The sequence below is a fragment of the Dermacentor silvarum genome, chromosome 2, assembly GCF_013339745.2.
Source record: "Dermacentor silvarum isolate Dsil-2018 chromosome 2, BIME_Dsil_1.4, whole genome shotgun sequence".
Classification (NCBI taxonomy): Eukaryota; Metazoa; Arthropoda; class Arachnida; order Ixodida; family Ixodidae; genus Dermacentor; species Dermacentor silvarum.
Window position 1 is genome coordinate 27,389,479 of NC_051155.1, and position 140,140 is coordinate 27,529,618.

Genomic DNA, 140,140 nt, shown 5'->3' on the forward strand with positions numbered 1-140,140 from the left:
AAGCAAGTAACTGATTTATTTAAAAAACTCAAGGAAAACAACAAAATTCTCTCGGGAGAAAGATGGGAATTATTAAAGAATCAGGTTAAAATAAAAGCACTGGAACGTTCAAGTGCAGTAGCTAGAGAAGCAAGGTTTCAAGAAAAAACACTACGCACGAACCTTCAACTGCTACTTAATCAAGAATCGCTCAGACCGGGTGAATTTAGGGACGATATACGAGTGGTGAAGCGCAAGCTGGAGCTTATCGATACGGAACGGTACCGTGGTGCCTTAATACGCGCAAGAGCTGAAAGGCTGATAAGCGGAGAATCGCCGACGAAAAGAGCGTTGGGGGCGGAAAAGTGGCATGCGCGAAGGCAGCAAATAGTAGAAATTGAACGTGCAGGTGTGATCACTAAGGATACTGACGAAATTGTTAGAACGTTTTCGGAGTACTATCGTGCGTTGTTTGCTCGCAGCGTAGTTGATATCGACCTTTTCAAACGTGAGTTTGTTTCCTTGATGACACGGTTGGACGATGTGACAAGAGAAGCTTTGGAGCAGCCCATCACAAATGAAGAGGTGGATTTTGCGATAGAAAACATGAACTTAGGGAAATCGCCGTGTCCAGACGGCCTTGGTGCAGCGTTTTATAAAACATTTAAGGGAACAGTCTCTCCAATTCTAGCGCGTATTTATAACGAAGCTTACGAGCTTAAGTCACTACCTCCATCTTTTGTTACTGCGCATACGATTCTTATACCTAAATCTGATGATACAGTAAAATTACGAAATGTAACTGCCTATCGACCCATCAGCTTGACAAACAGTGATTATAAAATCTTCATGAAAGTGTTAGCTAAGAGATTACAAACTGTTATCTCGGAAATTGTAGGGAAGCATCAGACATGCGGCATTAAAGGGCGCTCCATCACTACGAACACTCACGTGGCACGTTCTATTCTGGAATGTTGTGATGTTACGGGTGCTGGAGTAGCCATGCTACAGATAGACTTCGAGAAGGCGTTTGATAGGGTTCCCCATGACGCTCTCTTGTGTGTACTAGACCATGTAAATGTAGGCCATGTTATTAGAGAAGGCGTCGCGATGGCGTACAGCTCGTGCACGACGCAGTTAATAGTGAATAAAGTGGTTGGTGAGCGCATACCAGTGCTACAATCTCTGCGCCAGGGGTGCCCAATATCAGCATTGCCGTTTTGTTTGTACATCGAATCCTTTTGTCTACATGTTATTGCAAGCGAGCATATACGTGGGTTCAAACTGCAACAGGTAGAAGTGAGGTTGCTGGCCTATGCCGACGACATTGCCGCTTTTTGTACGGATTATGACAGTGTTCTGCATGTTATTAAAACAGTGGAAAGTTTTTGTCTTTCAAGTGGAAGCTGCGTGAACTGGGGAAAGTCTCTGGGGTTTTGGCACGGCTATTGGCCGTCTAAGCCAGACACTTTCGCGAATTTAAGATTCGTGACCACTCCTGTTAAATATTTGGGAGTGCCCTTAGAAAATTATCAGGACAGCGAACCTTACTGGGGCAACGAGATTGGCAACTTACGCGAGAAAACCAATAACTGGAATGGCTGGAATCTGTCAGTCTTTGCAAGAGCGACAGTATGCAACTTATTTTTTATAAGTAAGTTGTGGTATGTAATGCAAGTGATACATTGTTCAAGAATGAATGTCCAGAAACTTCACAGAATATTTGCAGTGTTCGTTTGGGGCTCCTCATGGGAGCGAACAAGCAGAACCAATTTGTTTAGGCGAGTCCCTGATGGCGGGTTGGCGTTAGGCCATTTCTATCTACGTCAAATAGTTAATCGGTTTATGTTCTCCAGAGACGTAAAAGATCCCTTCCTTCGAACATTGTGCCAGGTTCGGCTGGGTAATGCCCTACCAGATCTTGTTGTCTCAACGGATCGCATCCACGGATGCATTCGAGGTTATTTGAAAGAGGTTGTTATGTCCACCCGTTTTTTGTGTGTGCGGTTTTCTACAAACTACTTAAGTGATGTGGGTCGGAAAAAGTTATACAGGGACCTGTGTGATGTGGTGTTACCTGTGCCGCTATATAGATCTTTGTACAGTACCTCAAGAGGAAAGGATGTGCTTAAGCGTGTGAAGAAAATGATGGTACCACCAGGCGTCAAAACATTTTTCTTTCGTTTACACACCGGGACACTGACCGTCAAGACATGGATGGCAGAAAGGTGACTTTTTGTGCCCTGGGGAGTACACTGCCAAATATGTAAGCGAGACGAAACTATTGACCATGTGTTTTTAGAGTGTTGGGACGCGGTATTCCTGTGGGACATTCTACAGAGGACCCTTAAGAAAGATTTTCCGCTGCACCCTCAAGGAATCCGATTCTTGGCTATCGATAACGAAGATGGAGTACCTTATGATTTAATTATGCTCATTGTATTGCACAGTGTCTGGAGATGTCGCATGGCCGTCCGAAATGCAGATGTTGACGCCAGAGCAGCTCGCCAATACTTCAAAGAAAGCATTCACAGATATGTAGAAGAACAGAAAGCACGAATACCTGTGCCACACTGGCTGCCTTGTGTAGAATTGCTTTTGAATATGAAATTTATTTAGAATTACTTTCTCCAAGACAGGAGAATCCTTTTAGCATTTGACTATTTTTATGTATTTCTGTCCTGTATTTCTTATAACTGGCAATAAAGAAAAAAAAATATTTCTTCCACCTCCCGTACATCAGTGTGCCGTGATCGTATAGTGGTTAGTACCTTGCGTTGTGGCCGCAATAACCCAGGTTCGAATCCTGGTCACGGCAGTATTTTTTTTCTTTTATTTATATCCAGGTAAACGAAAGCGCCTCTCGGCACTAGTCACGCAGCTTGCAGTAGTAACGCAACTGTTTCGCAGTGAGAACAAGATGCGGTATTTCTTCCACCTCCCGTCCATCGGTGTGCCGTGATCGTATAGTTGTTAGTACCTTGCGTTGTGGCCGCAATAACCCAGGTTCGAATCCTGGTCACGGCAGTATTTTTTTCTTTTATTTATATCCAGGTAAACGAAAGCGCCTCTCGGCACTCGTCACGCAGCTCGCATAGTAACGCAACTGTTTCGCAGTGAGAACAAGATGTGGTATTTCTTCCACCTCCCGTCCATCGGTGTGCCGTGATCGGATTCTGCTTCCAGCCACCGAGCGTGACGGACGCATGATGACGGGCTCCGTAGGAGCGGCTTCAGCGGCCCAGAGCGGCCGCGGTAACAGGAGTGTCTTTGCGGACAAGTACCAAGTTGTTTTGCCGAGTTTGCCAACAGGGCGTTTTGTTGTGAACACCGTTTTTTTACATTGTGACATCAGGTCCCGCCCATACCGGGTGGAAGATTTCCGCGATGCGCTCGCCCCGTTATCGCTCCTGCCGGAAGTGGTGGCTCTCGGGGCCTACCGTATGAGCCATGTTTGGGCCGTGACCTTCAAAGACAACGAAGCTGTGAAGAAGATCGTCAGTGTTGGTGAGCTACAGGTCAAGAAGGGCCGATGCCTCGTCATTGACCCCGCCAACCAGGATGTACGCTTAAAAGTGCATTGGCTGCTGCACACCGTTCCTGACGAGGACGTGCGTCTTGCCTTCGCGCCGTTTGGAAAAGTCACGGACGTCGCCCGCGACCGGTTGCGGGTGCATGGCGTGGCTGACAAGAACTCTACCACAAGACTGGTTACGCTGAAGTTGAAGCCGGGCGTAATGCTTGACGACCTGCCACACCAGGTGAGCGTCTCCGGCGAGCTGGCTCTTGTGGTTGTGCCGGGCAGGGCCCCTCTCTGCCTACGCTGCCGCGGGACGGGCCATATTCGTCGCGACTGCCGCATTCCGCGGTGTGGTGCCTGCCGACGCTTCGGTCACGAAGAGAGTCAGTGCGAGCGGACGTACGCTAGCGTGACCGGACCCGTGAGCAACGACGACAACTCCGCCCTACTCATGGACGAGGCGGATATGGAAGACACATCGACCACGGCTAAGGAAGCAGCTGGCGAGGTGGCAGAGTCGGAGGCACGACCTCAGAAACAGGGGCAACATGTCGATGAAGCCGTCGACACTGAACAGCAAGAGCAAGTGGAGGGCACTGTAGCCATGCCGAACCGTGAGGAAGAGAGCCCACCTGACCCGGGAGCGGCCTCCACCCTCCCCCCCCCCTGAACATGAAGACATGGACACCCATACCGGGCTTGCCAACTTGCAGGCGGGGAAACGTCCGCGCGACCAGACCAATAGCCTGGCTACGACGCAGGACAGCAGCGGCGGAGACGAGCCACCGCCCAAAGCGCCAGGTATGAGGAGACCAACCTTGAAGCTGCGGCCGAACATTACGGCCGATCCACGGCAGGCGGGTAAACCGCCTCCGTAGTTCTGTACTGTGTTTTGCTTGAGGCGGGTTGGGGGGTTCGTGAGTGCAATGGCCGTCACCCTGAGCGCTATTCTCTTGGATATGTGTCAGGAACGAGGGCCCGAGTTGCATGTCAGTGTTGTTTTCGAGAGGTCGGGTTGTGTTCCCATTTGTGGCACTCAACGCGGTTATCGGCGCGTCATTATCAACACTCGTCCCTGCGTAACTGTGACGGGCACCATTCTACCGTTTAGCCATGGCAGCTAATATCGAAGGAGCGCTACGTGTAGCCACGTTAAATGTACGAGGGCTCGGTGCAAGAAGGCGGCAATGTCAGCTAAGTCGCCTACTCTTAGATAATGACTTGCATCTTGTGGGAATCCAAGAAACCAAAATAGAGAGCCAAGAGCTAACCGACAGAATGGTGTCCAATTTTCGTGCGCACTTCGACGTGTGTGTTTCTCACGCTGTTGGTGGATCAGGTGGTTGCGCTATATTCATTCGAAGAAACTTTGGCATTTGTGTGAAGTCAGTGTTTTCGTGTGAAACAGGTCGCCTTTTAGTGGCTGATTTTTGTTATTGCGATATGGATTTCCGAGTCATTTGTATCTACGCGCCGAATATTGAAACAGACCGGCGAATCTTCTTTGAGCGACTTGAAGCGTACGTAAACTGCCACAAGGTGGTCATACTGCTGGGGGATTTTAACTGTGTGTGCACTGCTGACGATCGCGCAAAAGTTTCACGCGTTCGCGATAAGAGTGCTGTATTGCTAAATGCGCTGGTGCACGATTACGACTTGGAAGATATCGGTAGTGTCTTCGCCAGCGGTACCCACCCGCAGTTTACGCACTTCCAGCGTGATAGCCACGCTCGGCTAGATAGATTATATGTGTCAGCCGAATTGGTGCCCTTGTGTAGTGAATATGATGTGCAACCCATTGCATATAGCGATCACTGCTTGGTAACTGCCACTTTCGGGAAAAGACAGATCAAACACACCTTTAACTGGGACCTCTGGAAATTGAACGCGCAGTTGCTGGATGACGATGCTTTCGTTGATGCCGTTGCGAAGGAACTAGAAAACCTGATTTCAGTCGAATTAGCAAGCTTCGCCATTAAATGGGAAGAATTTAAACAGAAAGTAAAAACAATGGCTATTGAAAGAAGCAGTGTCCTTCGGCATAACCTGAAACAGGTAGAAACGAACCTTCGCCAGCAACTGCAATTTTTCATCTGCATGGAAAGTGTCCAGCCTGGTGTGTATGTTAACGAAATAAAGGAAGTGAAAGCCGAACTCGAAAGGATAGACTCTGAGAAATACAAAGCCGCCGTTGTGCGATCAAGGTCTGAGAAGCTGTGGGCGGGAGAAGCGCCAACAAAACGAGCTCTCTCAGACGAGAAAAGGTACGCATGTCGGAAGGAAATCCGCCAGCTAGCTAAAGGCAATGACATCACGTCCGACAAAAACGACATCAAACAAGGGATCGTTGATCACTTCAAAGCCTTCTTAGGTCAACCACGTGAACCTAAAGATGGCTACCAGACGGAATTCCTTTCATTGATGTCAAAGCTCGATGAAGAAGTTAAGGCACGGCTAGAACATCCCATTACCCTGAGTGAGATAGAGTGCGCAATAGACGAGTTGGCGCCCAGTAAAGCACCTGGGCCTGATGGCTTAGCGGCTATTTTCTATAAAACGTTTAAGTCAGCGCTGGCTCATGTCCTCCATCTAGTTATCAGCGAAGCTTATGACCGAAAAAGATTGCCCTTGTCCTTCACAACCTCGCATATTGTGCTAATCCCGAAGAGTGATGATGAAAAGAAACGCTTGTTGCCTGGCTCATATCGCCCGATAACTCTAGCCAACGTTGACTATAAAATATTCACGAAAGTTTTAGCAAAACGACTGCAAAGTGTCATCAAAACAGTGGTAGGGCCGCACCAGACTTGTGGCATTAAGGGGCGCAGTATTACAACAAATGTACACGTGGCTCGAAGTGTGCTAGAGTGTTGCGATGCGATTGGCGATTACGTCGCGATGATGCAGATCGATTTGGCAAAAGCCTTCGACCTCGTCTCGCACAAGGCTCTACTATACATACTTGAACACATGAATGTTGGCAGTGTGATAACGGAAGGTGTCACGATGGCGTACAAGAACTGCTCAACGCGAATTATTGTTAATGGGGAGCTCACCGATAGCTTTCGTGTGCTCTCGTCGGTGCGTCAAGGATGCCCGCTTTCGCCCCTTCTGGTTGCTTCTTATCTCGAGCCACTCTGCTTGGCCATTAAAAACAACGAACGCATAACAGGCTATCGACTACAGGCAGCACACGTTAAAATATTGGCGTATGCAGACGACATCGCGATTTTCTGCACTGATAAAGCGAGCATTATAGAGGCAACTGCTGTTGTCGAAAAGTTTTGCAATTCAACTGGAGCCCAGATAAACTGGGATAAAAGTTATGGCTTCTGGCATGGGAGTTGGGAAGACAAGCCGGAGACCTTTTCTCGAATGAATTGGTCAAGGTTACCTACACAGTACCTGGGGGTGCCTCTCGGAAGTTACCGTGAGCCCGAACAGTACTGGCTCGACCAAGTTTCGACAGCAAAGGAAAAGGCTGACGGTTGGAGAGGCAAGCAATTGTCAATGTTTTCTAGAGCCACTGTTTGCAACCTTTTTTTAGTTTCCAAGATATGGTATGTTATGAATGTGTTGTGTGCTGCGCGGGTAAGCGTACAAAAAATTCACCGCATTTTCGCCACTTTCATTTGGGCCTCTACCTGGGAGAGGAACAGTCGAACAAATTTGTTTTTCCCGGTCAAGAAAGGTGGGCTTGGTCTGGTTCACTTGTTTTTGCGACAAATTGTGTCACGCTTTGTGTTTCTGCGGGATCAAAATGATTCCTTTCTCCGAACACTAATTCAAGTACGGCTGAGTAGACTTCTTCCAGGATTTGTTGTTTCGTCGGCTCAGAACATGCCGGGAACCGTGACTGGGTACCTGCGTGAAGTGGTGCTGGCGCATAGGATGTTGAATGTGCGTTTTTCGCTGCAGTATCTGTCCATCGTTACAAAAAAAACAATTGTACAGAGATCTTGTGGACACGATGCTACCTGTACCTTTGTACCGTTCGCCACACCGTGGAGGCCCCGGACAGGACGTTCTAAAAAGAGTCAAGAAAATGCCAGTAAGGCCATCAACTAAGTCTTTCTTTTTCAAATTACATACAAACACACTTCCCGTTAAGACCTGGCTTCATAGCTAGGGTATTTTCATGCCCTGGACAACGGACTGCTTTTTATGTAAAAAACCAGAAACAATAGAACATGTTTTCCTAGATTGCTGGGACCCGATCTTTCACTGGGACGTTCTGCAGGCAACGCTGAAGAAGCAGTTACCCCTGGACCCATGTGGAATACGCTTCTTGCCAATAGATACCTCAGAGGAAGTACCGTATGACCTCATTATGGTCCTGGGCCTCCACGCGATGTGGAAAACTCGTATGCAATTTGAACATGCAGACATCGTTGTGAAACCGGTGCGAGAACACTTCATTGAGAGTGTTGTTTACGTGAGAGACGCAAAGTACTGCCTGATCCACCACAATGGATGTCTGTATTGGATGAACTGGTGTCACTGAAAAGATTTTAGTGCTGTGTTGGCCAAAGTGTGGCTGGCACGTTTTATCATTTGTAACATTTGATTTTGTACGTCGACGACGGCAATAAAGAAAAAAAAAAGGTGTGCCGTGATCGTATAGTGGTTAGTACCTTGCGTTGTGGCCGCAATAACCCAGGTTCGAATCCTGGTCATGGCAGTATTTTTTTTTTCTTTATTTATATCCAGGTAAGCGAAAGCGCCTCTCGGCACTCGTCACGCAGCTTGCAGTAGTAACGCAACTGTTTCGCAGTGAGAACAAGATGTGGTATTTCTTCCACCTCCCGTACATCGGTGTGCCGTGATCGTATAGTGGTTAGTACCTTGCGTTGTGGCCGCAATAACCCAGGTTCGAATCCTGGTCACGGCAGTATTTTTTTCTTTTATTTATATCCAGGTAAACGAAAGCGCCTCTCGGCACTCGTCACGCAGCTTGCAGTAGTAACGCAACTGTTTCGCAGTGAGAACAAGATGTGGTATTTCTTCCACCTCCCGTCCATCGGTGTGCCGTGATCATTCTGCTTCCGGCCACCGAGCGTGACGGATCGTCGAATCATGGCCTCTTCAGGGGCAGCGACAGCGGTCACTTTTGGCCGCGGAAACAGGCGCAACGATGAAGATATCGAATATCCGTTTATTCTGCCTCAACCGCCCCAAAGACGATTGGCGATTAATACCGTGTTTTTGCACGGTGATGTGCGTGCGAGATCTTACAAGGTCGAAGATTTCAGGGATGCCCTGCTGCCGACAGGTTTGCTGCCTGAGGTACTATGCATAGGGGCGTACCAGATTAACCACGTCTGGGCGGTGACCCTCAAGGATGCGACCGCCACAAAACGACTGTTGGCCCTCAAGGAACTACAAGTAAAGGGACGACGGTGCGTCATCGTTGACCCGCAGGACCAGCAGGTGAAGCTTCGGCTTCACTGGCTGCTGTACGGCGTCGCCGACGAGGACGTCCGCACGGCGTTCGCAGCTTTCGGCAAGGTCGAGGAAGTGAGCCGGGAGAGGTGGCGTGTCCAAGGCATGGGAGAAAAGACGTCAACCACAAGGACCGTGCTGCTGAAGCTGAAAAGTGGCGTCAAGGTGGAGGACCTCCCTCACCAGGTCCGCGTCGGCGGTGAGTTGGCCCTGGTGGTTGTTCCCGGTCGCCCCATGCAGTGCTTGCGCTGCCAAGGCACGGGACACGTCCGCCGGGAGTGCAAAGTCCCCCGCTGTTCACGATGCAGACGATTCGGCCACGTCGACGCGGACTGTGTGAAATCCTACGCCGCCGTGACAGGCCCAGCTGCGAATGAGGTTGCGGCAGAGCACGTCATGGACGTTGTGGAGGCGGAGGACGCTGCCAAAGGAGCTGGAGACCTGGTGCCGTCACCGACAAGCTATGGTACGCCGAACGAGGGTGCAGACGGCAAGTTGGCCGAGGCTGCTGAGAAGCCGAGCTTGCCGGAACAGCTCCCGACTGCAGAGGTCCAGGCGACCGGAGGCGTTGGTGAAGACGCGGCCGATGACGACGAAACAGCAATGCAGCAGGACAAGGCCGTCATCGACGGCGACCGGACAACGACCCTTGGTGCCCCAGTCAAGCGCTCCCACGAGGAGACGAAGGACAGGGACGCGAGTGCAACCAACAGCAGTGAGGGACCGCCGACCAAGACGCCGCTGGGAAGGCCGATGGGCTTCAAGCCAAAACCGAACGTTCCTCCCGAGAGAACACCTGGTGACAAAGCACCGGCCACTAACGCCGCCGGGAAGCCGGAGGGTTCCGGAGGCGACTAGCCGAGGGCTAGTCGTAACGGTAAGCACCATGCTCCGGGCCTACTTTTTCTCTAGTTCAATATGGCTCTGTTTCCGTCCCTTAGTATTGCCACATTAAACGTGAGAGGGTTGGCGGCTAGTCGTAGGCAAAGTCAGCTCCTACGGTTAGTCACTGACCATGACATAGACGTACTAGCCGTCCAGGAAACTAAGGTAGACGGGGAGGAGGAGACCGGGAGCATGGTGCGACGTTTCACGACTAGGTATTTTGCGGTGGTCAGTCATGCAATTGGCACGTCCGGGAGCTGCCTTCTTTTTGTAAAGAAGCTGCCAGGAATGCAGATTCAAAGAGTATTTTCTTGTGAGTCTGGAAGGATTGCTTTTTGTGATGTTTTCACGAGTGATGTCGAGTTTCGCATCATATGCGTATACGCACCGAACTCTGTGGATGAGCGTGCCTTATTCTTTTCGAACCTTGAACAGTATGTCCGGTGTGATAAGCGCGTAATCCTGTTAGGAGACTTCAATTGTGTGCTGAGCGCTAAAGACAGAGTTAACAATTCCGGTAAGCGTGACAAAAGTAGTGATGTGTTGCCAATATAATAAGCGAAAATGAACTTGACGATGTCTTTGAGTGTCTCCAAGCTGGTCATGAAGTGACGTTTACGCGTTTTCAGGGTAGTAGCCATGCGCGATTGGATCGTATGTACATTTCATTGGATGCAATCCCAAAATGCCATGGCTATTGCGTTGTACCTGTGTCGTTCTCGGACCACTGTCTGGTTAAATGTGAAGTCGGCATAGAGAAAAGGAGACATGCTTTCAATTGGGACTTCTGGAAAATGAATGCAATGCTACTAATCGATGAGCCATTTCTTGCCGCAGTACGCGATATGGTTAATAAAATACACGAAGCATCATCGGAAACAATAGCGGAAAAGTGGGAATGCTTTAAACAAAACGTTAAAATGAAAGCCTTGGACCGATCGAGCTGCCTAAAATATGAGAGGGAAGTGAAAGAAAAGGGTTTTAGAACACTACTCAGACAGCTTAATTACGCTTGAGTGCAGACAGCCTGGGGCGTACAAAGACGACGTGCGAAACATCAAGCAAAAGCTTGAACAGTTTGATAAAGAGCGTTATCAAGGTGCCATTGTGCGAGCACGTGCCGATGCACTAGCGGCAGGGGAGACGCCCACAAAAAGGGTGCTTGGACTAGAAAAGGCGCACGGACGACGCAACAATGTTGATAAGATTTTAATGAACGGCAGTGTTGTTGAAGACAACGAAAGCATAGGCCGCGCTTTCACTGAGTACTACCAGTCGCTCTTTGCATTCCAGGCTGCCAATTTAGATGGGTTTAAAGCTGCTTTTCTCCATCGTATGCCGCGACTGGATGATGACACCAAAGAAGGACTAGAAGGCAGAATAACCCAGAGGGAAGTCGAGAAAGCAATCGACGATTTGAACTTGGGCAAGTCACCCGGACCTGATGGTCTCAGCGCTGGGTGGTATAAGGCGTTTAAAAGCGAACTGGCTCCTTTGCTAGCTGCGGTATTTAATGACGCATATGAGCAGAAATCCTTGCCACCTTCCTTTGGAAAAGCGCACACTATACTAATACCTAAGACCGATCAAATAGATAAACTAAAGCTCGTCACATCCTACAGGCCCATATCATTAACAAACATCGATTAAAAAATATTTATGAAGGTTATAGCCACCAGACTCCAAGGTGTCATCAAGGAAATAGTCGCTGACCACCAAACTTGCGGCATCAAGGGGCGATCTATTTTTGCGAACATCCATAGGATGCGGTGTGTTCTCGAGTGCTGTGACGTCACCTATAGCGGCGTTGCAGTTCTTCAGCTCGACCTCGAGAAAGCGTTTGACTGTGTCGCGCATGCTATTTTGTTTGCAATCTTAGATCATGTTAATGTTGTGTCCATCATCACTGAGGGAGTGCCCTTGGCGTATCAGAACTGCACAACGCGGTTAATTGTTAATAAGTCACTGGGGGCCCCCATTAACATCATGCGTTCATTGCGCCAAGGCTGCCCCCTCAGTCCGCTTCTGTTCGCTATATATATTGAAGCAATGTGTCTGGCAATCACTGAAAATGTCAGAATACGTGGTTTTAGGCTGGCAGCGGCCGAAGTTAAAGTACTCGCGTATGCAGACGACATCGCAGTGTGTTGCACAGACAAACCAAGTATAACCGAAGCAATAACTGTAGTGAAGCACTTCTGTGACGTCACGGGTAGCAGAGTAAATTGGGGCAAATCCCTTGGACTATGGCACGGGGAGTGGCCGTCTGCACCGGACCACTTCGCGAACGTGAACTGGATGAAAACTCCTGCACGGTATCTAGGTGTTCCCCTCGACAGCTACAACAGCAGCGAGGAATACTGGAGGAGTCAAACCAAAGAAATGAAAGATAAAGTAGACAGATGGCAAGGAACTAACCTGTCTATTTTTGCAAGAGCGACAGTTTGCAATATTTTCTTTATCTCTAAGTTGTATTATGTCATGCAAGTGCTCCATTGTTCCCGAGCAAACGTGCTAAAGCTGCACAGAGTGTTTGCGGTTTTCATCTGGGGTTCGACATGGGAAAGGTGCAGCCGAACAAACTTGTTCAGAAGAGTGAAGGACGGGGGTGTGGGCTTAATTCATCTCTTTGTTAGACAGCTGGTAAACAGATTTTTGTTTTTTCGCGATACGCGAGACCCTTTTCTGCGCACTGTTTGCGAGCTCAGGTTGAGCGACGCATTGTCTGAACATGTTGTCAGTACAGAAAGCATGACCGGAACACTTCGTGGGTATCTCAAGGAAGTGGTCGAAAGTGTACGCTTCCTCACTGTGCGCTTTTCAAATGATTATTTTTGTGAAGTGAAAAGGAAAACACTGTATAGAGACCTTGCTGATGTACTTTTCCCAGTACCATTATATAGAGCCATATACAGTGGAGGGCCAGGACAGGATGTGCTTAAACGGGTGAAACGCATGGAGGTGTCACCCGGGCTAAAAACATTTTTCTTTAACCTTCATACCGGAACGCTCCCCGTCAAGACTTTTATGAAAGAACGGGGTTGTACTGTACCATGGGGATCGCACTGCTTGATCTGCAAGCAGCCCGAAACCATAGACCATGTTTTTTTGCACTGTTGGGAGGGGGTTTACTTCTGGGACGTGTTACAGCGAACACTAAAGAAAGAATTGCCAGTGGACCCCCATGGGATCAGGTATCTGTCAATTAAGGACGAGGGGGTTCCTTATGACTTTATTATGCTGATTGCCCTCCACTGTTTATGGCGGGCTCGTATGGCAGGGTACCACTGTGACCCCGACGCGAGGCCCGCGAGGATTTATTTCAAAGAATGTGTATCTCGCTTTATTGAAGAACAGAAAATGAAAGTGTATGTACCGGATTGGCTGTCAAGGCTGGTTCCTCTGGCAGCCATGAAGGAATTTTAACGTGACAACGTCGGTCCTATACGGACGGACGACTTACTTTTTTTTTCTTTTTTTTTCCTTTTTTTCCTTTTTTTGTACAATAGCGTGCATTTGTGTTATTGGAGTGTGTGGTAATTTGTATGTACTGTCTTATGTCGAAGACCGGCAATAAATAAAAAAAATCGGTGTGCCGTGATCGTATAGTGGTTAGTACCTTGCGTTGTGGCCGCAATAACCCAGGTTCGAATTCTGGTCACGGCAGTATTTTTTTCTTTTATTTATATCCAGGTAAACGAAAGCGCCTCTCGGCACTCGTCACGCAGCTTGCAGTAGTAACGCAACTGTTTCGCAGTGAGAACAAGATGTGGTATTTCTTCCACCTCCCGTCCATCGGTGTGCCGTGATCGTATAGTGGTTAGTACCTTGCGTTGTGGCCGCAATAACCCAGGTTCGAATCCTGGTCACGGCAGTATTTTTTTCTTTTATTTATATCCAGGTAAACGAAAGCGCCTCTCGGCACTCGTCACGCAGCTTGCAGTAGTAACGCAACTGTTTCGCAGTGAGAACAAGATGTGGTATTTCTTCCACCTCCCGTCCATCGGTGTGCCGTGATCGTATAGTGGTTAGTACCTTGCGTTGTGGCCGCAATAACCCAGGTTCGAATCCTGGTCACGGCAGTATTTTTTTCTTTTATTTATATTATATATAAATAAATATATATATTTATTATTATTTTATATATAATATATTTATATATATTTATATAAATATATATATTTATATATAATATATTTTATATATTATTTAGTCCGAGTGGGCACGGAGGAGCAGCAGCTATGCAGCCGGTTTTCAATCCTTTCTGCTTCGTTGTGCAGGCCTTGTTATCAGCATGGCCGCCCTTGCCGCCTGATGGATCAGTCGCTGTCGTACCATTACCTTCCGGGATACCGGTGCTGCCTTTTCCAAACGTTTCTTTGCCACTGAGGGAGCACACGGCAACATTGACGGGCTTCACCAGCACAGTGTCATCGGCAACGGCATCAGTCACCACCACAGATTTAAACGCACCGCCGGCATCGTTTCCCTTTAGTGGGCACGGAGGAGCAGCAGCTATGCAGCCGGTTTTCAATCCTTTCTGCTTCGTTGTGCAGGCCTTGTTATCAGCATGGCCGCCCTTGCCGCCTGATGGATCAGTCGATGTCGTACCATTACCTTCCGGGATACCGGTGCTGCCTTTTCCAAACGTTTCTTTGCCACTGAGGGAGCACACGGCAACATTGACGGGCTTCACCAGGACAGTGTCATCGGCAACGGCATCAGTCACCACCACAGATTTAAACGCACCGCCGGCATCGTTTCCCTTTAGTGGGCACGGAGGAGCAGCAGCTATGCAGCCGGTTTTCAATCCTTTCTGCTTCGTTGTGCAGGTCAGTAAATATCCCTCTTTACATGCTAAACGCTCACATGATGTTTGCCTGCTGCTCCTCCCAAGCCCAATAGTTCTTTTGGATATTGTTAGTGAATGTGCGCATGTTGTCATGTTGTTGTTGTTGGCTGGCGACGTTGAAACGAATCCAGGGCCTGCCAATGATAGTGACGTTCTGGCTGCGATTGCCACATTGTCAGCAAAAGTCGATGCAGGTCATGCTGAGATGATGCAAATGCTAACCGAAGTAAGACGGAATCAAGAACAACTGGAACAAAAGGTGTCTGACATAACAACCAGACTTTCCGTGGTCGAATCCGTTGTTGAATCGTTTGATTCATCTCGGCATGACGAGAACCTACCTGGTATTGTGAGCAGTGTTATGAATGAAACTGTAATACTAAATTCACGACTCGATGAACTTGAAGATAGATCGCGACGTGACAATTTGATCTTTTACGGGCTTGTCGATAGTCCTGCGGAAACCTGGGCGCAGTCCGAGTGCCATGTTCGTGAGTCGCTCACCCGTATTTTAAATCTTACGTTTCCTGATGACAGCATTTCACGCGCACACCGTCTGGGTACGCACGTCTTGGGCAAAACACGGCCAATAATAGTAAAATTTGGTTCCTCAAAACTGAAGGACAACATCCTTTCTCAGCGTTCAAAATTTCGCGGTACAGGCATATCTGTGGCTGAGGACTTTTGCCGAGCTACACGTCAATGTCGAAAGAAACTTATTGAATTCGGCAAGAATAGCGGCCAACAGTACACACTTCGTCTTAACAAACTGCATATAAATAGGAAAACCTACGTGTATTGTCCCACTACTGACCAGGTTTGCGAACTTCATTCAGGCGTGGCTCCTGTCACTAACAATAACAACCGTTCTTCCACAGGTACTAGCAGTGCACATGCAGCAACGTCATAGCTTATTACTAACCCGAATCGTAAACAGGTCTCTGTCTTCTATTCTAACGTGCGCAGCGTAGGTAACAAACGCGAATCTTTGTCCTCTCTAATAGACACGTGTTCAGCCGACATAGTCATTCTTACGGAAACGTGGCTCTCAAATCAGATAGCTAATCACGAAATTTTTGAATGTGAAAGTAACTATAAGTTCTTTCGTCGAGACCGCGAGCAGCGGACAGGCGGCGGAGTGCTTATAGCCGTCCGTGATACCATATCTTGCCGCGAGATAACTATTTCTACTGATTTGGAATTTGTATGCGCTCGAATAACCATCGATCACAAAGACTTCATCTTTAGTGCCTGCTACCGGTCACCTAGTTCAACTAACACATTTTGCAATGAACTTTCCGACATTTTAAGCAACTTGACACAACAGTTTTCTTCATGCCCTTTATTCTTAGTGGGCGATTTTAACTTTCCAGGGATTGACTGGAAAACCCAACCTACAGTTATAAAGGGTGGATCTGAGTGCCTTGCGTTCCTTAACCTATGTCTTGATTTTAACCTCACGCAACTTGTCACTAATCCGACACGAAGTTCCAGTCATTCCGCTACCGTTTTGGACCTCATTTTAACCACAACCCCTAACCTCGTTCCAAGTGTTCAACATTTTTCTGGCGTTAGTGATCACTGCATTCTACTTTTCGACTTACGTGCTTGCACCCCATCGGTCAAATCATCCAAAGTTATTCGTGATTATAAGAATGCTGATGTCACCGCTATTAATTCTGAATTGTCATCCTTCATTAGCGAATATTTGCCGAATTTGTACACTCGCACGGTGGAAGCAAACTGGGCTTTGTTTAAAAATAAAATAAAATACCTAATGGACCGTTATATCCCACTGAAGCGTATTACGACTAAATCTCGGGCACCTTGGTTTAACGCACAACTTAAACGGCTTCTAAATAAAAAGAAAAGGTTATTTCGACGCACAAAAACATCCACAAACGCCTCGAGCTGGTTTGCTTACACTAACGCAGATAACGAATACAAACAGGCTATAGCACGGGCCAAGGATGACTTTTATTGTAGCACACTGCCGACACTTCTACGTGACAATCCTCGAAAATTTTGGTGCGCAGTCAATAACAAAAATGAAACCTTGATTGAGCTTTGTGATACTGCTGGCGTTCCTGTAGATAACAAGGACTGTTGTGATGTATTAAATAATGCATTTATTTCCTTTTTTTCGCATAATAATCCTGTTGTATATCCTGATTATCCCGACTCCGGTTTTTCCCCCATGTATCCTATTGTGTTTGATTCAATTGGTATTTCTCGTTTAATCGAAACCCTAAAGGTCTCTAGCAGTGCTGGCCCTGACGGTATTAATTCGAAGTTTTTGAAAAGTACATCAGTGTATTCATCATTGATTCTTTGCGAGATTTTCTCACAGTCATTGCAATGTTGCACCATACCAAGTGATTGGAAGGTGGGGAGGGTGGTTCCTTTGCACAAATCAGGTGTTTCTCACTCTCCACTGAACTACAGACCGATATCATTGACCAGTATACCTTGCAAGCTCATGGAACACGTCATCTATTCACATGTGGTATGTTTTCTTGAATCTAACTCATTTTTTTCTACTTGTCAACATGGTTTTAGAAAATATCTTTCGTGTGAAACACAACTTCTGTTATTTACAAACGACTTATTTCGCGCTGTTGATAATGGTTTCGTTGTCGACTGTATTTTTCTAGATTTCGCTAAGGCATTTGATTCAGTCTCACATCAGCTACTCTTTTTTAAACTTGACAGTTTGAACCTCGATGCCAATGTCCTAAGTTGGATTAAATGTTTTCTTTCTAACCGCTTTCAATATGTTTCGGCTAACGGTCATGATTCTTCTTTCGCTTCAGTAACATCGGGGGTACCTCAGGGGTCGGTTCTAGGACCACTACTCTTTCTCATATACATCAATGATCTTCCTACCCAAGTTTCTTCTACTATAAAACTGTTTGCTGATGATTGTGTAATATATCGCATAATTTCTAACTCCTGCGACCATGCTGCATTACAGACTGACCTTGATAGTATTTCCCGCTGGTGTTCTGATTGGCTAATGAAACTTAATATTAACAAGTGTAAAAGCATGCGCGTGTCTCGAGTGCCTTACTCAACTAATCCCGCTGATTACACTCTTAATAACACACCCCTAATCGCCGTGACTTCTTACAAATATCTCGGCGTCATTATAGCCCAGAATCTATCATGGACTTTGCATGTGAACTATATTATCAACAACGCTAACCGCATGCTAGGTTTTTTGCGTCGCAACTTCTCACGCGCCAACACTACAGTTAAACTCACACTTTACAAGACCTTGGTCAGACCCAAACTTGAGTATGCCTGCTCAATTTGGGATCCTGGCCAGGTAACACTAACAAACTCTTTAGAGCTTATCCAGAATCGCAGCGCCCGGTTTATAATTTCTAACTATAGTCGTTATTCTAGCGTCTCCGCAATGAAACTAACTCTTGACCTACCAGACCTCGCTCTGCGCCGACAGTGTTCTCGACTGTGCCTCTTCCATAAAATATTTTACTTCAATCTCACACTTAAGGAAGAATTACTACATCGGCCATCGTACGTGTCATCTCGCATTGATCATTCCCAGAAAGTTGGTGTACCCCTTTGTCGCACAAAAATGTACTCTGACGCACTTATACCAAGAACCTCGGAAGACTGGAACCACCTCCCTGCCTCCATCACCGCCATCTCTGACTCCAAGAATTTCAAGACCGCCATTAATACTTACATTTGTTCTTGCCCCTCCTCTCTGTAAAGCCTTCGGGCGATTGAGAGTACGAAAATAAATAAATAAAATAAATATCCAGGTAAACGAAGGCGCCCCTCGGCACTCGTCACGCAGCTTGCAATGGTAACGCAACTGTTTCGCAGTGAGAACAAGATGTGGTATTTCTTCCACCTCCCGTCCATCGGTGTGCCGTGATCGTATAGTGGTTAGTACCTTGCGTTGTGGCCGCAATAACCCAGGTTCGAATCGTGGTCACGGCAGTATTTTTTTCTTTTATTTATATCCAGGTAAACGAAAGCGCCTCTCGGCACTCGTCACGCAGCTTGCAGTAGTAACGCAACTGTTTCGCAGTGAGAACAAGATGTGGTATTTCTTCCACCTCCCGTCCATCGGTGTGCCGTGATCGTATAGTGGTTAGTACCTTGCGTTGTGGCCGCAATAACCCAGGTTCGAATCCGGGTCACGGCAGTATTTTTTTCTTTTATTTATATCCAGGTAAACGAAGGCGCCTCTCGGCACTCGTCACGCAGCTTGCAATAGTAACGCAACTGTTTCGCAGTGAGAACAAGATGTGGTATTTCTTCCACCTCCCGTCCATCGGTGTGCCGTGATCGTATAGTGGTTAGTACCTTGCGTTGTGGCCGCAATAACCCAGGTTCGAATCCTGGTCACGGCAGTATTTTTTTTTTCTTTTATTTATATCCAGGTAAACGAAAGCACCTCTCGGCACTCGTCACGAAGCTTGCAATAGTAACGCAACTGTTTCGCAGTGAGAACAAGATGTGGTATTTCTTCCACCTCCCGTCCATCGGTGTGCCATTCTGCTTCCGGCCACCGAGCGTGACGGTTCGCGGGATCATGGCCTCTTCAAGGGCAGCGACAGCGGTCACTTTTGGCCGCGGTAACAGCACTAACGACGATAAGGAATACCCGTTTATTTTGCCTCAATTGCCAAAAGGACGAGTGGCGATTAACACCGTGTTTTTGCACGGGGATGTGCGTGCGAGACCCTACAAGGTCGAGGATTTTAGGGATGCCCTGCTGCCGACAGGCTTGCTACCGGAGGTGGTGTGCATAGGGGCGTACCAGATAAACCACGTCTGGGCGGTGACCCTCACGGATGCAACCGCCACGAAACGGCTGATAGCCCACGAGGAACTGCAGGTGAAGCGACGACGGTGCGTCATCGTTGACCCACAGGACCAGCAGGTGAAGCTTAGGCTTCATTGGCTACTGTACGGCGTGGCAGACGAGGACATCCGGACTGCATTCGCGGCTTTCGGCAAGGTGGAGGAGGTAAGCCGGGAGAGGTGGCGCGTCCAAGGCATGGGGGACAAGACGTCAACCACCAGGACCGTGCTGCTCAAGCTGAAGAGCGGCGTCAAAGTGGAGGACCTTCCTCATCAGGTCCGCGTCGGCGGAGAGTTGGCCTTGATTGTTGTTCCCGGTCGGCCCATGCAGTGCTTGCGGTGCCAGGGCACGGGACACGTCCGCCGGGAATGTAAAGTCCCCCGCTGTTCACGGTGCAGACGTTTCGGCCACGAGGACGCGGACTGCGTGAAATCGTACGCCGCCGTGACGGGCCCGGCTGCGACTGACGTTGCGGCAGAGCACGTCATGGACGTGGTGGAGGCGGAGGACGCTGCCAAAGGAGCCGGAGACCCGGTGTCACTGGCGACGAGCGGTGCTTCGTTGACCGGGAACGCAGACGGCAAGGTGGCTGAGGCTACTGCGATGCCGAGTGCGTCGGCACAAGTCGCGACTACAGAAGATCAGGCGACTGGGGGCGTTAGTGGAGATGCACCCATCGATGACACGAAGGCAATGCAACAAGACGAGGCCGTCAACGACGACGACCGGACTACGACTCCCGCTCCAGTGAAACGCACCCACGACGAGACAAAGGACCGAGATGAGGGTGCAACGAGCTCTAACGAGGGACCGCCGACAAAGACGCCTCTTGGGAGGCGATTGGGCTTCAAGCCAAAGCCCAACATCCCGCCGGAGAGAACACCTGGCGACAAAGCACCTCCCCCGAACAACGCCGGCAAGCCGGAAGGTTCCGGAGACGGCTAGCCGAGGGCTAGTCGTGAAAGGTAAGCACCATGCTCCGGGCCTACTTCATTCTTTAGTACAGCATGGCACCTGACCCGTCTCTCAATATTGCCACACTAAACGTGCGAGGCTTGGCGGCTAGCCGTAGGCAAAGTCAAGTCCTACGGTTGGTCACTGACCACGACATAGATGTTTTAGCTGTCCAGGAGACCAAGGTAGACGGGGAGGAGGAGACCGGGAGCATGGTGCGGCGTTTCACGACTAGATATTATGCGGTCGTGAGCCACGCGGTAGGGACGTCCGCCGGATGTGTCCTGTTTGTTAAGAAGTTGCCAAACCTTGTAGTACAGAGTGTGTTTTCATGTCAATCCGGAAGGATTGTATTTTGCGATATTGTTTTTTGTGAAGTTCAATTTCGAGTTATATGCATATATGCGCCAAATGGTGTAGAAGAGCGTGCTTTACTTTTTTCGAATCTTTTTGAGTACAATAGCCGTGATAAGTGCATGCTTTTGTTGGGAGATTTCAACTGTGTTTTGAGTGCTCGGGACCGATCCAATAATGGCGGTATCCGCGATAAAAGCAGTCATATATTGTCTAAGCTGATTAGCGAAAATGAACTAGACGATGTATGTGAGTGTCTGGAGGGGGAGCGGGAAGTGATGTATACGCGATTTCAAGGCAGTAGCCATGCGCGGTTAGACCGCTTGTACATGTCACAGGACATGATTCCAAAGTGCCACAGTTATTCTGTTGCACCTGTGTCGTTCTCAGATCACTGCTTGGTGAAGTGTAACATAGGTATGAAGAAGAAGAGTGAATCTTTTAACTGGGACCTATGGAAAATGAATGCCTTACTACTAAAAGACGAGCCATTTGTAGAGGCAATACACGAGGCCGTTATGGAAGTATGCGATGAACGTACTGAAACCATAGCAGAGAAATGGGAATGGTTCAAACAGAAGGCAAAAATGAAGGCAATAGAAAGATCGAGCTGCTTAAAGTTTGAGGGGGAGATGAAAGAAAGAGACTTACGAAAGATACTTAAGCAGCTGATAGCGCTGGAATGCAAAGAGCCAGGGCAGTACAAGCAAGATATGCGAACCATCAAAGAAAAAATTGAGCAGTTGGACAAAGAACGCTATCAAGGCGCGATTGTTCGCGCAAGAGCAAATGCATTAGTAGCGGGGGAGACGCCCACGAAAAGGGCGCTTGTACTTGAAAAAGCTCATGGTCGACGTAATCATGTCTATAATATTTTGTGGAACGGCACACTTGTCGACGATAATAAGAGCATAGGCCGACCGTTTTTAGACTATTACCAGTCGCTGTTTGCATTTCAAGAAGCCAATGTAGATGAGTTCAAAAGGGTCTTTCTCGGTCGCATGCCGCGACTGAGTGACGACACGAAGGACCGATTAGAAGGGAATATAAGAGAACACGAAGTCGAAAAAGCAATAAATGATTTGAACAGTGGCAAATCACCCGGACCTGACGGTCTGAGCGCGTGTTTTTATAAAGCCTTCAAGAAAGAACTGTCGCCCCTGCTAACAGACCTGTTTAACGCCGCGTATGTGAACAAAGCTTTGCCGCCTTCTTTTGGTAAAGCGCATACCATCTTGATACCTAAGAGTGACAAAGCGGAGAAGCTTAGGCTCGTGACATCTTATAGGCCGATATCTTTAACCAATGTCGGCTATAAGATTTTCATGAAGGTGTTGGCAGCCAGACTGCAAAGAGTCATCAAAGAAATAGTCGCAGACCACCAAACGTGTGGGATCAAAGGGAGGTCAATTTTTTCGAATATTCACACGATGCGGTGCGTGCTCGAGTGCTGTGACGTAACCTACGACGGCGTCGCAGTGCTTCAGCTGGACCTAGAGAAAGCGTTTGACTGTGTGTCTCATGATATTTTGTTTGCCATTCTGGATCACGTTAATGTAGGTGCCATCATCACTGAGGGAGTGGCGTTGGCGTATCAGAACTGCACAACACGCTTAATTGTGAATAAATCATTGGGGGCCCCCATTAACGTCATGCGTTCTGTGCGTCAAGGCTGCCCCCTCAGTCCTCTTTTGTTTGCAATTTACATAGAAACGATGTGTTTGGCAATAATTGAGAACGAGCAAATACGAGGTTATAGTTTGGCAGCCACAGAAGTCAAGCTCCTGGCATATGCAGATGATATAGCCGTGTGTTGTACAAACAGAGAAAGTGTAACAGAAACGATACGCGTTGTGAAGCAGTTTTGTGATGTGACGGGCAGTAAAGTGAACTGGGGTAAGTCCCTCGGTTTGTGGCACGGAGAGGGGTCATTGGCGCCGGAAAACTTTGCGAATGTGAGCTGGGTGAAAACCCCTACCAAGTATCTCGGTGTTCCCATGGACAGTTACAAACATAGCGAGGGATACTGGACGAACCAAATAAAAGAAACAAGAGAAAAAGCAGACAGGTGGAAAGGCATCAACCTGTCCATTTTCGCAAGGGCAACTGTATGTAATATGTTTTTCATTACGAAGTTGTGGTACGTCATGCAGACGTTGTTTTGTTCAAGGGTAAATGTGCAAAGGTTGCACAGAGTGTTCGCCGTTTTTATCTGGGACTCCAACTGGGAAAGATGTAGCCGAACAAACCTGTTCAGGCGGGTGAAGGAAGGGGGGCTGGACTTGGCGCACCTTTTTGTACGACAGCTTGTCAATAGATTTTTGTTTTTTCGGGATGTGCGCGATCCATTTCTGCGTACGGTATTACAGCTCAGGTTAAAAGCCGCTTTGCCGGCACTCATTGTTAGTACCAACAGTATGCCAGGAACGATTCGCGGCTATCTAAAAGAAGTTGTTGATAGTGTGCGCTTTCTTTCTGTGCGTTTTTCTTTCGATTATTTATCTGGCGTGAAAAGAAAGACGTTATATAGAGATGTATGCGATATTGTATTCCCAGTGCCATTGTACAGAGCGGTATACAGTGGAGGACCAGGACAGGATGTCCTTAAACGGGTGGAAAGAATGGAGGTGCCTACTGGGGTAAAAAACATTCTTTTTTAGGCTACACTCAGGAACACTGTCAGTGAAAGCATTCATGGAAGAACGTGGCTTTCTTGTACCATGGGGCTCATATTGCTTGATCTGCAATCAATCTAAAACCATAGATCATGTGTTCTTGCATTGCTGGGAAGGTGTCTACTTCTGGGACGTCCTAAAACGGACAATGAAGAAGGATTTTCCATTGAGTCCGCATGGGATAAGGTACCTAGCGATAAACAATGAGGACGGAGTTCCATACGATTTAATAATGCTCCAGGGCCTCCACTGTTTATGGCGGGCAAGGATGGCTGGGTACCATTGCGACCCAGACGCTAGGCCTGCACGTATTTATTTTCGAGAGAGTATGTCTCGCTTTATTGCAATAAAGAAAACACAAGATTGTGTACCCGATTGGCTGTCGTGGCTAGAGCCTTTGACAGCTTTAAAAGAATTTTAGTTTGACAACGCCAGTCCATGTAGGACAGGTGGCTTTTTTGTTTTTCAATATGTTTTGTAGTTATTTGTGATATTGTTCTCTAGTGTGCGCTCTGTACATTGTCAAAGACCGGCAATAAATAAATAAAAAAAAAAAATCGGTGTGCCGTGATCGTATAGTGGTTAGTACCTTGCGTTGTGGCCGCAGTAACCCAGGCTCAAATCCTGGTCACGGCAGTATATTTTTTTTCTTTTAATTATATCCAGGTAAACGAAAGCACCTCTCGGCACTCGTCACGCAGCTTGCAGTAGTAACACAACCGTTTTCGCAGTGAGAACAAGATGTGGTATTTCTTCCGCCTCATTCTGCTTCCGGCCACCGAGCTGAACGGTCAGCAGAGTCATGGGCTCCAATGGAGCGGCGACAGCGCCCTAGTTGGCCGCGGAAACAGGGTGAACTGCGAAGACGACACAGGCTATCAGATTATTTTGCCTCCCCTGCCAAAAGGACGCGTGGTGCTAAACACCGTGTTTTTGCACGGTGACGTGCGAGCTAGACCCTACAGAGCTGAGGATTTTCGGGACGCTCTCGGCCCAACAGGACTGCTGCCGGAGGTGCTTGCCCTTGGGGCTTACGAGATCAACCACGTCTGGGCGGTGACCATGAACAACGCCGACGCCACGAAACGGCTGCTGGACGTCAAGGAGATCAAGGTAAAGGGGCGGCGCTGCATCGTGGTTGACCCCCAAGACCAGCAGGTACGGCTGCGTCTTCATTGGCTAATACATGGTGTGGCTGATGAAGATGTGAGAACGGCGCTGGCGGACTTTGGAAAGGTCGTTAAGGTCACCCAAGAGCGATGGCGGGTACAAGGAATCAGCGACAAGGGGACGACTACCCGGTCCGTGTTGCTCAAGCTCAAGAGCGGCGTGAAGCTGGAAGACCTCCCACACCAAATCAGGGTCGCAGGTGAACTGGCACTTGTTGTCGTGCCTGGCCGCCCAATGCAGTGCTTGCGCTGCCAAGGCTCTGGTCATGTACGTCGGGAGTGCAAGGTCCCTCGGTGCTCGCAATGCCGCAGGTTTGGTCACTCGGAAGACCAGTGCATACGTACGTACGCTTCTGCGACCGGGCCGGCCGAAGGGCGACGACGCCGCGCAGCTGGTGATGGATGCGGTTGAGGCCGAGGAAGCTGCAAAAGGGGCAGGAGACCAGGCAACCTTAAGCGCGGCAGAGGGTGCGCTTGCACCTGCTGTAGAGGAGGGGGCCCTAGTGGTTAACAAGGATACCGAAGGATCTGTAAAAGATACAGCCGACAAGACCGAGGAAGAAATCACAAGCAGCTCAGCAGAAGCAAGCGTGTCAATGGAGATAGGGGAAGACCTGTCGGCAAGGAATGACGCAACGTGCAGTAACGTTGGAGCCTCGGCAAAACGGCCTCTTGAACAGCCTGCAGACAACGCAGCGTACCAAGGAAGTAGCGAGGACGGGCCGCCGTCGAAGACTTCTGGGACATCTGGGGGCAGGCGCAGCAGCTACAATACCACGTCGCAACATCACCACTGCAGAAAAAAAGACTGAGAACAAGCCACCACCGCTTTCCAGTGGTACCGGTCCACCGGGTGGCTCTGGAGGTGTCTAGCGGAGTGCTAGACGCTAAAGGTAAGCACCATGCTCCGGGCCAATTTTTTCACTAGACAGCCATGGCTCCCAACCCGACGCTTAGACTGGCTACGCTAAACGTTCGAGGTCTGGCCGCCAAGCGAAAGCAAAGCCAAGTGTGTAGGCTACTGGTGGACCATGACCTTGACGTTTTAGCAGTGCAAGAGACAAAAGTGGATGGTGACGAGGAGACCCGGAGCATGGTGCAGCGGTTTACGTCGCGGTATTACGCAATAGTGAGCCACGCCATAGGGGCGTCAGCTGGTTGTGTACTGTTCATTAAGAAGTTACCGGGTCTCGCAGTGCAAGGCTTCTTTTCTTGTCCATCTGGCAGATTAGTTTTGTGCAATCTTGTTTTCAGTGGACTGGAATGGTGTGTTGTGTGCATTTATGCTCCTAATGCGTTAGATGAACGGGCGCAATTTTTTGTGAAGTTAAAGGAGTATATGGCTGTTGATAAACATATGGTGTTATTGGGTGATTTTAATTGTGTTCTGAGTGCCCGAGATAGGTCAAACAAAGGTAAAAGAAAGCGATAGAAGTATGGATATCTTGGCCGAGATAATTAATGAATGCGAATTAGAGGACGTGGCTGACTGCATGATAGGGACGCGAGATGTGCGTTTCACGCACTTTCAGGCAAACAGCCATGCGCGTTTAGATCGCATTTACGTGTCGCTTGCGGCAATACCTATGTGCAACAGTTACAATGTCTATCCTATTTCCTTCACTGATCATTGTCTAGTTAAATGTGACATAGGAAGAAAGACAAAAGGTTGCAGTTTCTCTTGGGAACTGTGGAAAATGAATTCGAAACTAACCACTGATGAAAGTTTCGTAGCAGAGGTGTTGGAGTGCGTCGCAGAAACTCTTCTGAATGGAGAAGGTAAATTTGCAGAACGATGGGAAGAGTTTAAACAACGGATTAAAATAAAAGCCATCGATCGTACTGTCACACTAAATTATGAAGCAAAAACGAAAGAAAGAGAACTAAGAAAAACCTTGGAAAAGTTGACAGAACTGGAGTGCCAAGAGCCGGGAGCATTCAAAAGTGATATACGGAATATCAAACAGCAACTTGAACTGCATGACTAAGAACGTTATCGCGGCGCGATTGTTCGCGCAAGAGCCGAGTCCTTTGCTGTGGGGGAGACACCCACAAAAAGGGCGCTTGGACTGGAAAAGGCGCACGCACGGCGCAATCAGATTGACGTGATCGAAGCGGGTGGTCTCGAAGTTACAGGTACCGATAGCATAGCACGTGTGTTCTTTCAGCACTATGAGAATCTATTTGCACATAGGCAGGTAGACCTGGAACGCATTAAAACGATTTATTTAACATGCATGGCTCAACTGAGTGATGAAACGAAAGCTGCATTAGAAGCGACTGTTTTTGAAGTGGAACACGTGATTGATAATTTGAATCCCGGCAAGTCGCCTGGCCCTGATGGGCTTTGCGCTACGTGGTACAAGCGGTTTAAAAAAGATTTGTCAGAAGTACTCGTAGCCCTTTTTAACGAAGCGTACGATGGTAAAGTTTTACCACCGTCGTTCAATGAATCCCACACGGTGCTGATTCCGAAGACAGAGGACGAGGACAAGCTGAAGCAAGTAACATCAAATAGACCAATAGCACTCACAAATGTGGACTACAAGATTTTAATGAAAGTTCTAGCAGCTAGGCTTCAGTCAGTAATTAAAGACATAGTTGGTCCGCACCAAACGTGTGGAATTAAGGGTCGCACTATAGCTACAAATGTTCATAAGATGCGGTCCGTTCTTGAGTGTTGTGATTCCCTTGAAGCTAGTGTGGCCGTACTCCAGTTGGATCTGGAGAAGGCATTTGATTGTGTAGCGCATGTTATTTTGTTTACCATATTAGAACACATTAATGTCGGCTCCATCATCATGGACGGTGTAGCTCTGGCGTATCGGAATTGCTCTACCAGACTAATTATTAACAAGGCATTGGGGACCCCCATCAAAATCCAGCGTTCCGTTCGCCAGGGCTGCCCCATCAGTCCACTTTTGTTCTGCATTTACATTGAAACGTCATGTCTGTCAGTACTTGAAAATTATGCTATTAAAGGTTTTCGTTTACAATCGTCAGAGGTGAAATTGCTCGCATATGCAGATGATGTTGCAGTGTCTTGTATCGATTATGAAAGCATCGAAGAGTCCATTAGAGCTGTCAAAGTTTTCAGCGACGTTACAGGAAGTCGGGTAAACTGGGGAAAGTGCCTGGGATTTTGGCACGGAGTGTGGCGATCGACCCCGGACATTTTTCCCAACATCGTGTGGCAGAAAATGCCTGTGAAGTACCTGGGTGTGCCAGTTGAGTCCTACAAGAATAATAATGACTACTGGCAGCAACAAGCAGATCTCTTACCTGAAAAGGCGAATGCTTGGAGGACTAATTATCTCTCCATGTTTGCGAGGGCTACCGTGTGTAACACGTTTTTTGTGGCCAAACTGTGGTATGTGATCCAAGTTATGTATTGTTCTAGAGTAAATATTCAGAAATTGCATAGGGTTTTTGCGATCTTTGTGTGGGGATCTACCTGGGAAAGGTGCAGTCGCACAAATTTGTTTCGGAGAGTAAAGTGTGGGGGGCTTGGACTGGCACATCTCTTTCTCAAGCAGTTAGTGAACCGGTTTTTCTTTTTTCGCGAGGTAAGGGACCCATTCCTGCAAACTAGAGATGGGCAAAACGGCTCACTTCAGTGAGCGGCTCGGAACGGCTCCGCTCACTGAAATGAACCGGTTCATTTGAACGGCTCACCAGTTCACTTAAACGTGTAACCTGTGTTATGCATATTCTATAGTTATGTGGCTTTGAAAAAAAAAACGATATATGCATAATTTAATAACCGTGTTATTGGTATTTTCGCTATGTTTAGAGAATATTTTTACATATATTAAAAGCGTGAATGCTTAGTTGTAATGAAGCTTTCTTTTCTGATATTGGGGATAAGATGCTTATGATACTGTGACAGGCAGAATGCGACGTACTTTTTTCAAAAAGAAAAAAAAAAACAATGTAACTTCATCGTCATTAAAGAAGCTTGTCCGTTCTCGTGGTACTTTAAAATCACCTTTTGTCAAACTAAGAACACAAAATGATTGTACATTATGTGTCAACTTTATTCATTCATTCACATACGCACGTTCACTATAATATCAGTAAGCTGTAAGGGCATGCAAAATGAATGTAGAAATCATTTCTTGAAGTACAATACAAAAATCATACGAAAGATCCACAAAACTGCCGCACGTACCTTTCGTTTTTTGTTTTTCTCTTGAGTGCACGCGCGATACTGGCGATCATGCCATCATGCACCAGGACAAAAAAGAAAAAAAAAAGAGAAATGAAGTTCTATTACAAAACAACAGATCACTGGCCTCGTTTTATTGACGTGCTAATGATACGCGCTCAGAAAATGCACGGCAGGTGGATGTCATGGGCGACATTTTCATGACTACACTAATTAGCCCAAATGACGACCAGGACGTAAACTGTACGTTCATCTCTTGTCGTTAAAGGGCCCCTAAACCACCCAGAGGTCGAAATTTAGTTGTGGTGTTGCAGTTGTGCACGAGTCTACAACGAACACGTAGCCGCGAGAATTCTTCGAAATGGTGCCGTAATAGCGGAGTTACACGCGTTTGATGATCGAAAAACGGTCCTCGCTCGTTTCGCTCTTTCCTTCGCTACTCTCCTCATCGGCTAGTCTCCCCTCCTCGCCGAGTGCTCCTCGAAAGGTCACGTGACATACGTCATCGCCAACGCGCTTCTCAAAACACTGCATACTTCCGGTCACGTCCACGCTAGCGGCACATATACCGACGGCGAACCAACCGTCCACCAGTGCCGTAGAACGTCTGCCGCGCGAGAGGTGTCCAAAGTAGACGGCAGTTCGGCCGGCGCCCCGCCCGCTGCACCATCAATGGCCCAATCGACGACCGCGAACCTGCGCGCCTCCGCCACCGGCAACTAAAACATCAGCTGCAGCCGGGAGACGACGGGCTCGGCTGTGCTCGCATCGCATCCGACGGCGCCGCTAATATCAGCGTATTTTTCTTCTTTGTGTATTGTATTTTTCTTCTTTCTTCAGCGCACGATGTGCGATCGGTGAGAGTCGTGCAACATCCTTCGAACAGCAGCAGGCAACGAACAGTACCATCCTTTGCCAATTAAGACTTCTTTTCTTCTCCCCTCGGTGGCATCGGGTGCCACACCATAAGAAGCACAAAAAACCAAGGGGACTGCTGCGCACACCACACACTGCGAGCGAGTACCAGTAGCGCGAGTCGGCCCACACCAGCCACCATTCGTCGGTCAGAAATCTAAAGACATCGAAACCCAGCAGAAGACCCAGCTCTGACGGAACGGTTCGGCACGGCTCATTCAAGAAGAGAGAACCGGCTTCCTCACTCCGAAAGAACCGCCAATCACTTACTCAACCACGGCTCCCTCGGTCTTCAAAAGAGCGGCCCGCTCCTGAGCGCTCAGGAGCGAGCCGGGTCTTTTGAAGAGCGAGTGAGCCGTGGCGAAAAGAGCGGCTGGCTCCTGAGCGCTCAGGAGCGAGCCGGGTCTTTTGAAGAGCGAGTGAGCCGTGGCGAAAAGAGCGGCTGGCTCCTGAGCGCTCAGGAGCGAGCCGGGTCTTTTGAAGAGCGAGTGAGCCGTGGCGAAAAGAGCGGCTGGCTCCTGAGCGCTCAGGAGCGAGCCGGGTCTTTTGAAGAGCGAGTGAGCCGTGGCGAAAAGAGCGGCTGGCTCCTGAGCGCTCAGGAGCGAGCCGGGTCTTTTGAAGAGCGAGTGAGCCGTGGCGAAAAGAGCGGCTGGCTCCTGAGCGCTCAGGAGCGAGCCGGATCTTTTGAAGAGCGAGTGAGCCGTGGCGAAAAGAGCGGCTGGCTCCTGAGCGCTCAGGAGCGAGCCGGGTCTTTTGAAGAGCGAGTGAGCCGTGGCGAAAAGAACGGCTGGCTCCTGAGCGCTCAGGAGCGAGCCGGGTCTTTTGAAGAGCGAGTGAGCCGTGGCGAAAAGAGCGGCTGGCTCCTGAGCGCTCAGGAGCGAGCCGGGTCTTTTGAAGAGCGAGTGAGCCGTGGCGAAAAGAGCGGCTGGCTCCTGAGCGCTCAGGAGCGAGCCGGATCTTTTGAAGAGCGAGTGAGCCGTGGCGAAAAGAGCGGCTGGCTCCTGAGCGCTCAGGAGCGAGCCGGGTCTTTTGAAGAGCGAGTGAGCCGTGGCGAAAAGAGCGGCTGGCTCCTGAGCGCTCAGGAGCGAGCCGGATCTTTTGAAGAGCGAGTGAGCCGTGGCGAAAAGAGCGGCTGGCTCCTGAGCGCTCAGGAGCGAGCCGGATCTTTTGAGCCGCTCTTTTGATGAGCGGCGGTTCTTTCGTTCTTCAGCCGAAGGCGAGGGGGTGAAGGCGACTCTCGCGAGGAAGGGCGGGAGGGCAGTTGCTTTCTCATACCGCCAATAGATGGCGCGGAAGTCGCACCCAGCAGAAGAGCCGGCTCTGACGGAACGCATCGGCACGGCTCTCTGAACGCGTGAGAACCGAATCCCTTTCTCCAAAAGAACCGCCGCTCATTTTTACTGAACGGCCGCTCACTCGCTCTTTAAAAAGAGCCGCTCACAAGATCCGGCTCGCTCCTGAGCGACCCATCTCTACTGCAAACGGTGTGCCAGGCAAGATTAGGGCGACTGTTACCCGACTATGTTATAAGCACCCATGTCATGTCGGGTACGGTGCAGGGTTACTTTCGGGAAGTAGTATCAAGTGTGCGATTTCTATGCGTTCAGTTTTCTAATGGTTTTTTTTATTCTGTTACAAAGAGAAATTGTATAAAGACATATGTGACACAGTGTTGCCAATTCCCTTGTACAGAGCCATATCAGGCCAGGGTCAGAATGTCCTGAAAAGAGTTAAAAGAATGTAAGTAGCACCAAGTGTTAAATCTTTCTTTTTCAAACTGCATACCGGGACGCTTCCAGTAAAAAGTTTCTTGAGGAGCGTGGGTTTTATATGCCATGGGGTTCACACTGTTTTATTTGCAAACAACCGGAAACAATCGATCACGTTTTTCTTCACTGTTGGGAGGGGTTTTTTTTCGTATGTGCTGCAGCGGACAATGTAAAAAGAATTCCCGCTAGATACGCACGGCATCAGGTACCTTGCAATAGACAACGAAGAAGGAGTACCTTTTGATCTGATTATGTTGACTGGCCTGCACAGTATATGGCGCTCACGAATGGCTGGCTTCTACTGTGAACCAGATAGAAGACCGGCAAGGCTGTACTTTCGAGAGAGCATTGCTCGTTGAATAGAAGTGGAAAAAAAAGAATGCGTTTCTCCCTGGATTGCCAGCGTGGAACCCTTGGCTACACTAAAAGAATTTTAAATGACATCGCCGGTCACCACGTGACCGACGGCATCATGTGCATTACGATAACAACCTTTCTTCTAACCTTGTTTGGACGTCTCATTTGTTATGTGTGCTACGTTTTGTGTTGTTGAAAAACCGGCAATAAACAAAAAAAAAAGTATTTCTTCCGCCTCCCGTCCTTCGGTGTGCCGTGATCGTATAGTGGTTAGTACCTTGCGTTGTGGCCGCAATAACCCAGGTTCGAATCCTGGTCACGGCAGTATTGTAGCGTTAGCTACACCGGCCTAGCCAAGCCCGTTTCGCGCGGCACATCAAGAGCCGTGCTGCGCATGCGCAAGGATCAGTGAGGTCACACGGTTTGCGCACCGGAGCCACCGGAGCCGGCACCTCTCGCGCACTCCGCCGCCGCCGCGCGCGACTCACCGCCGCCGGTCTGCGCATTCCAGAGGAGTGACGTCGTAGCCGTGGTAGACGCACTGGCGCCGCCGCGCGCTCGCTGTGCAGTCGCCGTCTGACACTGCGCTGGAGCCACTGCGCTTCTGACTGGCGTTTGCCAGTGTGGTATAGCCATGGAGACGGAGAGCGCAAATGCTGCTCAACAGCGCAGAAGAACGGAGAAGCTTGACTCATCGGATCCCGAAGTAGTTGCCTGGCATTTAGCGGTTGAGCGTAGGAGGAATGAACAGAAGAAGGCTGAACGGGCTGCGGAGACACTGGAGCAAAGGGACGAACGTCTAGCAAAGCGGCGTCGCCAGGAGGCTGAGCGACGTGCCCGACCACCCCTGCAGCAACAACAAAACGCTGTCGATGACGTCAAGGCTCGCCGATCGACTGAATATACTGTGAAACTCAGCGAAAGCGCCAGTGCGACTCGGACCTTCAGCTGAACCTTTGCTAACGCTACGTATATCCTGGCATAGCCGAGCTAAGCCACAGTACCTTGCGTTGTGGCCGCAATAACCCAGGTTCGAATCCTGGTCACGGCAGTATTTTTTTCTTTTATTTATATCCAGGTAAACGAAAGCGCCTCTCGGCACTCGTCACGCAGCTTGCAGTAGTAACACAACCGGTTTCGCAGTGAGAACAAGATGTGCCATTTCTTCCGCCTCCCGTCCTTCGGAGTGCCGTCATTCTGCTTCCGGCCACCGAGCCTGACGGATGCATGATGACGGGCTCCGTAGGAGCGGCTTCAGCGGCCCAGAGCGGCCGCGGTAACAGGAATTTTGCTGCTGACGAGTACCAAGTTGTTTTGCCGAGTTTGCCAACAGGGCGTTTTGTTGTGAACACCGTTTTTTTACATTGTGACATCAGGGCCCGCCCATACCGGGTGGAAGATTTCCGCGATGCGCTTGCCCCGTTATCGCTCCTGCCGGGAGTGGTGGCCCTCGGGGCCTACCGTATGAGCCATGTTTGGGCCGTGACCTTCAAGGACGACGAAGCCGTGAAGAAGATAGTCTGCGTTGGTGAGCTGCAGGTTAAAAAGGGCCGATGCCTCGTCATTGACCCCGCCAACCAGGATGTGCGCTTGAAAGTGCATTGGCTGCTGCACACCGTTCCCGACGAGGACGTGCGTCTTGCCTTCGCGCCGTTCGGAAAGGTCACGGACGTCGCCCGCGAGCGGTGGCGGGTGAATGGCGTGGCTGATAAGAACTCTACCACAAGACTGGTTACGCTGAAGTTGAAGCCGGGCGTAACGTTGGTCGACCTCCCACACCAGGTGAGCGTCTCCGGCGAGCTGGCTCTCGTGGTTGTGCCGGGCCGGGCCCCACTCTGCCTGCGCTGCCGCGGAACAGGCCATATTCGTCGCGACTGCCGCATACCGCGGTGTGGTGCGTGCCGACGCTTCGGTCACGAGGAGAGTCAGTGCGAGCGGACGTACGCTAGCGTGACCGGACCCGTGAGCAACGAGGACAACTCCGCCCTACTCATGGACGAGGCGGACATGGAAGACACATCAACCACGGCTAAGGAAGCAGCTGGCGAGGTGGCAGAGTCGGAGGCACGACCTCAGAAACAGGGGCAACATGTCGATGAAGCCGTCACCACTGAACAACAAGAGCAAGTGGAGGGCACTGTAGCCATGCCGAGCCGTGAGGAAGAGAGCCCACCTGATCCGGGAGCGTACTCCACCCCCCCCCCCCCTGAACATGAAGACATGGACACCCATATCGGGCTTGCTAACTTGCAGGCGCGGAAACGTCCGCGCGACCAGACTAATTGCCTGGCTACGATGCATGACAGCAGCGGCGGAGACGAGCCACTGCCCAAAGCGCCTGGTATGAGGAGACCAACCTTGAAGCTGCGGCCGAACATTACGGCCGATCCACGGCAGGCGGGTAAACCGCCTCCGTAGTTCTGTACTGTGTTTTGCTTGAGGCGGGTTGAGGGGTTCCTGAGTGCAATGGACGTCACCCTGAGCGCTATTGTCTTGGATATGTGTCAGGAACGAGGGCCCGAGTTGCATGTGAGTGTTGTTTTCGAGAGGTCGGGTTGTGTTCCCTTTTGTGGCATTCGACGCGGTTATCGGCGCGTCATTGTCAACACTCGTCCCTGCGTAACTGTGATGGGCACCATTCTACCGTGTAGTCATGGCAGCTAATATCGAAGGAGCACTACGTGTAGCCAGGTTAAATGTACGAGGGCTTGGTGCAAGAAGGCGGCAATGTCAGCTAAGTCGCCTACTCTTAGATAATGACTTGCATCTTGTGGGAATCCAAGAAACCAAAATAGAGAGCCAAGAGCTAACCGACAGAATGGTGTCCAATTTTCTTGCGCACTTCGACGTGTGTGTTTCTCACGCTGTTGGTGGATCAGGTGGTTGCGCTATATTCATTCGAAGAAACTTTGGCATTTGTGTGAAGTCAGTGTTTTCGTGTGAAACAGGTCGCCTTTTAGTGGCTGATTTTTGTTATTGCGATATGGATTTCCGAGTCATTTGTGTCTACGCGCCGAATATTGAAACAGACCGGCGAATCTTCTTTGAGCGACTTGAAGCGTACGTAAACTGCCAAAAGGTGGTCATACTGCTGGGGAATTTTAACTGTGTATGCACTGCTGACGATCGCGCAACAGTTTCACGCGTTCGCGATAAGAGTGCTGTATTGCTAAATGCGCTGGTGCACGATTACGACTTGGAAGATATCGGTAGTGTCTTCGCCAGCGGTACCCACCCGCAGTTTACGCACTTCCAGCGTGATAGCCACGCTCGGCTAGATAGATTATATGTGTCAGCCGAATTGGTGCCCTTGTGTTGTGAATATGATGTGCAACCCATTGCATATAGCGATCACTTATTGGTAACTGCCACCTTTGGGAAAAGACAGATCAAACACACCTTTAACTGGGACCCCTGGAAATTGAACGCGCAGTTGCTGGATGACGATGCTTTCGTTGATGCTGTTGCGAAGGAACTAGAAAGCCTGATTTCAGTCGAATTAGCAAGCTTCGCCATTAAATGGGAAGAATTTAAACAGAAAGTAAAAACAATGGCTATTGAAAGAAGCAGTGTCCTTCGGCATAACTTGAAACAGGCAGAAACGAACCTTCGCCAGCAACTGCAATTTTTCATCTGCATGGAAAGTGTCCAGCCTGGTGTGTATGTTAACGAAATAAAGGAAGTGAAAGCCGAACTCGAAAGGATAGACTCTGAGAAATACAAAGCCGCCGTTGTGCGATCAAGGTCTGAGAAGCTGTGGGCGGGAGAAGCGCCAACAAAACGAGCTCTCTCAGACGAGAAAAGGTTCGCATGTCGGAAGGAAATCCGCCAGCTAGCTAAAGGCAATGACATCACGTCCGACAAAAACGACATCAAACAAGGGACCGTCGATCACTTCAAAGCCTTCTTAGGTCAACCACGTGAACCTAAAGATGGCTACCAGACGGAATTCCTTTCATTGATGCCAAAGCTCGATGAAGAAGTTAAGGCGCGGCTAGAACATCCCATTACCCTGAGTGAGATAGAGTGTGCAATAGACGAGTTGGCGCCCGGTAAAGCACCTGGGCCTGATGGCTTGGGGGCTACTTTCTATAAAACGTTTAAGTCAGCGCTGGCTCATGTCCTCCATCTAGTTATCAGCGAAGCGTATGACCGAAAAAGATTGCCCTTGTCTTTACAACCTCGCATATTGTGCTAATCCCGAAGAGTGATGACGAAAAGAAACGTTTGTGGCCAGGCTCATATCGCCCGATAACTCTAGCCAACGTTGACTACAAAATATTCACGAAAGTTTTAGCGAAACGACTGCAAAGTGTCATCAAAACATTGGTAGGGCCTCACCAGACTTGTGGTATTAAAGGCCGCAGTATTACAACAAATGTACACGTGGTTCGAAGTGTGCTAGAGTGTTGCGACGCGATTGGCGATTACATCGCGATGATGCAGATAGATTTGGCGAAAGCCTTCGACCTCGTCTCGCACACGGCTCTACTATGCATACTCGAACATACGAACGTTGGCAGTGTCATAACAGAAGGCGTAACGATGGCGTACAAAGACTGCTCAACGCGAATCATTGTTAATGGGGAGCTCACCGATAGCTTTCGTGTGCTCTCGTCGGTGCGTCAAGGATGCCCGCTTTCGCCCCTTCTGTTTGCTGCTTATCTCGAGCCACTCTGTTTGGCCATTAAAAACAACGACCGCATAGCAGGCTATCGACTACAGGCAGCACACGTTAAAATATTGGCGTATGCAGACCACATTGCGATTCTCTGTACAAATACAGCCAGCATTAACGAGGCGACTACTGTAGTTGAAAAATTTTGCGTTTCAGCTGGAGCCCAGATAAATTGGGATAAAAGTTATGGCTTCTGGCATGGGAGTTGGAAAGACACGCCGGAGACCTTTTCTCGATTGAATTGGTCAAAGTTGCCTACACAGTACCTGGGGGTGCCTCTCGGAAGTTACCGTGAGGCCGAACCGTACTGGCTCGACCAAGCTTCGAGAGCAAAGGAAAAGGCTGACGGTTGGAGAGGAAAGCAATTGTCAATGTTTTCTAGAGCCACTGTTTGCAACCTCTTTTTAGTTTCTAAGATATGGTATGTTATGAATGTGTTGTGTGCTGCGCGGGTAAGCGTACAAAAAATTCACCGCATTTTCGCTACTTTCATTTGGGCCTCTACCTGGGAGAGGACGAGTCGAACAAACTTGTTTCTCCCGGTCAAGAAAGGTGGGCTTGGTCTGGTTCACTTGTTTTTGCGACAAATTGTGTCACGCTTTGTGTTCCTGCGGGATCAAAATGATCCCTTTCTTCGAACACTAATTCAAGTACGGCTGAGTAGACTTCTTCCAGGATTTGTTGTTTCGTCGGCTCAGAACATGCCGGGAACCGTGACTGGGTACCTGCGTGAAGTGGTGCTGGCGCATAGGATGTTGAATGTGCGTTTTTCGCTGCAGTATCTGTCCATCGTTACAAAAAAACAATTGTACAGAGATCTTGTGGACACGATGCTCCCCGTACCTTTGTACCGCTCGCCACACCGTGGAGGCCCCGGACAGGACGTGCTAAAAAGAGTGAAGAAAATGCCAGTACGGCCATCAACTAAGTCCTTCTTCTTCCAATTACATTCAAACACACTTCCCGTTAAGACCTGGCTTCATAGCAAGGGTATTTTCATCCCCTGGACAACCGACTGCTCTTTATGTAAAAAACCAGAAACAATAGAACATGTTTTCCTAGATTGCTGGGACCCGATCTTTCACTGGGGCGTTCTGCAGAGAACGCTGAAGAAACAGTTACCTCTGGACCCGTATGGAATACGCTTCTTGCCAATAGATACCTCAGAGGAAGTACCGTATGACCTCATTATGGGCCGGGGCCTCCACGCGATGTGGAAAACTCGCATGCAATTTGAACATGCAGACATCGTTGTGAAAACGGTGCGAGAACACTTTATTGAGAGTGTTGTTTACGTGAGAGACGCGTACAAAGTACTGCCTGATCCGCCACAATGGATGTCTGTACTGGATGAACTGGTGTCACTGAAAAGATTTAATGCTGTGCTAGCCAAAGTGTGGCTAGCACGTTTTATCCTTTGTAACCTATGAGTTTGTACGTCGAGGACGGCAATAAAGAAAAAAAAAGTGTGCCGTGATCGTATAGTGGTTAGTACCTTGCGTTGTGGCCGCAATAACCCAGGTTCGAATCCTGGTCATGGCAGTATTTTTTTTTCTTTTATTTATATCCAGGTAAACGAAAGCGCCTCTCGGCACTCGTCACGCAGCTTGCAGTAGTAACGCAACCAGTTTCGCAGTGAGAACAAGATGTGCTATTTCTTCCGCCTCCCGTCCTTCGGTGTGCCGTGATCGTATAGTGGTTAGTACCTTGCGTTGTGGCCGCAATAACCCAGGTTCGAATGCTGGTCACGGCACTATTTTTTTTCTTTTATTTATATCCAGGTAAACGAAAGCGCCTCTCGGCACTCGTCACGCAGCTTGCAGTAGTAACACAACCGGTTTCGCAGTGAGAACAAGATGTGCTATTTCTTCCGCCTCCCGTCCTTCGGTGTGCCGTGATCGTATAGTGGTTAGTACCTTGCGTTGTGGCCGCAATAACCCAGGTTCGAATCCTGGTCACGGCAGTATTTCTTTTCTTTTATTTATATCCAGGTAAACGAAAGCACCTCTCGGCACACGTCACGCAGCTTGCAGTAGTAACGCAACTGTTTCGCAGTGAGAACAACATGTGCTATTTCTTCCGCCTCCCGTCCTTCGGTGTGCCGTGATCGTATAGTGGTTAGTGCCTTGCGTTGTGGCCGCAATAACCCAGGTTCGAATCCTGGTCACGGCAGTACTTTTTTTCTTTTATTTATATCCAGGTAAACGAAAGCGCCTCTCGGCACTCGTCACGCAGCTTGCAGTAGTAACACAACCAGTTTCGCAGTGAGAACAAGATGTGCTATTTCTTCCGCCTCCCGTCCTTCGGAGTGCCGTGATCGTATAGTGGTTAGTACCTTGCGTTGTGGCCGCAATAACCCAGGTTCGAATCCTGGTCACGGCAGTATTTTTTTTCTTTTATTTATATCCAGGTAAACGAAAGCGCCTCTCGGCACTCGTCACGCAGCTTGCAGTAGTAACACAACCGGTTTCGCAGTGAGAACAAGAGGTGCTATTTCTTCCGCCTCCCGTCCTTCGGTGTGCCGTGATCGGATTCTACTTCCGGCCACCGAGCGTGACGGACGTGAAATCATGTGCTCCAACGGAGCGGTATCAGCGGCCCAGCTTGGCCGCGGAAACAGGGTTACTGGCTCAAGTGATCAGGACTACGAATTTATTTTGCCGCGTCTACCAACAGGACGAATTGTGTTAAATACGTTGTTTTTGCACACCGACGTCAGAGCAAGGCCCTACAAGGTCGAGGATTTTCGCGACGCACTGGTCGGTTTGGCACTGCTCCCCGAGGTTATCGCCTTGGGGGCATACCAAATGAACCACATTTGGGCTATCACGCTCAAGAGTGCCGAAGGAATGAAGAAGCTGCTCTCCGCCCGTGAAGTGACAGTGAAAGAACGTCGGTGCGTTGTTATTGATCCTGGTGACCAGGACATGAGGATGAAGATCCACTGGATTCTGTACAACGTGCAGGATGAAGACGTGCGAACAGTCCTTGCACCGTACGGTACTGTGATGGAAGTCGCTAAGGAATGTTGGCGCGTTCAGGGAGTCATGGACAAAGGTTCGTCAACGAGTTCTGTCTCTTTGAAGTTGAAGCCTGGTGTTACAATTGAGGACCCGCCACACCAGCTACGCATTGCCGGAGAACAGGCCCTCGTTGTTGTTCCTGGAAGAGCTCCACTTTGCCTTAGGTGCCATACCTTAGGTCACGTCCGACGTGAATGTAAAGTACCACGTTGTAGTCAGTGCCGCCGCTTCGGCCATGATGAGTCGCAGTGCGTCAAAACGTACGCAAATGTCACAGGGCCCATTGGAAGAGTGGACCATTCCGAACTTGTTATGGACGCGGATGAAGCCGAGGAGGCGGCGAGAACAGCAGAAAAGAACGTGCCGTCGCCATCTCCTACGTCGAACGTTATTAGCGGAGGCGGGGCAACGACACAGACCGAGGACAAGGCCACTGTGCCTATTCAGGCTGTCGAAGACCTGAAAGTTGGTGCTGCGGAAGGACAAGGCAAGCAAAGTACTTCTACTGAAGGTGTAAAACCAATAGAGGACGAAGAAGGCATGGACGTCGTCCAACCAAGCTTGAGCAGTGCGACAGCAAAGAGGACTCACGACAAGGCCTGCGTCGAAGAGCCTCAAGGGCCTCCTACAAGCATAGACGAACCACCCCTCAAATCGGCAGGACAGCGCCGGGCGACGTTTCGCCCGAAACCCAACGTCCCGCCGGACAAAAGGCCGGCGACGACTACACCGGCGTAGAAACCATGGCTCCCTTCTGGCTTGGCAAAGGACGAGAGGCGACGCCCGACGGAGCTATCAAGTGCAGCGCGCTGACGCTGCGTGCTGCGGAGGGCCCGCTCACCTCTTGGGTGTGCTCGAGAACTCTTGAAGGGTCACAGTTGATGTGTTCGTCTTTTCGATGTTTTGCGGCTGAAGGTGAGCACGAAGCGGTTTGGTCCTTTTAACTTGTCGCGCACATGGCAGTTAGAATAGATGCAGCACTTAGATTTGCCACGATTGATGTAACGGGACTGGCAGCGAGGCGACGTCAATACAAATTAAGTCGCTTACTGCTCGAGAACGATGTGGACGTAGTGGCAGTGCAAGAGACAAAGGTCGCAAGTGAAGATCGGACGAACCGAATGGTCCAGCCCTTTGGAAGCCGGTACAATGTATGTGTGTGTCATTCTGTTGGTACATCGGGAGGGTGTGCCATTTTAATCCGGAATTCCTTAGGCGTTATTGAAGAATGTGTTACAGTTTGCAACACAGGGCGTTTCGTCATGTGTGACTTTTCTGATCTTGATGTACAGTGGCGCGTAGTGTGCGTGTATGCGCCAAACAAGGAAATTGAGCGCAAAACTTTCTTCGAAATGTTGCAGCCCTATCTGAAGTCTCCTAGATATATTATCCTTATGGGAGACTTTAACTGCGTTTGCATGCCCGAGTACAGAGTTACGAACGCGACCATTAGAAGCCAAAGCTCGTTACTACTGAGAGCAATTGTCCAAGACTACAACTTGGAAGACGTTGGGAGTGCACTGTCAGAAGGAGCCCGTCCGCAATTTACGCATTTCCAACGAGCAAGTCATGCAAGACTCGACAGAGCTTATGTGTCAGCTTGCGTGGTCCCAATGTGCAATGACTACTTGGTAAAAAACGTTGCGTTCAGCGATCATTGCATGGTAATGTTTTCACTGGGAACGAAGACCAAAAGCACGAAGTTCAACTGGAATCTTTGGAAATTATTGTAAAGCTTCTTGAGGATGAAATTTTTGTGCGTACAGTAAAAGAAAAAATGGACTGTTTACAAACGGGTGATCATGAAGACATTATTGCAAACTGGGAACATTTTAAAGAGGAAATAAAAATGAGCGCTATAGAAAGAGCGAGTGTGCTACGCCAAAAGGAGAAGGCGGACGATAAAGAACTTCATAGCCGCTTAAATTTGCTTCTTAGTTTGGAAAGCGCGCAGCCGGGCCAGTTTGCAATGGAAATAAGAGAAACAAAAAATAAATTAGAACTGATGGACAAAGAAAAATACAAAGGAGCAGTTATACGAGCACGTACAGAACGGCTTTGGTTGGGCGAGATGCCGACAAAACGGTCCCTCTGTGACGAAAAGAGATATGCAGTCAACAACGAGATAAAAGGGATAGAATACAAGGGCAAAATTGCTCAAGATTCCAACACTATTCATCGTGCGTTTGTTGATTACTACGAAGGACTACTGGGTCACGAGTCAAACGTACAAGAGGGCCTTGCGGCGGAATTTTTGGCAGTGATGCCTATCTTAGATGATGAAGTCAAGCTTGGGCTTGAGGAGCCGATTAGTGTAGCAGAAGTGGAGCACGCAATCGACGAGTTAAGCTCTGGTAAATCACCTGGACCGGACGGGCTGGGCGCAGCGTTTTACAACGCATTCAAAGGGGACATAGCGCATTTTCTGCACAACGTTATTCAAGCAACGTACGAAAAGCAGATGATGCCTCCGTCTTTTCGACGAACTCACATCGTCTTGGTTCCGAAGAGTGATGACCCGGTTAAGAAATTGTCAGTCAAAGCTTATCGGCCCATAAGTCTCACGAATGTGGACTACAAGATTTTCCTGAAGGTTCTGGGCAGAAGGTCGCAGAATGTAATAAAAGATATCGTCGGCCCGCACCAAACTTGCGGAATAAAAGGAAGCACCATACAGACAAATATTCATGTAGCACGGAGCATATTGGAATGCTGCGATGCATTTGATAAACGTGTAGCAATGTTGCAACTAGACATGGAAAAGGCCTTTGACCGCGTCAACCACCATATCCTGTTTTCTATCCTTCAACACGTTAATGTTGGCCGTGTGCTCTTGGAAGGAGTCAAAATGGCATATGCTGGTTGTATGGCAAGCATCATTGTTAATAAGCAACTGAGTGAAAGTATCGCTGTTCGTTCTTCAGTGGGACAAGGGTGCCCGTTGTCTCCATTGCTCTTTGCCCTGTATCTGGAACCTTTTGCCTGAAAGTTATGTCTAACGAAAAAGTGCGAGGCTTCACGATGTTGTCCACCGAAGTTAAAGTTCTTTCATATGCGGATGATATCGCTATTTTCTGTGAAGATAAAGACAGTATAGCTGAAGCGGTGAAAGACGCGGCTAGGTTTTGCAAAGCCTCCGAAAGCGTGATAAACTGGGAAAAGTGCTTGGGCTTCTGGCACGGCAATTGGGATTGCACGCCTGTTATGATCGAGAGCGTTCAGTGGGTAACGTCACCTGTCAAATACTTGGGAGTGCCGCTAGACCACTATCGAGAACCGGCAAAATATTGGGAAGCGGAAACTGAGCGCACACGAGAAAGTACGCAGAAATGGGGTGGCCGTGATCATTCAATTTTTGCTCGGGCAACAGTATGCAACCTTTTTCTGGTGGCAAAGGTGTGGTACGTGCTTCAGGCGCTGTGCATGTCACGGACCAGCGTCCAGAGACTGCATCGAGTCTTCGCAGTGTTCATTTGGGGGTCGAGTTGGGAGAGGACAAGACGCACAAATCTCTTTCTATCTGTGGGAAAGGGGGGCCTAGGTTTGGCTCATTTGTTTATCAGGCAACTCGTGGCCAGATTTCTGTTCCAACGAGACCAAAAAGACGCATTCTTGCGGACGGTAATACAAATTTGGCTCAAAGAGGCACTGCCTGAATATGTTGTATCATCCAGCCCTGTGAAACATGTGCGGGTGCGCGGCTTTCTTTCGGAGGTTGTGCGCACATTTCAGTGTTTGAAAGTTCGTTTTTCTGCGCAGTATCTTGCTGATGTTAGAAGGAAACAGCTTTATAAAGATCTCATTGACACTATGTTGCATGTACCTATGTACCGTTCCATATACTGTGTTGGCTCGGAAAAAAATGTCCTGAAGAGAGTTAAGAAAATGTCGGTGCGGCCCTCGATGAAAACATTCTTCTTTCTGCTGCACACTGGCACACTTCCCGTGAAGCCATGGCTTCAAGAAAAAGGAATATTTGTCCCTTGGTCCATAAACTGCTTAATCTGCCGAAAACCGGAGACAATAGACCACATGTTTCTGCACTGCACAGACTCTGTATTTCACTGGGACGTGCTGCAACGAACTTTAAAAAAGACGCTTCCGATATCGCCTTACGGTATACGATTTCTACCGGTAGATGGCGAAGACGAAGTACCATGGGACATGTTTATGCTTACCAGCTTACACAGTATATGGAAAAATCGAATGGCATTCAGACATGCAGATGAGACTGTTCTCCCCATACGAGAGTATTTTGTAGAGAGCATGTCTTATATAAGAGATGTGTTTAAGGCCCAACAAGAACAACCAGAGTGGCTCCGAATAATGGACGACCTTATTCAGCTGAAACGCTTTTAATCTTTTGGTGTGAGCAGGGGAGATCACCGCTCGCATCTTTTACTTCTAAAGTGATGTAAGTGCTGTGCGTGTATTACTTTGTGTTTCGTACCAAGATGGTAATGAAGAAAAAAAAATCGGTGTGCCGTGATCGTATAGTGGTTATTACCTTGCGTTGTGGCCGCAATAACCCAGGTTCGAATCCTGGTCACGGCAGTATTTTTTTTTCTTTTATTTATATCCAGGTAAACGAAAGCGCCTCTCGGCACTCGTCACGCAGCTTGCAGTAGTAACACAACCGGTTTCGCAGTGAGAACAAGATGTGCTATTTCTTCCGCCTCCCGTCCTTCGGTGTGCCGTGATCGTATAGTGGTTAGTACCTTGCGTTGTGGCCGCAATAACCCAGGTTCGAATCCTGGTCACGGCAGTATTTTTCTTTCTTTTATTTATATCCAGCTAAACGAAAGCGCCTCTCGGCACTCGTCACGCAGCTTGCAGTAGTAACACAACCGGTTTCGCACTGAGAACAAGATGTGCTATTTCTTCCGCCTCCCGTCCTTCGGTGTGCCGTGATCGTATAGTGGTTAGTACCTTGCGTTGTGGCCGCAATAACCCAGGTTCTAATCCTGGTCACGGCAGTATTTTTTTTTCTTTTATTTATATCCAGGTAAACGAAAGCGCCTCTCGGCACTCGTCACGCAGCTTGCAGTAGTAACACAACCGGTTTCGCAGTGAGAACAAGATGTGCTATTTCTTCCGCCTCCCGTCCTTCGGTGTGCCGTGATCGTATAGTGGTTAGTACCTTGCGTTGTGGCCGCAATAAGCCAGGTTCGAATCCTGGTCACGGCAGTATTTTTTTTTCTTTTATTTATATCCAGGTAAACGAAAGCGCCTCTCGGCACTCGTCACGCAGCTTGCAGTAGTAACACAACCGGTTTCGCACTGAGAACAAGATGTGCTATTTCTTCCGCCTCCCGTCCTTCGGTGTGCCGTGATCGTATAGTGGTTAGTACCTTGCGTTGTGGCCGCAATAACCCAGGTTCGAATCCTGGTCACGGCAGTATTTTTTTTCTTTTATTTATATCCAGGTAAACGAAAGCGCCTCTCGGCACTCGTCACGCAGCTTGCAGTAGTAACACAACCGGTTTCGCAGTGAGAACAAGATGTGCTATTTCTTCCGCCTCCCGTCCTTCGGTGTGCCGTGATCGTATAGTGGTTAGTACCTTGCGTTGTGGCCGCAATAACCCAGGTTCGAATCCTGGTCACGGCAGTATTTTTCTTTCTTTTATTTATATCCAGCTAAACGAAAGCGCCTCTCGGCACTCGTCACGCAGCTTGCAGTAGTAACACAACCGGTTTCGCACTGAGAACAAGATGTGCTATTTCTTCCGCCTCCCGTCCTTCGGTGTGCCGTGATCGTATAGTGGTTAGTACCTTGCGTTGTGGCCGCAATAACCCAGGTTCGAATCCTGGTCACGGCAGTATTTTTTTTCTTTTATTTATATCCAGGTAAACGAAAGCGCCTCTCGGCACTCGTCACGCAGCTTGCAGTAGTAACACAACCGGTTTCGCAGTGAGAACAAGATGTGCTATTTCTTCCGCCTCCCGTCCTTCGGTGTGCCGTGATCGTATAGTGGTTAGTACCTTGCGTTGTGGCCGCAATAACCCAGGTTCGAATCCTGGTCACGGCAGTATTTTTTTTTCTTTTATTTATATCCAGGTAAACGAAAGCACCTCTCGGCACTCGTCACGCAGCTTGCAGTAGTAACACAACCGGTTTCGCAGTGAGAACAAGATGTGCTATTTCTTCCGCCTCCCGTCCTTCGGTGTGCCGTGATGGATTCCACTTCCGGCCGCGAAAGCCTACGGACGTGTCTATCATGAGCTCCATTGGAGCGGATGTAGCGGCCCAGTTAAGCCGCGGTACCAGGAATGAAGTGTCGCAGGATTATGCAGTCATTTTGCCCCCTCTGCCACCTGGGTATGTTGTCCAAAATACTGTTTTTCTACATGCTAATATAAAACGAAGACCGTACCGTGCAGAATATTTCCGTGAACCACTGTTTCAACGTGTCCCGCCCACCGAAGTTCTTGCGCTTGGCGCCTATCAAATGAACCATGTGTGGGCGGTTACCTGCAAGACCGCTGAAGGCGCGAAGAAGTTTTTGGGTGATCCGGAATTGACGGTGAAGGGCCGGCGATGCATCGTTATTGATCCAAGCCACCGCGACGTCCGTCTGAAGCTCCACTGGTTGCTCTACCACGTACGCGAAGAAGATGTGCGAAACGCGCTGAGCCCCTACGGAACGGTCATGGAAATAGGACTGGATAAATGGCGAATTGACGGCTACAGCCAGCAGAGCACCATGACACGTACAGTTGTGGTGCGACTGAAGGCCGACGTAACGTTGGACGATTTACCACATCAGCTTCGTGTTGGAGGCGAGCTCGCCCTTGTCGTGGTGCCCGGAAGACCACCAAGGTGTTTGCGCTGCCCGCAAATGGGCCACATCAGAAAGGATTGCCGCGTCCCGCGATGCAACGTCTGCAAACGCTTTGGCCATACCGTAGAAAACTGCTCGAGGACGTATGCTGCAGCTGCCATGACCACGGTGAGCACGAAGAAATCCGAGCTCACCATGGACGAAGCCGAAGCAGAAAAATGTGTGAGTCCAGCAGCAATTTCAGGGGCACAAGAGACAAGCACCCAAGAAAATGAGCCACCGAAAACTGAGGAAAGTTTGAAAATCACTGCACATGTGCAAATTCCAATTCAAGCGAAGACGAAGAGTACGGACTCCAATGTCACCGAGGATGCCACCAATAAAACAAGTGCAAACACTGAGGCAGCGGAAGTTCACCAAAAGCCTCCCGAAGAGGATTTCATGGATTGCCGTGAAGCAGAAGAAAATAGTGCGGTGGTAAAGAGACCACGGGACGACGGCGGTGAAGAGTCAAAGGACGCCAGCAGCAGTGAACCTCCGGCGAAAGCGGCAACTAGTCGCCGGCCGCGGCCCACTGCAAAGCCAAACGTCAAGGAGGGGGAGAAGAGGGCGGCTCAGCCGCCCACTTGACAACGCAGCTAACGCACTACGTGTGTACCCGAAAATCGGGGCACACCTTGTTTTTGGTGAGCGCATCGTTTTTTAACAAAAAAATGGCTATTAGACTTGAGAGAGCAGTTCGTTTCGCCACTCTAAATGTGCGCGGGTTAGCTGCTAGAAGACGTCAGTACCAATTATGCAGACTCTTTGCAGAACACGATTTAGATGTGATTGCCGTGCAAGAAACGAAAGTAGAGAGGCAGGAGGAAACTGATCGAATGGTTCTGCCTTTTCGCACCACGTATAATATTTGTGTATCACATTCCAATGGCTTGTCGGGAGGGTGTGCCATTTTCGTAAAAAAATCTATTGGTGCTGTGGAGACAAATATAAGAAGCAGTGATAGCGGACGATTCGTAGTATGTGATTTCTCGCTACTGAATTTTGAATGGCGCGTGATTTGCTTGTATGCCCCGAACCGCGAGAACGAAAGGAATGCTTTCTTTGAAGAAATTAGTGGTTTTCTTGATGGTAGTAGACATGTGATATTTATGGGTGACTTTAACTGTGTGTGCGCAATGGAGGACCGCTCCAAGCGTGTAAATATCCGTGATCAAAGCGCGTTGATTTTGAGTGAACTGATTGCAGAGAATGGACTAGAAGATGTGGCCCTCTGCATGTCTAATGGCAGGGCCCAGTTCACACATTTTCAGGGTCAAAGTCACGCGCGTTTAGATAGAGCCTACATTCCACTTGACCTTGTGATGTGCTGTGATGAATACTTGGTTACACCAGTGTCGTTTAGCGACCACTGTTTGGTGAGATTCACGCTTGGAAAGAAGGAAAAAACGACAAAGTTCTACTGGAACCTTTGGAAGTTAAATCATAGCATTCTGAAAGATGAAATGTTTACTAAAAAAGTAACAGAAGCGTTAACGATGATGTATGAAGATGAAAAAGATGACTGGGAAGAACGATGGGAAACTTTCAAACAAAATGTTAAACTAAGTGCTATAGAACGAACGACGAAGCTTAATTTTGAGAAGAAACAAGGCGAGAAGAATTTGCAGTTGCAACTGCAAGCACTTTTAAAGGAAGAGAGTGCGAAACCGGGCACGTTCACCGAGGAAATCAAAAATACAAAAAACAAGCTCGAATTTTTAGATAAAGAGAAATACAGAGGCGCTATTATTAGGTCAAGAACAGAAAAGCTTTGGGTGGGCGAGACACCTACAAAACGGGCACTAGGTGATGAAAAGCAATATGCAGAAAGAAAAGAAGTTAAGGAAATAGTGTACAATGGCACATTGACGAAAGAAAAAAGTCAGATAAGGGAAGCATTTGTTGAACACTATCGCGAATTGCTTGGAAAGCGTTTGTCGATGGCGAGTGGATTTAGTGGCGAATTCCTTTCTTTCGTGCCCAAGTTTGACGATGAAACGAAAAAAAGTTTGGAGGCTCCTATCAGCGTACAGGAGATTAAAAAAGCTATTTATGACTTAAGCACTGGAAAGACGCCTGGTCCAGATGGAATAGGAGCAGAATTCTATAAAATGTTTAAAGAAGAGATCGCACGCGCGCTGTTCGAAGTTATCGAAGATGGTTATAAAAAGAAAAGACTACCACGCTCGTTCACTGAGGCGCACACTGTTTTAATCCCCAAAACAGATGATAGCACCAAACTCCAGTCTGTGACGTCGTATCGGCCCATTAGCCTATTGAACACGGATTACAAAATTTTCATGAAGGTGTTGGCCAGGAGACTGCAGAATGTCATTCAAGACATTGTAGGACCGCACCAGACATGTGGCATAAGAGGTCGTAGCATTACGACAAATATACACATAGTAAGAAGTGTCTTAGAGATTTGTGATGACTTTGGAGACCGAATCGCAATGATGCAATTAGATCTACAGAAAGCTTTTGACCGTGTTTCCCATGAAGTGTTGTTCAGTGTGTTGGAACATGTGCAAGTAGGAAGTGTGCGTCTTGATGGATTAAAGATGGCATACTCGCGATGCGTAACACGCCTGGTAGTTAACAGGGTGCTCAGTGAAGAAAAAGAGATACTCAGTTCTATCAGACAAGGATGTCCGGCATCAGCCTTACTTTTTGCCATGTACCTAGAACCCTTGTGTTTATCAATTATTCATAATTCAAATGTGCATGGATTTAGATTACAGAACACCGAAGTAAAGATTCTAGCATATGCCGATGACGTGGCTGTACTCTGTCAAGATAGGCAGAGCATATGTGAAGTTGTCCACACGGTCAAACAATTTTGTTCCATGACAGGTAGTATGATTAATTGGGACAAAACAACTGCATTTTGGTATGATAATTGGGATATGAGACCTGATGTATACGTAAATGTAAGATGGAAAACCCGCCCGCCAAAGTACCTTGGGGTACCACTTCAGGTCTATCGTGACAACAACGACTACTGGAAAGACGAAGCAGAAACAACCCGACAAAAAACAAACGCCTGGGGAGGGCGTGAACTCTCTATTTTTGCACGGGAGTCTGTATGCAACCTATTTTTGATATCCAAAATATGGTATGTGTGCCAAGTCATTTGTATGTCACGCGTGAATGTGCAGAAATTTCACAGGATTTTTGCTGTGTTTGTATGGAAATCGACGTGGGAGCGAACAAGTCGCTCAAATTTGTTCCTATCGGCCCGAAACGGAGGCTTGGGTTTGTGTCACTTGTTTATTAGGCAACTTGTGTCTCGCTTTATTTTTCTTCGCGACCAAAGAAACGAATTTTTGCAAAGTGTAATAAAATTAAGACTGTGCTCCCACGTTCCAGAATTTGTTGTGTCGTCGAATAACATGTATCAATATGTGTCAGGGTATCTGCGTGAAGTTGTACAATCTTTTAATTTTCTCAAAGTACGTTTTTCACTAGAGTACTTGTCCTCTGTAAAACGGAAAAGACTTTACAAAGACCTCATTGAATGCTTGTTACCAACGCCGCGATACAGATCTTTATTCAATGTCGGACCCGGACAGGACGTGTTAAGAAGGGTTAAAAGGATGAACGTAAAACCGGGAGCAAAAACTTTCTTCTTTAAACTTCACTCTGGGACGCTCCCAGTAAAGCAGTGGTTAGCCGATAAAGGCCTCTACGTCCCATGGACGACGAATTGTCTATTGTGTAAGAAGCCCGAAACTGTGGAACACGTGTTTATTTACTGCTGGGACGCCGTCTTCCATTGGGACATCCTTCAGCGCACATTAAAAAAAGACCTACCCATCCCAAGTTACGGCATTCGTTTTCTGTACGTGGACAATGAAGACGGAGTCCCATACGACATGTTTATGTTAATAGGACTACACAGCATATGGCAGACGAGAATGGCGGTCCGTAATGCAGACCCTCACACACGTCCTGTCAGGGAAAACTTCATCGCGAACATGGATTATATGCGCGAATTGTACAAGGCGCAACAAGAGCCTCCTGCCTGGTTGCCTCTGTTGGATGAACTGTGTAACTTGAAGAAATTTTAATGTGAACACACCGGACCAAGGCTCGGTCCACGTGTTCATTTTACCTTTCATGTTTCTGTGTTCATATGCCCTGTAAAGAGAAAACAGGTAATAAAAATAAATTCGGTGTGCCGTGATCGTATAGTGGTTAGTACCTTGCGTTGTGGCCGCAATAACCCAGGTTTGAATCCTGGTCACGGCAGTATTTTTTTTTTCTTTTATTTATATCCAGGTAAACGAAAGCGCCTCTCGGCACTCGTCACGCAGCTTGCAGTAGTAACACAACCGGTTTCGCAGTGAGAACAAGATGTGCTATTTCTTCCGCCTCCCGTCCTTCGGTGTGCCGTGATAGTATAGTGGTTAGTACCTTGCGTTGTGGCCTCAATAAGCCAGGTTCGAATCCTGGTCACGGCAGTATTTTTTTTTCTGTTATTTATATCCAGGTAAACGAAAGCGCCTCTCGGCACTTGTCACGCAGCTTGCAGTAGTAACACAACCGGTTTCGCAGTGAGAACAAGATGTGCTATTTCTTCCGCCTCCCGTCCTTCGGTGTGCCGTGATCGTATAGTGGTTAGTACCTTGCGTTGTGGCCGCAATAACCCGGTTCGAATCCTGGTCACGGCAGTATTTTTTTTTTTTATTTATATCCAGGTAAACGAAAGCGCCTCTCGGCACTCGTCACGCAGCTTGCAGTAGTAACACAACCGGTTTCGCAGTGAGAACAAGATGTGCTATTTCTTCCGCCTCCCGTCCTTCGGTGTGCCGTGATAGTATAGTGGTTAGTACCTTGCGTTGTGGCCTCAATAAGCCAGGTTCGAATCCTGGTCACGGCAGTATTTTTTTTTCTGTTATTTATATCCAGGTAAACGAAAGCGCCTCTCGGCACTCGTCACGCAGCTTGCAGTAGTAACACAACCGGTTTCGCAGTGAGAACAAGATGTGCTATTTCTTCCGCCTCCCGTCCTTCGGTGTGCCGTGATCGTATAGTGGTTAGTACCTTGCGTTGTGGCCGCAATAACCCAGGTTCGAATCCTGGTCACGGCAGTATTTTTTTTCTTTTATTTATATCCAGGTAAACGAAAGCGCCTCTCGGCACTCGTCACGCAGCTTGCAGTAGTAACACAACCGGTTTCGCAGTGAGAACAAGATGTGCTATTTCTTCCGCCTCCCGTCCTTTGGTGTGCCGTGATCGTATAGTGGTTAGTACCTTGCGTTGTGGCCGCAATAACCCAGGTTCGAATCCTGGTCACGGCAGTATTTTTTTTCTTTATTTATATCCAGGTAAACGAAAGCGCCTCTCGGCACTCGTCACGCAGCTTGCAGTAGTAACACAACCGGTTTCGCAGTGAGAACAAGATGTGCTATTTCTTCCGCCTCCCGTCCTTCGGTGTGCCGTGATCGTATAGTGGTTAGTACCTTGCGTTGTGGCCTCAATAAGCCAGGTTCGAATCCTGGTCACGGCAGTATTTTTTTTTCTGTTATTTATATCCAGGTAAACGAAAGCGCCTCTCGGCACTCGTCACGCAGCTTGCAGTAGTAACACAACCGGTTTCGCAGTGAGAACAAGATGTGCTATTTCTTCCGCCTCCCGTCCTTCGGTGTGCCGTGATCGTATAGTGGTTAGTACCTTGCGTTGTGGCCGCAATAACCCAGGTTCGAATCCTGGTCACGGCAGTATTTTTTTTCTTTATTTATATCCAGGTAAACGAAAGCGCCTCTCGGCACTCGTCACGCAGCTTGCAGTAGTAACACAACCGGTTTCGCAGTGAGAACAAGATGTGCTATTTCTTCCGCCTCCCGTCCTTCGGTGTGCCGTGATCGTATAGTGGTTAGTACCTTGCGTTGTGGCCGCAATAACCCAGGTTCGAATCCTGGTCACGGCAGTATTTTTTTTCTTTATTTATATCCAGGTAAACGAAAGCGCCTCTCGGCACTCGTCACGCAGCTTGCAGTAGTAACACAACCGGTTTCGCAGTGAGAACAAGATGTGCTATTTCTTCCGCCTCCCGTCCTTCGGTGTGCCGTGATCGTATAGTGGTTAGTACCTTGCGTTGTGGCCGCAATAAGCCAGGTTCGAATCCTGGTCACGGCAGTATTTTTTTTTCTTTATTTATATCCAGGTAAACGAAAGCGCCTCTCGGCACTCGTCACGCAGCTTGCAGTAGTAACACAACCGGTTTCGCAGTGAGAACAAGATGTGCTATTTCTTCCGCCTCCCGTCCTTCGGTGTGCCGTGATCGTATAGTGGTTAGTACCTTGCGTTGTGGCCGCAATAACCCAGGTTCGAATCCTGGTCACGGCAGTATTTTTTTTTCCTTTATTTATATCCAGGTAAACGAAAGCGCCTCTCGGCACTCGTCACGCAGCTTGCAGTAGTAACACAACCGGTTTCACAGTGAGAACAAGATGTGCTATTTCTTCCGCCTCCCGTCCTTCGGTGTGCCGTGATCGTATAGTGGTTAGTACCTTGCGTTGTGGCCGCAATAACCCAGGTTCGAATCCTGGTCACGGCAGTATTTTTTTTTTCCTTTATTTATATCCAGGTAAACGAAAGCGCCTCTCGGCACTCGTCACGCAGCTTGCAGTAGTAACACAACCGGTTTCGCAGTGAGAACAAGATGTGCTATTTCTTCCGCCTCCCGTCCTTCGGTGTGCCGTGATCGTATAGTGGTTAGTACCTTGCGTTGTGGCCGCAATAACCCAGGTTCGAATCCTGGTCACGGCAGTATTTTTTTTCCTTTATTTATATCCAGGTAAACGAAAGCGCCTCTCGGCACTCGTCACGCAGCTTGCAGTAGTAACACAACCGGTTTCACAGTGAGAACAAGATGTGCTATTTCTTCCGCCTCCCGTCCTTCTTGTGTGCCGTGATCGTATAGTGGTTAGTACCTTGCGTTGTGGCCGCAATAACCCAGGTTCGAATCCTGGTCACGGCAGTATTTTTTTTTCCTTTATTTATATCCAGGTAAACGAAAGCGCCTCTCGGCACTCGTCACGCAGCTTGCAGTAGTAACACAACCGGTTTCGCAGTGAGAACAAGATGTGCTATTTCTTCCGCCTCCCGTCCTTCGGTGTGCCGTGATCGTATAGTGGTTAGTACCTTGCGTTGTGGCCGCAATAACCCAGGTTCGAATCCTGGTCACGGCAGTATTTTTTTTCTTTATTTATATCCAGGTAAACGAAAGCGCCTCTCGGCACTCGTCACGCAGCTTGCAGTAGTAACACAACCGGTTTCGCAGTGAGAACAAGATGTGCTATTTCTTCCGCCTCCCGTCCTTCGGTGTGCCGTGATCGTATAGTGGTTAGTACCTTGCGTTGTGGCCGCAATAACCCAGGTTCGAGTCCTGGTCACGGCAGTATTTTTTTTCTTTTATTTATATCCAGGTAAACGAAAGCGCCTCTCGGCACTCGTCACGCAGCTTGCAGTAGTAAGACAACCGGTTTCGCAGTGAGAACAAGATGTGCTATTTCTTCCGCCTCCCGTCCTTCGGTGTGCCGTGATCGTATAGTGGTTTGTACCTTGCGTTGTGGTCGCAATAACCCAGGTTGGAATCCTGGTCACGGCAGTATTTTTTTTTCTTTCATTTATATCCAGGTAAAAGCAAGCGCCTCTCGGCACTCGTCACGCAGCTTGCAGTAGTAACACAACCGGTTTCGCAGTGAGAACAAGATGTGCTATTTCATCCGCCTCCCGTCCTTCCGTGTGCCGTGATCGTATAGTGGTTTGTACCTTGCGTTGTGGCCGCAATAACCCAGGTTGGAATCCTGGTCACGGCAGTATTTTTTTTTCTTTTATTTATATCCAGGTAAAAGAAAGCGCCTCTCGGCACTCGTCACGCAGCTTGCAGTAGTAACACAACCGGTTTCGCAGTGAGAACAAGATGTGCTATTTCTTCCGCCTCCCGTCCTTCCGTGTGCCGTGATCGTATAGTGGTTTGTACCTTGCGTTGTGGCCGCAATAACCCAGGTTGGAATCCTGGTCACGGCAGTATTTTTTTTTTCTTTTATTTATATCCAGGTAAAAGAAAGCGCCTCTCGGCACTCGTCACGCAGCTTGCAGTAGTAACACAACCGGTTTCGCAGTGAGAACAAGATGTGCTATTTCTTCCGCCTCCCGTCCTTCGGTGTGCCGTGATCGTATAGTGGTTGTACCTTGCGTTGTGGCCGCAATAACCCAGGTTGGAATCCTGGTCACGGCAGTATTTTTTTTTCTTTATTTATATCCAGGTAAAAGAAAGCGCCTCTCGGCACTCGTCACGCAGCTTGCAGTAGTAACACAACCGGTTTCGCAGTGAGAACAAGATGTGCTATTTCTTCCGCCTCCCGTCCTTCCGTGTGCCGTGATCGTATAGTGGTTAGTACCTTGCGTTGTGGCCGCAATAACCCAGGTTCGAATCCTGGTCACGGCAGTATTTTTTTTCTTTTATTTATATCCAGGTAAACGAAAGCGCCTCTCGGCACTCGTCACGCAGCTTGCAGTAGTAACACAACCGATTTCGCAGTGAGAACAAGATGTGCTATTTCTTCCGCCTCCCGTCCTTCTGTGTGCCGTGATCGTATAGTGGTTAGGACCTTGCGTTGTGGCCGCAATAACCCAGGTTCGAATCCTGGTCACGGCAGTATTTTTTTTCTTTTATTTATATCCAGGTAAACGAAAGCGCCTCTCGGCACTCGTCACTCAGCTTGCAGTAGTAACACAACTGGTTTCGCAGTGAGAACAAGATGGGCTATTTCTTCCGCCTCCCGTCCTTCGGTGTGCCGTGATCGTATAGTGGTTAGTACCTTGCGTTGTGGCCGCAATAACCCAGGTTCGAATCCTGGTCACGGCAGTATTTTTTTTTCTTTTATTTATATCCAGGTAAACGAAAGCGCCTCTCGGCACTCGTCACGCAGCTTGCAGTAGTAACACAACCGGTTTCGCACTGAGAACAAGATGTGCTATTTCTTCCGCCTCCCGTCCTTCGGTGTGCCGTGATCGTATAGTGGTTAGTACCTTGCGTTGTGGCCGCAATAACCCAGGTTCGAATCCTGGTCACGGCAGTATTTTTTTTTCTTTATTTATATCCAGGTAAACGAAAGCGCCTCTCGGCACTCGTCATGCAGCTTGCAGTAGTAACGCAACGGTTTCGCAGTGAGAACAAGATGTGGTATTTCTTCCGCCTCCCGTCCATCGGTCTGCCGTGATCGTATAGTGGTTAGTACCTTGCGTTGTGGCCGCAATAACCCAGGTTCGAATCCTGGTCACGGCAGTATTTTTTTCTTTTATTTATATCCAGGTAAACGAAAGCGCCTCTCGGCACTCGTCGCGCAGCTTGCAGTAGTAACACAACCGGTTTCGCAGTGAGAACAAGATGTGGTATTTCTTCCGCCTCCCGTCCTTCTGTGTGCCGTGATCGTATAGTGGTTAGTACCTTGCGTTGTGGCCGCAATAACCCAGGTTCGAATCCTGGTCACGGCAGTATTTCTTTTTCCTTTATTTATATCCAGGTAAACGAAAGCGCCTCTCGGCACTCGTCATGCAGCTTGCAGTAGTAACGCAACGGTTTCGCAGTGAGAACAAGATGTGGTATTTCTTCCGCCTCCCGTCCATCGGTGTGCCGTCATTCTGCTTCCGGCAGCCGAGCTGTGCGGACGTGTGAATCATGGGCTCCGAAGGAGCAGCTTTTGCGGCGACCAGCCGCGGTAACAGGCTTAACGATAACGAGGAAGCGAGCTATCAGTTTATTTTGCCACCTCTGCCCAAGGGACGTGTTGTAAAGAACACCGTGTTTTTACATGGCGACGTGCGAGCAAGGCCCTACAGGGTCGAAGATTTCCGAGACGCGCTCGTCCCGACTGGATTGCTTCCGGAAGTCGTGGCCCTTGGCGCCTACCAGATCAATCATGTTTGGGCGGTCACCTTCTCGAACGACGAGGCGGCGAAGAAACTGGTGGCATTGAAAGAACTCAACGTGAAAGGGCGTCGCTGCGTAGTCGTCGACCCTCAAGACCAACAGGTACGCTTTCGCCTTCATTGGTTGCTGTACTGGGTGGAAGACGAAGATGTAAAGACAGCGCTGGCAGCCTTTGGCAAGGTCGTTGAAGTGACGCGAGAACGATGGCGCGTCAAAGGCGTCGGAGATAAGGATTCAACGTCTCGAACTGTTCTTCTGAAACTGAAGAGCGGAGTGAAAGTAGACGACCTTCCGCACCAAATCCGAGTTGCAGGTGAACTGCCCCTTGTCGTGGTGCCTGGACGGCCGATGCAGTGCCTACGATGCAAGGGTGTCGGGCATGTCCGTCGCGAGTGCAAGGTGCCGCGATGCTCGCGATGCCGTAATTTTGGCCACACTGAAGATCAGTGTGTACGCACGTACGCTACAGCCGTGGAGCCACCTGCAAGCGAAGACACCGCAGAGATGAGGATGGATGCTGCTGAAGCCGTGACGCCGCCAAAGGGGCGGGCGACCAGGAGAGCGCCAACAATGTGATGGCGACAACAAAAACAGAGGGAGGTACGGAAGGAGTACTTGCTACTGCCCAAAAGAAAGACGAGCCATCAGGTCCTCGTGAAGAACTGGAGAAAGGCAGTGAAAACTGCCTTGTATCCGATGATACCGCGTACGTGGCAGAAGGTGGTGACCCGGCCCCAGACAGCGACGCTATGGATGTGAGCGGCAACACTCCCTTCAACAGGCCGCCAGACGCCACCGACGGCAAAGCAATTCCTAAGAATCACGCCGACGGGCCGCCTGCAAAGTCAACTATGATAAGAAGGAGCAGCTTCAAGCCCTGTCCAAACATCTCTCGGCACAGGAAGGAGCGCGACAAGCCACCACCGAATACGGACCATGCCAGACCACCGGACGGTCCCGGGGGCGTCTAGCCGCTGGCTAGAAGTTGCGGTGAGCACGGTGCTCCGCGCCTTTCTCTCTTTCCCGTAGTAGCAATGGCCACCAACCCGACGCTTAGCTTGGGCACGCTAAACGTGAGAGGTCTGGCCGCCAAGCGTAAACAAAGCCAAGTGTACCGGATGATGGTGGACCAAGACCTCGATGTTCTAGCCGTGCAGGAGGCAAAAGTCGAAGGGGAGGAGGAGACCCGGGGCATGGTGTTAAGATTTACGCCTTCGTATTACGCGGTAGTGAGCCATGCCAAAGGAGCGTCGGCAGGTGTTATTTTATTTATTAAGAAGCTGCCCGGGCTATTCATCGAAAATTATTTTTCGTGCCCTTCTGGCAGACTAGTGTATTGCGACTTTGCTGTTGGTGATGATTCTTGGCGGGTGATATGTATATATGCACCCAATATATGCGATGAACGCAAGAAGTTTTTTTCAGCGTTAAAGGCGCAGATATGCGCGCATAGAAAGGTAATTATTATGGGAGATTTTAATTGTGTACTCAGCGATCGAGATGGAACAGGCAAGAGAACAAATGATTAAAGCTGTCATGTCCTCACTGAACTATTAGCCGAGTGTGACTTGGACGACGTGGCTGATTGCCTAGTAGGAACACGCCAGCTTCAATACACGCACTTCCAAGGCAATAGTCACGCTCGTCTTGACAGGATATACGTGACACTAGACGTTATACCCATATGTCGAAGCTACGATGTCATACCTGTTTCATTCACCGACCACTGTTTGGTCAAGACATGCGTTGGACGCAAAGGAAAACGCAACACTTTCACGTGGGAAATGTGGAAAATGAATTCCAAATTGTTAAAGGACGAGTCTTTTCTAAGCAATGTACAGGAACATTTGAAGGATGTAGAAAACAACAAAGCGGCGCAAATCACTGAAAAATGGGAAATTTTTAAACAACGAATTAAGTTAACCGCCATCGACCGTTCCTGTAAAATAAAGTATGAAGAAAGAACTAAGGGCAGTGTTGGAAAAATTAACGGCCTTAGAGTGCAGCCAGCCAGGCGCATACAAAGACGATTTACGCAGCATCAAAGCGAAATTGGAGCTAAGGGATGAAGAGCGATATCGAGGAGTGATTATACGCGCAAGGGCAGAGGCACTGACAGCAGATGAGACGCCAACTAAACGCGCGCTCGGTCTGGAGAAAACGCATGCGCGGCGCAATCACATAGATACTATTGAAGTAGATAGTAACGAAATAACCGACGGTGAGGATATAGCACAAGCGTTTTTCGAGCACTTCGAAGAACTTTTTGCATCGAGAACAGTTGACGTAGACGCATTTAGAGCTGCGTTTTTGGGGCGTATGCCGCAACTCAGCGACGAGACGAAGAACAGGCTCGAGGCACCGATATCAACTCATGAAGTTGAAAAAGCAATTGAAGGTTTAAAAGCCGGAAAATCACCCGGTCCGGATGGCCTTTGTGCCGCTTTTTATAAACAGTTTAAATCAGAACTATCGCCTCTACTCGCTGACGTGTTTAACAAAGCGCATGAAGTAAACGCATTGCCACATTCGGTCAAGCGCACACTGTACTTATCCCTAAGACTGACCAGCCTGCGAAACTGAAATTTGTAACGTCGTACAGACCAATATCACTTACCAACAGTGATTACAAAATATTCATGAAGATAATCGCAGACAGGTTACAAACAGTAATGGAAACCATAGTAGGTCGGCACCAAACATGCGGAATCAAAGGACGAAGCATTAACACGAACGTACACATAATGAGATCGATTTTGGAATGTTGTGATGCTTTAAGGGCGCGAGTTGCGATTCTTCAACTTGATTTCGAGAAAGCTTTTGACTGTGTTGCTCACAGTATTTTATTTGCCATTCTTAAGCATATAAATGTCGGGTCCATAATTACTGACGGGGTAGCCATGGCGTACCGGGACGGCACTGCTAAGCTTATAATTAACAAGACTTTGGGGGCCCCCATCAGCATTCAACGTTCCGTGCGCCAAGGCTGCCCAGCCAGCCCACTTTTATTCTGTATTTATTTAGAGAGTTTGTGTTTGGCAGTCATTGAGAACAAATGTATCCATGGGTTTACGATGCAAGCGTCAGAAGTCAAACTCCTGGCCTATGCTGAAGACGTAGCCGTGTGTTGCAAAGACAAGGAGAGCATTTTACAGGCGATAAATGTTGTGAAAAACTTCGGTGAAATCACTGGTAGTAGAATAAACTGGAGCAAGTGCCTTGGTATTTGGCATGGAGAATGGCCTGAGGCTCCTGCTATATTTGCGAATGTCAAGTGGTGAACAACGCCAGTAAGGTACTTAGGCGCACCACTCGAAGCTTACAGAGTGACGAATACTGGCAGTGCCAGCTTAAAAGTGCTAAAGAGAAGGCTGAGGCGTGGAAAGCCAAATACATTTCAGTATTTGCCAGGGCTACTGTATGCAACTTGTTTTTCGTCGCTAAGCTATGGTATGTCATGCAATTCATTTTCTGTAACAGGGCCAATGTGCAAAAATTCCACAGAGTCTTTGCAGTGTTTGTGTGGGGTTCCGGATGAGAGAGCTGTTCTGGCAACAATTTGTTCAGACGGGTGAAAGATGGAGGATTAGGGCTGGCCCACCTGTTTTTGAGGCAACTAGTAGGACGTTTTATTTTCTTTCGGAACAACGATGATCCTTTTTTGCAAGCAGTCTGTAGAGTTAGACTCGCGCACTTGTTGCCAGAGTTGATTGTATGCTCCCAAGCTGTGCCAGCGGCAGTGTTTGGTTTCTACAGGGAAATTGTATTCAGGTGTTCGTTTCCTTGCTGTAAGGTATTCGAAAGAATATTTGTTTAAGGTCTCAAGGAAAAAGCTGCGCAACGATATAATGGACAGCCTTTTTCCCCCGCCTCTGTACAGAGCCATATACAGTCGAGGCCCAGGCCAGAATGTTTTTAAACGCGTCAAACGAATGCAGGTACCGCCAGGTATGAAAAGTTTCTTTTTCAAACTACACACAGGTACACTTTCAGTTGCAACGTTCCTAGAAGAAAGAGGCTTTTACATGCCATGGGGCTCACAATGTATAATTTGCAAACAACCTGAAACCATAGACCATGTTTTCTTACACTGCTGGGAAGGAGTATACTTCTGGGATGTTTTACAGCGCACAATAAAGAAAGAATTTCCTCTTGACCCACATGGCATCAGATTTTTGCCGATAGATGACGATGACGGAAACCTTTTGATCAGATTATGCTGACCGGCCTCTACTGTATATGGCGCTCCCGCATGGCAGGCTTCTATTGCGATCCCGATAGAAGACCAGCCCGTGTGTATTTCCGGGAACAAATAAGTCGTTTTCTTGATGTAGTTGCAACACAAGAGTGTCCTCCACCTTGGATGGCCAGGATGGAACCACTAGCCAATCTTAAGGAATTCTGAACAAAGCCTGTTACAATATGACAGGCTGCATGTGCTTATTATTTATTTTTAACGGATGAGAAGGCCATCTGTGTATGTACATGTGTTAGTTATGTTGGTATTCCTCTGTACCGCTGCTTACCGGCAATAAAAAAAAAAACATTGGTGTGCCGTGATCGTATAGTGGTTAGTACCTTGCGTTGTGGCCGCAATAACCCAGGTTCGAATCCTGGTCACGGCAGTAATTTTTTTATTTTATTTATATCCAGGTAAACGAAAGCGCCTCTCGGCACTCGTCACGCAGCTTGCAGTAGTAACACAACCAGTTTCGCAGTGAGAACAAGATGTGCTATTTCTTTCGCCTCCCGTCCTTCGGTGTGCCGTGATCGTATAGTGGTTAGTACCTTGCGTTGTGGCCGCAATAACCCAGGTTCGAATCCTGGTCACGGCAGTACTTTTTTTCTTCTATTTATATCCAGGTAAACGAAAGCACCTCTCGGCACACGTCACGCAGCTTGCAGTAGTAACGCAACTGTTTCGCAGTGAGAACAACATGTGCTATTTCTTCCGCCTCCCGTCCTTCGCTGTGCCGTGATCGTATAGTGGTTAGTACCTTGCGGTGTGGCCGCAATAACCCAGGTTCGAATCCTGGTCACGGCAGTATTTTCTTTCTTTTATTTATATCCAGGTAAACGAAAGCGCCTCTCGGCACTCGTCACGCAGCTTGCAGTAGTAACACAACCAGTTTCGCAGTGAGAACAAGATGTGCTATTTCTTCCGCCTCCCGCCCTTCGGAGTGCCGTGATCGTATAGTGATTAGTACCTTGCGTTGTGGCCGCAATAACCCAGGTTCGAATCCTGGTCACGGCAGTATTTTTTTTTCTTTTATTTATATCCAGGTAAACGAAAGCGCCTCTCGGCACTCGTCACGCAGCTTGCAGTAGTAACACAACCGGTTTCGCAGTGAGAACAAGAGGTGCTATTTCTTCCGCCTCCCGTCCTTCGGTGTGCCGTGATCGGATTCTACTTCCGGCCACCGAGCGTGACGGACGTGAAATCATGTGCTCCAACGGAGCGGTATCAGCGGCCCAGCTTGGCCGCGGAAACAGGTTTACTGGCTCAAGTGATCAGGACTACGAATTTATTTTGCCGCGGCTACCAACAGGACGAATTGTGTTAAATACGTTGTTTTTGCACACCGACGTCAGAGCAAGGCCCTACAAGGTCGAGGATTTTCGCGACGCACTGGTCGGTTTGGCACTGCTCCCCGAGGTTATCGCCTTGGGGGCATACCAAATGAACCACATTTGGGCTATCACGTTCAAGAGTGCCGAAGGAATGAAGAAGCTGCTCTCCGCCCGTGAAGTGACAGTGAAAGAACGTCGGTGCGTTGTTATTGATCCTGGTGACCAGGACGTGAGGATGAAGATCCACTGGATTCTGTACAACGTGCAGGATGAAGACGTGCGAACAGTCCTTGCACCGTACGGTACTGTGATGGAAGTCGCTAAGGAATGTTGGCGCGTTCAGGGAGTCATGGACAAAGGTTTGTCAACGAGTTCTGTCTCTTTGAAGTTGAAGCCTGGTGTTACAATTGAGGACCCGCCACACCAGCTACGCATTGCCGGAGAACAGGCCCTCGTTGTTGTTCCTGGAAGAGCTCCACTTTGCCTTAGGTGCCATACCTCAGGTCACGTCCGACGTGAATGTAAAGTACCACGTTGTAGTCAGTGCCGCCGCTTCGGCCATGATGAGTCGCAGTGCGTCAAAACGTACGCAAATGTCACAGGGCCCATTGGAAGAGAGGACCATTCCGAACTTGTTATGGACGCGGATGAAGCCGAGGAGGCGGCGAGAACAGCAGAAAAGAACGTGCCGTCGCCATCTCCTACGTCGAACGTTATTAGCGGAGGCGGGGCAACGACACAGACCGAGGACAAGGCCACTGTGCCTATTCATGCTGTCGAAGACCTGAAAGTTGGTGCTGCGGAAGGACAAGGCAAGCAAAGTACTTCTACTGAAGGTGTAAAACCAATAGAGGACGAAGAAGGCATGGACGTCGTCCAACCAAGCTTGAGCAGTGCGACAGCAAAGAGGACTCACGACAAGGCCTGCGTCGAAGAGCCTCAAGGGCCTCCTACAAGCATAGACGAACCACCCCTCAAATCGGCAGGACAGCGCCGGGCGACGTTTCGCCCGAAACCCAACGTCCCGCCGGACAAAAGGCCGGCGACGACTACACCGGCGTAGAAACCATGGCTCCCTTCTGGCTTGGCAAAGGACGAGAGGCGACGCCCGACGGAGCTATCAAGTGCAGCGCGCTGACGCTGCGTGCTGCGGAGGGCCCGCTCACCTCTTGGGTGTGCTCGAGAACTCTTGAAGGGTCACAGTTGATGTGTTCGTCTTTTCGATGTTTTGCGGCTGAAGGTGAGCACGAAGCGGTTTGGTCCTTTTAACTTGTCGCGCACATGGCAGTTAGAATAGATGCAGCACTTAGATTTGCCACGATTGATGTAACGGGACTGGCAGCGAGGCGACGTCAATACCAATTAAGTCGCTTACTGCTCGAGAACGATGTGGACGTAGTGGCAGTGCAAGAGACAAAGGTCGCAAGTGAAGATCAGACGAACCGAATGGTCCAGCCCTTTAGAAGCCGGTACAATGTATGTGTGTGTCATTCTGTTGGTACATCGGGAGGGTGTGCCATTTTAATCCGGAATTCCTTAGGCGTTATTGAAGAATGTGTTACAGTTTGCAACACAGGGCGTTTCGTCATGTGTGACTTTTCTTATCTTGATGTACAGTGGCGCGTAGTGTGCGTGTATGCGCCAAACAAGGAAATTGAGCGCAAAGCTTTCTTCGAAATGTTGCAGCCCTATCTGAAGTCTCTTAGATATATTATCCTTATGGGAGACCTTAACTGCGTTTGCATGCCCGAGTACAGAGTTACGAACGCGACCATTAGAAGCCAAAGCTCGTTACTACTGAGAGCAATTGTCCAAGACTACAACTTGGAAGACGTTGGGAGTGCACTGTCAGAAGGAGCCCGTCCGCAATTTACGCATTTCCAACGAGCAAGTCATGCAAGACTCGACAGAGCTTATGTGTCAGCTTGCGTGGTCCCAATGTGCAATGACTACTTGGTAAAAAACGTTGCGTTCAGCGATCATTGCATGGTAATGTTTTCACTGGGAACGAAGACCAAAAGCACGAAGTTCAACTGGAATCTTTGGAAATTATTGTAAAGCTTCTTGAGGATGAAATTTTTGTGCGTACAGTAAAAGAAAAAATGGACTGTTTACAAACGGGTGATCATGAAGACATTATTGCAAACTGGGAACATTTTAAAGAGGAAATAAAAATGAGCGCTATAGAAAGAGCGAGTGTGCTACGCCAAAAGGAGAAGGCGGACGAAAAAGAACTTCATAGCCGCTTAAATTTGCTTCTTAGTTTGGAAAGCGCGCAGCCGGGCCAGTTTGCAATGAAAATAAGAGAAACAAAAAATAAATTAGAACTGATGGACAAAGAAAAATACAAAGGAGCAGTTATACGAGCACGTACAGAACGGCTTTGGTTGGGCGAGATGCCGACAAAACGGTCCCGCTGTGACGAAAAGAGATATGCAGTCAACAACGAGATAAAAGGGATAGAATACAAGGGCGAAATTGCTCAAGATTCCAACACTATTCATCGTGCGTTTGTTGATTACTACGAAGGACTACTGGGTCACGAGTCAAACGTACAAGAGGGCCTTGCGGCGGAATTTTTGGCAGTGATGCCTATCTTAGATGATGAAGTCAAGCTTGGGCTTGAGGAGCCGATTAGTGTAGCAGAAGTGGAGCACGCAATCGACGAGTTAAGCTCTGGTAAATCACCTGGACCGGACGGGCTGGGCGCAGCGTTTTACAAAGCATTCAAAGGGGACATAGCACATTTTCTGCACAACGTTATTCAAGCAACGTACGAAAAGCAGATGATGCCTCCGTCTTTTCGACGAACTCACATCGTCTTGGTTCCGAAGAGTGATGACCCGGTTAAGAGATTGTCAGTCAAAGCTTATCGGCCCATAAGTCTCACGAATGTGGACTACAAGATTTTCCTGAAGGTTCTGGGCAGAAGGTCGCAGAATGTAATAAAAGATATCGTCGGCCCGCACCAAACTTGCGGAATAAAAGGACGCACCATACAGACAAATATTCATGTAGCACGGAGCATATTGGAATGCTGCGATGCATTTGATAAACGTGTAGCAATGTTGCAACTAGACATGGAAAAGGCCTTTGACCGCGTCAACCACCATATCCTGTTTTCTATCCTTGAACACGTTAATGTTGGCCGTGTGCTCTTGGAAGGAGTCAAAATGGCATATGCTGGTTATATGGCAAGCATCATTGTTAATAAGCAACTGAGTGAAAGTATCGCTGTTCGTTCTTCAGTGGGACAAGGGTGCCCGTTGTCTCCGTTGCTCTTTGCACTGTATCTGGAACCTTTTGCCTGAAAGTTATGTCTAACGAAAAAGTGCGAGGCTTCACGATGTTGTCCACCGAAGTTAAAGTTCTTTCATATGCGGATGATATCGCTATTTTCTGTGAAGATAAAGACAGTATAGCTGAAGCGGTGAAAGACGCGGCTAGGTTTTGCAAAGCCTCCGAAAGCGTGATAAACTGGGAAAAGTGCTTGGGCTTCTGGCACGGCAATTGGGATTGCACGCCTGTTATGATCGAGAGCGTTCAGTGGGCAACGTCACCTGTCAAATACTTGGGAGTGCCGCTAGACCACTATCGAGAACCGGCAAAATATTGGGAAGCGGAAACTGAGCGCACACGAGAAAGTACGCAGAAATGGGGTGGCCGTGATCATTCAATTTTTGCTCGGGCCACAGTATGCAACCTTTTTCTGGTGGCAAAGGTGTGGTACGTGCTTCAGGCGCTGTGCATGTCACGGACCAGCGTCCAGAGACTGCATCGAGTCTTCGCAGTGTTCATTTGGGGGTCGAGTTGGGAGAGGACAAGACGCACAAATCTCTTTCTATCTGTGGGAAAGGGGGGCCTAGGTTTGGCTCATTTGTTTATCAGGCAACTCGTGGCCAGATTTATGTTCCTACGAGACCAAAAAGACGCATTCTTGCGGACGGTAATACAAATTTGGCTCAAAGAGGCACTGCCTGAATATGTTGTATCATCCAGCCCTGTGAAACATGTGCGGGTGCGCGGCTTTCTTTGGGAGGTTGTGCGCACATTTCAGTGTTTGAAAGTTCGTTTTTCTGCGCAGTATCTTGCTGATGTTAGAAGGAAACAGCTTTATAAAGATCTCATTGACACTATGTTGCATGTACCTATGTACCGTTCCATATACTGTGTTGGCTCGGAAAAAAATGTCCTGAAGAGAGTTAAGAAAATGTCGGTGCGGCCCTCGATGAAAACATTCTTCTTTCTGCTGCACACTGGCACACTTCCCGTGAAGCCATGGCTTCAAGAAAAAGGAATATTTGTCCCTTGGTCCATAAACTGCTTAATCTGCCGAAAACCGGAGACAATAGACCACATGTTTCTGCACTGCACAGACTCTGTATTTCACTGGGACGTGCTGCAACGAACTTTAAAAAAGACGCTTCCGATATCGCCTTACGGTATACGATTTCTACCGGTAGATGGCGAAGACGAAGTACCGTGGGACATGTTTATGCTTACCAGCTTACACAGTATATGGAAAAATCGAATGGCATTCAGACATGCAGATGAGACTGTTCTCCCCATACGAGAGTATTTTGTAGAGAGCATGTCTTATATAAGAGATGTGTTTAAGGCCCAACAAGAACAACCAGAGTGGCTCCGAATAATGGACGACCTTGTTCAGCTGAAACGCTTTTAATCTTTTGGTGTGAGCAGGGGAGATCGCCGCTCGCATCTTTTACTTGTAAAGTGATGTAAGTGCTGTGTGTATTACTTTGTGTTTCGTACCAAAATGGTAATGAAGAAAAAAAAATCGGTGTGCCGTGATCGTATAGTGGTTTGTACCTTGCGTTGTGGCCGCAATAACCCAGGTTGGAATCCTGGTCACGGCAGTATTTTTTTTTCTTTTATTTATATCCAGGTAAAAGAAAGCGCCTCTCGGCACTCGTCACGCAGCTTGCAGTAGTAACACAACCGGTTTCGCAGTGAGAACAAGATGTGCTATTTCTTCCGCCTCCCGTCCTTCGGTGTGCCGTGATCGTATAGTGGTTAGTACCTTGCATTGTGGCTGCAATAACCCAGGTTCCAATCCTAGTCACGGCAGTATTTTTTTCTTTTATTTATATCCAGGTAAACGAAAGCGCCTCTCGGCACTCGTCACGCAGCTTGCAGTAGTAACACAACCGGTTTCGCAGTGAGAACAAGATGTGCTATTTCTTCCGCCTCCCGTCCTTCGGTGTGCCGTGATCGTATAGTGGTTAGTACCTTGCATTGTGGCTGCAATAACCCAGGTTCCAATCCTGGTCACGGCAGTATTTTTTTCTTTTATTTATATCCAGGTAAACGAAAGCGCCTCTCGGCACTCGTCACGCAGCTTGCAGTAGTAACACAACCGGTTTCGCAGTGAGAACAAGATGTGCTATTTCTTCCGCCTCCCGTACTTCGGTGTGCCGTCACTCGTCGACGATAATAAGAGCATAGGCCGAGCGTTTTTACAGTATTACCAGTCACTGCTTGCATATCAAGAAGCCAATGTAGATGAGTTCAAAAGGGTCTTTCTCAGTCGCATGCCACGATTAAGTGACGACACGAAGGACCTATTAGAAGGCAGTATAAGAGAACACGAAGTCGAAAAAGCAATACATGATTTGAACAATGACAAATCACCCGGACCTGATGGTCTGAGCGCGTGTTTCTATAAAGCCTTCAAGAAAGAACTGTCGCCCCTGTTAACAGACTTGTTTAACGCCGCGTATGTGAACAAAGCTTTGCCGCCTTCTTTTGGTAAAGCGCATACCATCTTGATACCTAAGAGTGACAAAGCGGAGAAACTTAGGCTCGTGACATCTTATAGGCTGATATCTTTAACCAATGTCGACTATAAGATTTTCATGAAGGTTTTGGCAGCCAGACTTCAAAGCGTCATCAAAGAAATAGTTGCAGACCACCAAACGTGTGGGATCAAAGGGAGGTCAATTTTTTCGAATATTCACACGATGCGGTGCGTGCTCGAGTGCTGTGACATCACTTACGACGGCGTCGCAGTGCTCCAGCTTGACCTCGAGAAAGCGTTTGACTGTGTGTCTCATGATATTTTGTTTGCCATTCTGGAACACGTTAATGTGGGTGCCATTATCACTGAGGGAGTGGCGTTGGCGTATCAGAACTGCACAACACGCTTAATTGTGAATAAATCATTGGGGGCCCCCATTAACGTCATGCGTTCTGTGCGTCAAGGCTGCCCCCTCAGTCCTCTTTTGTTTGCATTTACATAGAAACGATGTGTTTGGCGATAATAGAGAATGCTCATATACGCGGTTATAGCTTGGCAGCCACAGAAGTCAAGCTCCTGGCATATGCAGATGATATCGCCGTGTGTTGTACAAACAGAGAAAGTGTAACGGAAACAATACGCGTTGCGAAACAGTTTTGTGATGTGACGGGCAGTAAAGTGAACTGGGGTAAATCCCTCGGTTTGTGGCACGGAGAGTGGTCTTCGGCCCCAGACAACTTTGCTAATGTGAGCTGGGTGAAAACCTCTACCAAGTATCTTGGTGTTCCCTTGGACAGTTACAAACACAGCGAGGAATACTGGACGAACCAAATAAAAGAAACAAGAGAGAAAGCAGACAGGTGGAAAGGCATCAACCTGTCCATTTTTGCAAAGGCAACTGTATGCAATATGTTTTTCATTACGAAGTTGTGGTACGTCATGCAGAAGTTGTTTTGTTCAAGGGTAAATGTACAAAGGTTGCATAGAGTGTTCGCCGTTTTTATCTGGGAATCTAGCTGGGAAAGATGTAGCCGAACAAATCTGTTCAGGCGGGTGAAGGAAGGTGGCCTGGGCTTGGCGCATCTTTTTGTACGACAGCTTGTCAATAGATTTTTGTTTTTTCGAGATGTGCGTGATCCATTTCTGCGTACGGTATTACAGCTCAGGTTAAGAGACGCCTTGCCGACACTCATTGTTAGTAATAATAGTATGCCAGGGGTGATTCGCGGCTATCTAAAAGAAGTAGTCGATAGTGTGCGCTTTCTTTCAGTGCGTTTTTCTTTCGATTATTTATCCGGCGTGAAAAGAAAGACATTATATAAAGATGTATGCGATGTTGTATTTCCAGTGCCATTGTACAGAGCTGTATACAGTGGAGGAACAGGACAGGATGTGCTGAAACGGGTGAAAAGAATGGAGGTGCCTACTGGCGTTAAAACATTCTTTTTTAAGCTACACACAGGAACACTGTCAGTGAAGACATTCATGGAAGAACGTGGCTTCCTTGTACCATGGGGCTCACTGCTTGATTTGCAAGCAACCTGAAACAGTAGATCATGTGTTCTTGCATTGCTGGGAAGGGGTCTACTTCTGGGACGTCCTAAAACGGACAATCAAGAAGGAGTTGCCGTTGAATCCGCACGGGATCAGGTACCTAGCGATAAAGAATGAGGACGGGGTACCATACGATTTAATCATGCTCCATGGCCTCCACTGTTTATGGCGGGCACGGATGGCTGGATACCATTGCGACCCAGACGCTAGGCCGGCTCGTATTTATTTTCGAGACAGTATGTCTCGGTTCATTGAAATAAAGAAAACACAAGAATGTGTACCCGATTGGCTGTCGAGGATAGAACTTCTGACAGCATTAAAAGAATTTTAATTCGACAACGCCAGTCCATGTTGGACTGATGGCTTTCATGTTTTCCAATATGGTTTGTAGTTGTGCTTTTTGAGATTTTGTTCTGTACATTGTCAAACACCGGCAATAAATAAAAAAAAGTCCTTCGGTGTGCCGTGATCGTATAGTGGTTAGTACCTTGCGTTGTGGCCGCAATAACCCAGGTTCGAATCCTGGTCACGGCAGTATTTTTTTCTTTTATTTATATCCAGGTAAACGAAAGCGCCTCTAGGCACTCGTCACGCAGCTTGCAGTAGTAACACAACCGGTTTCGCAGTGAGAACAAGATGTGCTATTTCTTCCGCCTCCCGCCCTTCGGTGTGCCGTGATCGTATAGTGGTTAGTACCTTGCGTTGTGGCCGCAATAAGCCAGGTTCGAATCCTGGTCACGGCAGTATTTTTTTTTCTTTTATTTATATCCAGGTAAACGAAAGCGCCTCTCGGCACTCGTCACGCAGCTTGCAGTAGTAACACAACCGGTTTCGCAGTGAGAACAAGATGTGCTATTTCTTCCGCCTCCCGTCCTTCGGTGTGCCGTGATGGTATAGTGGTTAGTACCGTGCGTTGTGGCCGCAATAACCCAGGTTCGAATCCTGGTCACGGCAGTATTTTTTTTTTTTCTTTTATTTATATCCAGGTAAACGAAAGCGCCTCTCGGCACTCGTCACGCAGCTTGCAGAAGTAACACAACCGGTTTCGCAGTGAGAACAAGATGTGCTATTTCTTCCGCCTCCCGTCCTTCGGTGTGCCGTGATGAAATTCTGCTTCCGGCCACCGAGCGTGACGGACGCAAGATGACGGGCTCCGTAGGAGCGGCTTCGGCGGCCCAGAGCGGCCGCGGTAACAGGAATTTTGCTGCTGACGGGTATCAAGTTGTTTTGCCGAGTTTGCCAACAGGGCGTTTTGTTGTGAACACAGTTTTTTTACATTGTGATATCAGGGCCCGCCCATACCGGGTGGAAGATTTCCGCGATGCGCTCGCCCCGTTATCGCTCCTGCCGGAAGTGGTGGCTCTCGGGGCCTACCGTATGAGCCACGTTTGGGCCGTGACCTTCAAGGACGACGAAGCCGTGAAGAAAATAGTCAGCGTCGGTGAGCTGCAGGTCAAGAAGGGCCGATGCCTCGTCATTGACCCCGCCAACCAGGATGTGCGCTTGAAAGTGCATTGGCTGCTGCACACCGTTCCCGACGATGACGTGCGTCTTGCCTTCGCTCCGTTTGGAAAGGTCACGGACGTCGCCCGCGACCGGTGGCGTGTTCATGGCGCGGCTGATAAGAGCTCCACTACAAGACTGGTTACGCTGAAGTTGAAACCGGGCGTAATGCTGGACGACCTGCCACATCAGGTGAGCGTCGCCGGAGAGCTGGCTCTCGTGGTTGTGCCGGGCAGGGCCCCTCTCTGCCTGCGCTGCCGCGGAACGGGCCATATTCGTCGCGACTGCCGCATTCCGCGGTGTGGTGCGTGCCGACGCTTCGGTCACGAAGAGAGTCAGTGTGAGCGGACGTACGCTAGCGTGACCGGACCCGTGAGCAACGACGACCACTCCGCCCTGCTCATGGACGAGGCGGACATGGAAGACACATCGTCCACGGCTAAGGAAGCGGCTGGCGAGGTGGCAGAGTCGGAGGTACGACTTCAAGAACAAAGGCAACACGTCGACGAGGCCGCCGCCTCTGAACAGCAAGAGAAAGCAGAGGGCACTGCAGCCATGCCGAACCGCGAGGAAGAGAGTCCACCTGATCCGGGAGCAGCCTCCACCCCCCCCCCCCCCCCCCCCCTGAACAGGAAGACATGGACACCCATACCGGGCTCGCTAACTTGCAGGCGGGGAAACGCCCGCGCGACCAGACCAATAGCCTGGCTACGACGCAGGACAGCAGCGGCGGAGACGAGCCACCGCCCAAAACGCCAGGTATGAGGAGACCAACCTTGAAGCTGCGGCCGAACATTACGGCCGATTCACGGCAGGCGGGTAAACCGCCTCCGTAGTTCTGTACTGTGTTTGGCTTGAGGCGGGTTGGGGGGTTGGTGAGTGCAATGGCCGTCACCCTGAGCGCTATTCTCTTGGATATGTGTCAGGAGCGAGGGCCCAAGTTGCATGTGAGTGTTGCTTTCGGGAAGTCGGGTTGTGTTCCCTTTTGTGGCATTCGACGCGGTTATCGGCGCGTCATTATAAACACTCGTCCCTGCGTGACTGTGATGGGCACTATTCTACCGTGTAGTCATGGCAGCTAATATTGAAGGAGCGCTACATGTAGCCACGTTAAATGTACGAGGGCTCGGTGCAAGAAGGCGGCAATGTCAGCTAAGTCGCCTACTCTTAGATAATGACTTGCATCTTGTGGGAATCCAAGAAACGAAAATAGAGAGCCAAGAACTAACCGACAGAATGGTGTCCAATTTTCGTGCGCACTTTGACGTGTGTGTTTCTCACGCTGTTGGTGGATCAGGTGGATGCGCTGTATTCATTCGAAGAAACTTTGGCATTTGTGTGCAGTCAGTGTTTTCGTGTGAAAGTGGGCGTCTTTTAGTGGCTGATTTTTGTTTTTGCGATAAGGATTTCCGTGTCATTTGTGTCTACGCACCGAATATTCAAACAGACCGGCGATCCTTCTTTGAGCGTCTTGAAGAGTACGTAAACTGTGACAAGGTGGTAATACTGCTGGGCGATTTTAACTGCGTATGCACTGCTGATGACCGCGCAAAATTTTCACACGTACGCGATAGAAGTGCTGAATTGCTAAATGCAGTGGTGCACGATTACGACTTGGAAGATATCGGTAGTGTCTTTGCCAGCGGTACTCACCCGCAGTTTACTCACTTCCAGCGTGATAGCCACGCTCGGCTAGATAGATTATATGTGTCAGCCGAATTGGTGCCCTTGTGTAGTGAATATGATGTGCAACCCATTGCATATAGCGATCACTGCTTGGTAACTGCCACCTTTGGGAAAAGACAGATCAAACACACCTTTAACTGGGACCTCTGGAAGTTGAACGCGCAGTTGCTGGATGACGATGCCTTCGTTGATGCTGTTGCGAAGGAACTGGAAAGCCTGATTTCAGTCGAATTAGCAAGCTTCGCCATTAAATGGGAAGAATTTAAACAGAAAGTAAAAACAATGGCTATTGAAAGAAGCAGTGTCCTTCGGCATAACCTGAAACAGGCAGAAACGAACCTTCGCCAGCAACTGCAATTTTTCATCAGCATGGAAAGTGTCCAGCCTGGTGTGTATGTTAACGAAATAAAGGAAGTGAAAGCCGAACTCGAAAGGATAGACTCTGAGAAATACAAAGCCGCTGTTGTGCGATCAAGGTCTGAGAAGCTGTGGGCGGGAGAAGCGCCAACAAAACGAGCTCTCTCAGACGAGAAAAGGTACGCATGTCGGAAGGAAATCCGCCAGCTAGCTAAAGGCAATGACATCACGTCCGACAAAAACGACATCAAACAAGGGATCGTCGATCACTTCAAAGCCTTCTTAGGTCAGCCACGCGAACCTAAAGATGGCTACCAGACGGAATTCCTTTCACTGATGCCAAAGCTCGATGAAGAAGTTAAGGCACGGCTAGAACATCCCATTACCCTGAGTGAGATAGAGTGCGCAATAGACGAGTTGGCGCCCGGTAAAGCGCCTGGGCCTGACGGCTTAGGGGCTACTTTCTATAAAACGTTTAAGTCAGCGCTGGCTCATGTCCTCCATCTAGTTATCAGCGAAGCGTATGACCGAAAAAGACTGCCCTTGTCTTTCACAACCTCGCATATCGTGCTAATCCCGAAGAGTGATGACGAAAAGAAACGTTTGTTGCCAGGCTCATATCGCCCGATAACTCTAGCCAACGTTGACTACAAGGTATTCACGAAAGTTTTAGCGAAACGACTCCAAAGTGTCATCAAAACATTGGTAGGGCCTCACCAGACTTGTGGCATTAAAGGCCGCAGTATTACAACAAATGTACACGTGGTTCGAAGTGTGCTAGAGTGTTGCGACGCGATTGGCGATTACGTCGCGATGATGCAGATAGATTTGGCGAAAGCCTTCGACCTCGTCTCGCACAAGGCTCTATTATGCATACTCGAACATACGAACGTTGGCAGTGTCCTAACGGAAGGCGTAACGATGGCGTACAAAGACTGCTCAACGCGAATCATTGTTAATGGGGAGCTCACCGATAGCTTTCGTGTGCTCTCGTCGGTGCGTCAAGGATGCCCGCTTTCGCCCCTTCTTTTTGCCGCTTATCTCGAGCCACTCTGTTTGGCCATTAAGAACAACGACCGCATAGCAGGCTATCGACTACAGGCAGCACACGTTAAAATATTGGCGTATGCAGACGACATCGCGATTCTCTGCACAAATAAAGCCAGTATTAAAGAGGCAACTACTGTAGTCGAAAAATTTTGCGATTCAGCTGGAGCCCAGATAAATTGGGATAAAAGTTATGGCTTCTGGCATGGGAGTTGGGAAGACACGCCCGAGACCTTTTCTCGATTGAATTGGTCAAAGTTACCTACACAGTACCTGGGGGTGCCTCTCGGAAATTACCGTGAGGCCGAACCGTACTGGCTCGACCAAGCTTCGAGAGCAAAGGAAAAGGCTGACGGTTGGAGAGGAAAGCAATTGTCAATGTTTTCTAGAGCCACTGTTTGCAACCTCTTTTTAGTTTCCAAGATATGGTGTGTTATGAATGTGTTGTGTGCTGCGCGGGTAAGCGTACAAAAAATTCACCGCATTTTCGCTACTTTCATTTGGGCCTCTACCTGGGAGAGGACGAGTCGAACAAACTTGTTTCTCCCGGTCAAGAAAGGTGGGCTGGGTCTGGTTCACTTGTTTTTGCGACAAATTGTGTCACGCTTTGTGTTTCTGCGGGATCAAAATGATCTCTTTCTTCGAACAATAGTACAAGTACGGCTGGGCAGACTTCTTCCAGGATTCGTTGTTTCGTCGGCTCAGAACATGCCGGGAACTCTGAAAGGATACCTGCGTGAAGTGGTGATGTCATATAGGATGTTAAATGTGCGTTTCTCACAGCAGTATCTGTCCACCGTCACAAAGAAAAAATTGTACAGAGATCTTGTGGACACGATGCTCCCCGTACCTTTGTACCGCTCGCCACACCGTGGAGGCCCCGGACAGGACGTGCTAAAAAGAGTTAAGAAAATGCCAGTACGGCCATCGACTAAGTCCTTCTTCTTCCAATTACATTCAAACACACTTCCCGTTAAGAACTGGCTTCATAGCAAGGGTATTTTCATCCCCTGGAACACCAACTGCTTTTTATGTAAAAAACCAGAAACAATAGAACATGTTTTCCAAGATTGCTGGGACCCGATCTTTCACTGGGACGTTCTGCAGAGAACGCTGAAGACGCAGTTACCCCTGGACCCGTATGGGATACGCTTTTTGCCAATAGATACCTCAGAGCAAGTACCGTACGACCTCATTATGGTCCTGGGCCTCCACGCTATGTGGAAAACTCGCATGCAATTTGAACATGCAGACTTGGTTGTAATACCGGTGCGAGAACACTTCATTGAGAGTGTTGTTTACGTGAGAGACGCTTACAAATCACTGCCTGATCCACCACAATGGATGTCTGTACTGGATGAACTGGTGTCACTGAAAAGATTTTAGTGCTGTGCTAGCCAAAGTGTGGCTGGCACGTTTTATCCTTTGTAACCTATGAGTTTGTACGTCTAAGACGGCAATAAAGAAAAAAAAATTCGGTGTGCCGTGATCGTATAGTGGTTAGTACCTTGCGTTGTGGCCGCAATAACCCAGGTTCGAATCCTGGTCACGGCAGTATTTTTTTTCTTTTATTTATATCCAGGTAAACGAAAGTGCCTCTCGGCACTCGTCACGCAGCTTGCAGTAGTAACACAACCGGTTTCGCAGTGAGAACAAGATGTGCTATTTCTTCCGCCTCCCGTCCTTCGGTGTGCCGTGATCGTATAGTGGTTAGTACCTTGCGTTGTGGCCGCAATAACCCAGGTTCGAATCCTGGTCACGGCAGTATTTTTTTTCTTTTATTTATATCCAGGTAAACGAAAGCGCCTCTCGGCACACGTCACGCAGCTTGCAGTAGTAACACAAACGGTTTCGCAGTGAGAACAAGATGTGCTATTTCTTCCGCCTCCCGTCCATCGGTGTGCCGTGATCGTATAGTGGTTAGTACCTTGCGTTGTGGCCATTCTGCTTCCGGCAGCCGAGCTGAGCGGTCAGCAGAGTCATGGGCTCCAATGGAGCGGCGACAGCGGCTCTAGTTGGCCGCGGAAACAGGGTGAACTGCGAAGACGACACAGGCTATCAGATTATTTTGCCTCCCTTGCCAAAAGGACGCGTGGTGCTGAATACCGTGTTTTTGCACGGTGACGTGCGAGCCAGACCCTACAGAGCTGAGGATTTTCGGGACGCTCTCGGCCCAACAGGACTGCTGCCGGAGGTGCTTGCCCTTGGGGCTTACCAGATCAACCACGTCTGGGCGGTGACCATGAACAACGCCGACGCCACGAAACGGCTGCTGGACGTCAAGGAGCTCAAGGTAAAGGGGCGGCGCTGCATCGTGGTTGACCCCCAAGACCAGCAGGTACGGCTGCGTCTTCATTGGCTAATACATGGTGTGGCTGATGAAGATGTAAGAACGGAGCTGGCGGCCTTTGGAAAGGTCGTGCAGGTCACCCGAGAGCGATGGCGGGTACAAGGAATTAGCGACAAGGGGACGACTACCCGGTCCGTGTTGCTCAAGCTCAAGAGCGGCGTGAAGCTGGAAGACCTCCCACACCAAATCAGGGTCGCAGGTGAACTGGCACTTGTTGTCGTGCCTGGCCGCCCAATGCAGTGCTTGCGCTGCCAAGGCTCGGGTCATGTACGTCGGGAGTGCAAGGTCCCTCGGTGCTCGCAATGCCGCAGGTTTGGTCACTCGGAAGACCAGTGCATACGCACGTACGCTTCTGCGACCGGGCCGGCCGAGGGTGACGACGCCGCGCAGTTGGTGATGGATGTGGCCGAGGCCGAGGACGCGGCAAAAGGAGAAGGAGACCAGGCAATCCCAAGTGCGGCAGACGGTTCGCTTGCACCGGCTGTCGAGGCGGTGGCCCCAGTGGATAACAAGGCTACCGAGGTAGGTGCAGAAGATACAGCAGGCAAGACTAAGGACGAAAGCACAAGCAACTCAGTGGATGCATGTGTGCCAATGCAGACAGTGGAAGACCCGTCGGAAAAGAACGACGCAACGGGCAGCAACGTCGGAGCCTCTGTCAAACGTCCTCTTGAACAGCTTGCAGGCAGCAACGCAGCGAACCAAGGAAGTAGCGAGGACGGGCCGCCTTCGAAGACATCTGTGGGCAGGCGCAGCAGCTACAAGCCACGTCCCAACATTGATACGGCGGAAAAAAAGACTGACAACAAGCCACCACCGCTCTCCAGTGGCACCGGTCCACCGGGTGGCTCTGGAGGTGTCTAGCGGAGTGCTAGACGCTAAAGGTAAGCACCATGCTCCGGGCCCAATCTCATTTCACTAGACAACCATGGCTACCAACCCGACGCTTAGATTGGCGACGCTAAACGTTCGAGGTCTGGCCGCCAAGCGAAAGCAGAGCCAAGTGTTCAGGCTCCTGGTGGACCATGACCTTGACGTGTTAGCAGTGCAAGAGACAAAAGTGGATGGTGACGAGGAGACACGGAGCATGGTGCAGCGGTTTACGTCGCGGTATTACGTGATAGTGAGCCACGCCATAGGGGCGTCGGCGGGTTGCGTATTGTTTGTTAAGAAATGATCGGGTCTCGCAGTGCAAGGTATTTTTTCATGTTCATCCGGCCGGTTAGTTTCTTGCGATTTTGTATTGAGTGGGCTTGAATGGCGTGTGGTGTGTATTTATGCGCCAAATGTGCCTGAAGATCGGTCGCATTTTTTATTTAAAGTTAAAGGAGCACATGACTTCTGATAAGCATATGGTACTGTTAGGTGATTTTAATTGTGTTCTCAATGCCAGAGATAGGTCAAATCGAGGCCTAAAGAGCGATAAAGGTCGGGACATTTTAGCCGAGATAATTACTGAATGGGAATTGGAGGACGTGGCTGACTGGATGATGGGGACGCGAGATGTGCGTTTCACGCACTTTCAGGCAAACAGCCATGCGCGTTTAGATCGCATTTACGTGTCGCTTGCAGCAATACCTATGTGCAACAGTTACAATGTCTGTCCTATTTCCTTCACTGATCATTGTCTAGTTAAATGTGACATAGGAAGAAAGACAAAAGGTTGCAGTTTCTCTTGGGAACTGTGGAAAATGAATTCGAAACTAACCACTGATGAAAGTTTCGTAGCAGAGGTGTTGGAGTGCGTCGCAGAAACTCTTCTGAATGGAGAAGGTAAATTTGCAGAACGATGGGAAGAGTTTAAACAACGGATTAAAATAAAAGCCATCGATCGTACTGTCACACTAAATTATGAAGCAAAAAAGAAAGAAAGAGAACTAAGAACAACCTTGGAAAAGTTGACAGAACTGGAGTGCCAAGAGCCGGGAGCATTCAAAAGTGATATACGGAATATCAAACAGCAACTTGAACTGCATGACGAGGAACGTTATCGCGGCGCGATTGTTCGTGCTAGAGCCGAGTCCTTTGCTGTGGGGGAGACACCCACAAAAAGGGCCCTTGGACTGGAAAAGGCGCATGCACGAAGCAATCAGCTTGACGTGATCGAAGCAAGCGGTCACGAAGTTACAGGTACTGATAGCATAGCACGTGTGTTCTTTCAGCACTATGAGAATCTATTTGCACATAGGCAGGTAAACCTGGAACGCTTTAAAACGAAGTTTTTAGCACGCATGCCTCAACTGAGTGATGAAACGAAAGCTGCATGAGAAGCGCCGATAACTGTTTTTGAAGTGGAACGCGCGATTGATAATTTGAATCCCGGCAAGGTCGCCTGGCCCTGATGGGCTTTGCGCTGCGTGGTACAAGCGGTTTAAAAAAGATTTGTCAGAAGTACTCGTAGCGGTTTTTAACGAGGCGTACGATGGAAAGGTGTTACCACCGTCGTTCAGTGAATCCCACACGGTGCTGATTCCGAAGTCAGAGGATGAGGACAAGCTGAAGCAAGTAACATCATATAGACTAACAGCACTCACAAATGTGGACTACAAGGTTTTAATGAAAGTTCTAGCTGCTAGACTTCAGACAGTTATTAAAGACATAGTCGGTCCGCACCAAACATGCGGAATTAAGGTCGCACTATAGCCACGAATGTTCACAAAATGCGGCCCGTTCTAGATTGTTGCGATTCCCTGGAAGCTTGTGTGGCCGTACTCCAGTTGGACCTGGAGAAGGCATTTGATTGTGTAGCGCATGTTATTTTGTTTACCATACTAGAACACATTAATGTCGGGTCCATCATCATGGACGGTGTAGCTCTGGCGTATCAGAATTGCTCTACCAGACTAATTATTAACAAGGCATTGGGGGCCCCCATCAAAATCCAGCGTTCCGTGCGCCAGGGCTGCCCCATAAGTCCACTTCTCTTCTGCATTTATATTGAAACGTTATGTTTGTCAGTACTTGAAATAATTCTATTACCGGTCTTCGTTTACAATCGTCAGAGGTGAAATTGCTCGCATATGCAGATGATGTTGCAGTGTGTTGTATCAATTATGAAAGCATCGAAGAGTCCATTAGAGCTGTCAAAGTTTTCAGCGACGTTACAGGAAGTGGGGTAAACTGGGGAAAGTTCCTAGGATTTTGGCACGGAGTGTGGCCGTCGACGCCGGACATTTTTGCCAACGTCGTGTGGCAGAGGATGCCTGTGAAGTACCTCGGTGTGCCACTTCAGTCCTACAAAAAAAAAATAATGACTATTGGCAGCAACAAGCAGACCTCTTACGTTAAAAGGCGAATGCTTGGAGGGCTAATTATCTCTGCATGTTTGCGAGGGCTACCGTGTGTAACATGCTTTTTGTGGCTAAATTATGGTATGTGATGCAAGTTATGTAGTGTTCTAGGGTAAATGTGCAAAAATTGCATAGGGTTTTTGCGATCTTTGTGTGGGGATCTGTCACGGATTTCGGTGGACTAAAGACAGACAGGGACAAGCCGTACGTTTAAGACAAACATTTATGATCGTAAAAACAAACGGCAAAGACAACAGCACAAAAAAAAACAATTTACCGCACAAGTCAATTCTAGAAATACCCCAAAGTCCTCAGCTACCTTGAATTGATAAGTCCAAAATATTTACATGGCGTCCCTCGACGTGGCCACGTCACCTCGTCGTCGTGGCTTCCGGCGACACGTCGTTGGGCCCGCCGATGCGTGGTAGACTCGAAGTCAGCTGTGTCCGACGTTCAGTCCACTGTTTGGCCTGTTTCGGGGGTCAGGATGGTGGGGTGACCGAGGCGCCTGGATCGCCCGGTCAACTCCGCAAGCCTGCGGATCGCAGCCGCAGGGAATCCGGGAAGCGGTGCCGTCAGCCTGTAGCTGCGGCTTCCGATGGGGCGTTCGCTCAGCTCGCGGGTCGTGGCCGCGGCAGCTGAAGCACAGCTTCCATTGGGTTGCCGCTGTCTCCGCGATTCACCCGTCCTGTTCGGCCTCCAGCTCCTTCTCCCTGCCTGCGTCCCAGAGCGTAGCTGGGCTGCTCCCTTCGGCTACGTGTCTCTTCTCCCATTGGCCACGTAGCTGCACGCGCACTTTTGCGCTTCTTCTTCTGCTTTCATATAATGTATTCTTTTTATTCGGAAGCTCTTATTTTATACCTTCTTTCTTCTTTATTTCTACCACTGAGTCCTCGTGTCTTCTTGTTCTGGTTTTATCTTCTGCTTTTTCTTCTTTCTTTCTTCCTTCCTTTATTGGCTCATGACATATGCCCACCTTCAAGAGTTTTTCCATTTGAAAAACTGCTTCTTAATTCCTCCTTGTATCGTCGTCTTCATACGTTGTTCCAGCACTAACAGGCCATGTCTTTCACCATTTTCGCCGTTTTCACCAATCTGTACACTCACCGCACCTCACTTCACGTATTCATTTCACTACACACACCAGAGTTCACTATTTAACACGAAACAGTCATTGTCGAACACTACTATATCAAAGCACTATTACACCACTTGTGTATGTAGCACACAGTGGTCCACTGCTTCACACCATCACTTAAAGCGCTTAAACAAACAACTCTTCCACAACACTGAGCAAAGTTTACGAGCAGCCGTCACACGACTCTGCTCAACCACACCTCCCCCAACTGCATAATCTGCACTACTGAACTCTACAAATGGCAAAATACTGTCTGTGGTTTTCGCCCCACAAGTACTTTACAACATGTGCGTTTTCACACATCATTACCTTAAATATATTCTTAGGATATTACCTACCGCACTGATGGCAACATATGAGCACATTTAGGAACACTGTTCTATTACTGATATTTATACATGCCATGGCAACAATTTTCATAACTTTTGTGGAACCATTTCTTAAATTCTTCTGAACAAATATCCTGCTAACAAACATCCGCCCTTAAATGCAAGGTACGCTCTGACTCTTTCCGCATAAACTATTTTACGTCCTAAACGGCAGTGGTATTCCCAATCAGCTTAACTATTCGAACCGCAAAAGAATCCGTATCCTCTCCCTATTGGAATTCCATTTGATACCCTCCATGTTGTCGTAGTGCCTTTCTCTTGCGTCGCTGTCGAGACCGCCTAGGGTGCCTACTTCTCTTCTTAGTTCTTCTATTTCCTGTGCCTGCACGGTTCCTTCCTGGCTTTGAAAGTCGCTTGTGTAGTTCAAGTTTCGCTTCCTTTTTAATTGATGGACAATGTTTCCTGAACTCATGTTTGTTCATGCGCCATCTCGCTCTCAGCAGTCTCCTCATCTTCCGTCTGTACTTTCGGGATGTCTGCCTTCTTGAGCGATTAGTGGAGCTGCTGGTTTGGTCCTTGAACTTGAAAAAGTCACTTTTGAAAACCTTTTTCTTCTTTTGGGGGCATGCTTGGGATCTGCAGTTAAACACTCGTCGCTCTTGCTCTGAAACTTTGCGACGTTCTTCGTAGTCATCATCTTCAGATGTTCTGCTACTTCTCACCCCAACTTTAACTCCCCCTCTCATGGTTGCTTTGCAATGAGCAATGCCATAAAGAGTCGCCCATCGGTGCTTTCTTCGTGTCTTCTTCTTGGGTGGTGATTTCGTCTTTTTCTTTCCCTCGAAGCAATTTTTCGATCTGCTCTTTCTCTTATGCTTCTTTCTTTTCTCTTTCTCAGTTTTCTCTACTTGCTCTATCCCTCTGTCTACTGTCATCGCTTCCTCAATGCGCCCTTCTTTCTCGTCACTCTTAAAACTTGTGCACCTGTGTTCGTCTAGACCAGAAACGTCTTGCTTGCTGGACACTAGCTTGTGTTCACAGGGGTTTCTGCAGTCGAAACTCACAATCTCTTCAAAAGCCTTGCCGCGGTCGAGTACTCTCCCTTCCTGCATGATATCTTCCATTGCTCTGCTCTCAAGACACATTGTGTGCAGCGATGCGCTACTCCCTCCCCCTGGATCGTCGTTTCTGCGGACCGTTCGCCCTCATGAGCACGACCCTCCGGCGCGTACACTACACTACCGAAAGCACACTCATCATTCGGGTGTTGTACCCCTTGCTCTCCAGTAGAATAGGACTCGGCGACGCGGTCATCGATAGCCTTATAGTGGTGACTATTATGTCGCAACAGTTCACTTGTGCGAGACTTCTCTTCAGGTATGCTATGACTGCTATGTATTAGGTTGACTGCTTCTCGCATCTCTGTCTTTTTCTCTTCGAACTGTTTTTTCTTCTCACATGCTTGCCGAAGTGTCTCAAGTTCTAAAGATCGAGCGGCATGGACACGGTTCATTACATCCTCAATTAGTTTAAGGCCCTGCTCCTTGTTAAGCTTTTTCTCGTGAACCGTAGCTAATATGCTGTCCCAATCCATCTCCAGACCACCAAAAATCTGTGACAGGGCCGGAAATGGTGGAATATCCTGGCAAGCTCGCCAAATTGTCACGGATTTCGGTGGACTAAAGACAGACAGGGACAAGTCGTACGTTTAGGACAAACATTTATAATTGAAAAAAACTAATGACAAAGGAAACAGCACGAAACAAACAATATACCGCACAAGTCAATTCTAGAAATACCCCAAAGTCCTCAGCTACCTTGAATTGATAAGTCCAAAATATTTACATGGCGTCCCTCGACGTGGCCACGTCACCTCGTCGTCGTGGCTTCCGGCGACACGTCGTTGGGCCCGCCGATGCGTGGTAGACTCGAAGTCGCTGTGTCCGACGTTCAGTCCACTGTTTGGCCTGTTTCGGGGGTCAGGATGGTGGGGTGACCGAGGCGCCTGGATCGCCCGGTCAACTCCGCAAGCCTGCGGATCGCAGCCGCAGGGAATCCGGGAAGCGGTGCCGTCAGCCTGTAGCTGCGGCTTCCGATGGGGCGTTCGCTCAGCTCGCGGGTCGTGGCCGCGGCAGCTGAAGCACAGCTTCCATTGGGTTGCCGCTGTCTCCGCGATTCACCCGTCCTGTTCGGCCTCCCGCTCCTTCTCCCTGCCTGCGTCCCAGAGCGTAGCTGGGCTGCTCCCTTCGGCTACGTGTCTCTTCTCCCATTGGCCACGTAGCTGCACGCGCACTTTTGCGCTTCTTCTTCTGATTTCATATAATGTATTCTTTTTATTCGGAAGCTCTTATTTTATACCTTCTTTCTTCTTTATTTCTACCACTGAGTCCTCGTGTCTTCTTGTTCTGGTTTTATCTTCTGCTTTTTCTTCTTTCTTTCTTCCTTCCTTTATTGGCTCATGACATACATTATCTCTTATTACGTCTTTATTATCGACGTGGTTCCGGGCCAGGAAGGTCGCATCGTGTGGCAGAGGATGCCTGTGAAGTACCTCGGTGTGCCACTTCAGTCCTACAAAAAAAAAATAATGACTATTGGCAGCAACAAGCAGACCTCTTACGTTAAAAGGCGAATGCTTGGAGGGCTAATTATCGCTGCATGTTTGCGAGGGCTACCGTGTGTAACATGCTTTTTGTGGCTAAATTATGGTATGTGATGCAAGTTATGTACTGTTCTAGGGTAAATGTGCAAAAATTGCATAGGGTTTTTGCGATCTTTGTGTGGGGATCTACCTGGGAAAGGTGCAGTCGCACAAATTTGTTCAGAGGAGTAAAGTGTGGGGGGCTTGGACTGGCACATCTCTTTCTCAAGCAGTTAGTGAACCGGTTTTTCTTTTTTCGCGAGGTAAGGGACCCATTCCTGCAAACGGTGTGCCAGGCAAGATTAGGGCGACTGTTACCCGACTATGTTATAAGCACCCATGTCATGTCGGGTACGGTGCAGGGTTACTTTCGGGAAGTAGTATCAAGTGTGCGATTTCTATGCGTTCGGTTTTCTAATGATTATTTGTATTATGTTACAAAGAGAAAAATGTATAAAGACATATGTGACATAGTGTTGCCGATTCCCTTGTACAGAGCCATATACAGTGCAGGGCAAGGTCAGAATGTCCTGAAAAGAGTTAAAAGAATGCAAGTAGCGCCAAGTGCGAAATCTTTCTTTTTCAAACTGCATACCGGGACGCTTCCAGTAAGAACTTTCCTTGAGGAGCGTGGGTTTTATATGCCCTGGGGTTCTCACTGTTTTATTTGCAAACAACCGGAAACCATCAATCACGTTTTTCTTCACTGTTGGGAGGGGCTATTTTTGGGGGGATGTGTTGCAGCGGACAATGAAAAAAGAATTCCCGCTAGATACGCACGGCATCAGGTACCTTGCAATAGACAGCGAAGAAGGAGTACCCTTTGATCTGATTATGTTGACTGGCCTGCACAGTATATGGCGCTCACGAATGGCTGGCTTCTACTGTGAACCAGATAGAAGACCGGCAAAGCTGTACTTTCGAGAGAGCATGGCTCGTTTTATAGAAGTAGAAAAAACAAAAGAATGTGTTTCCCCCTGGATTCCCAGCGTGGAACCCTTGGTTACACTAAAAGAATTTTAAATGACATTGCCAGTCACCACGTGACTGACGGCATTATGTGCACAACAATAACAACCTTTATTGTAACCTTGTTTTGATGTCTCATTTGTGATGTGTGCTACGTGTTGTGTTGAAAAACCGGCAATAAAGAAAAAAAAAACCTTGCGTTGTGGCCGCAATAACCCAGGTTCGAATCCTGGTCACGGCAGTATTTTTTTTCTTTTATTTATATCCAGGTAAACGAAAGCGCCTCTCGGCACACGTCACGCAGCTTGTAGTAGTAACACAAACGGTTTCGCAGTGAGAACAAGATGTGCTATTTCTTCCGCCTCCCGTCCATCGGTGTGCCGTGATCGTATAGTGGTTAGTACCTTGCGTTGTGGCCGCAATAACCCAGGTTCGAATCCTGGCCACGGCAGTATTTTTTTTCTTTTATTTATATCCAGGTAAACGAAAGCGCCTCTCGGCACACGTCACGCAGCTTGTAGTAGTAACACAAACGGTTTCGCAGTGAGACCAAGATGTGCTATTTCTTCCGCCTCCCGTCCATCGGTGTGCCGTGATCGTATAGTAGTTAGTACCTTGCGTTGTGGCCATTCTGCTTCCGGCAGCCGAGCTGAGCGGTCAGCAGAGTCATGGGCTCCAATGGAGCGGCGACAGCGGCTCTAGTTGGCCGCGGAAACAGGGTGAACTGCGAAGACGACACAGGCTATCAGATTATTTTGCCTCCCCTGCCAAAAGGACGCGTGGTGCTGAATACCGTGTTTTTGCACGGTGACGTGCGAGCCAGACCCTACAGAGCTGAGGATTTTCGGGACGCTCTCGGCCCAACAGGACTGCTGCCGGAGGTGCTTGCCCTTGGGGCTTACCAGATCAACCACGTCTGGGCGGTGACCATGAACAACGCCGACGCCACGAAACGGCTGCTGGACGTCAAGGAGCTCAAGGTAAAGGGGCGGCGCTGCATCGTGGTTGACCCCCAAGACCAGCAGGTACGGCTGCGTCTTCATTGGCTAATACATGGTGTGGCTGATGAAGATGTAAGAACGGAGCTGGCGGCCTTTGGAAAGGTCGTGCAGGTCACCCGAGAGCGATGGCGGGTACAAGGAATTAGCGACAAGGGGACGACTACCCGGTCCGTGTTGCTCAAGCTCAAGAGCGGCGTGAAGCTGGAAGACCTCCCACACCAAATCAGGGTCGCAGGTGAACTGGCACTTGTTGTCGTGCCTGGCCGCCCAATGCAGTGCTTGCGCTGCCAAGGCTCTGGTCATGTACGTCGGGAGTGCAAGGTCCCTCGGTGCTCGCAATGCCGCAGGTTTGGTCACTCGGAAGACCAGTGCATACGCACGTACGCTTCTGCGACCGGGCCGGCCGAGGGTGACGACGCCGCGCAGTTGGTGATGGATGTGGCCGAGGCCGAGGACGCGGCAAAAGGAGAAGGAGACCAGGCAATCCCAAGTGCGGCAGACGGTTCGCTTGCACCGGCTGTCGAGGCGGTGGCCCCAGTGGATAACAAGGCTACCGAGGTAGGTGCAGAAGATACAGCAGGCAAGACTAAGGACGAAAGCACAAGCAACTCAGTGGATGCATGTGTGCCAATGCAGACAGTGGAAGACCCGTCGGAAAAGAACGACGCAACGGGCAGCAACGTCGGAGCCTCTGTCAAACGTCCTCTTGAACAGCTTGCAGGCAGCAACGCAGCGAACCAAGGAAGTAGCGAGGACGGGCCGCCTTCGAAGACATCTGTGGGCAGGCGCAGCAGCTACAAGCCACGTCCCAACATTGATACGGCGGAAAAAAAGACTGACAACAAGCCACCACCGCTCTCCAGTGGTACCGGTCCACCGGGTGGCTCTGGAGGTGTCTAGCGGAGTGCTAGACGCTAAAGGTAAGCACCATGCTCCGGGCCCAATCTCATTTCACTAGACAACCATGGCTACCAACCCGACGCTTAGATTGGCGACGCTAAACGTTCGAGGTCTGGCCGCCAAGCGAAAGCAGAGCCAAGTGTTCAGGCTCCTGGTGGACCATGACCTTGACGTGTTAGCAGTGCAAGAGACAAAAGTGGATGGTGACGAGGAGACACGGAGCATGGTGCAGCGGTTTACGTCGCGGTATTACGTGATAGTGAGCCACGCCATAGGGGCGTCGGCGGGTTGCGTATTGTTTGTTAAGAAATGATCGGGTCTCGCGGTGCAAGGTATTTTTTCATGTTCATCCGGCCGGTTAGTTTCTTGCGATTTTGTATTGAGTGGGCTTGAATGGCGTGTGGTGTGTATTTATGCGCCAAATGTGCCTGAAGATCAGTCGCATTTTTTTTTTAAAGTTAAAGGAGCACATGACTTCTGATAAGCATATGGTACTGTTAGGTGATTTTAATTGTGTTCTCAATGCCAGAGATAGGTCAAATCGAGGCCTAAAGAGCGATAAAGGTCGGGACATTTTGGCCGAGATAATTACTGAATGGGAATTGGAGGACGTGGCTGACTGGATGATGGGGACGCGAGATGTGCGTTTCACGCACTTTCAGGCAAACAGCCATGCGCGTTTAGATCGCATTTACGTGTCGCTTGCAGCAATACCTATGTGCAACAGTTACAATGTCTGTCCTATTTCCTTCACTGATCATTGTCTAGTTAAATGTGACATAGGAAGAAAGACAAAAGGTTGCAGTTTCTCTTGGGAACTGTGGAAAATGAATTCGAAACTAACCACTGATGAAAGTTTCGTAGCAGAGGTGTTGGAGTGCGTCGCAGAAACTCTTCTGAATGGAGAAGGTAAATTTGCAGAACGATGGGAAGAGTTTAAACAACGGATTAAAATAAAAGCCATCGATCGTACTGTCACACTAAATTATGAAGCAAAAAAGAAAGAAAGAGAACTAAGAACAACCTTGGAAAAGTTGACAGAACTGGAGTGCCAAGAGCCGGGAGCATTCAAAAGTGATATACGGAATATCAAACAGCAACTTGAACTGCATGACGAGGAACGTTATCGCGGCGCGATTGTTCGTGCTAGAGCCGAGTCCTTTGCTGTGGGGGAGACACCCACAAAAAGGGCCCTTGGACTGGAAAAGGCGCATGCACGAAGCAATCAGCTTGACGTGATCGAAGCAAGCGGTCACGAAGTTACAGGTACTGATAGCATAGCACGTGTGTTCTTTCAGCACTATGAGAATCTATTTGCACATAGGCAGGTAAACCTGGAACGCTTTAAAACGAAGTTTTTAGCACGCATGCCTCAACTGAGTGATGAAACGAAAGCTGCATTAGAAGCGCCGATAACTGTTTTTGAAGTGGAACGCGCGATTGATAATTTGAATCCCGGCAAGGTCGCCTGGCCCTGATGGGCTTTGCGCTGCGTGGTACAAGCGGTTTAAAAAGATTTGTCAGAAGTACTCGTAGCGGTTTTTAACGAGGCGTACGATGGAAAGGTGTTACCACCGTCGTTCAGTGAATCCCACACGGTGCTGATTCCGAAGTCAGAGGATGAGGACAAGCTGAAGCAAGTAACATCATATAGACTAACAGCACTCACAAATGTGGACTACAAGGTTTTAATGAAAGTTCTAGCTGCTAGACTTCAGACAGTTATTAAAGACATAGTCGGTCCGCACCAAACATGCGGAATTAAGGTCGCACTATAGCCACGAATGTTCACAAGATGCGGTCCGTTCTAGATTGTTGCGATTCCCTGGAAGCTTGTGTGGCCGTACTCCAGTTGGACCTGGAGAAGGCATTTGATTGTGTAGCGCATGTTATTTTGTTTACCATATTAGAACACATTAATGTCGGGTCCATCATCATGGACGGTGTAGCTCTGGCGTATCAGAATTGCTCTACCAGACTAATTATTAACAAGGCATTGGGGGCCCCCATCAAAATCCAGCGTTCCGTGCGCCAGGGCTGCCCCATAAGTCCACTTCTCTTCTGCATTTATATTGAAACGTTATGTTTGTCAGTACTTGAAATAATTCTATTACCGGTCTTCGTTTACAATCGTCAGAGGTGAAATTGCTCGCATATGCAGATGATGTTGCAGTGTGTTGTATCAATTATGAAAGCATCGAAGAGTCCATTAGAGCTGTCAAAGTTTTCAGCGACGTTACAGGAAGTGGGGTAAACTGGGGAAAGTTCCTAGGATTTTGGCACGGAGTGTGGCCGTCGACGCCGGACATTTTTGCCAACGTCGTGTGGCAGAGGATGCCTGTGAAGTACCTCGGTGTGCCACTTCAGTCCTACAAAAAAAAATAATGACTATTGGCAGCAACAAGCAGACCTCTTACGTTAAAAGGCGAATGCTTGGAGGGCTAATTATCTCTGCATGTTTGCGAGGGCTACCGTGTGTAACATGCTTTTTGTGGCTAAATTATGGTATGTGATGCAAGTTATGTACTGTTCTAGGGTAAATGTGCAAAAATTGCATAGGGTTTTTGCGATCTTTGTGTGGGGATCTACCTGGGAAAGGTGCAGTCGCACAAATTTGTTCAGGAGAGTAAAGTGTGGGGGGCTTGGACTGGCACATCTCTTTCTCAAGCAGTTAGTGAACAGGTTTTTCTTTTTTCGCGAGGTAAGGGACCCATTCCTGCAAACGGTGTGCCAGGCAAGATTAGGGCGACTGTTACCCGACTACGTTATAAGCACCCATGTCATGTCGGGTACGGTGCAGGGTTACTTCCGGGAAGTAGTATCAAGTGTGCGATTTCTATGCGTTCGGTTTTCTAATGATTATTTGTATTCTGTTACAAAGAGAAAATTGTATAAAGACATATGTGACATAGCGTTGCCAATTCCCTTGTACAGAGCCATATACAGTGCAGGCCAGGGTCAGAATGTCCTGAACCCCGCAGGGGCGTCTGCGTCAGCAGGCGTTTGGTGTGTTGCGACACCACGGACCCGAGCACATGAGGGTTGGCCCCTCCCGCTTTTAACCGTACGTGGCTTAGCCGTGTCCGGGGAAAGGGGGATCCTGGGGGTTGAGCCGATGCCGGGTGCTTGGACCTTTACGGCCCCCCGGCGGAGGCAACACACCTCTTTGGCCTCTGCTTCACGTAGACGGCACCCCCGGACTGACCCACCCTGGGGAAATCGGTAGTTGCCTTTTCCTGTCTTTCTCTCTCTCTGCAATCTTCGTCTTTCCCTCTCACTTTCAATCTTTCCTGTCACCTCCTCACTTCTTTTACTTCCGGTATTCTTGGCAGCGAGGGTTAACCTTGTGTGGTACAACCAACCTTGGCTGTACATATTTGGTTATAGCGGCAACGTACAGTTGGCGACCGCTGGTTTTTATATATAAGACCTGCGGCGTCCCCTTGTTGGGCTCCACGGTGGGTGACTGGCGTTGCTGCCGAAAACTGACTACTTTGTTGTTGTTTCCCCAAACTCCCTGATCGCCCTCATAGGCGAGGGCGCACCGAAGTATTCCAGTTTTATGGCCTTCAACGTGAAAACTTTCCAAAGTATCGTGTGATACATTCTGAAAAACCAGAAAAGAACGTCAGAGTCATCTCACCTTTCCTTGTAGCGAAATGTCTGTGCGATTCTATAGGCCCCGGTTACAAGGCCACGAAGCTAGCTAGTGGTGACCTCCTTTTGGAAGTGCATGATAAGAAGCAATATGAAAAGCTACAGAACCTTTTCTCTTTTGGGAACATTCCAGTGACCGTGACCCCACACCGAACTATGAACACTATCCGCCGCGTTATTTCAGATGAAGACATGATGGAGCTAACCGAGGCCGAACTTTTAGATGGATGGAAAGAGCAAAATGTGATCAATGTGAAACGGATTACGATAAGACGCGATGGGAAAGAAATTCAAACAAAGCACCTTATTGTCACCTTCGGCTCAAGCGTCCTCCCCGAGACAATCGAGGCAGGATATGTCAAGCTCCGGGTCAAACCGTACATACCGAACCCTCTGCGATGCTTCAAGTGCCAGCGATTCGGGCACAGCTCACAGAACTGCCGAGGTCGGCAAACTTGTGCAAAATGCAGTGCTACTGAACACCTCACCGAGTCATGTGAAAACTCCCTTCACTGTGTGAACTGTGATGGAGTGCACGCCGCGTACTCGCGGTCGTGCCCATCCTGGAAAAAAGAAAAGGAAATAGTGACAATTAAGGTAAAAGAAAACATAACTTTCAAGGAGGCACGCAGGCGGGTATTGCACCTGCCGAAAACCAGCTTTGCCGAAGTGGCGCGTCAGGGGGCAGCGCCACAGCGGCTTCCGGCGGCTGTCCGGCTCACACACAGTGAGCTGCCAGCGACGCCATCCGCCCCCTCGGCGGCTGCAGCTAGCGCTGCTCCGCCACCCCAGCAGAAGGGGCCATCAACCTCCGGGCTAGTGGCCTCCAAGGCCTTGTCCCTCGAGACGAGGCCTTCACCGCGAACAAACCGCTCTCAAGAGCGGGTGTCCAGCGCTCCGCAAGAGCCAATGGACACATCTTCCAGCCAGACGGCGCAGCCAGCGCCAAAGGAGCGGCGAGAATCTCTCGACCGCTCCAAAAAAGAAAAAGCCCGCATCACAGGGCCTGACAAGGGCTCTTTAAGTTAGTCTCTTTTTTAAACACACAGCACAAAAAAACACTTCCAACATGAATACACAAATAATACAATGGAACGTCAGAGGACTCCTACACAACCTCGGTGACGTCAAAGAAATCCTACACAGGTTTAATCCTAAGGTGCTGTGTGTTCAAGAGACACACCTTAAACCTACACAATCAAACTTTCTCCGGCAATACGCCATTTTTCGTAAAGACCGCGATGACACAGTCGTGTCTTCCGGTGGTGTGGCTATTGTAGTCGATAGAGGTATTGCCTGTCGGGAATTAAAACTTCGTACGCCCCTAGAGGCAGTTGCTGTCCGAGGGGTGTTGTTTGACAAGCTGATCACTATCAGCTCTATATACATCCCTCCCAATTATCAACTACATAAAACTGAATTTCAAAACTACATAAATGAACTTCCGGAGCCATACATAGTTGTCGGAGATTTCAACGCACATACCACTTTGTGGGGAGACTCACGTTGCGATGCGAGAGGTCGCCTGATTGAAAATTTTCTGTTTTCTTCAGGCTCATCATTACTTAACAAGAAAGAGCCTACGTATTACAGCATTACACATAACACATATTCATCCATTGACTTAAGTATAGCATCGAGTACACTAATGCCATACCTGGAGTGGTCTGTTCTCAAGAACCCCTTTGGGAGCAACCCCTTCCCAATTATGCTAGGCTTAACAGAACATGATAGATGCTCGCCACACGTTCCGCGATGGAAGGTTGACTCGGCTAACTGGGAACTTTTCCGACAAATAACATATTTAAGCCCTGATGACATTGCCTCTTTTAACATAGACGATGCTGTGGCGTATATAACAAGTTTTATCATTGACGCTGCTGAAAGGTGCATACAACAAACTAATGGACTAGCTAATAAACGTCGCCTGCCTTGGTGGAATGATGAATGCCAGAAAGCACGTAAAAAGCAAAACAAAGCCTGGGGATTGTTTCGCAACTCCCCAACAGCCGAAAACCTGATAAATTTTAAACAAGCAAAGTCACAGGGCAGAAGAACGCTTCGACGTGCAACGAGAGAGAGTTGGGAAAGGTACATTGCCAGTATAAATTCATACACCGACGAAACAAAAGTCTGGAATCGGGTAAATAAACTAATAGGCCGGGAGTCACATCCTCTACCCTTAGTAAGTAGCCAAGGTGATAGCCTGGAAGATCAGGCGGATTGTCTAGGTGAACACTTTTAATATGTATCAAGTGAATCGCATTATACAGACACTTTCCTGAAGTTCAAAGAACGCGAAGAGCGGCAGCCTCTTAACCGCAAAGGTTTTTCGAGTGAGGCTTACAATCAACCATTTAACTTAGCCGAACTTAAAGCATCTCTCGCTTGTTGTAACAACTCGGCGCCAGGTGGTGATCGTATCATGTATGAAATGGTTAGATACCTACACCCTTAAACACTGAAAACACTCTTATCTCTGTTTAATGCCATGTGGGCGGCTGGGTGTATCCCGTCCTCATGGAAAGAAGCCATAGTCATCCCTATACTTAAACAAGGCAAAGACACGTCCTTAGCCAGCAGCTACAGGCCAATAGCACTAACGAGCTGCCTGTGCAAGCTGTATGAAAAAATGATAAACCGGCGTTTAATCAGTTTCCTAGAAAATAACAAAATACTAGACCCCTTCCAGTGTGGCTTCCGAGAAGGTAGGTCGACAATAGACCACCTTGTTCGCATCGATGCAAACATCAGAGATGCATTTATTCATAAACAGTTTTTACTTTCTGTATTTATAGATTTAGAGAAAGCGTACGACACGACATGGCGCTTCGGAATTCTGCGAGATCTCTCTGCGATGGGGGTCCGCGGTAATATGTTTAACACAGTCGAAAGCTACTTGTCTAACCGCACGTTTCGCGTAAGAGTGGGCAATGCTTTATCTAGAACATTCACCCAGGAGGCTGGCGTGCCGCAAGGGGGTGTACTTAGTTGCACACTCTTTATTGTAAAAATGAACTCCCTGCATACAGTGATTCCACGCAGCATGTTTTATTTTGTGTACGTCGATGATGTACAGATAGGTTTCAAATCATGTAACATCGCTATCTGTGAACGACAGGTGCAGCTTGGATTAAACAAATTGTCTAAATGGGCGGATGTAAATGGGTTCAAAATAAATACACAGAAAAGTACATGCATACTCTTCTCAAACAAAAGAGGCGTGACACCGGTACCAAATCTCACGATCAATCGAGAGCAACTATCCATGAGCAGTGAACATAAATTCCTGGGCATAATTCTGGACTCTAAGCTTACCTTCATCCCCCATCTTAAATATCTGAAGACAAAGTGTCTGAAGACTATGAACCTTTTAAAAATTCTCTCGCACACAACATGGGGTAGTGATCGAAAATGCCTCCTAAACTTGTACAACAGTCTTGTCCGCTCGCGCCTTGATTACGGAGCTATAGTTTATAACTCCGCAACGCCAAGTGCATTAAAAATACTAGACCCCATTCACCATTTGGGTATCCGCCTCGCGACCGGTGCTTTCCGAACAAGCCCGATCCAGAGTCTCTATGTAGAGTCGAACCAGTGGTCACTCCATCTGCAGCGCTCATATAGCAGTTTCGTATATTTTCTGACAGTACAAGCAAACAACGAACATCCTTCTTATTCCACCATAAACGATATGACCGCCGCTGCACTCTTCCATAACCGACCTGCAGTGAGGAAACCGTTCTCTTTACGTGTAAGGAATCTTAGTGAGCAAATGGGTGTTCCAGTGCTTGAACATCGTCCTATGGCTCCTGCTAAATTGTTACCGCCGTGGCAGTGGCAGATCATAGAGTGCGACACATCGTTCGTAGAGGTCACGAAAGACGCTCCAGAGGCGCACATTAAAATGCATTTCCTAGAGCTTCAATCCAAGTACTCGTGTACAGAGTTTTACACGGACGCTTCTAGGTCACATGCCGGGGTTTATTATGCAGCCATCGGTCCATCGTTTTCGGAAACCGGTGTACTGCACCCGGAGACAAGTATCTTTACGGCTGAGGCCTATGCAATATTATCGGCTGTAAAGTTTATAATGAAATCAAAACTCAAAAAGACTATCATATTTACGGACTCGCAAAGTGTTGTGAAAGCATTGCAATCACTCTGTAAACACAAAAACCCTGTACTTAATGAGCTCTATTCCATTCTGTGTAAAGCGTATATATCTAACCAGCATGTGATTTTATGCTGGGTACCGGGTCATAGAGGCATTGAGGGTAATGTTCGAGCAGATCAAATGGCCACATCAGTTACATCTCAGGCTATTAACCCTACAACTGCTGTTCCTGCAACCGACTTGAAACCTTTCTTGCGAAAGAAGCTACGAAGCCACTGGCAACACTTGTGGGACGCTGAAACAAATAATAAACTTCACATGATTAAACCACAGTTAGGTTTCTGGCCCTCAGCTACGAAAACTCGACGAATTGATGTCCTATTCTGTCGTCTCAGAATAGGACACACGTACGGCACCCACAATTTTTTGCTCACTGGTGATGAACCACCAACCTGTGGTAGATGTGGTGAGAGGCTGACCGTGCTCCACGTCCTGCTGGAGTGTCGGGAAGCCGAAACGGAGAGAAGAAAATATTTTCCTGTAGCATACCGCTATCATATCCCTCTTCATCCCATGATGTTTATTGGTGAAGAACCACTTTTTAACGCCAAAGCAATCCTCGGCTTTTTGAACGATGTTGTGCTAGATGTTATCAGCCCAATAAATTCATAGCGCATCCTCCCTCCAGAGGATGCTGCTGTGATAGTAGTTTTGTATAAGCACATGCCTCCAGGCCCTTTTGGTTCAAGGGCTCTGTTTAGGCAGTAGTGCTTCTTTCCAATTACTACATCTTCAATATTTTAAATATCGTGTCATTCTTTCTCAATGCATTCTCCATTTCAAAGTACACCTCATTAGTCATTGCCATGATTTTAGTGCATGTATATTTTACGCATTTTACAGCGATTATTTTTTAGGCCCCTTTACAGCCACACTTCATCTATTTCTCAGAATTCATCGCTCCACTGCACACTCACAAACAATGGCATGGCGCTCTTTGGCCATAACTGGCCCTTGCGCCATAAAACACTACACATCATCATCATCATCAGAATGTCCTGAAAAGAGTTAAAAGAATGCAATTAGCGCTAAGTGCGAAATCTTTCTTTTTGAAACTGCATACCGGGACGCTACCTGTGAGAACTTTCCTTGAGGAGCGTGGGTTTTATATGCCCTGGGGTTCTCACTGTTATATTTGCAAACAACCAGAAACCATCGATCACGTTTTTCTTCACTGTTGGGAGGGGGTCTTTTTTTGGGATGTGTTGCAGCGGACAATGAAAAAAGAATTCCCGCTAGATACGCACGGCATCAGGTACCTTGCAATATACAACGAAGAAGGAGTACCTTTGGATCTGATTATGTTGACTGGTCTGCACAGTATATGGCGCTCACGAATGGCTGGCTTCTACTGTGAACCAGATAGAAGACCGGCAAGGCTGTACTTTCGAGAGAGCATGGCTCGTTTAATAGAAGTAGAAAAAAAACTAAAGAATGTGTTGCCCCTTGGATTGCCAGCGTGGAACCCTTGGTTACACTAAAAGAATTTTAAATGACATCGCCAGTCACCACGTGACTGACGGCATTATGTGCACAACAATAACAACCTTTATTGTAACCTTGTTTTGACGTCTCATTTGTGATGTTTGCTACGTGTTGTGTTGTTGAAAAACCGGCAATAAAGAAAAAAAAAGATCGTATAGTGGTTAGTACCTTGCGTTGTGGCCGCAATAACCCAGGTTCGAATCCTGGTCACGGCAGTATTTTTTTTCTTTTATTTATATCCAGGTAAACGAAAGCGCCTCTCGGCACTTCGTCACGCAGCTTGCAGTACTAACACAACCGTTTCGCAGTGAGAACAAGATGTGCTATTTCTTCCGCCTCCCGCCCTTCGGTGTGCCGTGATCGTATAGTGGTTAGTACCTTGCGTTGTGGCCGCAATAACCCAGGTTCGAATCCTGGTCACGGCAGTATTTTTTTTCTTTTATTTAAATGCAGGTAAACGAAAGCGCCTCTCGGCACTCGTCACGCGGCTTGCAGTAGTAACACAAACGGTTTCGCCAGGGGCCGGACACTTCGACTAGTTTCGGTATCTGAAATAAAGCGTCCGCCATTGTTTTGGTAGGAAGCGAAAATTCAGCAACTTTTGCATGTGTGGCCCTACCTTTCCAACCTACGCATGAATAAAGTTAAGTTATGCAATTATGTGTTGAAAAAATATGTCCTTGTCCATTTTCGTTTTTTTAACACCCTATATATTTATCCAGACTCGGCCTTCGTTGCGCCGAAGGGCGGCGCTCTCGCTCTTATCTCGTCTGCTGCCATTCCGTTCGTCTGCTCCAGCCCTTTTCGCTGTCCACGTGTGAAACTTTTTAGAATTGCAGGAAAGCGACAATTTTGGTGTTTGTGAGTGCGAACATCTGAAAATGTCGGCGAAACTAGGCACAGGACACAAGGCGTGTTGTGCTGCTCTTTGGTGCCGCAACTCGGGAAGGAACAGCGCAACCAAATTTTTCCGCTTCCCAGCGGACGAAAGGTAAGCACACTTTTTTTCGGTACGAAGAATCATGTGCTGTGCTTATCAAAACGGCCACAGAGCGAACCGAAACATTTCTGCCCTTGCTTTACAGTCATTCTTTTTCCTGGCACTGCGCATTTTTCAGTAACGTTGTAAGCATGTAAAGCTACTTGTGGACAGTTTCTGGTGAGCCGGTTGATGCCAGCTGACGCTCAAACGGAAATTTCGCTTCGGTATTGGTTTTTTTAGCGGTGGACCTGCATTTTTTTTTCTTCGCGAAGAAATCTTGCAAAGTATATATATGTTCGCCGAACGCGCTTATTCGACGAACTGGCTCGGCTTCAGAGCATTCCGACGAGCAGTTCCTTGGGGTGACATTACCACATTTGAATAAAATAATTGCGTACGAGCGACTGCTTACATTCCGTGTCACGAGAAGTTCATGTTACCTGCGCTAAGGGCGAGCTTCGCTTCACTTTTGAACTCGTGACATATTTTCTCGCTTTTTAGCACTCTATATATTAGTGTCGCTTTTATGTGTTGTTTATTGATATTCATGGTGGTACCTGTTTCATTTTCTAGGTGTGACGTATGGCGGAATTACGGCCAAAGAGCAGATCTTGAGGGACTCGCACGGGAGCAAATGTACAACGGCTACCGCCTCTGCTCGGACCACTTCGCTGAAAATGCCTACGCCGACCCTGCCAAAACACGACTCCTGTGGATGGCTGTTCCCACTGCTGCAGTGGAAGTGGGGTCCCCGATCGACGAGGGTAAGAAAAACAATTTATTAGCGGTTGCGAATGTGTGCGCATTTGTAGTTCGTTTTCACGCGCCTTATCGCTTGATACATAATTCACGTTCCATATTTAAGCATGAGTTCAAGGTGTGTCCTTTACATTGGATTTCATGCAACCAGCTTAATGTACAACTGCCTTCCTTCGCTACCTCCTTAACCGAGACCGATTTCTACCCTATCTTCCAGGACCCTCCCGGGCAGAAGCCACAGAAGCCACGGCTGGTTCGGCTCAAGACCACCCTGCCGGCCAAAAGAGCGTCGTCCAGGTTGTAGGTATGCAAAGGCCGACTTGTTGATTTTGGGCATTAAGGCAGGCGGCGTGCATTCTTGCTTTGTGTAGAACTAGTATGCAAGATACGGCGCAAAAGTGAACAGCACGGAGCGCTTCTTTCTTTCTTTTTTCATGTCGTCTGCTACGGCTTCGTGTGACGTTACGCCGCGAAATTTGTTGCGCGTGCTCCAGGGAATTGCGTTCTTTTCGTTTTTACTTAATATTCGATGATCATGCGTAGTAAAGGGTGTTCCAAACTGCTGGTGTAGCTAACGCTGCGAATATTTTCCAGCTTCCTGACGCAGCGAAAGATGCGAATATCTTCTTTTCACAACGACAGAATTCACGCTCGTAAGAAGACGCAGCCCACTTGGCCTTGCTGTAAGCGGCATATCTGTCGCCCGCCGTTGTCGCTTATCGGACATGGCGTTACACTTTGAAACACGAGGTCGCAGAAATAAATTGAGTTTCGATAGGGCCGAAGTTAACGCACGCCGCCGATGGTCGAAATATTTCGCAGTCGATTATTACGGCGTGTCTCACGCACGCATCGTGGTACGTAAAATCGCACAATTCAATACGACGAAGCTAAGTCTTGGGTACACGCTGCAACGATCTCCATAATTTTCGTTGTATAGTAGAAATTTTACAGGAGCAGGTGTGCGCGTGCCGGCGCAGAGCAGCTTTTAAATTATTTTGACTTAATTACCTCTTGTGGGCTGTGTAGGCAATGGTAAAGCGAAAGTAAATTAAAAAAAAGAAACTGCAATACTACAATGTTCCTAGCCAGCTAATGAGACAACACCAATGCTAAACATGTTACGTAATTGTACAATATCAATGCAACTTTGAGCAAAGCTTAATGTCTCTTAGAGGAATATTTTTAGTTGAAGTCATGCAAAGATACACAATCGAAGCTGACCCGCATAAGTTGGAAGCGCGATTTTGCGAAAAAAGTGCTGAGACTTTTTTAAAACATGTGACCTAAAATGCTGCTCATTTCCCCCTTATTTCGAGAAGATGGAAAAAGAAAAAGGAGCTGGCAATGTTGGGCTCAACGTCCTCGTCACCTGCTCTGCATGATCAGTTCATTATTCACGAACGTGTTACTATGAACCTTCGTTTGTGGTGAATTGTACTGTGTACAGCCAATGAACGTGGTGACCCCTGCAGCGATAATCTATATACGATGAATTGTGTGAAGACTTCTCTTATGTTTGTGTAACCAATACAGATCCCAACATTTGTATTTACTGTACGAATTACACAGCTCTGTGCTATTGTGGTATGTATTGAGTTGTATCGTTTGCAATACGTTGCTAATAAAATCAGTGAATACACCACATTTTCCGACTACTGAAATTTTCTTGCTCAAACAAAATTGTCACGCTTCGAGCTTGCTAGCTCGCGTGCATTTTAACTGAGAAATATTTCCTAACAAATGTTTCGTGGACGTGCTCAACGTCCGAGAAAATTAGCGACCGAAAGCTGTAGAAAACAGTATATGCAGCAGCAACACAATCTAAAAAAGATGCAAGCGGTGCTCTTTTCCGCTTGCGGCTCACAAAGCGGTCGCGCGCTCGTCGAGCGCATAGCAGACGACAAGCAGCTCGGCGTTTCCTCCTCTCTCATCAACAAAAGCGTTGCCATAGCAGCATCAGCAATTTTTTTATTGTTTATTGGTTTCACAGTTTGGCCTACCAAACACCAGGGGACAAATTGGCGCTAGTGACGCAAACATCGTTTACCCGGGGGGTATACCAGCTGACCTAGCCCTGGTTTCGCAGTGAGAACAAGATGTGCTATTTCTTCCGCCTCCCGTCCTTCGGTGTGCCGAGGGGATTCCACTTCCGGCCACCGTACCGTGCGGACGTGCCTCTCATGAGCTCCCAAGGAGCAGGTATAGCCGCACCCCGAGGCGGCGGTAACAGGTCAACCGAGATGTTCAGCCAGGACTACCAAATTTTTTTGCCGACTTTGCCCTCAGGTACGACTGTGAAGGACACTGTGTCTTTACACGCCGATTTGAAAGCCAGGCCGTATAGGGTCGAACATTTTAGAGATGCACTCGAGCAACTTTCGCTACTGCCGGAAGTGGTCGCACTATGTGCTTATCAAATGAATCATGTCTGGGCGGTGACGTTCTGTGACAATGAAGCAAAGGAAAAGATGCTGGCAGCTGGAAACTTCACTGTGAAAGACCGACGCTGCGTTGTAGGTGGTGCAACCAGGCGCTAAGGATAAAGCTGTACTGGCTTTTGCATGACGTTCCCGATGAAGACGTGCGCACTGCATTGGCTCCATTCGGCATAGTCCTGGAAGTCACCAGAGATAAGTGGCGTGTTCAAGGCTGTTACGAGAAGAATACTACAACGAGGTCAGTGACCTTACAACTGAAGGTGGGCGTGAGTACGGATGACTTGCAGCATCAACTGCGAGTTGCGGAAGACCTGGTGCTTGTCTCTGTTCCGGGCAGAGCACCGCTCTGCCTCCGGTGTCACGGCATCGGACACATGCGACGAGACTGTTGTATCCCACGCTGTGGCCATTGTCGCCGCTATGGCCACGATGAGACCATGTGCGTGCGATCTTATGCATCAGTAGCAGGATCACCGCGAAGTTATGATACGTCGGAACATATTATGGACCTGAATGACGCCAAGGAAGCTACACGGGAAGATGAGCATGAAGACTCCGTCCGCTGTGACAACTGTTGAGACAAAGCCACCCGGAAAGAAAGATACGAACACGAAGGACACCAACGAAGACGAAGGCCCCGTAGCAGCGGCAACTAACACAGACAAAGAGCCCGCTCGTCAACATGAAGTTGCTAATACGACTATGCCTTCGAAAGATATAATTGAAGTGAAGGAAGGTCGCAATAGAAACAGTTACGAGCGCTGCGGCGAAGCCTGCCCGTGATGAAACCAGAGACAACAGACAGAACAACGGCCAGACGAGCACAGGGGAACCACCTACGAAGACGGGCACTGCTCGTCGCAGCATCACACATTTCAAGCCTAATGTGCCAACTGACCGGAGACCGACGCTCACAGAGTCCCCGCCTTAGCGAGGGAACTGTTTGTCTAGAGAGAACTCTAATAGTCCTATCACTTATCGGATCTGTTTTGTGACAAGATGGCTTTTAACCCACCAGCAACAAAAACGCGGTCGGAGTCTATCATCCTGCCCAACAGCGATGTGAGTACTACAAGTATTGTAAAACCTGTTTAATATGGCTAACAAACTAAAATTTCATTTACGCATAGCGACCTTAAATGTGCATGGCTTGTCAGCCCGCAGGAAACAATACCAGCTAAGTCGCCTTCTCTTAGAAAATGATCTGGATGTGATCGCCGTACAAGAAAGAAAAATCGAGACCCAAGAGCAAACAGATCGAATGATGGAAACTTTCAGAGCTAGATTTAATATTTGCGTGTCGCATGCTGTGGGTACGTCTGGAGGCTGCTTGATATTATATCGAAATTCTATAGATATTGTTGAAGAAGCAGTTATAGCATGCCAGAGTGGCCGGTTTTTTGTGTTGGATTTTGGATTTTGCGGTATGTTATGGCGGGCCCTATGCGCTTAAGCGCCTAATACAGCCCAAGAAAGACGTGATTTCTTTGGAACTATACAATCGTATGTAAAGTGTGACCGAAATGTCATCCTGTTTGGCGACTTTAATCGTGTGCAAAGACCTGAGGATAGAAGTAAAAAGTTACTGGCGATAGACAAAAGTGCGATGTATTTGACAGAATTTGTAAATGAACATGACCTAGAAGATGTAGGAAGCGTACTAGTCTCTGGAAACGGCACGGCGTACACCCACTTCCAAGGTGATTGCCATGCCAGGTTAGACCGTATTTATGCGCCTGCTCTTTTTTTGCCTGAATGTGTTGACTATCACGTCAAATGTGTTAGTTTCAGTGATCACTGTTTAGTAACAGTTACTGTGGGCACAAAAGAAAAAGCTTCCAAATTTAATTAGTTTACTTGGAAGTTCAACGATAAATTATTACAAGATCAACCTTTTCTTGAAAAACTAAAAGAAAAGATACATAACTTGTTGTGTGATGAGTCAGGTAGCATTTCAGCTTCATGGTAAATCTTTAAATCAGAGATAAAACTTGCTGCGATTGACCGAGCATGTGGGCTACACAGAAAAGAAAAAGAGAAAGGAACTTCATACCACGCTAGAATTTATGGTTGCAACGGAAAACTACAAGCCGGGTTTGTTTGCAAAGCAAATAAAAAAAATTAAAAGTAAGCTAGAAGCAGTTGACAATGAAAGATATCGAGGCGCAGTAGTCAGGGCACGCGCAGAGCGGTTTTGGTGCGGGGAAACGCCCACCAAACGAGCGCTAGGCGATGAAAAGCGGCATGCAGTAAAAAAAGAAATAAACGAAATTTGTTATCACAACCGTGTTACCACAGATAGTAATATCATTGAAATGGCCTTCGTTGAGCGCTTCCGTAACTTACTAAATCATAAGAAAGAAAAAACCGAGCTGTTTAAAAATACCTTCCTGCCACTAATGCCTAAATTAGAAAAAGAACTATGTGAGGAGCTAGAAAGACCAATTAGCGTGAAAGAAGTTGAAAAAGCAATTGATGAGTTAAGCCTTGGTAAATCACCTTGGACCAGATGGACTAGGGGTAGCTTTCTATAAATGCTTTAAAGCAGAAATGGCAGAAGTATTGCACCGCGTAATAAATGAGTGTTACGAAATGGAAAGGATGCCCCCATCATTTAGGATGACACATATGGTACTAATTCCAAAGACCAATGATCCTTTGAAGTTACGCTCTGTAGAGGCTTACAGACCAATAAGCCTCACAAATGTTGATTATAAAGTTCACATGAAAGTGCTTGCTAAGCGACTTCAAAAAGTAATTAAAATACTAATTGGACCTCACCAGACCTGCGGAATCCAAGGAAGAACGATATACACTAATATCCACGTTGCCAGAAGCATACTTGAATCATGTGATGCCGAAGAAGGACGGGTTGCCATGCTACAGTTAGACCTTGAAAAGGCATTTGATAAGGTTACACACGAAATTTTACTATTAATACTGGAACACACCAATGTAGGTTCTCTCATTCTAGATGGTGTGCGAATGGCTTATGAAGGCTGTACCACTAAACTAGTAATAAATAAGCAACTTAGTGAAAATATAACAGTTACCTCTAGTCTGCGCCAAGGATGTCCAGTCTCGTCATTGTTATTTGCTCTGTATGTAGAACCTTTCTGTTTAAAGATTCTTCAGAACCCCATATTCAAGGCTTCCGATGCTGTAATAATGAAGTCAAAGTGTTGGCATATGCCGACGACATTGCTGTGTTTTGTTCAGACATAAAAAGTGTTGAAATAGTAGTGAAAGAGACTACAGCCTTTTGTGAAGCCACAGGAAGTGCTGTCAACTGGACAAAGAGTCTCGGCATTTGGTATGGAAACTGGCCAATCACACCAGAGGTGTACTGCAACATGCAATGGTCGAATTCGCCAAACGTATACCTTGGAGTGCCACTGCAACACCATAATTCAACGACTGGTTACCCGCAGGGGCGTCTGCGTCAGCAGGCGTTTGGTGTGTTGCGACACCACGGACCCGAGCACATGGGGGTTGGACCCTCCCGCGTCTAACCGTGCGCGGCTTAGCCGTGTCCGGGGAAAAGGGGATCCTGGAGGTTGAGCCGAAGCCGGGAGTTTGGACCTTTATGGCCCCCCGGCGGAGGCAACACACCTCTTTGGCCTCGGCTTCACGTAGACGGCACCCCCGGACTGACCCACCCGGGGGAAATCGGTAGTTGCCTTTTCCTGTCTCTTTCTCTCTCGAACCTTCGCCTTTCTGTCTCTCTTTGCATCTCTCCTGTCTTCTTTTCACTTCCTTTTACTTCCAATTTTCCAGGCAGCAAGGGTTAACCTGGTGTAATTTATCCAACCTTGGGTCTATTATATTAGGTTATAGTGGCTATGTACAGCTGGCGTCTGCGTCTCCTTCGGGTCTCGTAGCGTCCCCTTGTTGGGCTCGGTGGTGGGTGGCTGGCATAGCTGCCGAAATCAGTGTTACCTTTATGGCTTTTTCGTCATTTCCCCCACTCCTTGATCGCCCTCATAAACGAGGGCGCACTGAAGAAGTTTTCAAGTTTTTTGGCCATCAAGTAGATAACTTTCCACGATTTCACGTGATACACTCAGAGAAAACTGAAAAGTCAGCAAGAATCATCTCACCTTTCCTGGTTGCGAAATCACTGATTGAAAGTTTTGGCCCAGGTTACAAAGTCTCCAAGTTGGCAAACGGGGATCTACTTCTTGAACTCCGCGATAAAATGCAATATGAAAAGCTACCTGAACTTGTGTCTTTCGGGGCCATTCCTGTGAGTGTCACCCCCCACCGTTCTATGAACACCATTCGTGGTGTCATCTCCGATGATGATCTAATGGAGCTTACTGAGACTGAACTTTTGGAGGGATGGAGTGACCAGAATGTCATCAATGTGAAAAGAATTAAGATGAGACGTGATGGTATAGAGATTCAAACAAAGCATCTAATCCTAACATTCGGCTCAAGTGTGCTTCCCGAGATTATCGAGACAGGCTATGTAAAGATCCGAGTCAGGCCCTATATCCCGAATCCCCTCCGCTGCTTCAAATGCCAGAGGTTTGGCCACAGTTCTCAGAACTGCCGAGGCCGAATAACCTGTGCCAAATGTGCTGATGAACATCCGTCTGAATCTTGTGAGAACGCGCCACACTGTGTAAACTGTGATGGGGAGCACACCGCGTAATCGCGGTCCTGTCCATCTTGGAAGAAGGAGAAGGAGATCGTAACGATCAAAGTCAGAGAACATATCATTCACAGAAGCACGAAGGCGGGTTTCCTACCTGCCGAAGAATAGCTTTGCCGAAGTGGCGCGTCAGGGGGCAGCGCCACAACGGCCTCTGGCGGCTGCCCGGCCCGCACACAGTGAGCCGGCGGTGACGCCATCCGCCCCCTCGGCGGCTGCAGCTAGCGCTGCGCCGCCATGCCAGAAAAAGGGGCCATCGACCTCCGGGCTGGTGGCCTCAAGGGTCTCGTCTCTTGAGACGAGGCCTCCACGTCCAACACAGCGCTTGCAAGAGCGCGGGTCCAGCGCCCTGCAAGAGGCGATGGACACAACAACCAGCCAGACGGCGCCATCAGCGCCTAGTGAGCGGCGAGATTCTCGCGATCGCTCCAGAAAAGAAAAATCCCGCATCACAGGGCCCGACAAAGGCTCTGTGAAGTGATTTGCATTTCCTGAACACACAGCACAAACTCATATTTCATTATGAACACGCAAATATTACAATGGAACGTTAGGGGTCTCCTTTGTAACCTTGATGATGTCAAAGAGCTCCTTCTTAAATATAGTCCGAGGGTGCTGTGTGTCCAGGAGACGCATCTCAAAGCAGACAACACAAACTTTTTAAGGCACTATGCCATTTTTCGGAAGGACCGCGACGACGCTACCGCCTCGTCGGGTGGTGTCGCTATAATAGCAGATAAAGGTGTTGCCTGTCGGCAATTGAACCTCCGAACTTCCCTTGAGGCAGTTTCTGTCCGAGCAATACTGTTCGGTAAGCTAGTCACAATTAGTTCTATTTACGTCCCTCCTTGTTATCAACTTTCCAAGACACAGTTTCAAAGCTTCATTGATGAACTTCCTCCGCCATACATAGTTGTCGGTGATGTGAACGCTCATAGCCCCTTATGGGGCGACTCTCGTTTAGATGCGCGAGGACGCCTTATAGAAAATTTTCTGTTTTCTTCAGGTGCATCTATACTTAACAAGAAAGAGCCAACTTATTACAGCGTTACACATAACACATACTCAGCCATCGATTTAAGTATAGTATCGAGTACTCTAATTCCGTATCTGGAGTGGTCTGTTCTCAGGAACCCCTTTGGGAGCGACCATTTCCCAGTTATGCTAAACTTAACAAAACAAGATACATGCTTGCCACATTTTCCTCGATGGAACATGGACTCGGCCAACTGGGAAATGTTCCGAGAGCTTACGTATTTAGGCGGAGATGAAATTGCTGTTTTTAATGTAGAAGACGCTGTTGCATACCTAACAGGTTTCATTATTAGCGCTGCAGCTAAATGTATTAAGCAAACTAGTGGATTAGCTAATAAGCGTCGCATCCCATGGTGGAACGACGAATGTCGGAAAGCGCGCAAAAATCAAAACAAAGCTTGGAGATTGCTTCGCAATTCTCCAACTGCTGAAAACCTCATTAATTTCAAACAGATCAAATCACAAGGTAGGAGAACACGTCGACGTGCAAAGAGGGAAAGTTGGGATAGGTACATCGCCAGTATAAATTCGTACACCGATGAAAGAAAAGTCTGGAATCGGGTAAATAAACTAACAGGTCGGGAGTCGCATCCCCTACCCTTAGTAAGTACACAAGGTGATAGCCTGGAAGATCAGGCGGATTGTCTAGGCGAACATTTTGAGTATGTGTCAAGTGCATGGCACTATACCGAAACATTCCTGAGAATCAAAGAACGCGAAGAGCGGCGACCCCTAAATCGAAAAGGCTCATCGAGTGAGGCCTGCAATTCCCCATTTAAGGCCCAACCGCATGCACGCGATTTTCGAGCGACAGCGACAAGCGACGGCGACGAGCGACAGGTTTTGCCGTCGCGGAGGGCTATCCGTCGCTGTCGCTGGTCGTGTCGCCGGTTTCTGGCCAGCCAGAAAATATCGCTTGTCGCCCGGAAGTCAGCGCGACGACATCCGCTGGGGACAGCGATTGCACAACAACATGGCAGCAATCAGTCTGCCCGCTTCGATCTGAATTCGTTCTTGCAACTTGCTCTCTGCTGTGACAGCAAAAAAATAAATAGTACAATCAGTCATCGCTTCACCTCATCGCTAGCTGAAGGCAAAGTATCGGCGCTCTCTTGTCGTTATTATTGAGATCGGTTGTTTTGTTTTGACGCTGTTAGGCCTGAGACGCCACCGAGAGCCGAGAAAGTGTTTTAAGTTTTACTCAACAGATGGCGCCACGGCACCTTACGCTGGCGGCATGGGACGGAGTTCCACTGGGGATGCATGGGACAGATTTTCTCTGGGGATGATAGCATATTTTAGCTAGGTCTAGATAAACCTTTTGATAAAATTGAGATTTCTTTACGCGCGCAAGATAACATTTATTCGCACAACAATGTAAATCCGTCGCTACTCTTTTTCGCGATGTCGCGTTCATGTGGTTGCTCCACTCCGCGACACGACAGCGCGACAGGGTGTGCCTGTCGCGTCGCTTGTCGCTGTCGCTTGAATATCGCGTGCATGCGGTTGGGCCATTACTTTAGCTGAGCTTAAAGCATCTCTCGCTTATTGCAACAACTCAGCGCCAGGTGGGGATCGTATCATGTACGAAATGATTAGGTACTTACACCCCGAAACACTGAAAACACTCTTGTCTCTTTTTAATGCCATGTGGACGGCTGGCTGTATTCCGTCTTCATGGAAAGAAGCCATAGTCATCCCCATACTTAAACAAGGCAAAGACCCGTCCTTGGCCAGCAGCTACAGGCCAATAGCTCTAACAAGCTGCCTGTGCAAACTGTACGAAAAAATGATAAACCGGCGCCTAATATGCTTCCTAGAAAATAACAAAATTCTGGACACCTTCCAGTGTGGTTTTCGAGAAGGTATGTCTACAACAGACCACCTTGTCCGCATTGAGGCATATATTAGAGATGCTTTCATACATAAGCAGTTCTGTCTGTCTGTATTTCTAGACCTAGAGAAAGCTTACGACACCACATGGCGCTTTGGAATTCTCCGAGATCTTTCGGCGATGGGTGTTCGTGGCAATATGCTTAACACAATCGAAAGTTACCTCACTAACCGCACATTTCGCCTAAGGGTGGGCAGAGCTTTGTCTAGGCCATTCACACAAGAAACTGGTGTGCCGCAGGGCGGTGTGCTTAGCTGCACACTACTTATTGTAAAAATCAATTCCCTGCGTACAGTCATCCCACGCACAATGTTTTATTCGGTTTATGTCGACGATGTGCAGATAGCCTTTAAGTCATGTAATATTGCCATCTGCGAATGACAGGTACAGCTGGGAATGAACAGATTGTCCAAATGGGCGGAGGAGAATGGTTTTAAAGTTAACGCTCAGAAAAGCACTTGCATTCTCTTTACAAACAAGAGAGGCGTAACGCCTGTCCCAAGTATACAAATCCAAGGAGATGCGCTCTCTGTGAGCAGCGAGCATAAGTTTCTAGGAATCATTTTAGATTCCAAGCTTACATTTATTCCTCATATTAAATATCTGAGGGCAAAATGCCTGAAGACAATGAACGTTCTAAAACTTCTGTCCCGCACAACATGGGGCAGTGATCGAAAGTGTTTGCTTAACTTGTATAGCAGTCTTGTCCTCTCACGGCTTGATTACGGGTCTATAATTTATAATTCTGCAACGCCAACTGCATTAAAAATACTAGACCCCATTCACCATCTGGGTATCCGCATCTCGACCGGTGCTTTCCGAACAAGTCCGATCCAAAGCCTCCATGTAGAGTCCAACCAGTGGTCACTCCATCTGCAGCGTTCATATAGCAGTTTCACATATTTTCTGAAAGTCCAAGCAAACAATGAACATCCTTCTTATTCAACCATAAATGACGTTACCGCTGCCACACTCTTCCATAATCGACCTGCAGCGAGAAAGCCATTCTCCTTGCGTGTGAGGAACCTCAGTGAGGAAATGGGTGTTCCACTGCTTGATCATCGTCCTATGGCTCCAGTGAAACTGTTACCGCCGTGGCAGTGGCAACTCATAGATTGCTATACATCGTTTGTAGAGGTAACTAAACACGCGCCAGAGGCACACATTAAAATGCATTTCTTAGAGCTTCAATACAAGTACTCGTGTACAGAGCTTTACACTGACGCTTCCAAGTCACATGCCGGGGTGTCTTATGCAGCCGTTGGCCCATCCTTCTCGGAATCCGGTGTACTCCACCCGGAAACGAGTATTTTTACGGCTGAGGCCCATGCACTGTTGTCGGCTGTGAAGCATATAAGGAAATCAAAACTTCAAAAGGCAATTATATTTACGGACTCCCTAAGCGTCGTAAAAGCATTGATGTCACTCGGTAAACACAAAAATCCTGTACTTACTGAGCTCTATTCCGTCCTCTGTCAAGCGTATTTATGTAACCAGCATGTCATTATATGCTGGGTGCCTGGCCATAGAAGCATTGAGGGTAATGTGCTAGCTGACCGAATGGCTACGTCAATAACATCACACGCTATTAACCCTACAGCTACTGTCCCTGTAACAGATCTGAAACCTTTCTTGCGAAAGAAACTGCGAAGCCACTGGCAACGCTTGTGGGATGCTGAAACAAGTAATAAGCTTCACTTGATTAAACCACAGTTAGGTTTCTGGCCCCCCGTAACGAAAGCACGGCGAACTGACGTCTTATTCAGTCGGCTGAGAATAGGACACACGTACGGAACCCACAGTTGTTTGTTGACAGGTGATGAACCACCAACCTGTGGTAGATGTGGTGAGAGGCTGACCGTCCTCCATGTCCTCCTGGAGTGTCGGGAAGCCGAAGTAGAGAGAAGGAAACATTTCCCTGTAGCATACCACTATAATATCCCTCTTCATCCTATGATGTTTATTGGTGAAGAACCGGTGTTTAACACCAAAGCAGTCCTCGGTTTTTTAAACGAAGTGGTCCTGCATGTTATAAGCCCAACAAATTCGTAGCGCATCCTCTCTTCAGAGGATGCCGCTGTGATAGTTTTGTATAAGCACATGCCTCCAGGCCCGTGTCTTTCAAGGGCTCTGTTTAGGCAGTAGTGCTTTTTGACAATTTTTATATCTGATATATCTTGTATATCATGTCATTGTTTAGCAATGCATCTTTTACCTTCATAGTACACGTCACTAGTCATTGCCATTATCTTATTCCATGTAGATTTTACGCACTTTACAGCGATTATTTTAGGCCCCTTTACAGCCACGTCACATCTACTTCTCTCAATTCATCACTTCACTGCGAACTAATACTGTCATGGCGCTCTTTGGCCATACCTGGCCCTTGCGCCACTAAACCCCAACAATCATCATCATCATCAACGACTGGTTATTGGCTTGAGGAAGCTGATAGAGTAAGAGACCAGACTAAGAAATGGGGCGGTCACAAATTCTCAGTATTTACAAGAGCAAATGTGTGCAATACATTTCTAGTGGCCAAAATATTCTATGTATTGTAGGTATTGAGTATGACAAGAATGACAATGCAGAAACTCCACCGAGTGTTTGCAGTTTTTATTTGGGGCTCCAGTTGGGAGCGCACAAGCCGATGCAATCTGTTTCATGCAGTGCGGAACGGCGGACTAGGGCTGTCACATTTGTTCTTGAAACAAGTAGTTTCAAGATTTATCTTTTTGCGTGATCAGAGTGATACATTTTTGAGAACTGTAATACAAGTACGCCTGCGGAACCATCTTGCGGATTTTGTCGTGTCAACCAGCGCTGCAACACATGGTGCACTACCGTGTTTCCTGCGCGAGGTAGTGGCTGCTTATCGCATTGTTCGCGCGCATTTTTCTCTTGAATACCTTTGCATTGTAGGAAAGAAAAAGTTGTATAAAGATTTAGTGGATGTTTTTCTTCCGACACCTTTATATAGGGCAGACTATTATTTGGGTGATGAAAGAAACAGTGTTGAAAAGAGTTAAGCGAATGCCTGTACGAAGCTCTGCGATAACATTTTTCTTTCAATTGCACACAGAAACGCTCCCTGTGAAGCCATGGCTTCAAAGCAAGGGTATTTTTGTTGCCTGGACAATAAACTGTAGAATATGCCAGAAACCGGAAACTATTGAGCATATATTTCTGGATTGCCACGATGCACGATTTTTGTGGGACATTCTTCAGCGCACAATTAAAAAAGATTTAGTACTGTCACCATTTGGCATACGGTTCTTGCCTTATGACGAAACAGGGGGTGTTCCTAGTGATCTGGTTATGTTGCTTTGTATGCATGCACTTTGGAAAACACGGATGGCAGATAGATATGCTGACATTGATGCACGACCAAGCGCGACAATATTTCATGGAAAGCGTTATCTACACAAGAGATGTACTGAACTTTACGGTCAACGCTCGTCAATGGGTGACGCAATTGGATGAATTCGCGTCACTAAAGCCTTTTTAAAATTGCATCATGCTCAAGACTAGCTGATGTATTTTACCTTTTGAAATGTTTCTCACTTGTATTACTGTATGTTGTTGAAAACGGAAATAAAGAAAAAAAACCTTCGTTGTGCCGTGATCGTATAGTGGTTAGTACCTTGCGTTGTGGCCGCAATAACCCAGGTTCGAATCCTGGTCACGGCAGTATTTTTTTTTCTTTTATTTATATCCAGGTAAGCGAAAGCGCCTCTCGGCACTCGTCACGCAGCTTGCAGTAGTAACACAAACGGTTTCGCAGTGAGAACAAGATGTGCTATTTCTTCCGCCTCCCGTCCTTCGGTGTGCCGTGATCGTATAGTGGTTAGTACTTTGCGTTGTGGCCGCAATAACCCAGGTTCGAATCCTGGTCATAGCAGTATTTTTTTCTTTTATTTAAATGCAGGTAAACGAAAGCACCTCTCTGCACTCATCACGCAGCTTGCAGTAGTAACACAACCGCTTTCGCAGTGAGAACAAGATGTGCTATTTCTTCCGCCTCCCGTCCTTCGGTGTGCCGTCATTCCACTTCCGGCCACCGTTGTGTACGGTCGTGGGTAACATGGGCTCCGAAGGAGCGGATTCAGCGGCGCATTCAAGCCGCGGAAACAGGTCTTTTGCTTCAGTCGACCAGGACTACCAAGTTACTCTGCCTCAACTTCCATCAGGTCAGGTTGTGATGAATACCATCTTTCTTCATGCGGATTTGCGGATGCGGCCATACCGCGTAGAAGACTTTCGGGATGGCATGGAACAGCTTGGTGCGCTCCCAGACGTTATCGCTTTGGGGGCGTACCGGATGAACCCCGTTTGGGCCGTGACTTTCAAGAACGCTGAAGCAACAAAGAAAATTTTGTCTACCGGAGACATAAAAGTCAAGAATCGCCGATGCCTTGTGGTTAACCCAAACAACCAAGGACTACGACTGAAGCTGCACTGGCTTCTTTATGGCGTCAGCGATGACCAAGTGCGTCCGGCCTTGGCACCGTATGGAAAAGTTACAGAAGTCACAAAGGAAAAATGGCGTGTACGCGGCATTACAGACAGAGCATCTACAACCCGCCAAGTCGCCATGAAACTCAAATCCGGTGTCACTATCGATGACTTACCACACCAGTTACGGGTAGGAAATGAACTCGCTCTGGTTGTTGTCCCAAACCGAGCACCATTATGCCTCCGTTGCAACACCACCGGTCACATCCGACGTGACTGTCGTGTGCCTCGCTGTTCGCAGTGTGACGCTTCGGTCACACCGACGCGGAATGAGTGACCACCTACGCAAGCATCACAGGAAAAGCAAGTAAAGAAGTGGAGACTGAGCTCATAATGGTTGAGGCCGACGCCGAGGCAGCCGCTAGTGACGCGCGAAGGCAGACAGACGCGAAGGAAGCGAATCAGGAGGCTGTCCCTACCAACGCGTGGAAGGGTGTTTTTCCTGACAACACCACACCCCAGACAAGCGAAGTCTCTTTGACCGGGGAAACGCAGGAGAAGGACAAAGGCAAGGTAGTGGAAGCCGTGTTGGCTGCGGAAGCGCAAGCCGACGCGCAAGTCATGGAAGTTGAATCTGGTGCTTCTGCCAAGAGACCGCGCGACGAAGCAGGCAACGAATTGGTAAAGCCCAGTGCAAGCAGCGGTGACGAACCGCGCACCAAAACAGTCATGATGGCCTGCCTTCAAACGGGCCGACGACCGAGCTTCAAACCGAAGCTTACCGTCCCTCCTGACCGGAAAATGGAGGGAACTATGCCCTCGTAACGAGGGACAACGCATAGCCCAGCAAATTGCCCAGTTAGGATTTCAAAGCACCCACCATGGCTTCAAGGCGCCTAGCAGCTGAACCACAGCGCAGTAGACCGGCGAACTGCTTGCTGGACGCGACGTTGCCCATCGCAGCAACGAGTCAACTGAATACCAGCACAAAATATCGAGGTAAATTCCATGCGGTCCACCTGTTTCGGTTTAACCATGGCACTTAACCTTACGAAGCCCCTTCGTCTGGGCACTTTAAACGTTCGCGGTTTGGCTAGCAGGAGACGCCAATACCAAGTAAGCCGACTTTTCCAAGAAAATAATTTAGATATAGTAGCAGTGCAAGAAACAAAGGTGGAAGGCCAGGAACCGACGGACCGCATGGTGCAGCCATTTAGAGCGCAGTACAACGTGTGTGTGTGTGTGTCATGCGGTTGGCACTTCGGGAGGCTGCGCTCTCTTTATTCGTAACAGTGTTGGTATTGTAGAAGAACAAGTGACTATATGTGGAACTGGCCGATTTGTCATATTTGATTTTTCCTTTGCCGCCATTAAGTGGCGCGTATTGTGTGTGTATGCTCCAAATGATGAATGTGCACGTAGAGCTTTTTTATTGCGATAGCAATTATATGGACACTTCTACCGGATTTCTGCCGTCGCCGTGAGGTTCCCTATAGATAAAATCTTCGCCGCGCGCCGTATGCCCAAGCGGAAGCGTGCGGGGACGCGCGCTATCACGGAGAGTGAGCGCACTCAATCACCCACGCGCAAGCAAGGAAGCGGGAAGCCAGCGCCGGAGGGAGCGCGGGGAGGGGGGCGCACTTCTACTCTGCCAACAACCGCGCTCGTCGCTCGTCTGCACCGTCTCTTATCTCCACACGGCTCTGACCTTTATGCGCCGTGCATCCGCCGCTCAGTTTCCGTTGAAGCGATAGACCGCACGTACCTTCGCCGCTGCGGCGTATGAGCTTGCTGCCAGAGTTTTGACGGTCGTTGTCTGCAGTCATTCAGTGTCATCTATTCGTGTTTGTTTGTGCGCGCTCACACCACGCTTGTTCATTCAGTTAGTAACAGTCGGGCCACATTTTCCAACGCACGCTACACATGCAATGCTGCCCGGATCGGCAGTGCAGTGCTACAGGTGTGTCCCTTCGCAAGCGCTGCCCACGGGAAGCGCTTCTCATCAACACCACCGTTTCACACGTGCCTTCTCGTGGTCATCGAGTCAGTCTTCATGTCGGTCTACTTACGCCGCAGCACACCTGCTTACTTAATCAGCTCATGTTTACTACAATTCATATTGCTACCAAAGCCGCTCACCTTACTTCGTATGACATTGATGTGTTGTTATCGCATTCATTGCTTCGCCCTTAGGGCAAAACTGTGACATTTTTTTGAACAGCTAGAAGAGTACCTGAAGTGTGAGCGATACGTAATTTTGATGGGAGATTTTAATTGTGTGTGCAGACCAGAAGATCGCGCCAAAAAACAGCAACGTAAAGATACAAGCGCGCAGTTTTTAAATGTGCTTGTAAACGATTATGATTTGGAAGATGTCGGTTGTCTCTTATCGACGGGGAAAACATCCGTTTATACGCACTACCAAGGTGAAAGTTATGCGCGATTAGACCGAGCGTATGTTGCATTAAAGCTTGTGCCACTGTGTCAAAGATACGAAATTAAACACGTATCATTTTCTGACCACAGTCTAGTAATGTTTAATTTAGGGGGAAAACGAAACGAAACGAATTTTAATTGGTATCTTTGGAAATTTAATGCGAAATTGCTTGATCATGAATGTTTTGTGAGTGATATAAAAGATATAATTATTTCCTCAACGACAGCGCAGACCAATGACTGCATTGAAAGCTGGGAAATTCTCAAAACAAACGTGAAAATGAAAGCGATAGAAAAGGCAACTGTATTGCATCGCAAGGAAAAACAAGAAGAAAAAGAATTAACTAGCCAACTAGAATTTTTTATGCGTACAGAGTGTGAAAATGCTGGATCCTGCACGAAGCAGCTAAAGGAAATAAAAAGTAAGGTCGAACCTATAGACCAAGAACGATATAAAGGAGCTATGGTACGAGCGCGGGCGGAACGATTGTGGAATGTGGAACCGCCCACCAAACGGGCGTTAAGTGACGAAAAGAGATACGCAACAAAAAAAGAAATAGAAGCAATAATATATCAAAACGAGGAAACTTCCGAGCCTACCATGATAGAGCAAGCATTCGTAGCTCATTATCGCGAATTGCTTGGAAACAAGAAAAAACAAGGATTTGAGCGTGACTTCCTTAATCTTATGCCACGTTTAGAAGAAGACATTAAAGCAAACCTTGAATTTCCGATTACATTACGAGAAATTGAAGATGCCATCGATGGAATGGGTGCAGGAAAAGCTCCCTGGCCTGATGGTTTAGGAGCGGCCTTCTACAAGGCTTTCAAACATCAGCTCAGCCAATTACTGCATACTGTTTTCAAGGAAATGTATGCAACACAGCGAATGCCACCATCATTCCGAACATCTCATATAGTGCTAATCCCTAAGTGCGAGGACAGGTTAAACTGTTGTCAGTAAAATCATACAGGCCAATAAGCCTTACAAACTGTGACTACAAAATATTTACGAAAGTGCTAGCGAAAAGACTTCAAAGTGTCGTAACACAGCTAGTGGGACCACATCAAACATGTGGCATCAAGGGCCGAACAATTTCTACGGATACGCATGTAGCTCGGTGTGTGCTTGAGTGTTGCGATGCCCTCTCCAGTCGGGTTGCAGTGCTGCAACTGGACTTGGAGAAAGCGTTTGACAATGTATCCCATGAAGTACTCTTTTCATTATTAGAATACGTTAATGTAGGCGGAGTGATATTAAATGGAGTTAAAATGGCCTACTCAGAGTGCAGCACGCGGATCATTATAAACAAAAAGTTAAGTAAACCAATCCAACTTCTCTCCAGTGTTCGGCAAGGATGTGCAATCTCATCATCACTTTTTAATCTCTACTTGGAACCTTTCTGCTTGAGCCTAATTAATAGCCAAAAAGTTCGCGGTTTTATGCTTGAAGCGACAGAAGTCAAGGTACTCGCATACGCTGATGACATTGCTGTCTTTTGTCAAGACCAGGAAAGCTTCAAAGAGGTGGTTAGGCTGACTGGTAGCTATTGTAAGGAAGCCGGATGTAAGAATAATTGGGAGAAGACCATAGAGTTTTGGCATGGCGAGTGGAGCGAAAAACCTGAATTATTCGCTGGCGTAGAATGGACAGCAATGCCAACAACGTACTTAGGTGCCCCTCTACAATGTTATGCGGATACCGAACAATATTGGAAAGAAAAAACAGAGCGGGTGAAAGATAAGATACTGGGATGGCAAGGTCGGAATCTGTCAATGTTTGCACGTGCGACTACTTGTAATCTATTTTTAGTCGCCAAGTTATGGTATGTGATGCAAGTGTTGTTCATGTCCCGGGCTAACCTACAAAAAGTTCACAGAGTTTTTGCAGTGTTTATTTGGGGAGGGAGTTGGGAAAGAACTAGTCGCACTAATCTGTTTTTGTCCGTGAAGAAAGGTGGGCTTGGTCTGTCGCACCTCTTTATCAGACAAATTGTGTCACGTTTTATGTTTTTAAGGGATCAGAGTGACCCATTTTTGCGCACGGTGATACAAGTTCGCCTGCACAATGCACTACCTGAATTCATTGTTTGTACAAATAAGACCGCGTTCCGTGGTATAAGAGGTTACTGGCACGAAGTTGTTGCTGCTTTTCGCATACTCAAGGTGCGTTTTTCGTTTGAATATTTGAGTACAGTGAAAAGGAAAAACCTGTACAAAGATTTACTGGATGTTATGTTGCCTGTTCCCTTGTACAGAAGCATATACACTGGAGGTTCCGGACAAGACGTCTTAAAACGAGTTAAAGGAATGCCGATAAAACCCCATGTAAAATCATTCTTTTTCAAGCTCCATACAAACACTTCACCGGTAAAAACGTGGCTACAAGACAAAGGAATCTTCGTACCGTGGACAGTCAACTGCATATTATGCAAAAACCAGAAACAATGGAACATGTATTTATCGATTGCTGGGATCCAATATTTCATTGGGACATCCTTCAGCGTACTATTAAAAAGGAACTGCAGATTACGCCACATGGAATCCGTTATTTACCAGTTGAGAATGATGGTGACATTCCTTACGACATGATAATGGTCCTGAGCCTCCATAGTATATGGAAAACTAGAATGGCAGTAAGACATGCCGACGTTGACCCTCACACTGTAAGGGAAAATTTTATTGAACATGTAGTGTATATGCGAGAGATCTACCGTGCACAGCCACAGCCACCTGATTGGGTGGGACTGCTTGATGAGTTGATCGCTTTCAAAAAGTTTTGAAACCCTCTGTCTTGTTCCCTTCTGTATCATGTAAACAGGCAATAAAAAAAACTTCGGTGTGCCGTGATCGTATAGTGGTTAGTACCTTGCATTGTGGCCGCAATAACCAAGGTTCGAATCCTGGTTACGGCAGTATTTTTTTCTTTTATTTATATCCAGGTAAACGAAAGCGCCTCTCTGCACTCGTCACGCAGCTTGCAGTAGTAACACAACCGGTTTCGCAGTGAGAACAAGATGTGCTATTTCTTCCGCCTCCCGTCTTTCGGTGTGCCATGATCGTATAGTGGTTAGTACCTTGCGTTGTGGCCGCAATAACCCAGGTTCGAATCCTGGTCACGACAGTAATTTTTTCTTTTATTTATGTCCAGGTAAACGAAAGCGCCTCTCGGCACTCGTCACGCAGCTTGCAGTAGTAACACAACCAGTTTCGCAGTGAGAACAAGATGTGCTATTTCTTCCGCCTCCCGTCCTTCGGTGTGCCGTGATCGTATAGTGGTTAGTACCTTGCGTTGTGGCCGCAATAACCCAGGTTCGAATCCTGGTCACGGCAGTATTTTTTTCTTTTATTTATATCCAGGTAAACGAAAGCGCCTCTCGGCACTCGTCACGCAGCTTGCAGTAGTAACACAACCAGTTTCGCAGTGAGAACAAAATGTGCTATTTCTTCTGCCTCCCGTCCTTCGGTGTGCCGTGATCGTGGGATTCCACTTCCGGCCGCGAAAGCGTACGGACGTGTTTTTCATGTGCTCCAATGGGGCGGTGCTAGCGGCCCAGCTTAGCCGCGGATACAGGGACGACATGGAAGACAACCAGGACTACCAAGTGTTGTTGCCTCATCTGCCAAAAGGTCGGATTGTTTTGAAAACGCTTTTTTTTGCACGGTGACCCACGAGCAAGGCCGTACAGGGTTGAAGACTACCGGGATGCCCTTGGTCGTTTGGAATTGCTGCCTGAGGTTGATGCCTTAGGATCATTTCAAATGAATCATGTGTGGGCTGTTACGTTCAAGAGTCATGAAAGTATGAAGAAGTTGTTGACGACTGGGAATATTACTGTGAAAGGCAGAAAGTGTCTGGTAGTAGACCCGAATAACCAAGATGTCCGAGTGAAAATCCACTGGGTCCTTCCTAATGTAACGAACGACGACATTCGTATGGCTTTCGAGCCATACGGCGAGGTGATGGAAGCGACAAAGGAGCGCTGGCGTGTCCTCGGAATTTCGGAAAAGGCTACGACAACGCGCGTGCTGAACCTCAGGCTAAAGGCCGGAGTCACAATTGAAGACATCCCTTATCAAGTGCGTGTCGCCGGTGAGCCTGCCCTCGTAGTTATTCCAGGCAAGGCGCCACTCTGCTTGCGCTGCCAAGGAAAAGGGCACATCCGCCGCGACTGCCGAATCCCCCGATGTTCACGGTGCAGCCGGTTCGGCCATGACGAAACCCAGTGCGTACCCACGTACGCGAACATAACGGGCCCCAGAAAGGACGCTGACGTATCAGACAACATCATGGACGAGGCTGAAGCTGAAGAAGTAGCAGCGACGGTGACGGTGAAACAAAAAGTGGTGGAAACGCCCCCGGCAGTGATACATCAACGTGAGCCAACAACTAGTGAAAGGAAAGAGCTGGAAGAAAATGCGACAGGACCAAATAGTGAAGACGTGCACAACGAAAGGGCCGAAAAGTGTTTACCGCAGAGGAAACCGTCAAGTGAACCTCAGGATACACCGCCAAATGAAACGTCGACAGTGCAGTGTGAAACGATGGATGGCGTTGTAGAGGCGACGACAAAGCGTATGCACAGCGACAGTGTTGGTGAACCAGACCATCTCGATGATGCAGATGACGGGGGGCCGCCAATGAAAACGGCTTTGACGCGACGAACGTCGTTGAAGCCGAAACCTAACATTCTTTCTGGTAGACGCCCGCTGGAGAAACCGCCGGAATAAAGGCGGGGTCTCGCTACCCCTTGCTAAGTAAGCAACATGGGACCGCCAAAGCGACAACGCATGGACGATGCTGTCCAGTCCAGTCACCGAACTTCGGTTGACGAGGCAGGCAACAGACAGCGAGTTCATCCCGACCAACCACGGCCGCAACTCAGTGAAGGCTCTAATGCACCCTTGCTCCCTGAGGTAAACACTGCGCGATCCATCAGCTCTTCGCAACTTAAAGACGAAAGGCTCGGTTTTGCCTTGCGTGTTGCCACAGTAAATGTACGAGGATTGGCGACCAAGAAGCGACAAAATCAACTTAACCGCCTTTTTCTGGAAAAACACTTATACATAGTAGCCGTGCAAGAAACAAAGATTGAAAGTGAGGAGCAGAAGGATCGCATGGTGGAAACTTTTCGAAGGCATTTTAATGTTTGTGTTAGCCACGCAGTAGGCACATCCGGCGGTTGTGCAATTTACATAAGGAATGACGTAGGCATCGAAGGCGAAAAAGTTGTTGCGTCGGAGGCGGGACGATTGCTTGTTCTTGACTTTTCGTATTGTGCAAGGGAATGGCGTGCTATCTGTATATACGCACCAAACACCGATTATGAGCGCGTTGTGTTGTTTGAAGAGTTAGAAAAATTTTTGAAATGCGAAAAATGTTTAATTATGTTTGGCGACTTTAATTGTGTGGCTTTCGCTGAAGATCGAGCCAAAACACCCCTGTACGAGATAAAAGTTCACGGTTGCTTGTTTCACTGCTTCAGGAATATTATTTAGAGGATCTTGGATATTTATTGTTAAGAGGAAGCCGCCCTACCTACACCCATTATCAGCGCGGAAGCTGTGCTAGGCTGGATAGGATATATGTTACAGTCGACCTTGCCAGAGATTGTGACCACTACGAAGTGAAACATGTGTCATTTAGCGACCATAGCCTTGTAATGGCTACACTAGGAACCAACTTGAGAAAAAGCCGTTTTAATTGGGCTTTATGGAAAATCAATGTGAAACTTTTACACGACGGAAAATTTATGGAGTGTGTAACAAGAAGAATTGAACAAATGGCATCCACGGTATCACATGGTTGGGCAGCTGAGTGGGAAAACTTTAAGAGCGCAGTCAAGATGATTGCGATTGAAAGGGGAAGCATTAATAGTCAAATGCAAAAGCGTAATGAAAAAGAACTCCAGTGCCAACTCGATTTTCTTATGTGCATGGAAAGCAGCAATCCCGGCATGTACATAAAAGCAATTCGTGAAGTAAAAAACAAACTGGAAGTAATTGCAACGGAAAAGTATAGGGCCGCAGTGATAAGGGCGCGAGCTGAGAAGATGTGGCTTGGTGAAACGCCCAACAAGCGAGCGATGTCCGATGAAAGAAAATATGCGGCTCAAAATGAAATACGACAGATCCTCTATTGCAACGAAGTGACATCAGACAGGAGTAAAATTGAGCAAGCATTTGTTGAGCATTACAGCGAATTATTTGCGAATAACAAGGGCGGGAAAACTGGGCTAAGAACCGAGGTTATTAACTTAATACCCAGGCTTGATGAACAAGTTAAGACGCGATTAGAACAGCCAATAAGTATAGATGAAGTGAGAAGTGCCATTAAATAATTGGCTCCAGGAAAAACACCCGGACCAGATGGAATAGGCGCAGCTTTTTACAAAATGTTCATCGAGGAAATCAGCCCCATTTTGCATAAGGTAATTCAAAACGCTTATGAGTAAAAATTGTTACCGCCTTCCTTTCGCGCTGCTCATATGGTTTTAATACCTAAAACGGATGATCCTGCGAAACATTTATCAGTAGGGGCCTATCGCCCAATAACTCTTACAAATGTTGACTATAAAATCTACACAAAAAGTTTGGCTAAACGTCTGCAAAGCGTTATCATGCTTCTCGTTGGACCGCACCAGACATGTGGAATAAAAGGGCGTTCGATATGTACAGATGTGCATGTAGCCCGCAGTGTTCTCGAATGCTGTGATGCTATATCAGGACGAGTTGCAATGTTACAACTCGATCTCGCTAAGGCTTTTGACCGTGTCACACACGATGTTCTTTTTTCTGTGTTTCAGCATGCCAATGTTGGCAAAGTGTTATCGTAAGGTTTAAAGATGGCTTATAAGGATTGTACTGTGCGCATTATAGTTAACAAGAACCTCACCCAGAATATTGACGTCCGGTCATCTATAAAACAAGGATGTGCGTTGTCATCACTGCTCTTCGCTCTTTACCTTGAACCTTTCTGCCTTAGTCTAATTAATAACGAAAAGGTACATGGTTTCAGGCTTCAGACGCATCACGTGAAAATCCTTGCCTACGCTGATGGCGTAGGTGTTTTTTGCACTGACCGCAAAAGCATAGAAGCCATTAGCGTCACCAAAGATTTTTGTAAACAGACAGGCTGCGCGATAAACAGGGAGAAAAGTATCGGTTTCTGGCACGGAACATGGGACGTTAAACCAGAAAAATTTGCGAGCCTTACGTGGGCAAGAAGTCCGTCTACGTATTTAGGCGTTCCTCTTGAGCATTATAACCAAACAGAAGATTACTGGGATCACCTGACGCCAAGGGTGAAGGAGAAAGTTGGAGGATGGCAAGGCCGTGAATTATCGATGTTTGCTCGGGCCAGTGCGTGCAATGTGTTTTTGATTGCCAAAGTGTGGTATGTTCTGCAATTTTTATCAATGTCACGCGTCCATGTGCAAAAACTGCACCGAATATTAGCGGTGTTCATTTGGAGCTCCAGTTGGGAGAGAGTTAGCCGAACTAATCTATTTCGCTCAGTGAAAGACGGAGGCCTGGGCCTTTCGCATCTGTTCATCCGGCAGATTGTGTCGCGTTTTATGTTCATGCGGGACCAGAGAGACCCGTTTTTGAGAGAAATGATGCAAATGCGCTTGAAAAATGTATTGCCTGAATTTTTTGTGTCTAGTGCGACTACATTTGATTGTGACGTAAAAGGTTACTTCAGAGAAGTAGTGACGACATTTAGGATACTTAAAACACGCTTCTCTTTCGAGTACCTAAGCCTTGTACCGAGAAAGAAGCTGTATAAAGATTTAATTGATGTGATGATACCAGTCCCATTATACAGATCCCTAAACAATGGAGGCCCAGGGCAGGATGTTTTAAAGAGAGTTAGAAGAATGACTGTTAGAGGAGCTGTTAAAACGTTCTTTTTCAAATTACACACAAACACACTCCCGGTAAAAACATGGCTAGGTGAGAAAGGAATATTTGTACCTTGGACGACCAACTGCCTCTTGTGTAAGAAACCCGAAACCATCGAGCACACGTTTATTGATTGTTGGGATCCAGTATTTTTTTTTTGATGTGTTGCAACGAACCCTGAAGAAAGAGTTACCGATAACACCATATGGAATTCGATACCTTTCAGTACAGAATGAAAATAACGTTCCTTATGACATGATTATGATACTGGGCCTTCATAGCCTTTGGGTCACAAGAATGGCAGTTAGGCACGCAGACCCCAAAATAAAGTCAACCAGGGAAAACTTTATAGAGAACGTAACCTACATGCGCGAGGTATACAGCTCTCTAGCCGAGCCTCCAGATTGGCTTTCGGTACTTGATGACTTGGCAAAAATGAAGAAATTTTAGTCTACCACACTGGTCAAGCGGACCAAAGTGCTTTTTATCTATGTACTTACTTTCTGTTTGAATAAAAGTTCTTAAAAAAAAACCATCGGTGTGCCGTGATCGTATAGTGGTTAGTACCTTGCGTTGTGGCCGCAATAACCCAGGTTCGAATCCTGGTCACGGCAGTATTTTTTTTCTTTTATTTATATCCAGGTAAACGAAAGCACCTCTCGGCACTCGTCACGCAGCTTGCAGTAGTAACACAACCGGTTTCGCAGTGAGAACAAGATGTGCTATTTCTTCCGCCTCCCGTCCTTCGGTGTGCCGTGATCGTATAGTGGTTAGTACCTTGCGTTGTGGCCGCAATAACCCAGGTTCCCATCCTGGTCACGGCAGTATTTTTTTCTTTTATTTATATCCAGGTAAACGAAAGCGCCTCTCGGCACTCTTTTTTCTTTCTTTATTGCCGGTTTGCAACACATTTACAGACATCAAGAAAAACAATGTAAAGAAATTTAAAAGCGCCTGCCACACTTAGGCTGACGCTAGGTATTTAAAAGCACTTGATAGATGCCAGTTCATCTAACACTGAAATCCATTCATTGTCCTCGTTTCTTGCCTTGTACACCTCTCGCATTAGGAGCATGCTCTCTATAAAGTTTTCCCTTGCAGATTGGATTCTAATATGCTCATGGCGTAACCCCATTCGAGTCTTCCATAGACTATGAAGACACAATAACATGAACATATCATGAGGCACTCCATTATCATTAGATGTAGGGAGAAATCGGATTCCGTACGGCGTCACCGGTAGTTCCTTCTTTAATGTACGTTTAAGAACGTCCCACAAGAACACTGCATCGGAGCAGTCCAGAAAAATGTGTTCTATTCTTTCTGGTTTTCTGCATCTTAAACAGTTTACTGACCATGCTAGAAACAGGCCTCTCTCTTCGAGCCATGGCTTAACCGGTAACGTTTCACTGTGAAGTTGAAAGAAAAAGGACTTGGCTGATGAGCGTACGGGCATCCGATTTACCCTTTTTAAGACATTTGCTCCACTTTCTATACAAAATTTGGTCCTATAAATTGGCAAAGGCAGACATATCTCAACAACATCTTTGTATAGCTTTTTGCGTTTAAGACTACTCAAATACTCTAAAGAAAAACGCGCGCACAAAAATTGGTAAGCCCATACAACTTCACGCAGAAAGCCCTTGATAATATTTGTTCTCGCTAGTTGAGTTGACACAATATAATTTGGTAAAACGTCACTCAGACGTTCTTGAAACACAGTTAATAGAAAAACATTTTTTGATCGCGCAAAAACAGAAATCTCGAAACCACTTGCCTCAAGAACAAGTGAGCTAGGCGAAGGCCACCTCGCTTAACTGAGGTGAACAAATTGGTACGGCTCGTACGCTCCCACACAGATCCCCAGATAAAGACGGCAAATTCCCGGTGCATTTTTTGTATGCTCGTTCTAGATGCGCAGAGGGCCTGTAGCACGAACCAAATCTTAGCGACCTACGACAACGTTTCCCATCAAGCCATCCTAGACGCACTTTTGACATTGGAACTAGGAGGGCGAGTATTTCGATGGATCCAAAGCTACTTGACACAAAGGTCCTTGTTTGTACGCACAGAAGATGGTCCGACTACTGACCACTACACATGCCGTGGCGTTCCTCAAGGCGGTGTTCTAAGCCCTATTCTCTTTAACCTCACACTTCTTGGGCTGGCCGATTCCCTACCGGAAACAGTGAGTGTCTCCATCTACGCCGACGACATCTGCATCTGGGCATCAGCGGTGACTCGCCCGCAGGTTCGTGCAAGGTTGCAGAAGGCAGCAACACAGGCAACTGACTATCTTTGCACACAAGGCCTAACCATCTCGACAGAAAAATGTGCGTTAGTCGCTTTTACGCGAAAAGCGATGTCTGGTTATCCAGTGTGCATCAATGGCCAGCGTATCTCCTACAAGAGAAATCATCGGTTTTTGGGTGTCTTTGTTGACCGAGACCTCTCCTGGAGCCCTCAGGTTGCCCACTTGAAGAAGAAGCTCACATCTATGGTTCACGTTTTCAAATTCATCGCCGGTAAAGCGTGGGGATCATCAGTGAGCTCTATGCTACAGTTGTACCGAGCACTTTTTATCGGCTTCCTACGCTATAGCTCTCCCGTGCTTGCTAAAACATGCAAATCAAATCTTCGAGCCCTTCAGAGCGTGCAAGCACAGGCATTACGTGTTTGCCTCGGCCTTCCGCGGAGCGCCTCAACAGCAGGAACAGTTATCACGGCTCAAGACCATCCGATCACAACTTACATGACCATCGACACGCTTAGGGCCCATATTCGCCACGTTTCATGGATGCAATCAAGCTGTCTTGCCTCCCTGCCAGAACGACGAACACGGGCGTCATTCTCCAACGTGGTCAGCATTCATAGTGCCTCCCTACCATCGGGGTTCACACCCTCGACACGTTCACCGTCAGCGTTGTGGTGTTTAAAACAACCTGAAGTGCGCCTTTACGTTCCAGGAATAAGAAAGAATACGGACCTGCCCACTTTGGCCTTGAAGCAAGCAGCTCTCGATTGCTTGCACTCTTTCTACTCTGACCGAATCCACATATATACGGATGGCTCTTCCACTCAGACCAGCTCCACCGGCGCAGTGGTTATACCATCACGATCAATGAGCATCACATACAAGACTTCTCACGTGACATCATCGACCGCTTCGGAGCTTGTTGCCCTCCGAGGTGCCATTGATTATATTAACAACCAACCGGCTAATCGGTGGGTAATATTATGTGATTCAAAGGCGGCCCTACAATGTCTTTTGTCAGCTCTCCGTCGCGGGTCCTGCGAACAACTCGTCTCGGAGATACGAGAAATGCACCACCATACGATCGCAAAAGGACACGACGTCGTGTTTCAGTGGCTGCCGAGTCATTGCGGTATCACCGGCAACGACATCGCCGACGAAGCTGCTAGGAAAGCACACGAAGGAGCAAATATTGTTTATGTACCTTTATTGAGGACTGACGCAGCCCAACACCTAAGCAAGCTGGCGCAAACTATGACATTGGAGAAGTGGCATACAACGGAATTCGCCCAACATTGGTTGCATTCTCTCGACCCATCTATGCAGCTGCGGCTGTTGCCTGGACTTCCTCGAAATGAGGAAACAATGCTGTGCCGCTTACGCTTGGGTGTTGCATTCACCAATGCTTACACGTGTTTGATTGGAATGGCTGATAGCGCCGAGTGTAATGCCTGCGGTGTCGATGAGACTATAGAACACCTACTATGCTACTGTCCATCTCTTCAAAACGAAAGACATGACCTCTGCAACGTTCTCAATAGGCTAGATAGAAGACCGTTCACTTTGAGCAAGATCTTGGGACCATGGCCTCGAATATCACAGCTGCAAAAGGCCACAAAAGCGCTGCTGCGATTTTTAAAAACTACAGGACTGAGTGACCGTCTATGACCCGGACTGATTGATAATCAGTGATAGAACAGAGATCTGTTGCTATGTCGGCGATATCAACAGTGGACTTTCTATTCTTCTCTTAATCTCTCTCTCCCCTTTTTCCTTCCCCCAGTGTAGGGTAGCCAACCGGGCTCAGTCCTGGTTAACCTCCCTGCCTTTCATTAAATCATTTTCTCTCTCTTAGCGACAAGAAAGAGGTTGCATACTGTTGCTCTCGTGAACATGGAAAGGTCCCTTCCACCAAACTTTTTTGTTTTTTCCTTCACTTCTGTGCATCGCTCTTTCCAGTAGCCTTTGGTGTCCCTGAAATGCTGTAGCGGTACACCGAGGTACATACCTCATTGGCGAAGACGTCCAATGTACACTTTCTATATCAGAGGGAATGTCTTCCCAAGCCCCGTGCAATAGTCCTACTGATTTTCCCCAATTAATAACACTCCCTGACATTTTACAGAAATTTCTTGCCACGTCGACCGCTTTAGTGACGCTGTCTTTATCGCTACAAAACACTGCTACATCATCTGCGTATGCTAGTAGCTTTATTTCACTAGAACCTACCCTATAACCTACGATATCGCTACACGAAAGCACCTCTAACAGAAAGGCTCCAAGTATAATGCAAAAAGCAACGGCGACAAACAACATCCCTGTCTCACAGATGATTTGAGTTGTATACTTTCTGTTATTTTCTTATTAATTATAATCTTAGAAACTATTCGATCATAGCACATTTTAACACCTTCTGTTAACACAGATCCAACATTCACATGTTCAAGTACAAGAAAAAGGATTTCATGCGCCACCCTATCGAAGGCCTTTTCCAAATCTAACTGTAGTATTACGACCTTCTCTGAAAAGGCATTCCAACACTCGAGGACCGTTCGTGCCACGTGAATGTTAGTCATAATAGACCGTCCTTTTATTCCACACGTCTGATGTGGTCCTACTAACTTCTGTATGACCGACTGCAGTCGCCTCCCGAGAACTTTTGTGTATAATTTGTAGTCCGTATTTGTAAGGCTAATGGGCGATATGCCCGCACCGAAAGTAAAGTTTGAGGGTCGTCGCTCTTCGGTATTAATACTACATTACTCTCATGGAAGGACGGTGGTAGTACTTGCTTCTCATATGCCTCATTAATTAACTCATGTAAAATTATTGCCATATCCTTTTTAAAAGCCTTATAATAAGCTGCACCTAATCCGTCAGGGCCTGGTGATTTATCTACCGCTAACTCATTTATGGCGTGTTCTATTTCAGCGACAGTAATTGGCTGCTCGAGATTCAGCCTTACATCGTCATCCATCTTTGGAAGAAGCTTCAAAAAGTGATTTTCGAATCCTTCCGCAAGCTCTCGTTCAGTGCCTAACAACTCGCTGTAATGCTCATGAAAAGCCCGCTGAATGTATTAGTTCTCTCGAACAATTTCGTTTCGATATGTGATGGCTCTTATCTCGTTTCGTGAAGCCTAGCACTTTTCGTCCAAAAGCGCTCATTTTGTCGGATTTTCGCCGCACCATAATCTTTCTGCGCGCGCAAGTATAACCGCACCTCGATACTTTTCTTGATCAACGCTTTCTAACTGAACTTTTACTTCTTTTATTCCCTTCGCAAAGATACCTGGGCAAGAACTTTCCATAGTTAGGTAGAAGTCAAGTTGGCATTGTAACTTTTTCTTTTCTTTTTTCCTTCCGGCGTAATGTGCATGATCTTTCCATTGCCATTAACTTCGTTTCCTGCTTGAAACATTCCCATGCTTCCGCAATACATTTACAGTCCTTCTCTAAAAGGTTCTGAATGTTATAGTTAACTTTCTTAACGAAAAGTTCGTCATCTAGCAGTTTGGAATTTAACTTCCACAACGCCCAGTTAAATTTTGGTTTTCTAGGTTCCAACGCCAACATAACTAAACAGTGGTCACTGAAACACACAGATTTTACCTCATAGCTGCTACCAGGCGCGTAGCCAGGGGGGGGGGGGGGGGGCTGATGGGGCTTCAGCCCTCCTCCCCCCCGAAATTTTTTCGTGCTGTCATGCACCGCCGACCAAAACAACCACCGGCGCCGGAAATTATTGTGGATTTTGTCTACAATGTCTTTTTGACACTAGAAAGGACATTTCGGCGCGCAAATTGCGAACTCGGGCTGGATTTCGTGCAAACGCCCATGCAACTAGAGTCACATAACGTAAGGAGCCCCAGCCGAGCACAAAGTTTCAAGGGATTTTCGATAGCGAGCGGGCGCGTCGCGTCATCTCGCAGCGGCACCGGAATCTACGGAGCGCATGGATTTCAATTCCGAAACTTCATGAGTATAAAGTTCTCATACACTTTTGACGCGAAAGTGCAAAGGCGTGCTTCTGATTTTTAATTCTGCAACTTTCTGGGTTTAATGTTTTTATAAACTTGGACCAACATGCACGCACTCGAACGCGCGTGTCTAAGCCGTTCCAGAAATGGAAGCACGTGCTCGCAATCTTCCACGCAGAGGAAAATATTAAATATTACCGCGACTGTCAGCTGGCATCTCATAATTTTCTCCAAACATTTTCAGAAAGCGCGTCCAATGTGATCGATAAGCTGGACTAGGGCGGGCAAAGTAAAATAAGAGAAAACAGAAGAAACTCAACGGCCTATTTAATTTGAGACAGTTCTTTTTTGCGGGCGGCAAGGTCTTGCTCTCCGTGGCGATAGGGACACTGGTCCTATGGATTTAAGTAAAGCCCCCGCTGAAATTACTGGTATTTCCAGAACGCTTCTTCGCATGCAAGCTGATTGTGGAGATACACATCTGAAGAACCATTTCGAAAGTTGCCCCAGTAATGCCTCGTATTTAAACCAGATGTACCAATCCAAATTATAGAAATTTGTGGTGAAATTACCAAAGAAAGCCTAGATGCAAAAGTGAACGCTGCAGGCTGCTTCTCCGTACTTGCTGACGAAACGACGGATATTGCTGGAATCGAACAGCTTACTGTTTGTGCAAGGTACGTAAACAAGGATGTCAACGATATCGAATGAAGAAAGGAAGGAAAATAAGAGGTGAAAGGCAAAGAGGTTAATCAGGTTAAGTGTCCGATTGGCTACTCTGCACAGGGGGATGGGGTAAGGGCAGAAAATATTAGAAAACAAAAGAAGATTAAAAAGAAAACTAAAAGAAACGTATCAGTCCGCACATTCCCCGTACAAAAATGACTGTTGATTTTCTATTGACGTATTGTTGGGGTATTGTTGAATCAACAGTCTTTCAACAAAGTCTCTAAAGTCTTTGAGTTCGCTCAACAGTTGCACAATGATATTACCATTGAGAGCTTCTCAATAAATAATTTATTGAGTAATTTGTGTTGATTTTCGTAGTTGTTTTTTTGTTGTGTAGCAGTTGAGTTTATCGTATACTAATTAGGACTCGCATATGAAGGCGACATTTCAAAACTTTATTAAGAAGCAATCTTTGCGTCATTCTTGTCACTTTGCGGTAGGTAGGTTCTAGTTTGGGCTCGCTTTCGTAAAAAGAAAACAGTGTGTGACCGACTTTGGCACCGAACGTTGACCTTCGAGCGCAGCAGCCCGGTGCTCTAACCTTTAGGCCACGAGCGCACGCGTACGTCTCTCGTTCCGGAACAAGTCAGCGCTTTGATTGGTCGGCGCGCGCGCCCCATGTAACTTCCTCGTCTTCTTGCGACAGCTCGCGCTTTGAGGCGCCATGTTAGACTGTACTATGTCCGGGACCAGCCCGCTTTCGTAGCCGTTTACGCTACGTAAAAACTGCGACGTTGAACCATCTTCATGATCGCCCACGAGTGACTTGCTCGCGGCGTAGAAATGGCATCGTCGTTTTAACATACAACATATGGCATAGCCATAAGTGCGATCCAAAATGCGCACGTTTTAGGGAGCAAAAGAATGTGAAATTCACTTGCAAACACGTTGACTGCGTGCATGGGGAGTTCCCAAAAGTAGACACGGCGGCAGCGCGGATGGTGGCGATAAGGCAGGCGCCGACAAGCGACGACGCTACCTTTGAGCATCGGACGCGCTGTGCGAGCCGTAGGATGCAGGCGCGCACAGGCTGTAAACATACACTTCAGAGGTCTTAGAATTTCCTGTGCCACACCCTGTGTCTCGAAAGCATAATACATTTTTTTATCCAACGGCCGTGGTACTAGATCTCAAACAACGAACGCGCTTTGAGAGCACAGCGCGTTGAAAGAGTTTCGGATTCAGCAACAACCGCAACATTACGCAGCTAATCGCTGTCTCAGCGGCTGCTCCCGACCACGGAGAAAGAATAACAGGAGGCGCAACTCGGCTCCTTCTCGCGTCGTCATAATGTCACGCTGGAGCGCGGCGGCGGACGTCGTGACAGCGCCCCCTACCAAACGCCGGACACCTGACGTATGATCACGTGACGGTTTGTGATGCAGCGGATGCGGGAAGCGCGGGGCTCGGTCGCTCGGTCTTGTCGTCTGCTCGCGCGCGGATGCTTGATGCCTGTGCGCCGCCCTTGCATTAGGTAGCAACAGCTCGAGTACGCTAGCTGAACACGATGCCCGTCGCTAAACGAGACGGCAGCTATTACAACGTTTTCTCGCTAAGCTGGCCGGAGCGCCATGAGACGGGGACCGACCAGTACCGCCCCAAGGAGCAGCGATGACTTTTTCGGCTGGTCAGGGAAGACTGCGCTTCCAAGGTCAGCGTAGTATTTACGCCTGCCGAGCGTTCCGCTGGGGAAATGTTTTTAGCAGACGTTGTCGTTTCTCGTCAGCTCTCGATCCTCGCTTTCTATTGCTCTCGCCCATTCTTGCAGGCGTTCGTCATTTGGAGCTTTGAAAGTTCGAGTGTTTTCCGCGCATTACTTATATCCGCTGTTACAGTTTTGGGACGAAGCATCGGTGCCCCATTTCTGATAATCATGAACCGCATACACAACGAACACTTACATAGTAGAGGAGCAACGGAGGAACTGCAGAACTTAGAAGCGATGATTCTGACTGCGCGAAGCGAGCCGCAGACTCTGCTCTGCTCTGCTGTTCCGTTTTTCCACGTCTTCCCAAACCTGCCGCAGGAATATAATTAAATTTAGTTTCCCCGCAAGGTAGCTATGTATCGCATACTCTGATCGGTGCTTTTTATACTGCATGATGATAAAGATAAACAAATTCTCGTTTTTTGTTACGCCGAAAAATTTGAAAACGCATCAAGTGCAGTTTTCTATACGCGCATGAGTATAGTTGCAAATCGTCTGCTCTTTCCATACGCGCCTGGCTATGATCGCAGATCGTCTGGTCCTTCAAGTGCTCTAGTTTCCTGCTCTTATTGCCGCATAAAAAGCATGTGACCTTAAATTTAAATCTTGAAAAAAATATTTATACCATGACAGTCTATAGGTATTTTATTGCTTGAGTGCAAACCGCGCTGGCGGAAATGTTTTTGCGGCATCAGACAGCTCAGCTCAAACGGCCAGTAGCAGACGACGCCGGGCGCCGTCGGAGAGCAATTTTTTTTTCTTCCGTAACGTGTCCGTGACCGCGGCCGCGGCCGCGCGCACCGCTCCGACTCCGACCGCGAGGGAAGTAGTTCATTCCGTCGCCGCAAGGGGCGCTGCGCCAACGTTCACCACCAGCGCGTCTCCTCCTCTCCCAGCGTGACATTATCACGACCAGTGCTCCCGCTGGCGCCGGCCCAGAGTTTCGCCTCCTGTTATTCTTTCTCCGTGCTCCCGACACTCGCCTTGCAGAAGCATGCGATAAAATTCTTGCCATGGAAGCCTCCCAAGCCTGCAGCTCTCCTATGTTCAGTGAAACAAACGAAGGCCAAAGAGAAATGAAAGAAATCAAACAACAGTTACGCGCCCACGTTATACCTTACTTTTTACCGCGTCATCTGCAAAAATGCTGCAAACTACTTAAACAAGTTCTTGTTCATAAAAATAAAGATATTAGTACTAACTTTTACCCATAGGTGACGCAATAAACGCCTAACCAGTGTTTGAGCATGAGTGTTTTGGTGTGTGCGTGCGTGCGTGACTTTATTGTGAGCAGTCTTTTGCAACGGTATCCAGTGTGCCGTTAGTTTCGTAGTCGCAATTTTGTTAATCATATTATTTATTTCTTACGCTACAAATTAAGTTTTCCTTCAAAATTTCTTATGTTTTCTATGAAAAAAATTATCAATCATTATTTATGGATTTTAGTGGTTATTTTTAGTAGGATCGATTTTATTAACTTAATACGATACTGAGGCTGTGACCGCTTTTCGACTCTGTCACTCGTCTGAACTTGTGCGGTGGTTCGTGCCGCGCGCGCTTTGTTGGAAGCATTTTTCTTTTGTTTTTGGACATTATGACGCAAGTTTTAGTGAAATCGCTCTATGATGATAAGTGGGATGTTTATCCGTTGAAGACGTTTGCTGACGCAGCTACTGATCTTCGGGTGATGTTCGAGCCTGGCAGTTTTGATGAGTTGCGCGGCAGAATTCATGATGGAAGGAAGGCGAACAAAGCCGCAGCCTGACTTCTGCACACAGGTAAGTGATTTCGTTTTCTTGAGCACATAGCTGCGTGTTTTTTTTTTTTTCACTTGGACGATCGTCAGATGTTAAGCACACCGTTCACTTTCTGCAGGCAAACCGCATGCCCTGGAGCGAAAGCGCGCGAAGCTAGCGCTTGCTGCCGCCGCTGCTTCGATTGAAATGTTCGTAATATTAACTGCGCCTCTATTTGCGTTGTGGCTAATGTCGCGGTGTGCTGCAAAATATATTTCGCCTTTTCGGTATGTGCGAGAACAGCCTACCGATAAGCCCTGCATCGGCGCGATGATTACACGGATACAGATCTTAAATGAATAGAGGCGTGGTGGCGACGTCGGCAAAGCCGCCGACGGGCTTGCCTTATCACACATCGCCACCCCAACCGCGATAAGCATATTGTTATATTATCAAACGTGACGTGTTGCCGTTTAAGGCGTACTGCACGCTTTTAATAGGCGATAACTCAAGCGTACCGCCGTTCTCCGATATCTCTTTGAGCTGGGCCGACTCGAATGTGCGTTGCTTGCAGAAACGAAACGAACGCCAGACGGCTCATCGGCGCCTCAAGCTTAAAGCCCCTATATTTATAAAAGTAGCGCCATTCTTAGATCTTGCCGCCACCGCGCTCACCCCGGCGCTTCCTCCTCGCCCTCTCTTAGCCGCCTCCTGTCGCCCCAGCCTCCTCCGCTCCCCCATTGGCCAATCCGTGTCACGTGGAAGTTCGCGTCGTGCTTTTGTATATTTCTTTCTTTCCAGCGCGCTCCGACAGCCATTCTCGGGCCTGTGCGACGAAAGTGCTGTACGCACAAACGGATCAAACGTGTTAGGGACAAGAACTTCGTTGTGATGGCATGCTGCTGCGCCTTAAGTTGCCGCAACCGACAAGGCGAGGGCAAAAGGCTTTTTTTTGTTTACCATCCGGCGTGCGCAAACGCTTGCTGCAACTTGATATTTGCGCCGTCTCGCATCGTCGCGTTGCTACTTCCAAAACGGCATTATTAAGACCAGTTACTGACTGACGAAGCAAAATCGCGCCTCAAAAACGTCTCCGCAGGGCGCGATCGAAGTTTTCCTCGGATTTCCTCTGGTAGCGCGTTAGCTGTTGTCTGCCACGGCAGGCCCGACGCAGGCGGCGCCACTGTCGATATCGCGCCTCGATCGTGCTGGTCGCGCCGAGCGCGATAGTGGAACGGAGGAGGAGGGAAGTGGATGGCGCTACTTTTATAAATATAGGGGCTTTACTCAAGCTAAGCGCCGCACTCGAGCACCGTTAGCGCGGCGAGGAATGGCACGTTCATGAAGATAGCTCACTGCACAGACGCAAGCGTGCAATGCGCACAGGAGGCGTACGCAACGCGCGGCACACAAATCGCGCGGAATGTTCTTAGCCACGCAGCAGCGGATACTAATTCAAAGAAGCGGTGCCGGTTCTCACTAGCACGCTCGCGCGCGCATTGCTCTCGGCGAATTTTTAGGTCTGCCCTGCTGCTCCCGAAGATTCGGACTGCTGCTTGGTATCGGCTGTGTACTATAGCATGGTCTTTCGTGTTGTGAGAGAGCCGGCAATATATTTCACCGGTGTGAAACAAACATCGCTGTGCGTATCTTTGGTAACATTTACTGTAACGATCCATTTCATCATTTTCGCGACGGCCCTCTTGAAAGAGACGCAAATTTTTAATTGCTCGTGTAGTGCGTACTAATATTTAGTGCGTGGTTATGTATATTGTGTGACAGATTTTTAATTTGCATTATCTAATTCTGTCTACATTCCCTTCTCTACAGGTTACACATGCACCAAATGCCCAGGTGCTAACGTGTCGTTCGTGAAGAACAGCTTGGCGTCGTTTCTCGCAAGAGACATCCATTGATCTGCGGCTGATTCACCAGGAAGCTCGCATCTCTGTTGCCACTCTGCGTCAAGTGGGATTTTTAACTATTTTTTTATTCTGCCCTTTGGTGTACGCTGTGACGCTGTGAAGACTTACTTTCATGGACGCTGTGAAGGCTTACTTTCGATGTGTTCTGCCTTTTAGTTGTAAAGAATTGGCTACCTTGTGAGTGGAGGTAGTTCCCTTTCTTGTGAGAATGTTTATCAGCCTAACCAAGTGGTACATGCGTACTTGAAACAGCAGCACAGACGAGGATAATGAAATAAGTAGGAACACATACAAGCGCCGACTCAACTAGAAGTTTATTCTTGAAGACAGGTTGTAAACACATTGGAACTTGACAAAGATAAGAAACCATGTATGCGTGGCCTTTGTGATTAAACAAAATTGTGTTTTCTGTTGTAAGGGGTAGAACGAACAATTGTTTCATCACAAAGACCAGAACACAAGAGAAATTATGGAAGCCTTATTTATTGATTGCAAAGAAGACAAATGCATAAGCTATCTGTTGCTCTTAATGGGAAAGAGTTGGGATTTTTAAAAGAGCTCTCCTCGTTTGGTGGTATCACTTATAGGACATCTTTCACTGTTTTTTTTACCTGCATATTTATACTACAAAACACGTCTTTCGTTCCTTTTTTTTTGTTGCACCGGGCTGTCTGCCACGCATGCATGGCTATTTCTTTGTCAAGTTGGCCAGTGTGCTTAATATCTTTGTCGTCACGAACAAACTTCTAGTTGAGTAAGCATTATTGTGTGTTCCTACCTTATTTCGCCGTTCTCATCTTTGTTTGAGCTGTTTGTAAAGTATGTACACACACGAAATTACCAAAGTATCCGTAAAATTGAGATACATGAAGTTATTTGCACTACTCATTTCTGCAAGAATGGTATAGCTTCTCATCTCGTTTGTTCTTAACGTTGTTGTACAGTTTTTGTAAGATATAGCTTGGAAAGACGTTTTCTGTCAGATTAAATATGCATGTATGTCACTTTCGATATTTTTTTTTCAACATGGGTAGTGCAGCTCCTTCCGTCTTTCAGTTACTGCTTTGTCACAACTTTTATATATTTTATGCAGCGAAATGCTGGTGGAATTGTATATATTTATGTGCGCAAGTGTGGTAAATTGTGTTTTGTATGTGCATTTATTTGCGTTTTTTACTAGCTCTCCAATCTGGCTGTACAGTTATTGAAACCTTTTCTCATGCTTTATAATGAGTCGTTCTAGGCTCTTTGATGCAGGTGACCATTTATTTCACTGTTGGGAATTGCGTTACTGTGTGTCACTCCAGTTGTCTGTGTATTTTATGTCACTTCATTATATCATTGAAACTATTAGCCTTGCATTAGCTTTTTATTGACCGAGGTACCAGTTGCTGTGTAGGGTGAAAAAGGCCTAAAGAAATGATTTCATTAGCTTTGTTCAAGTCCAGTAAAAAATTCACTGATGAGCTCACTAAATTAGAAAATGCCACCAGGAAACTCTTCCGCACCCAAAAGTAACACAAGAAATTAAATAATGTTCACACTCGAGAGGGAAACAGCGCGAAAAAACTCGACAAGAAGGGAGACACACAACAGCGCTTCTTGTCCCTTCTTGTGTGCTTGTGTTTTTTTGCGCTGTTTCCCTCTCAAGTATGCACCGACTAGCCCAAGCCTCTACTGTCTTGAAATACTGTGCAGTTCTTGACTTATGCCAGGGAGGTAAGCTGCTTTTACAGCACAAATGTTTTAGAAGTTTACCTCTGAAAAACACGATTCAGGTGTTTTGTATATATATATATACATGAAGTCATTTGTTTCCAGTTTACTTGTTATTTTGCCTACTCATAGGCAGCCGTAAACCCTTCTGCAAAGTGTTTACTGGGTGTGTGAATCATTTTACTGTAAGGTATCCAGTGGTCTTCATTTTTGTATTTATGCATGCAAGCCAAGAGTTCATGTGTTCAAAGTTAGTTACAAGGGTATGCTTAAGGTCTGCCTTTGAGTCACTTGACTGTTGTTTTTACAAAATATACTTTTTTTCTGCTGTAATTGTGAAATATAATTCTTTCTGCTGTAATGAACTTCAAGTTGAGTGAGCATTCGTGTGTATTCTTATCTTAATTCAGTGTTCGCATCTCTGTTTGAGCTGCTGTTTGTCAAGTCTGTACATACACCAAATTGCCAAAGTGCTCGTAAAATTGTGACACATGAGGCTATTTGCATTGTTTATTCCTGCAAGAAGGCTTATAGGTTTCTATCTTCTGTTTGTTTTTAACATTGCTGTACATCTTTTTAGGTCAAGTTCAAGGAGTCCCTTAGGTAGCTAATAAGAGTGATAACTTTGTACAATTTATCAATTTCATCCATCATCATTGTAGTTTTAAACCCACTAAGTTCTACTTTTCAGTTCTCATGACTCTGCTTTGTGCTGTGCTGTACAGGCACAGGAAGCTTTTTTTATGCTGTAAGTGCAGGTGGTGTTGTATATCTTCCAGAAAAAATTGTGCGAGTTTAACTAGGCATGTGTACACTTTTGCAACATTTTTTGAGCATGTGTGCTATAGTTCTGCTCCCTTACACTTAATAGCACTGTAGGCACTAGCGTATGTCTTCAGGTTTCATACAGTTGTACCTTATATACTGTAATAATGTGTCATGTGCACGCTATATTACATATTAGGGTACATGAAATATGTCAGTCGCTCCTTTGCTTCCGTTCGGATTAGGGAAAGTTATGTGAAGAGGCACCAGGGCATGCAAGTGCAAATAGCAAAGCAATTTCAAAATTAAGTGCACTAAAATGCCACAAGCCCAACAAAATATCAATGATATTTCAGTGGCAATTTTCGAAATATCAATGCCATCTCAACAGGCGCACAATGTACTTTTCAATGCTGTGTCAATAATCACTCAACAAATGGTTAACAGAACAATCACAACAGCATTTCAAGACTGCATCAATGGAAACCCAACAGAAATTCAACAGAACTTACACAATGATATGTCTAAGCACAATGTGCTTTCAATACTAACTCAACAACTATTCAACATTGACTTGCCCAATTGTGTTTCAATAAAATTTCAGTGGCCAATATTCAAGAGCCCTCAACACTTTGCTCAATGATATCCCAACAAACTCCCAATGAATGCTCAATACGATACTCAACATTGACCAATGATATTTCAATGCATTCTCAACAAAAATTTTTGTAAGAGATATAGTTTTTCACTAAGTCCTGTTTCTTTTAAAAGCGTAATAGCGCTTTTAAAGCAGTTCGTTCAGACGTCGGCTGGGACCAGGGACCAAGAATTGTGGCTTCCGTAAGAGGACGGCTGTCTACCTTGTCGAGCGTGGTGCTGAGGAAACGATATCGAAGTGTTTTTAGGTTTCAGCACAGGAATAGATGCCCTCTCTCATGGAGACTGCAGGTTATATGCACATGTGTACAAACTAGAGCACTGCACGGGCTCGGGCTTACCCGAAAGCCCGGGCCCGGCCCGTGGGCCGGGCCGGGCCGGGTAGAGCAGTTTTTTCACGGGCTCGGGCCGGGCTCAGGCACGGCGTGTGCTTTTTGACCCGGGCCCGGGCCGGGCTTTCTCGTGGTGTGCATGTAACGTGCAGCGAGTTATTTTCGGACGTCTGAACTCTGACAAACATGTCTTTTTCGGTATCGGGCCGGGTTCCAGCCTGAGAAAAAGGGGTGGCGGGCCGGGCCAGGCGGGTAACGTAGATTATTTCCGGGCCCGGGCCGGGCCCGGGTCTCGCCATGAAAGTTTTGTTCGGGCTCGGGCGTGCAGCCCAACGTAAAAACGGGCCCGGGCCGGGTCCGGGCTGAAAAAATCGGCCCGTGCAGTGCTCTAGCACAAACTGCTGCATATTCTAGTCGCCCTTCCAGTGCCACTGCCAGCGCAGAGAGATTTTCAAACATGAGATTACTAAAAAGAACACTTGCGCTTTACAATGAGGAACGCATGGTTATGCTGGCGCTTCTATACGCCGACAGAGACGTCGCCATCAACGTGTCGGAAGTTACTGAACGCTTCACTAAACCTCCCCGCCGAGTAAAGTTTATCGTTTAGATAGCGAAGCACCAAGAATCAATGCCTGTAAAAATATGTGTTCCTTCACGTTCCTATATAAGCTCGTAATTATGAAAACGTATGACTGTTCATTAGCTTTTAAAACCACAGAAATTTTCACCGTTTGTTGTAACAGTTAGCATGATAATCAAAATTATCCTGGGAATACAAAAATTACGGGGACATCAATAACCAATTTTGACAAACCTTGCTCATTGAAAGCCCGGAACACGCGGCGTTTCCCAAAAACGCACTCGGATGTTGGGTAAATCAACTTGCCGCATCATCTGTGGCTTTCGTTTGTCCTTTTTTTTCCTTTTTAGCTACATGGGTTTACTTCTTTTTTTAAACGAAGCAATAGCCTTCTTTGACTTGGGGTGCAGAATAATTGTTGCCGCTGCGCAGGCAGTTAAAATACACGTTTTTCATATTGATTTCTGCATTCTTTTTCTCTTATTCTAGCCACATGGTGCTGTCGCGATCGCAGCATGGCCCAAATGCATATCACAATTTCTGAGATCATAGTTTTGTTCTTGTCTGGATCAGAATCAGAATTTGATTATTAAAGGTTGGGGTCGTCTGTCTTTATACTCGTATGCGTGAAGTTTACTGTCTGTGACTGCGCAACATGTTTATTTGTCTTGTTTGACGCATTATATACAATGACGTTTCCTTAGATACGTAGATTTATTGCAGACTTATACGTATATTTAAATATCTTGTTGCGAGGTTTTGTGTATACAAGCAGTGAACTTGGTTTCACGCGACACTTTCTTGCCATTTGTATATTCCATTCTATCTTCGCATTTCTAATCTATATATTGCGGAACTTCTGCTTTTTATATGTACTCGTTGTTGCAACTATAATTTCGGTGCAATTACAATATACGTGCGGTAACATCTGCTGCTGCGCAATCCGTTGCAACGAAGGACAGCGTCATTGAGGTTTTTCCCTGACCGTTGCATTTGTACAAAAATGTAAACGAGGTTGTTAAATGACAAAAATTCATCAAAATATTTGTCAACTTGTTCATTTTATGGCCTTTACGTTTTTCATACCAGCTGAATGCACTGCTTTGCTGGTTTCGAACTGATATAGTTCTAAAGTTCACGTGATATTTTCTTTGCTTATTAGATAGACCAGAAACAAAAACAAACGCGGAAGCACTGATATCAGCTATTACTGCCACAATTTTTGGGACATACGAAGCTATTCTTTTACGAAACAAACACATAATTTACTTGTCTTGACTGTGCGTAGCGTTAAATAACTCGTTTTCAGCACCTAATATACAATGGCATTGGCAATGGCAATGCACTTATTATTGATGTATTTGATGCCTCGACAACTTTTATAAGGAGGAGGCCGCGTTGCAACTTGAGCCCCCCCCCCCCCCCGAAA

The 140,140-nt window shown here is 47.6% G+C and overlaps 1 protein-coding gene and 43 non-coding genes across 44 annotated transcripts; all 44 read left to right on the forward strand.

The window, feature by feature from the left end:
- The first annotated feature begins 2,725 nt into the window (after positions 1-2,725).
- Positions 2,726-2,797, forward strand: Trnah-gug (transfer RNA histidin (anticodon GUG)). The gene has a single exon. It is a non-coding gene; the product is annotated as a tRNA-His (tRNA).
- Positions 2,798-8,108: 5,311 nt separating this feature from the next.
- On the forward strand, positions 8,109-8,180 carry Trnah-gug (transfer RNA histidin (anticodon GUG)). The gene has a single exon. It is a non-coding gene; the product is annotated as a tRNA-His (tRNA).
- Positions 8,181-8,318: 138 nt separating this feature from the next.
- On the forward strand, positions 8,319-8,390 carry Trnah-gug (transfer RNA histidin (anticodon GUG)). The gene has a single exon. It is a non-coding gene; the product is annotated as a tRNA-His (tRNA).
- Positions 8,391-13,628: 5,238 nt separating this feature from the next.
- Trnah-gug (transfer RNA histidin (anticodon GUG)) lies at positions 13,629-13,700 on the forward strand. The gene has a single exon. It is a non-coding gene; the product is annotated as a tRNA-His (tRNA).
- A 136-nt stretch (positions 13,701-13,836) lies between these two features.
- On the forward strand, positions 13,837-13,908 carry Trnah-gug (transfer RNA histidin (anticodon GUG)). The gene has a single exon. It is a non-coding gene; the product is annotated as a tRNA-His (tRNA).
- Positions 13,909-14,445: 537 nt separating this feature from the next.
- Positions 14,446-15,687, forward strand: LOC119441377 (uncharacterized). The gene has a single exon (XM_037705988.2). It carries the CDS (start codon positions 14,620-14,622, stop codon positions 15,586-15,588), a length of 969 nt encoding a protein of 322 aa, XP_037561916.1. The 5' UTR covers positions 14,446-14,619; the 3' UTR covers positions 15,589-15,687.
- Positions 15,688-18,994: 3,307 nt separating this feature from the next.
- On the forward strand, positions 18,995-19,066 carry Trnah-gug (transfer RNA histidin (anticodon GUG)). The gene has a single exon. It is a non-coding gene; the product is annotated as a tRNA-His (tRNA).
- A 13,068-nt stretch (positions 19,067-32,134) lies between these two features.
- On the forward strand, positions 32,135-32,206 carry Trnah-gug (transfer RNA histidin (anticodon GUG)). Its single transcript has one exon. It is a non-coding gene; the product is annotated as a tRNA-His (tRNA).
- A 5,824-nt stretch (positions 32,207-38,030) lies between these two features.
- Trnah-gug (transfer RNA histidin (anticodon GUG)) lies at positions 38,031-38,102 on the forward strand. The gene has a single exon. It is a non-coding gene; the product is annotated as a tRNA-His (tRNA).
- Positions 38,103-38,451: 349 nt separating this feature from the next.
- Trnah-gug (transfer RNA histidin (anticodon GUG)) lies at positions 38,452-38,523 on the forward strand. Its single transcript has one exon. It is a non-coding gene; the product is annotated as a tRNA-His (tRNA).
- A 137-nt stretch (positions 38,524-38,660) lies between these two features.
- Positions 38,661-38,732, forward strand: Trnah-gug (transfer RNA histidin (anticodon GUG)). The gene has a single exon. It is a non-coding gene; the product is annotated as a tRNA-His (tRNA).
- Positions 38,733-38,870: 138 nt separating this feature from the next.
- On the forward strand, positions 38,871-38,942 carry Trnah-gug (transfer RNA histidin (anticodon GUG)). The gene has a single exon. It is a non-coding gene; the product is annotated as a tRNA-His (tRNA).
- A 5,123-nt stretch (positions 38,943-44,065) lies between these two features.
- Trnah-gug (transfer RNA histidin (anticodon GUG)) lies at positions 44,066-44,137 on the forward strand. The gene has a single exon. It is a non-coding gene; the product is annotated as a tRNA-His (tRNA).
- Positions 44,138-44,276: 139 nt separating this feature from the next.
- Trnah-gug (transfer RNA histidin (anticodon GUG)) lies at positions 44,277-44,348 on the forward strand. The gene has a single exon. It is a non-coding gene; the product is annotated as a tRNA-His (tRNA).
- Positions 44,349-44,909: 561 nt separating this feature from the next.
- On the forward strand, positions 44,910-44,981 carry Trnah-gug (transfer RNA histidin (anticodon GUG)). The gene has a single exon. It is a non-coding gene; the product is annotated as a tRNA-His (tRNA).
- A 138-nt stretch (positions 44,982-45,119) lies between these two features.
- On the forward strand, positions 45,120-45,191 carry Trnah-gug (transfer RNA histidin (anticodon GUG)). The gene has a single exon. It is a non-coding gene; the product is annotated as a tRNA-His (tRNA).
- Positions 45,192-45,330: 139 nt separating this feature from the next.
- On the forward strand, positions 45,331-45,402 carry Trnah-gug (transfer RNA histidin (anticodon GUG)). The gene has a single exon. It is a non-coding gene; the product is annotated as a tRNA-His (tRNA).
- A 138-nt stretch (positions 45,403-45,540) lies between these two features.
- Positions 45,541-45,612, forward strand: Trnah-gug (transfer RNA histidin (anticodon GUG)). Its single transcript has one exon. It is a non-coding gene; the product is annotated as a tRNA-His (tRNA).
- A 5,816-nt stretch (positions 45,613-51,428) lies between these two features.
- On the forward strand, positions 51,429-51,500 carry Trnah-gug (transfer RNA histidin (anticodon GUG)). The gene has a single exon. It is a non-coding gene; the product is annotated as a tRNA-His (tRNA).
- Positions 51,501-51,638: 138 nt separating this feature from the next.
- On the forward strand, positions 51,639-51,710 carry Trnah-gug (transfer RNA histidin (anticodon GUG)). The gene has a single exon. It is a non-coding gene; the product is annotated as a tRNA-His (tRNA).
- A 348-nt stretch (positions 51,711-52,058) lies between these two features.
- On the forward strand, positions 52,059-52,130 carry Trnah-gug (transfer RNA histidin (anticodon GUG)). The gene has a single exon. It is a non-coding gene; the product is annotated as a tRNA-His (tRNA).
- A 137-nt stretch (positions 52,131-52,267) lies between these two features.
- Trnah-gug (transfer RNA histidin (anticodon GUG)) lies at positions 52,268-52,339 on the forward strand. The gene has a single exon. It is a non-coding gene; the product is annotated as a tRNA-His (tRNA).
- Positions 52,340-52,686: 347 nt separating this feature from the next.
- Trnah-gug (transfer RNA histidin (anticodon GUG)) lies at positions 52,687-52,758 on the forward strand. Its single transcript has one exon. It is a non-coding gene; the product is annotated as a tRNA-His (tRNA).
- A 139-nt stretch (positions 52,759-52,897) lies between these two features.
- On the forward strand, positions 52,898-52,969 carry Trnah-gug (transfer RNA histidin (anticodon GUG)). The gene has a single exon. It is a non-coding gene; the product is annotated as a tRNA-His (tRNA).
- Positions 52,970-53,109: 140 nt separating this feature from the next.
- On the forward strand, positions 53,110-53,181 carry Trnah-gug (transfer RNA histidin (anticodon GUG)). Its single transcript has one exon. It is a non-coding gene; the product is annotated as a tRNA-His (tRNA).
- A 139-nt stretch (positions 53,182-53,320) lies between these two features.
- Trnah-gug (transfer RNA histidin (anticodon GUG)) lies at positions 53,321-53,392 on the forward strand. Its single transcript has one exon. It is a non-coding gene; the product is annotated as a tRNA-His (tRNA).
- A 139-nt stretch (positions 53,393-53,531) lies between these two features.
- Trnah-gug (transfer RNA histidin (anticodon GUG)) lies at positions 53,532-53,603 on the forward strand. Its single transcript has one exon. It is a non-coding gene; the product is annotated as a tRNA-His (tRNA).
- A 137-nt stretch (positions 53,604-53,740) lies between these two features.
- Positions 53,741-53,812, forward strand: Trnah-gug (transfer RNA histidin (anticodon GUG)). The gene has a single exon. It is a non-coding gene; the product is annotated as a tRNA-His (tRNA).
- A 981-nt stretch (positions 53,813-54,793) lies between these two features.
- Trnah-gug (transfer RNA histidin (anticodon GUG)) lies at positions 54,794-54,865 on the forward strand. Its single transcript has one exon. It is a non-coding gene; the product is annotated as a tRNA-His (tRNA).
- A 138-nt stretch (positions 54,866-55,003) lies between these two features.
- On the forward strand, positions 55,004-55,075 carry Trnah-gug (transfer RNA histidin (anticodon GUG)). Its single transcript has one exon. It is a non-coding gene; the product is annotated as a tRNA-His (tRNA).
- A 138-nt stretch (positions 55,076-55,213) lies between these two features.
- Positions 55,214-55,285, forward strand: Trnah-gug (transfer RNA histidin (anticodon GUG)). The gene has a single exon. It is a non-coding gene; the product is annotated as a tRNA-His (tRNA).
- A 139-nt stretch (positions 55,286-55,424) lies between these two features.
- Trnah-gug (transfer RNA histidin (anticodon GUG)) lies at positions 55,425-55,496 on the forward strand. Its single transcript has one exon. It is a non-coding gene; the product is annotated as a tRNA-His (tRNA).
- A 137-nt stretch (positions 55,497-55,633) lies between these two features.
- Positions 55,634-55,705, forward strand: Trnah-gug (transfer RNA histidin (anticodon GUG)). The gene has a single exon. It is a non-coding gene; the product is annotated as a tRNA-His (tRNA).
- Positions 55,706-55,842: 137 nt separating this feature from the next.
- On the forward strand, positions 55,843-55,914 carry Trnah-gug (transfer RNA histidin (anticodon GUG)). The gene has a single exon. It is a non-coding gene; the product is annotated as a tRNA-His (tRNA).
- A 4,989-nt stretch (positions 55,915-60,903) lies between these two features.
- On the forward strand, positions 60,904-60,975 carry Trnah-gug (transfer RNA histidin (anticodon GUG)). Its single transcript has one exon. It is a non-coding gene; the product is annotated as a tRNA-His (tRNA).
- Positions 60,976-61,113: 138 nt separating this feature from the next.
- Trnah-gug (transfer RNA histidin (anticodon GUG)) lies at positions 61,114-61,185 on the forward strand. The gene has a single exon. It is a non-coding gene; the product is annotated as a tRNA-His (tRNA).
- Positions 61,186-69,695: 8,510 nt separating this feature from the next.
- Trnah-gug (transfer RNA histidin (anticodon GUG)) lies at positions 69,696-69,767 on the forward strand. The gene has a single exon. It is a non-coding gene; the product is annotated as a tRNA-His (tRNA).
- A 348-nt stretch (positions 69,768-70,115) lies between these two features.
- Trnah-gug (transfer RNA histidin (anticodon GUG)) lies at positions 70,116-70,187 on the forward strand. The gene has a single exon. It is a non-coding gene; the product is annotated as a tRNA-His (tRNA).
- A 5,121-nt stretch (positions 70,188-75,308) lies between these two features.
- Positions 75,309-75,380, forward strand: Trnah-gug (transfer RNA histidin (anticodon GUG)). The gene has a single exon. It is a non-coding gene; the product is annotated as a tRNA-His (tRNA).
- Positions 75,381-75,518: 138 nt separating this feature from the next.
- Positions 75,519-75,590, forward strand: Trnah-gug (transfer RNA histidin (anticodon GUG)). Its single transcript has one exon. It is a non-coding gene; the product is annotated as a tRNA-His (tRNA).
- A 20,526-nt stretch (positions 75,591-96,116) lies between these two features.
- On the forward strand, positions 96,117-96,188 carry Trnah-gug (transfer RNA histidin (anticodon GUG)). Its single transcript has one exon. It is a non-coding gene; the product is annotated as a tRNA-His (tRNA).
- A 14,961-nt stretch (positions 96,189-111,149) lies between these two features.
- Trnah-gug (transfer RNA histidin (anticodon GUG)) lies at positions 111,150-111,221 on the forward strand. The gene has a single exon. It is a non-coding gene; the product is annotated as a tRNA-His (tRNA).
- A 6,462-nt stretch (positions 111,222-117,683) lies between these two features.
- Positions 117,684-117,755, forward strand: Trnah-gug (transfer RNA histidin (anticodon GUG)). The gene has a single exon. It is a non-coding gene; the product is annotated as a tRNA-His (tRNA).
- Positions 117,756-122,869: 5,114 nt separating this feature from the next.
- Positions 122,870-122,941, forward strand: Trnah-gug (transfer RNA histidin (anticodon GUG)). Its single transcript has one exon. It is a non-coding gene; the product is annotated as a tRNA-His (tRNA).
- The last annotated feature ends 17,199 nt before the right edge of the window (positions 122,942-140,140 follow it).

Coding starts and splice junctions, on each gene's coding strand:
- LOC119441377 (XM_037705988.2), top strand. CDS start 14,620: ATGCAGCCGGTTTTCAATCCTTTCTGCTTCGTTGTGCAGGTCAGTAAA.